The sequence below is a fragment of the Mustelus asterias genome, chromosome 10 (genome assembly GCF_964213995.1).
Source record: "Mustelus asterias chromosome 10, sMusAst1.hap1.1, whole genome shotgun sequence".
In the NCBI taxonomy this organism is placed as follows: Eukaryota; Metazoa; Chordata; class Chondrichthyes; order Carcharhiniformes; family Triakidae; genus Mustelus; species Mustelus asterias.
Window position 1 is genome coordinate 59,490,689 of NC_135810.1, and position 133,413 is coordinate 59,624,101.

The 133,413-nt window shown below is 42.0% G+C and overlaps 1 protein-coding gene across 2 annotated transcripts; it reads left to right on the forward strand.

Annotated features, from left to right (window-relative positions):
* The first annotated feature begins 29,926 nt into the window (after window positions 1–29,926).
* On the forward strand, window positions 29,927–112,659 carry LOC144499621 (sestrin-3-like). 2 transcript variants are annotated; one of them, XM_078221786.1, is made up of 10 exons: window positions 29,927–30,247; window positions 74,322–74,387; window positions 80,722–80,922; window positions 82,656–82,838; window positions 86,633–86,845; window positions 93,409–93,556; window positions 104,271–104,389; window positions 106,447–106,637; window positions 108,807–108,951; window positions 110,554–112,659. In XM_078221786.1, the coding sequence occupies exons 1-10, from the start codon at window positions 30,149–30,151 to the stop codon at window positions 110,638–110,640; spliced, it is 1,452 nt and encodes a 483-aa protein (XP_078077912.1). In that variant the 5' UTR covers window positions 29,927–30,148; the 3' UTR covers window positions 110,641–112,659. The 2 variants fall into 2 exon arrangements, with proteins under 2 accessions (XP_078077912.1, XP_078077913.1); XM_078221787.1 differs by lacking the exon at window positions 86,633–86,845 and having other exon boundaries at window positions 110,554–112,469.
* Window positions 112,660–133,413: the final 20,754 nt, after the last annotated feature.

Consider the following 133,413-nt stretch of genomic DNA (forward strand, 5'->3'; position numbering starts at 1 on the left):
CTACCTGTTACTATAGTCCTTATGGTACACCCCAGTTGGCTCCGCCTCCTGGGAGAGGTATAAAGGTCACTGCTCTGCCTGGTAACCCTTTAGTCTGGGATTGTATACTGTATATAGTAGCTCTGTTATTGTTGGCAATAAAAGCCTTTATTTCCCGAGTACATCCTGCCTCTCGTGTGATATATCGCGCATCAGTTAATAAAGACTCACGGTTAACTCACGGAAAACTATGGAGAATTCTTTAAGACATGTCTTTCTGTAACCAACACCCTCCTAACATGGTGTTAGCAATAGGATGAAAACATAAAAACCCAGGACCTCATTAAAATGCAGAGATAAACCAAAATGCTGTAAGTCAGAGAAAAATTCAACAAAGCATTCTGACCTGAAAGAAAGGCTTTAAAGAAACAAAGGCTCAGAGGGAAAATCACCAGAAAATGCTTCAGAGAAAGGCCTAGAAGCAAAGGACACCATTGAATCTCCTTTGGAAGTCTAGCTTCAAAGTGCAGAATCGACAGAACCTGCAAGCTAAATCTTTTAAAATTCCAGGCTACAGAAAGTCCTGAGAACTCAGGAATGTTGTTTGTAAGAAACCTGTCACAAAAATCTGATCTCTGAGTCAGAGCCTGAACACATGGACTTCAAACTCATCCAAAAGAAGAAAAAATGAATTGATTAAATATTGTTGGAATGTCTCAACCGCACAATTCCAAAAAAAGAAACAAGCTGAAACTCCAATTTGACCAACTTGACAGTTTTCAAACTGAACAACTGAACAAAAGAGGTCAGCAGGCAGTCTACCGAGGTAGCCAAGCGAGGTCGTAAAATCCCAGATATTGTCTTTTTTCAAGATGGGCATCATCATCATTTTGCAGAGGCTGTCAAAACTGGCAAGCTTGGGAAATCCCTTTGTCTCTAAGTGAATGGCAGTGACACCAGCTTGAAATCCAGAAAGCTCTTAAAGCTGCACATACACATCCAAACGTTTTAAACAGACATCACAATTGCAATTCAGATTGATCCAAAGCCCATAAACTTGGGGTCTTTGAAGGAAAAGATTCTTAGGATACAGCATCATTTTGGATATTAATGAAAACTTGGAAGACCTGCAACCAAAGGAAGATCTAACCCTCGAAAAAGCAATTCAGATAGTGAGACAGTCAGGATCTGTGAGCACAATCTTCAGGTGGGAGGGAAATAAAACATGATGCAGTGACCAACCCTCAATCCAGCTAGTTAAGCAACAAAGACCATACCAAATCTGGGTAGACGATACTGGAATAAGCTGGCACAGCGACCTTGTCAGTGCTGTCGAGTGGAGCACCCTTACAGGTGACATCATTGCTCTGCAAATGTAGCCTAATGCTTCCAGTACAACAGGATTGGACACCATGGCAAACTGAGCAAGGCACGAACTCTGAAACGCACAGGCGCAAAGGTGATCCACGAGGTTGAGACTACAAATTCAGAAGAGACACAGCCATGCTTCTTGCTAAGGTCAAAGATCTTGCTTTCTCATTTTGGATTTCTGTCAATGGCCATCTAGCATATTTTAAATTAGTTCCAGGAGCCAGCATGATCGTCCTGTCAGACAAAGTACCATGGCTGGTCACCCAACAGCTAATCCCACTTTTGACACCCCTTTACACAGCAGGAGGATTACAACCTCCAGTGAAATACACTCTCCTGGCGACACTGAGGTATAAGAGCAAAACAACCCTAGAGTCGCTGTTTGTCACCCATGACCAGGACTGCTCACTATTAAGTGCCTGTGTCAAACTGAACCTCCTACAAAAGATTGACAAAGTCAACAAAAAAGGGCTCAGCTCCAAATACAAAAGTTAGTTACCAAAGCTCTTTACAGGACTGGGGAGTCTGATGAACACTTGCAGGATCACACTGAAGGAGGATGCTAAACCTGCGCACCTTTTCACATAACAGAAAGTTGCCCATCCCCTCATGAAGCAGGTACAGCAGTAGCTGGATGAGATGACAAACATCATCTCCCCTGTCACACACCAACCACATAGCATTCCAGGATTATCCCAATCCCAAAAACAAGGGTTGGTTTTCACTACTTGGGTGTGAGCATAACACATTCTCTTACAGCTTTTCACAAAATAGAGTTTACAAACCTGGTACAAACCTGGTCATTGAAATCAAGGAGGATTTACAATGCTGGGATAAGTTGTCTCTTGCCTTAGCTGGCAGGATTCAATCTATAAAAGTGAACATCCTGCTTAGGTTCTTGTTTCTTTTCCAAAGTCTCCCTATCTTTTTACTATAATCATCTTTCGTTACGGTAAATAAGTTGATATCAACATTTTTCTGGTAGGCAGACCTCCTAGGGCCTATAGAATGATACTTCAGAGAATGAAGCGGGATGGTGGGTTAATACTACCTCACCGACTGTGCTATTATAAGGCAGCCAATATTCAAAAGGTTTTAATATGGTGTCACAATCCAAGTATAAACTGGTGTGTTCTGGAAGCACATTCCAGCTGCTCATCCACTCTTTCTGTCTCAGTTTGTGGCCCTCTATCCTTATCTCCTTCTAAATACACGTCAAACCCCATCGTGATTTCTACTTTAAAATTACAGAAACAATTTCATCAACATTTAAAACTTAAATCTCCTTCGTTATGAGGGCCTATTTGTAATAACCACTTAATTTTGTCTTCCAAGCTTGACCCAGTGTTTGCCTTGTGGAGGAAGAGGGGACTTGAACATTTTACTGATTTGATTGTTGATGGGACTTTTGCCAGTTTCAGAGGACTTGCAACCAAATTTAACTTGCCCCAGTCTGCTCTTTGTTATTTTCAAGCCTGGAGTTTTGTTCAGTTTCATTACTCATCCTATCCTCAACTACCTTGAAACACTTTATTGGGAGGGACTCTGTTGCTGCCTCAAACTCGTGGAGATTTTATTTTAAGATTGAATGATATCACGATATCCTCTGGATCCATTCCTCTCCAAAAGGTAAGAAGTAACTGGGAGGCCGAACTTAGATTTGATCTCATGGATGACTGGTGGGAGGAGGCCTTCCTTAGGGTCAACTCCACATCCTCCTGTGCTCAATTAAGCTTAATTCAATTTAAATTCTGCACAGAACTCACTTCACCAAGGCCAGAATTAGCAAGTCTTTTTCCAACACAAACAATAAATGTGACGAGTGTTCACTTGCCCCTGCGGACCATACCCACATGTTCTGGTCATGTTCAAAACTGGCTGGTTTTTGGTCATCCTTCTCTGACACTCCCTCCAAAGTTCTAGACTTAGACTGGCAGCCTTGTCCTTTGATAGTTATATTTGAAATCCCATCTGAACTGGCCTGTCTCACTAAGATTAAGACAGATGTCATTGCATTCACTTCATTAATAGCCTGCAGGCAGATTCTATTAACTGAGAAGTCCCCAAGCCACCACCTGCTTCATCCTGGGTAGAAGACTTAAGGTGGGATTTTCCAGCCACGCTCGCCCCAAAGACTGGAAATTCCCGTCCGAGGTCAATGGACCTTTGCATGATCCTGTCCCGTCTGCTGCAATTCCAGTAGCAGGCGGGACAGAAAAATTCCGCCCTTAATGTCTTTTCTTTATTTGGAAAGGATTAAATATACCATAAGAGGATCCACTGAGAAATGTTATCATAAATAGCAGCCTTTTGTGTCTTTCTTTAAAGAGTTAGTTACTGTCAACTGTTAGTTTAATTGATTGTTTTCTCCTCATTTGCATGGTTTTTGTTTGTTCACTTGTTTTCTAGGGGGAGCTGATCATTGTATTGTATTGTATTGTATTTTGTTGTCCTCTCCTTATCTCTTTTTGAAAACCAATAAAAAGGATTGAAACATATGTTTTACTGAATTTGGAACATGTCACAGAACCCTTGAGGCACTTACTTAAGAAAGACCAAGCATGGTGCTGGGACCCACATCAAGAGCAAGTATTCACTCATACCAAGGCAAAGCTGTTCTGCAATGACAATCTGGCTCACTACACCCCAGCTCTGCCCCTACTATAAGAGCAGATGCTTTGTTCAGATCCCTCAGAGAAGTTCTCTTTCAGAAACAGCTGGATGGAAGTCCAGAGGGCTGTCAGACACTGAGACAAGATACACAGTCATAGAAAAGGAATTCTTCACAGTCACATGGGAAGTTTTCTGACTAGATCATCGACCTCAAAGTCACAATCAAAATGGACTCCAAGCCACTAGTGGACAAGAAGGAGCAACCAAAGATGCCTCCCTGAATCCAGAGGTTTCATCTGCACCTCCTGAGTTTAGCCTACGAGATGGTAAAAATCAGACAACAGCAGAACACACTTTCACAGTCGGCTTACTGACAAAACAAGATGTCAACTTTGTTGAAGGACTGGAAGCCTCCCCCCAATCAACAAGAAGACAACTGCCAGTGACCACAGGGAAACTCCTATAGATCTGCCAGGAGAAAATATGCAATGAGAAGTATGCCCACACTCACAGATACTGCCAACAAGATTAGCCCTGACAGAGACCAAATGGAAGTACCACAAAAACTTGTTTGAGCAACAAAAGCACATTGCAGTTATAGGTGACCTCCTAATCTACAACAGATGGTTGGTCTTCCCAGTCTCCCTGCAGCCAGAGATCCTTCAAAAAATACACTAGAGCCACCTTGGCATCACTAAGTGGAGAGCATAGGCTTCATCTGCACTCTGGTGGCCAGATATCTCCAAGACAATCAAAGAGACCATTGCAATTTGCCAGGTGTGTGCGTTACACAGGCAGGATCAGAGACAACTCTTCATCTCCTCACAATTCCCTAACAGGGGCGTTGACCTGTTTGTCTACAATAGCAAATCATTCCTTATAGGGTGGACTAATTCTCCAGCTGTCTGGAGATGAAGCAACTATATACGATGACCACAGAGGCAGTAATTAAGGCACTCAAAGAGATGTTTGTGAGCCACAGCATCCTGGACGAGGATAACGGCCCAGAACTTTCCAATTAATATTTCACACACTTTGCCACCATATCTGGCTTCCGCCACTGTACCAACTCCCCAAGATATCCCACTGTCAAATAGAGAAGCTGAAAGAGGAGTCTGCACAGGACAAGAATAGAATGAACACTTTCCCACAGCACTACTCACATACAGGTCCTCCTCCTTACAATGCGGCCTATCCCCATCCGAGCTACTGATGAGCAGGAAACTCCGTACACAAGTTCCAATCCTGCGGAAAAATTAATGCCAGTGTTGGTAACCAAGGAGCACTGGACATCCAAACAAAAGAACAGTTATGCAGACAGAAGCAACTTCCACCTACTACAGAAGGTACTGCACCAGACATTTGCCACAACTACAAATAGGTAACAAGCTCTGGAGTAAAGGCCTCAAGAGAGAATTTATTGTCACTATAAAAAAACGAGGACCAACCTTGGTGCTATCAGGCTGGCACTGCGGAGGACATGGTCAGGGAAAACAGGAGCAGTCTCCGCCCTATCCCTAGATCGACTGTTCCCACTGCAGAGTGGAGAACTATTGATGAAGATACCCAGATGTCAACTCAACATCCAGATGAACAGGAAGAACAAAAGCCTGTCACTCCTCTGACAGACTGCAAATGAGAAATGGAAGGGTTATACAGTCTCCAGACCACCTGGCCCTAAATTCAAGGACTTGAAGGGGGGAGATGGGGTAGTGATAATGTAATAATAGTGATAATGTAGTAATAGTGCTAAAGTAGGAATAATGATAACGTAGTAACAGCAATGTATGGGACTGATAACAATACAAGATGTAAGTAAATTAGTATAAATCCAAATACATTGGATAAAGACTTGGGGGAAGTGTAGTATAATGGCCTGACACATATGGAGTTAATGTGGAATTGGATACAGTAAAGGTAAAGGCACCATAGTCCCAGATGACCATAGGCTGCTCTCCCCTTTGTGGAGGAGAGAGTCGACTGGTGGTGATTTAACCTGAGGATCACCATATCTCAGGCAAGGGGTAAGGTTGAGAAGGTGGGGCCTTCATGAATAACCTCAGCTAGTACAGGAATTGAATCTATGCTGTTGGTGTCACTCTGCATCACAAACCAGCTGTCCAGCCAACTGAGCTAACTGACTCCCACTGAGTACAATGCCCCCCTGACAGTGGTGTAAGAAGACATATGACTCAGATCCAGGGTTAGTGTGGTGTTAAGCAGAGCTGTGTATAGACCTAAGCATGGAGTCAGTTCCTACATGGTACATTTTGCCCTACATGTGTAAATAGTTCTAGACATTCATAAAGACTCAGTAAGAAGTCTCACAACACCAGGTTAAAGTCCAACAGGTTTATTTGGTAGCATGAGCTTTCAGAGTGCTGACCCTTCATCAGGTGAGTGGAGAGTTGGGTTCACAAACAGGGCATATACAGACACAGACTCAATAACAAGATAATGGTTGGAATGCGAGTTTTAACAAGTAATCAAGTCTTTATAGGTGCAGACAATGTGAGTGGAGAGACGGTTAAGCACAGGTTAAAGAGGTGTGAATTGTCTCAAGCAAGGACAGTGTGGTAATATAAACAGGGCCTAGTTTTAAGGCTGATAAAATTGGATATCCTAAATTAAAGAATTGGGCGTATTAAAATCAAACACAGTCAAACCTCGGGCAGGCCAATTGTACAAGTACACAAACATGTCTGGGCCTGACCCATCAATCACCCATCAAAGGTCGTTGCACTCTACTGATACTTAGCAGGAGATCATTGCACCCCATTGAAATGCACCGGGCTATTGTTAGAAGCCCAGATAGGGCCAGACTTTCTATCACCGAGAGTTCCTGCAGTTAGCTTATCTGATAACAGGTTACATGTAAGCAACAGCATGGAGATGGACACCTGGGGGGCGGAACCTGGTGTCCTGTCAGGCAGACATCAAGAAAACCACTGGGTATTGGAACCCCCTCCTGGGACCTCATTGGCTGGAAGCCAGAGAAGTTTCTGGGAAGGCAAGCAGGCAGGGGGATAAAGGGACACATTTTCAGACAGACCAGCAGCGAAGACTCGACGAGGGAGGCAGCCTTGACCATCCGGAAGACTGACCAGAGAAAGAAGGAAGGAAGAAGCTGCCATCGAGACTCACCTTCATGACAACGGGACTCAGAGAATCGAGCCTGCAGTTTAACCAAGCCATCTTTGCGGGTAGTATACTTGAATATGGGGTATCCTCTTGTTTTATGTGGGTAATTTAAGGGTTAATAGTGTTATTATTAATAAACTTGTTGAACCTTTACTTGTGTTTGTCCTTTGTCCATCTTGCAAATAAGGGCACCGGGGTAAGCAAACTGGCCAAAAGTATCTGAGAATTAACAGGTACAACATTTGGCACCCCAGACGGTCCTTCGATAAGAAGTGATACGTTGCTCCGAAGTCGAACCTTCAACCCGGTATTCTCCAACACTCCGTCTGAGCCTGAATTAAGAGGGCAGTTGCCCACGTGACGGCCAGTCTTAAGTGAGTGAAGGACTAATACAGATTCGACCAGTAAATTGGGCCATAAACCTGGTGTCTGTAACACGAGGTGGACAAACTGTGTAGTTAGAACTAGAACAATCTAGGGAATTTGGGTAAAATCTACAGGAGGGAATTTAGTGAAAACCGGACCCCTACCCGATCCCTTACCTATACTCAAGTGACAAATCCGAAAAGGAAATAATTATGGCCAGTCATGCCGAATGGGAGGAAGTCCTCCGTTTATATTTGAACCATAAGTGGCCCAAATGGGTGCAGTGGGGTGACGCCCCGAAACTGGATCTGGGATCCGAGGGAGAGAATTGTTGGAGTCGTGCCCATAAGGAAGTGGGTAAAAGGGCTTAGGAAGGCGATTGCAATCGCCAGTTGTCTAGAACAGCTCCTTGGTAGAGAAGCGGAGATTATCCGGGTTAAACGGGACAGAGAGGCCCAGGTAACCCAATTAAAGCAGGACTTAATGAGTGCTACCGCGTGCATACAATAATTGGAAGCGGAGGTAGACGCACGAGAGGAAAGGAACCAGATTAATATGATACACATGAGCCAATTCCAGGCTCAATGTGATAAAACCTACCAAAAGGCACAGCGTGCTGTCCGTGAGAGAGAGGCTGCGCTGCAGCAGGTAGAGGAAGTTAAACGTAAATGCAGCGACCTGCAGGCTGCAGTAAAAGTTTTGCACCAAACAGGAAAAGTAAATACAGCCCGCGCAACAGACTACTCCAAATGCCTGCGTGAGATTGCAGATTTAAAATCACAACTAGCCATAAAAAGGGGTGTAATGTGTGCATACACGACCGAAACAGGGGATAGTGACCCAGGGGTAGAGTGGGGGGATTTAGAAGAGGATGCCTGCTATTATGCAACAGCTAGCGTCACTGCCGACTGGGGACCCCCACCTCCCTTCCCGGTGATGGAACCAACGGCACCACCTAATCCAGCCCCCATCTCGGAAAACTCAGTTTCATCCCCTAGTCCTACTACCATCCCAATAAGCCCAGTCACTAATCCGGTTCCTGTACCGATGAATCCGGTCACCACCCAACGACAGGACGGACAGAACCACAATGTGACTTATGTAATTCCATACACCATGACACAGCTCACTGACGTAGCTAAAGCGATTGGAGTATTTGAACCCTCCAGGGACCCACATGCTCTCTTTGACCAGGTCACCCAATATCGTGTTTTAAACAGCCTAGATGAGGCAGAAGAGGTTAAACTTATTTTGCTATGTTTAAGTCCTGCCATCCGTTCCGCCCTACCCGAACCCCAGAACGTGGCTGGGGGAACCCTACCAGAAATGAAGGCAGCCGTTCTGGCCACCATAGGCTACAATAGGGATGACCCGGTACAAGGCTTAAACAACTGTCAACAAAAGAGAGGGGAACACCCGACAGTCTATGCTGGCCGACTATGGAACCAATTTGTTGTGGTTTTCGGCCAATTAAATCGAGTCCAATTAAATGCACACCACCGGTCCACATGGATCCGGACCCTGATAGCACACGCCACCGAGGGGAGTCGGAAAGCCTGTGAGAATTTTGATCCCGATGATAATACACACACAGAAGCCTGGGCCATCCACAAAATGACTCATGTGTGGGAACGGGAAGTCAGACAAACAGACACTCCCAAGCCCACAAAACACGGAAAGATGAACCCAATCCACACAGACCCAGCCCTGGTTTGGCGTAACGAAGGGGGAGATGGAAACAGGGGACAGGGAAACTCAGGGCAGCCACTCCTATATACCCCTGCCAATCATCGATACAGAAAACCGCAGCCCCGCGCAGAACCCCGATATATTCCCAACCCCAGGTACAGGGAACAAGACAAAGCCACTTCCAGATATCTACCCCCACAAGCGCAGTGTTACAACTGTGGCCAGATCGGCCATTTTGCCAGGGAATGTAGAGCCCTGCCCAACCAGACCCCACGACCGCCCCAACGATTTCACAGAGGAGAACCCCGACCTATGTCATTAGAAGGACCTGCCAGACAATACATCACAACCCCAGTGGATGCCTCCGACACCCCTTTCAGTCTCTACCCCCAATTAGACTCCGGTCTGTCATAGAGTCATAGAGGTTTACAGCATGGAAACAGGCCCTTCGGCCCAACTTGTCCATGCCGCACTTTCTTTTTTAAAACCCCTAAGCTAATACCAATTGCCTGCATTTGGCTCATATCCCTCTATACCCATCTTACCCATGTAACTATCTAAATGCTTTTTAAAAGACAAAATTGTACCCGCCTCTACTACTACCTCTGGCAGCTTGTTCCAGACACTCACCACCCTCTGTGTGAAACAATTGCCCCTCTGGACACTTTTGTATCTCTCCCCTCTCACCTTAAACCTATGCCCTCTAGTTTTAGACTCCCCTACCTTTGGGAAAAGTTATTGACTATCTAGTTGATCTGTGCCCCTCATTATTTTATAGACCTCTATAAGATCACTCCTCAGCTCCTACGCTCCAGAGAAAAAAGTCCCAGTCTATCCAGCCTCTCCTTATAACTCAAACCACCATATCACGAGATAGAATTAACAATGTGATGGGCCAAAAAAAATGTTGGCAGAACCAATTTGGATCTAGAAAAAACCATTGAGATATCTAGAGTTGGAACTGAAACGCTTGAAAAAACTGGGCATAATAAGACCCATACAATTCACAGAATGGGCCGCACCTGTTGTTCTTATCCTTAAGCCAGATAAATTGGTCTGACTTTGTGGAGACTATAAGCTTACTGTCAATAGGGTTTCTAAACTTCACAGATACCCCATGCCCCAGATTGAAGACCTGTATGCCAGGTTAATTGGGGGAGGGGGGGCTAAGCATTTTTGAAGTTGGACATGAGCCACGTATATCTCCAACTTGAATTAGACAAGTCATCCCAAAAGTATGTGACAATTAATACACTCAAGTACACTTGCCTTTGGGGTCTCATTTGCATGTGCCATTTTTCAACGGGTCATGGAAAACATACTCCAAGAGTTACCTCAGGTAGCAGTGTATCTGGACGATGTCTTGGTCACAGGAACTTCCGAATGAGAATGCCTAGCGAACCTGGAAGAGGTCTTCTTACAGCGATTTTTGGAAGTCTGGGTATGCCTGAAAAGGGAAAAATGTGTCTTCCAAGCATGATCCGAGACCCATTTGGGATATCGGGTGGATGGCCAGGACCTTCATCCAGTGGAGAACAAAGTGAGGGCCATTAAGGAGCTGCCACCTCCAAGCAATCCCATGGAATTGAAATCCTTCCTGGGGTTAGTGAACTATTACGGGAAATTTACTCTGAACTTAGCTTCTTACTGGCCTCCTTGCATACCCTACTACAGAAACATCAAAGGTGGTCCTGGGAGGAATCACAGCTGAAAGCTTTCAACACCGTTAAACAGAAATGTTTGATCTCAGTTATTGGTCCATTTTGAACTTATGAACTTGGCTTATGAATATGGCTTATGAATATCTCCATGATGCCTTCCCCTACAGGGTTGGGGTGGGAGTGGTACTGGCACATTGCTGGAGACATGGAACAGAGAAGCCAATTGTGTATGCATCTAGGACCCTCTTGGACACTGAGCGGAGGTACTCCCAGATCGAGAAAGAAGGGTTGGCAGTTGTCTTTGGCGTTAAAATATTCTATCAATATGTCTAAGGGAGACGCTTCATCATAGTAACTGATCATAAGCCATTGCTGGCACTTTTTAAAGAAGCCAACACAATACCTCCCATTGCCTCCACCCAGATACAGCGTGGACCTTGTTAAAGGCAGCTTATGAATATCTCCTTGAGCACTGCCCCGGGACCTGGATAGCTAATACTGATGCACTGAGTCATAGAATCATAGAAACCCTACCACCCCCCCCCCCACCCCCACGCCCCCCCCCCCCACCCCCGCCCCACCCCCCCCCCCACCAGGCTTTCCAATGGAATCAAACACATTAGGACAGCACCTTATCCTGTCATCGAATAAGTTGGCTGAACCGATGGTGCAGAATTTTAAGCTGGGCATGAAGAAGCAACCCACAGCGTCTATAGAGACCAACTGGCACAACTTTTATTCGACTACAGGACTGCCCCTCACACAATGGCAGGAATTGCCCCAGTAGAGTCGTTAATAGAATGAAGGCTTCAGACAGGATTAAGACTACTGTTACCAAACCTGGCAGGGAGAGTGGAGTCTCAAAAAAAAAAACCAGAAGAAGAATTATGATTACGCAAGGAATATTCACAACCGGTAACCAGTCCCTGTGAGGAACTTCAGAGATGGCGCAGTTGGGCCCCTGGGCTCATAACAGAAAAAACAGAGCCTGTGTCTTATAATGGCCAAGTGCAGGGAAAAAGTATCAGGAAGTCTCTGGACCACCTCAGGGGTAAGGATCCTGTGCCAATGCATGCCTCATTACCAACCATGGAGATGACCACTGCCAGCGTTGAGCCATGACTAGAAGTCAATCCTATGCCTGCCCCTTCGGCTGATGAAGATGTGGATTCTGAGCTGGAAGCAGAAGAGACCGGCATCCCAAGTGAACCAAGACCTCAGGAAGAACCAGCATCTGTGGCTCTCTCGTGCTCCTTTTGGAAGCAAAGGTCTGTTTCCATGCTGTAAACCTCTATGACTCTATGACAGACCGGAGTCTAATTGGGGGTAGAGACTGAAAGGGGTGTCGGAGGCATCCACTGGGGTTGTGATGTATTGTCTGGCAGGTCCTTCTAATGACATAGGTCGGGGTTCTCCTCTGTGAAATCGTTGGGGCGGTCGTGGGGTCTGGTTGGGCAGGGCTCTACATTCCCTGGCCAAATGGCCGATCTGGCCACAGTTGTAACACTTTACACCCCCTGATCTGGCCCTGCCTCCAAATCGACCCCAGGCCGATCACTCTCTGATTGCATAGTGATTTTCTAAAAGTCCTGTCATTACCTCTTGATAATAGATTCTAACATTTTTCCAATTACGATAGAAAGGACTGGAAGGATGACTGTGTCAGACCTCCCCAACTTGGGTTTGCAACACCGAATGGGATAGTGTAGGGAGACCCCTTGTAAAAGGCAAAGTAGGAGGCCGCCCCATTGAGTTCCTATGGGACACAGGGCGATCCCGTACCACTCTTAACACATCCCGTGACCTCAGCTGTACTTGGCCTACCAGGAAAACAATAATGTTAAGTGGCTTTACGGGACATTTACAGGAAGGCTTAGAAACAGACCCATTAGAATTTCGACTGGGTGATATAATATGTCATCACCCAGCTATCTTGGTTAAACTCCACCCAGAGGCAGAGCACATTCTAGGGTCCGATCTGATGAGGAAATGCAACCTATCGTTTGACCCTGCTAATTGTTGCATTTGGCCAGTCGAGGTGGCCACCAGCAGATACGTAGACCGAATCTCTACTTTTGGAGAATTGTGGATCAGGCCCACAGGAATGACGGAGGACCCTGAAGCACAGGGTATATTAGCCAAACACACACAGGCATTTGCCAGTCACAAGCATGACTGCGGCCGAATAACAGGGGAGGTAATCATAGAAGGTCCTGACCCTAAACCCCAAAAACAGTACGGCTTCCCTAAGCAAGCCGAAGGGGAAGTGGCCAAGGTGATTAGCAGTTTATTAAAACAAGGAGTCCTGCGCCCTGTTGCTTCCACTAACAACTCCCCCACATGGCCGGGAAGGAAACCGGACGATTCCTGGAGGCTCACAATTGATTATCGAGCCCTAAATCGGACCACCACCATCACAGCTTCCACAGTGGCGACTAGCCCAGAAGCCATGATGAAACAAGCCCCACATACAAAACTTTTCACAGTGTTGGACATCAGTAATGGCTTCAATCCCCTTAGATCATCACTGTCAATACAAATTTGCCTTCACGTTCCAGGGACAACAGTACACCTGGACGTGTTTACCACAAGGTTTTCATAACTCCCCCTCCATATTTCACCAGCGCTTAGCAAAAGGCTTGGAGGGATTCTCCAAACCAGAATGTTTGGTACAATACGTAGATGATCTCCTCTTACAGACTGGAATAGGAGGGGAACATCTAAAGTTATTGGATGAACCTCCTCACTACATTAGGGTTAAAGGTAAATCCCAAGAAAGCCCAGATCATGAGACGACAGGTCTCTTACTTGGGTACAGTAGTGACTGAGGGAAAGCATGAGATAGAAAGGAAGCGAATCGAATCTGTAACACGCCTTCCCTTACCAAAGGACGTGAGCTCCCTGCGCTCCTTTCTGGGCTTAGTGAGGTACTGCCGCAACCACATAGACGGTTTCGCCATTAAAGCCGCTCCCCTGCCCGAACTTTTACGAAAAAACACCTCGTGGGTCTGGACTGCGCGACACGCACAAGCAGTCTCAGACCTCAAACAATCCTTTGCACAAGCCCCTGCCTTACAGGTACCCAACCCTGAACTCCCCTTTGCCCTTGAAGTAGCGGCCACCGACAGCACATTAGCTGCCGTGCTCCTCCAAGAACGACACGGACGATTCGGCCCAATTGTTTACGCTTCCCGCATACTAACTCCGGTTGAACGAAGTTTTTCGGTGTGCGAAACCCACTTACTATCAGTGTTCTGGGCAGTGCACCGCTTTAACTACATAGTCAGCTTAAACCCCCTCACTATACTTACAGAACACACCCCCATACAACTACTGCTGAACGGCCGAATTAAAGATGGGACGGTTAGTCAAAACCGTATTGCACGGTGGACACTCATGTTACAGGGTCGAGACATTGCGGTCAAACACACCTGGGTCCCCACATTCCTGGCAGACAACCTAACCTACGGTGGGGAGCCCCATGAATGCCAGGTTCCGGCAATAAAAGACCCCAAGGGGCCATTTTTGCCAAAACAAAAGGGGGGAGGAGCCTGGGGAATCGGTCAAACCCAGGCTCAGGACAGTTTAAAAATTTTTGTAGCTGGGTCATCCATGGTGGAAGAGGGAAACAGGAGGACAGGATGTGGGATATACGTGGAAGACCAAGAAGGCAAGCCCCTGAGGGAGATAGCCTTAAAACTTCCAGCACACATGAGTGCACAAGCTGCAGAACTGGCAGCGATAGCATACGTAGTCAGCCAAGCTGACCTGTTCCTCACACCCGTAGACATACACTCCGATAGTATGTATGTCTGCAACAGTTTAACAGACTTCATGCCCCTATGGGAAGCAAGGGGATTCATATCAGCAGATGGGAAACCTCTACCATCAGCCACAATGTTAAGATTTATTTTCCAGGCTGCCCAAGACCGGGAGTATGGCATAATTAAAGGCCCACCACCGCACCTCCCCACTTGGGAACATAAAGGCGGATGAATTAGCCAAACAGGGTGCGAGAGAGGGGGAATTTTGGCAACCAATAGTTACAGAGCGAATTGAAGCTGTGACTGTTGCCAGACCAAGGTTGAAGACCTAAAACAAGCCCAGAGCAGTGACCAGGACCTGAAACAAATTCAGGAAGGGGCAAAGCCCGCCTCCTTTGAAAAATGGCGAGACGCAATCTCGGTACAGGATGGGCTTGTCCTTAAGGACGGCCTGTATGTGGTCCCAACCAGGGACCGTAACCAAATCATTTTCCAAAACCACCATGTCCAGGGCCATCAAGGGGCAGGAACTACAAGTGAGCGAATCAAAGGATTGTGTTGGTGGCCAAACCTAGAACAGGATGTGCGGCATTACGTCGATAATTGTATCATCTGTACACAGAACAATCCTGATAAATGTGCCCACAATATGCCCTGCGGAAGGTCCCTGGACAAATCTCCAGATTGACTATATTGGTCCCCTACCGCCCGGAGTGGGAGGTTACAAATACATCCTGGTCATCGTAGACACATTTAGTAAATGGGTGGAAGCTTTTCCAACCCGCACTAACACAGCCAAGGTCACGGCTGACATCCTAGTGCAGCACATATTCACTAGGTGGGGCCTTCCCTGCAGCATCGACTCGGACCAGGGCACCCACTTCACTGCCCAGGTAATGCAACGCGTGATGGAATTGTTTGGGATAAAGCAACAATTCCACATTGCTTACCACCCCCAATCTAGCGGTGTAGTAGAGAGGATGAACCGTACTCTCAAAGATATGATCCGTAAGACCGTTCAGCAGAACAATCACTCCTGGAACAAAGTCCTTCCCTTCATATTAATGATAGTGCGCAATTCCGCATCTAGTTCCACCAGATTCACCCCCCATGTCCTCATGACTGGGTGACCTATGCAAGGAATTGAACCTTTACGCGGCCCTCACCCACGAAAATGCCGTGAGAGCCATCCTAGAAAACATACAGGCCGCACAACAGGCTGCAGCCGTTAAGATAGGCAAACGGAAGCAGCAAAGTAAGGCCTATTTTGATGGTAAGGTAAAATCCATCAAATATGAGGGTGGGCAACAGATAATGCTCAGAGTCTTCCAGCCTGGAACGTTCTTGTCCCCCAAATATGCCGGACCCTATCCAGTGGTAGATAAGGCCAGCTCCTCGGTATACAAGGTCATGGTAGACCACAAGAAAGCTGGGTGGTATCATGTGAACCAAATGAAGGCATTCGGCTCCCAGCAAAATTTTCACCAATACCATGTCACCCTGGAAGGAGTCTTTGAGTCACAAGGAAGCCCCAACCCTCACCCCACAGCACCGGACCTAAACCACGGTCCACAACCTGTACCCCAGGTTATCAACCCCCACCCAGTATCCCCAGGACCAGCACACGCACCCTTGGTTGGTTCCCACCCCAATTTACAGGGCTTCAGGAATAAAACCCCAGCCCAGGGGACCCCGATGAAAAGGATGGGGAACCCACAAACTTTACCCCCTATGGCGCCTCATGTACCGGGACTCCCAGAACCGTTTGACCCAGTGCTCACTACCAGAGGTGGTAATGCAGTAGGTATCTGGCAGCCAAAGCCCACCCGTATAGGTTCCCTCCACTGAGAAAGAATCAGGACATCACAGTCCAGATTGTAAATAGCTTTATCCGTCCACTCCACGCATCACCCAATTGAAAAGGGTTTCTTATCTGCCCACGTTATCCTGCGTCATAATCTTCCGACACACCACAGTTTAGTTGTGGGATGAAGAATCTATTGTTATACTGTGCCATAGTCCTCCAACAACAAGGACGCATGCCACATACCCAACATTTTATTTTCACGCTCTGCAAACTCCTTACCCCACTCAACCCCATTAAACACTGATTGCCGACCAACTCTTCGTATGACTCTATTGGGCCTTTATTATTCATTTACTTATTTCTTTGTATTTTTTTTTAAAAAAGAGGGGAGTCATACGACATTCTTGTAAAGAAAAGGAAAAGAGAATCAGGTATTAATAAGAATTAACAGGTGCTACCTTGATCTTCCCCAGAATGAACTACATACTTCTCTGCTATCTGGGACTCCTCGTCTCAGACCGAACCATAGACACCACATCAACCAAAGACCAGAAGATCAGCCTCCGATACCCCGGATATATGTGGTTCACCCCACCAGATGCAGGCAAATGTGAGGATGGCATCCTATGGGTACACCCCAATAAGAGTATCACCTATGGGTGTCATAACCAAAGAGTGGTGTACAGGAAAGATGATGGGAGCTCTGATTACTGCTCCCTAAGGATGACCCTCACTAGTGATTGGTGGGTGTACACTAACCATGGGTGCATGGAGCTAGCCTGTCTAGCCCATGGTCCAGAAAAAGGGCTGGAATTAGGAAAGAAGTGCCCCGGTAAGGTTATTCAGCGAAAAATTTGATACTGGGATAACACTTCTCCCGGAGAAACTTCAACAAATTCGGACACAATTGATCACAGCACACAAGACCTTTGTCAAAGTGGTGTAACAAACAAGGGAAATAGAAAAGAACATTAGTGAAATTAGAGTCACTACATGGTGGGAGGAACTCTGGGATTGGGGTTCAAATGTCCAAATCCACCCATGGGTCCGCATTCTGTCACATCTGGCCGTAATAGGAATCCTACTTATGGCAGTGTACCTAACCATCCTCACATTTAAATTTGGCCGATGGAAGAAGGAATTTCTGCAAAACGTGGACTCGGCAAGGGCCATCCGACATCGGGAGAGGTTCTACAATCTGGAGCCTTGATACTCTCCCATCTATATTTAATATGTATTGTCACTTGTAATTTTGTACTGTTTATTGCTTTGTTTTGTATATACCCGACTGATGTATCGTTTCTTCAAATTATTTTACTTCATTTAAATTTGTTGGTACTATTGTGGGTTAGGGATGATACTGTCAACCCCAGATTTGGGGTACTTGCTTGTTGAGATGGTTTGGTAAGAATTGTGTGATCCAGTTTCGCTGACGCTCATTGGATCAAGAGGAGGGAATGTGGTAATATAAACAGGGCCTAGTTTTAAGGCTGATAAAATTGGATATCCTAAATTAAAGAATTGGGCATATTAAAATCAAACACAGTCAAACCTCGGGCAGGCCAATTGTACAAGTACACAAACATGTCTGGGCCTGACCCATCAACCACCCATCAAATGTCGTTGCACTCTACTGATACTTAGCAGGAGATCATTGCACCCCATTGAAATGCACCGGGCTATTGTTAGAAGCCCAGATCGGGCCAGACTTTCTATCACCGAGGGTTCCTGCAGTTAGTTTATCTGATAACAGGTTACATGTAAGCAACAGCATGGAGATGGGACACCTGGGGGCGGAACCTGGTGTCCTGTCAGGCAGACATCAAGAAACACACTAGGTATTGGAACCCCCTCCTGGGACCTCATTGGCCAGAAGCCAGAGAAGTTTCTGGAAAGGCAAGCAGGCAGGGGGATAAAGGGACACATTTTCAGACACACCAGCAGTGAAGACTCGGCGAGGGAGGCAGCCTTGACCATTTGGAAGACTGACCAGAGAAGGAAGGAAGGAAGAAGCTGCCATCGAGACTCACCTTCGTGACGACGGACCAGAGGGACTCAGAGAATCGAGCCTGCAGTTTAACCAAGCCATCTTGCGGGTAGTATACTTGAATCTGGGGTATCCTCTTGTTTTATGTGGGTAATTTAAGGGTTAATAGTGTTATTATTAATAAACTTGTTGAACCTTTACTTGTGTTTGTCCTTTGTCCATCTTGCAAATAAGGGCAGCGGGGTAAAACCTTGGAGTAAGCAAACTGGTCGAAAGTATCTGAGAATTAACAGGTACAACAACAGTTAATGAGATTTTGCAAGCCCAGGCAAGTCGTGGGGGTTACAGATAGTGTGACATGAACCCAAGATCCTGGTTGAGGCCGTCCTCATGTGTGCGGAATTTGGCTATCAGCAGTCCAGTTAATCTGTCACCCCTATACTCACTCACTTACATTGGCTGCTGGCCAAGCAACAACTTGATTTTAAGATTCTTATCCTTGTTTCCAAATTACGCCATGCCTCCCCCCTCTCTATCTTTATAATCTCCTCCACTACACAACCGTCTAGGATATCTGTGCTCATCTAATTCTTGCCTTTCAATCATCTCCGATTTTAACCATTCCACCATTGGTGACTAACTGCCTAGGCCCCAAGCTCTGGAATGCTCTCCCCACACTTTACTGCCTCTCTAAATCACTTTCTGCCTTTAAAACACTCTTTTAATAATACTTATATATCAAGCTTTTAGTCATCCGGTCTAATATCTCCTTTTGTGTCTCTTTATTTTATAATGCCCCTGTGCTATAGGTGCTATATAAATATAAGTTGTTGTTTAATATGTACCCCACCCCGATATTGGCAAACTTCAAATTGCAAGCACCCAATCAGAGCATCATTTGGCCATTCTGGAAAACTGGGTGTGAGATACAGCAATTTCATGGTAAGCAGAAATCAGTTTCCCTTCATACATAGCAGGAGCCAGGAAATGATTACCAAAATAGACAAGCTGGGCAACAGGGTTTGGCACAACAACAACCACATCACTGGAATCCCCACAAGCACAGGAATAGACCGGTTTCAAATCTTTATCCAGACGCTGACAAGTCTCAACAACTGTCTTGATGTAACTTCAGACAGACTCCACAAATCATTTATCTATATATCTTCATATCCAAAATGTCTGGAATTTTCCTACTGGATCCACAACGTGTTTCACGGTGGAGGGAGGAAGTGCGCTGCTGGTGGCGGGATCTTATGGTTCTGTTGTTGTCAACAGGGTTCCCTATTGAATGCTCCCCTTGCCACTAAGAAACCTGTGGCGGGGTGCGCCATCAGCGGTACTGAAAGATCCCACCGGAGTAAACAGCAGCAAGATTTCAGCATTTGTTTCTGACACCACAGTGGCAGTCAAACCAGCGATCTATGACTTGGAACACTTATCCTTATAGAAAGATTTGAAGAAGGCACCAAGATTGACTTCACGATTCCAATTGTAACATTATTAGAAAAGATTGACTCAGAACATTACATCCCTTATACCTCAGGCCAACAAACTTAAAAATTTCCACCTGACCTAACAGAGAAGTATTAGTAGAACTACAAGACCAAGAACACAAACCACCAAACACATCACTGGGCAATTACAGATGGGCAATAAATGTCAGTGATGCTCACATTCCAATATGGAATTAAAAAAATACATTCTGTTAGTGTCCCCTGTTCCACCATTTTTGAATAGATAAGCTTGAGGTCAGTAAAGCAATGACAAGCCAAGACCCAAGCTGATACATTCAGTCTATCACTGGCCAGAATCATGTGGTCTAAGCACTTGTAATACACCTGCAGTCAGATTGAACAATATGTGGCTACTGCATAGCGTTTAAGAATTGTTAGGATCACCTTCTAATCCACGTGCATAAGGAGACAGTCCCCCATCATGCACCGTGCAATTAACCAATGAGCACCCCAATCTTGTCCCTGTGATGTCTCAGTACTCATGACCAGGTATATCCCTGGTTTTGCCACTAAACACGCCCTATCCCCAAGACAGAACAGTGTATGAACTGCACTGTTTTATAAAGAGTTTTTTTATTTAATTCATTCCTGGGATGTGGGCATCACTGGCTGAGCCAGCATTTATTGCTCATCCTTAAGTGCCCTTGAACTGAGTGGCTTACTAGACCATTTCAGAGGATATTTAAGAGTCAACCATGTTAGAATCATAGAATCATAGAATCCTACAGTGCAGAAGGAGGCCATTCAGCCCATTGAGTCTGCACTGACCACAATCCCCCCTTGGCCCTATCTCCATAACCCCATGCATTTATCCTAGCTAGTCCCCCTGACACTAAGGGGCAATTTAGCATGGCCAATCCACCTAACCCGCACATCTTTAGACTGTGGGAGGAAACCGGAGCACTCGGAGGAAGCCCAAGCAGACACGGGGAGAATGTGCAAACTCCACACAGTCAGTGACCCACGCCGAGAATCGAACCTGGGTCCCTGGCGCAGTGAGGTAGCAATGCTAACCACTGTGCCACGATGCTGCCAAATTAATACATTATTAATATTACAATTATATCAATACATTAAAATCATCCTTTATATTATTTTAATAATGTTAAGCATTCACATATGAGTAAGCTACCAAATGATCTGGTTAGGAGTAAATGTGTTTTAACTCTTTCCTTCCCATCTATTACTAAACCTAGAAATCTGCCTATGGTTCTGTTAGCTGACACAGAATCCCCCTTCCACAGGGGGATGTTATTATTGGTCACCATGATATGCTGTTATCATAGAAGATCTGCTAAATTGCCAGATCTGGCAGTCCCTCACCATGCTCCAGCAACACCCTGTAAAAAGGAAGAAGGAGGAAGCTAGAAGCTGAACTTTATACCAGGATAGTTCAGGATAACTCCCGATATCTGGAAGACTGGCCAACTGAAGGACTCAGAGCTGTTCTCAACATTATATTGGCTTTTTTGGGTGATGTTGCTGTGGTCTAGAGTCACTTGTAGGCCAGACCAGGTAAAGATGGCAGATTTCCTTCCCTAAAGGGCATTACTGAACCAGATGAGGTAACAAAGCCTGTACTCCATCTGAAACTATATCCTGAGGATGTGCAAAACTCCTTGCATAAAGTTAAATTATTGAATGTATACTTGAGGATTTCCTGCTCATCTTTGGAAACATTGCCACTTCCTGGACTTTACATTTGCCACCAATGTTTCTGATGTGGCATTGCTGAATCAGAGAGCTCTCTCCCTTTGCTGCTGAGGCAATTTCCTGCACTTTAGGAGAGGATCTATTTGAGCCAAAGCTACAATCATTCAGATGAGGTGAGTACACCAAATTTGTGTGCTGTCCCCTGGATCTGAACCCAACTAAAATCTGAGATATCAAATTGTAGCAACTTGTCTCCATGTTAAGAACAAACTATCGACGTTTATTAACGAACAACAATTACTTACAGGGTGATGCAGATTCAGTGCTTCCAGACATGATTCCAAAATCTAACTGATGGGACAAGACCAGACAAGTTGGAATGAAACCCCAACTTGGTTCCCGATTGGTCAGCCGAGGTCACGTAACCCAGTCAGAAGATCACCTTTTAAAGGGGCCAGACAGCACACCAATTTCTAGCCCCTTCAGTTTGAAGTACCTTTTAGGTCACTAGAATGCATACTATTTGCAGTACGTAGGACATACTACATCATGCTACACTGGTAAACATATTAAGCAGCATTTTCTGGCACAAGTGTTTCTCTTAGATATGTTCAGGTGCTGAAAGTTGAAAAACATTTTCATTGTCAAGATGCTAAAGGCCATTTCTAAGTATAATCAAATTTTGCCCAACATGCTTGCAGGAACCCCACTTTTTTGATCTTAGCATTGTTATAATTATTTCTTTGGACTTAGAGCAACAAAAGAATGTTCTCTTGCAATCAATCACTAAAAGTTATCAATGCAGAACATTCACATAGGCTTGACATCCTACACAAAAAAGAGTTTTTAAAAAATTATTTCATGGAATGTGGGCATCACTGAGAAGGCCAGTATTTGTTATCCACCCTAATTATCCTTTAACTGAGTGGGTTGCTCAGCAATTTCAGAGGACAATCACATTCATGTGGACCATGTAGGCCAGTTCAGGTAAGGATCTGATTTTCTTCCCTAATGAACATTAGTGAACCAGATAGGTTTTTACAATAATTGATCGTATTCCAGATTTTATTAATTGAATTTAAATTCCACCAATTGCCATAGTGGATTTCAACGTAAGGCCCCAGAGCACTAGCCTGGGTCTATGGATTATTAGTTCACTGTGTCATCATCTTCCCTAAATAGGCTGCTACAAAATATGTTTCTTGGAATTATCTTCTTCGACCATATATCACATTTTTTCAAATAAAAAATAACAATGTGGGAAATAGGGGCTGGAGTTGAACATTTGGCCCTTTGAGCCCATTCAATAAGATCGTGGCTGATCTTCTCCTCAAACTACTCCTTTCTGTGATATCCCAATTTCCCAGGATATCTTTAGAGCAAAGAACAAAGAAAATTACAGCACAGGAACAGGCTCTTTGACCCTCCAAGCCTGCACCGACCATGCTGCCTGACTGAACTAAAATCCCCTACCCTTCGGGGACCATATCCCTCTATCATCCAGAAATCTATTTATCTCTGTCTTGAATATTCTCACTGACTGAGCATCCATAATTCCATGGGATAGAGAATTTCAAAGATTTACAACCCTTTGAGTGAAGAATATTTTCCTTATTTCAGTAATAAATGGCCAACCAGTTATTTTGAGACAGTGAACCCAAGTTCTAAACTCCAAGGAGGGGAAATATCCTCCCAGCTTCTATCTTGGAATGTCCTTCAACAAAATATGTCAGTGAGATCGCCTCTCATTTTTCCAAACTCCAGGGAATAGCGGCCTGGGCTACATAATCTCTCCTCAAAAACAATCCCATCATTCCAGAAATTAGCCGAGTGAACTTTATTGCACTCTCTTTCTAAAGCAAACATCTCCTTCTTTAGGCAAGGTAACAGCACTCAGTGCCCGGATTTTCACTGAGCCAAAAAGATCAATGGATCCTGAGGCTGTGCACCAATTTCCACCAGATCTCATTTTTGTTGGTAGAGGAAAGTTCTGTCTTAAATGAGTGATCCTGTATTTTTGAACAGTGACTCCTAGTCCTAGATTTTCCCACAAGAAGAAGCATCAGGGGCTACCAGAATTTGACAAAGTGTCGGTTCTGGCAAGAAAAATGGGATGTGTCTCTCTAGAGAAACAGGCCAATTTTCACTCTAGATCTTACAACACTGTCATAAACAAACAGTTGGACATGTTTCATGCTGTCATGTAGTGGGGGTGGGGCCACAACACGCCAGCAAAGTCCAGCTACACTGAGATCAGAGCACCCCCTCCTGCCCCATTCCCCCCTCCCCACCATTAGAGTCGGTATCTGTCTCCCCTTCCTACGATCAGAGTGGGCATTCAAACCCCTCCCTCAATGATCAGAGCAGCATTCACCTCTCGTGATGAGAGCCAGCCCCTCATCCCCCTCACCATCACCCCCCCCCGACCCAAACAGTCAATGCAGCCACCTCCCCTCTCATTCACCTTCCACTCGAACATCAGACTTCTTCTCCTCAACCCCTCACCCAAACAGTCGTCACCGGCATCCCCAGCTCCCATCATCTCAAATAAATGAGTCTGCATCCCCCCTCCATGAGGTTCCCACTGGGAGTCACCCCTGGAAATTGCCCTGACACAGGTTGGCACAGCCAGGTTGGCACCAACATGGTAGTGCCAACCTGTGCCAAGGGGCAGTGTCAGGAGGCATTGCCAGGGCACTGCCTGGCCATGTCCCTCTTCCCCAGGGCCATACTCACTGTTACGTCCCGTGGGATCCCCACGACAGGTTCGTATCTGTGTGAATCTGTTGTAAACCGCATCAAAGTCACGTCACATTGGTGAGATTTGAAAATACGCATCAGGCTCAATATGTGGCAATGGGGGTGATTAATCATATTTTAAATAGTCAAATATATTGAAATCTGGTTCACACCCATTGTGAACTTTGACTAAAATAAAAATCTAGAACTAAAAGTCTAATGATGACCAGGAAACCATTGTCAATTGGCGTAAAAGCCCAGCTGGTTCACTAATGCCCTTTAGGGAAGGAAATCTGTGGTCCTTACCTAGTCTGGTCTCCAGATCTGCTGCAATATGATTGACTCTTAACGGCCCTCAGGGATGAGCAATAAATGTTGGCCCAGCCAGAGATGCCGGCATGCCATGAATGAATATAAATATGTATATATTTGTCAGTAGAACTGCTTTATAAATTCATTTCTTTGTGTTTTTCAAAATGGACATATGCTGAGCTGACAAGATGCCTCCACCTGGTCACAAGCTGGTGTCCAGCAGTTTCAAAGTTAACAAAGGCTAAACTTTAAACATCTAGAATTTAACACTCCTGGTCTAGCATAAACATGATGTGGATCCCATAAACATTCCAACCCAGCCAACATAATGGTCCCTCAAATAATGAGTTTGCTCCAGCCAACTTCAAACAAAGGTAAACCTTTGCAGGTCTTAATCTCCCAAAATGGTGCAAATGGCCCAAGCATTAACTGTTCCGCCAAGGGAGCTTTGTTTAGTCAATCTGAAATCTGTGTCTCCAAGAACAAAAGTAATCCTGACTCCAATTAAATTGCACCTCAGGATTGCAGGCATCCTTTGTCCAACATTGAGGAGGTATGTGACATGATTGCCCCCAAGCTGTGGAACTGAATTCAGACAGTTACTCTTTGACCTCCAGGCAACAGCCTGTGCTGTCTACTATAAAGCTGGTGGCAGCAGAAAGAACTCTGGCCCTCATCAAACCCGTCAACCGCTGGAACATTGGAACTTGTGCCTCCAGACTAACTCACCCTTCACCCATTGTGAAATCTCATTCTGGAAAGACAAATCACCCTACAATCCCCTCGGAAGAAACATTCCATTGACTTTTGATTCTGAACTCTGAACACGTGTAAAACCCCAACTTGTATTTTATTGTGGTTAAGCTCTGAACCCTTTTTCTTTTCCCTTATCTTCCATTTATTGAGTGAGTGCAAAAGGGGTGGACATTGTAAAACCCCTCTCGCATGTGGGTACGTAAAAAAAACCAACCCTTTTTATTTAACCTTATCTTGAGGGTGCTGTGCAAGTTATTAATAGAAGATTGGGACATTCCAAATTTAAGAGTTAGCAAAAATATGCCACCATTTATAATGGGGAAAATCAGAATTTAAAGAAAACATCTTTCTCTTTATGGAAGGGTAAAGAGCAGGGAAATCAGGGCAGTTTAAATTGACCCCACACCCCTCCTGTCTGTGACATAATTTCAACCCAAACCATTTCTACATCTTGCTTTCCTGAATTTTGGTCATCACTCTCTAATGTGCTAATCCCATCATTCATTAACAGAGCCACCCCTTCCCTTCTTCCTAACTTTCTGGCCTTCCTAAATATCACATACCCTTCAATATTCAGGCCCTGCCATCCTGTAGCCATGTCTCTGTAATGGCCATTAGATTGTACTTATTAATTTCCATTTGTGCTATTAGTTCAAGTCTATTGTTTTGAATCTACAAGCAAATAGATACAGTGCCTATAGTTTTGTCATTCTATTAATTTTGTAGCTATTTATATTTACTCTTAGACTTGTATTCTCTGTCCCTTCCTATCACAGTCTGTTTATCATTTCTTATACTAATATCTTTCTCTCTTGCCTTGCCTCTACTCTTTGGTTAAACACATCTTCCCAAATTTGAACCCTTGCCCCCACTACTCAGTTTAAAATCCACTCTACTTCTCTAGTTATGCAACTCGCTGGTACACCGGTTCCAGAATGGCTCAGGTGTAAACTGTCCCATTGGTACAGATCCCACTTTCCCCAATACTGGTGCCAATGCCCCATGAACCAAAACCCACTTTTCCCACACCAGTCTTTGCACCATGCATCTATTTATCTAATTTTATTTTTCCTATGCCAATTTGCATGCATCTCAGATAATAATACAGAAATTAGGTAACATAGAAACTAGAAGTAGGAGTAGACCATTCAGCCCTTCGGGCCTGCTCCACCATTCAAAATGATCATGGCTCATCATCAAATTCAATAGCCGGATCCCCTCTTACCCCATATCCCTTGATCCCTTTAGCCCCAAGAGCTATATCTAATTTCATCTTGAAATTACACAACAGGTAAATATATGAGGGATAAGGGTTACCATGATAGGTTTAGTCGAGGCAAGGTGGAGGTGACTCTAGTAGAACATAAACACTGACATGGACTGGTTGGGCAGAATGATGTGGAGATGCCAGCGTTGGACTGGGGTAAACACGGTAAGAAGTCTCACAGGTTAAAGTCCAACAGGTTTATTTGGTAGCACAAGCCACTAGCTTTCGGAGCGCTGCCCCTTCATCAGGTGAGTAAGATTTCAGTTCACAAACAGGGCATATAAAGACACAAACTCAATTTACAAAATAATGGTTGGAATGCAAGTCTTTACAGGTAATCAAATCTTAAAGGTACAGACAATGTGAGTAGAGAGAGGGTTAAGCACAGGTTAAAGAGATGTGTATTGTCTCCAGCCAGGACAGTTAGTGAGATTTTGCAAGCCCAGGCAAGTCGTGGGAGTTACAGATAGTGTGACATGAACCCAAGATCCCGGTTGAGGCCGTCCTCATGTGTGCGGAACTTGGCTATCAGTCTCTGCTTAGCGACTTTGCATTGTCGTGTGTTGTGAAGGCCGCCTTGGAGAAGGCTTACCCGAAGATCAGAGGCCGAATGCCTGTGACCACTGAAGTGTTCCCCAACAGGAAGAGAACACTCTTGCCTGGTGATTGTCGAGCGGTGTTCATTCATCCGATGTCGTAGCGTCTGCATGGTCTCCCCAATGTACCATGCCTCGGGACATCCTTTCCTGCAGCGTATCAGGTAGACAATGTTGGCCGAGTTGCAAGTGTATGTACCGTGTACCTGGTGGATGGTGTTCTCACGTGAGATGATGGCATCCATGTCAATGATCCGGCACGTCTTGCAGAGGTTGCTTTGGCAGGGTTATGTGTCGTGGTCACTGTTCTCCTGAAGGCTGGGTAGTTTGCTGCGGACAATGGTCTGTTTAAGGTTGTGCGGTTGTTTGAAGACAAGCAGTGGGGGTGTGGGGATGGCCTTGGCGAGATGTTCGTCTTCATCAATGACATGTTGAAGGCTCCGGAGAAGATGTCATAGCTTCTCCGCTCTGGGGAAGTATTGGACGACGAAGTGTACTCTGTCCGCCGTGTCCCGTGTTTGTCTTCTGAGGAAGTTGGTGCGGTTTTTTTGGCGCCTTGGAACTGTCGATCGATGAGTCGAGCACCATATCCTGTTCTTATGAGGGCATCTTTCAGCGTCTGGAGGTGTCTGTTGCGATCCTCATCTGAGCAGATCCTGTGCATACGGAGGGCTTGTCCGTAGGGGATGGCTTCTTTAACGTGTTTAGGGTGGAAGCTGGAGAAGTGGAGCATCGTGAGGTTATCCGTGGGCTTGCGGTCTCTCCACTCTCCCTCCACCCACATTGTCTGTACCTTTAAGACTTGATTACCTGTAAAGACTCGCATTCCAACCATTATTTTGTAAATTGAGTTTGTGTCTTTATATGCCCTGTTTGTGAACTGAAATCCCACTCACCTGATGAAGGGGCAGTGCTCCGAAAGCTAGTAGCTTGTGCTACCAAATAAACCTGTTGGACTTTAACCTGGTATTGTGAGACTTCTTATTGGGCTGAATGGCCTGTTTCTGTGCCATATATCCTGTGTAATTCTAAGAGGTAATATTGCAAGTCGATGACTTTTCATCAGAACTGAAGTTCAGCTTTCCAGCATCGGCAGTATTCTGCTTTTGCTGACTGAAGTTACCTGACCGTAACTGAAACGTGACACTTTGCTTTCACAAACATGTCAACTGGGAGAGTTTGTTCTTTTTATGATCGTTGTGCTTTTTGTGTGATCAAAGTAAAACAAAACACACGTGAAGAGAGACAGCCGTGTTCTAAAACCAATATTCCCTCACCTTTCAAAAAAAATTAGGACAATCATGTGAGGAAAAGCTCAGTTTGAGCTGGCATTTACTGTCTGCGCTGTCTCCATCGATATGGCGGAGCCAGTTAGTCTGGGCTCTCAGCATAGAGGAAATGCTGGGACTGTTCCTTTGACAGCTGATCACACTCAGCTCCAGAGCTCTGATCCCTCTCAAACACAGCCCATTGGATATTCAGACCTTGGTGCTGACATCACTCTGTTGCTGGGTGGAAAATTGCTGGGGCAAAACTTTGTTTGTTTTGCAGGAATTTGTCTAATTGAACTGTTAAGTGAAATTTTGGCATCAAATGTCTGGCGATCGCTGTGCACATATCTCACAACTCGGTTAACTTCATATTCCAGCAAGCACTAAGACGTAACTCTTTGACTTAGTTATTCAATATAAATTGGACGATTGTGGCCTGTTGGTTAACTGTGATAGATAACAAATGATAGCTCAGTGGCTGTTACCGATTTTCACACACACGCCTATGACCTTAGTGCGCTAGCGATATAGTTTGCTAGTTAGAGAGCAGTTAGTTCACAATTAAGGTCGATTACACACGGAAATACGCACAGAATTGTTTAGCTTTATAACAAGGTAAATGTTTTTTTTGCAATGCCAAAACTGTTTTCGGCTGAATTGAAACTGCCAATTTTGCAATGAAACAAGGCGAACGTTTTCTGCATTTAATCAACAGGATCGATTCACACTCAACGTCTCCTCCGGGATAGAGCGAGAGCCAGAAATAATGGAACATTTTAATGTGTCAGAGCGGAATAAAGGGCCAAAGTGGGATATCGGCCGCACCTTCAATGTGATCATTACTTTGGGAACCCTTTGGGAACACTGGTTAATTCAAGACCCACGCAGAACCGTCCTGATCATTGAAAGCTGGTCAGCACGATAGCAGACAAATCAGGCAATCCATGATCAAATAGTTTGATGGAAATAACTTCTCCCCATCCTGGTTTTTCTTTCATTTTTGATTGAGTTTACATGTTGGAATTGCAATACTGACTCCAAAAATGATTCATAAATGCAAGTCTTTCTATTTTTATAATATTTCATTACAGGCTCATATTGATTGGACCAAAACAGCGAATGGAACCCGGTGATTGGCCATTGGAAGCAGCTCAGTGATTGGTTACCTGGCAGGGAGGAGCCAAATCTCCAAAGAGGATTGGTCAGAAAGGGAGCATTGGGTTAATCTCTGAAAGATTATTGGTTAAAAATGGAACCAACTCTGTGACTTTATTGGTTAAGGGTTCCTTCAATTCCTGTACAATGATTGGCCAGTTGGTTGCTGTTCTTGTGCAATGATTGGTCAGGGAGGTGGGCTGTCGATGGCAATCCCGTGCAATGATTGGTCAGGAGGGAAGGCAATTGGTTACAGCTGTGAAATTGTTACATTAAACTCTTGAACAGCTGAGGATGGAGTTGGTGACGGTCTGGTTGGTGCAGTTATTTAGTTGGAGTTGAGGGATTGTCTGGGAGAGGTGTAGAGAAGTTGAGCAATCTTGCTTTTCTGGTCATTGTGCTCCAGAGACTGAATGCTCGCTTTTCTTTACATTGACTCATGCCCACATGTGATGGTTGTTTCAGCGGCTCTGTGAAGAGGGTGAGCCTTAATCCTGAGTAACAATGTTCATATCCACAACTTGCAAAGAGAGCACCATGAATTCAGACAAGCTCCCCACCGACTACATGATCTGCACCAACTGTCAGAAAGTCCTTCGAAAGGTAACCTTTTTTGCGATGCAGGAATAAATAAAGCTGGCGCCTGCTTTGTGTGACCCGGAGAGTCAATAACATGTCCTCAGTGTTAGTTCAACGGGGGCAACTCGAGCACAAGTTACTTTTATTGATCTATTTGCGACACCCCGTTTTAAAAATAAAACACAAATGGGACACTTCTGCCCACTTCTGCTCTGATTTTTTTCAATCTGTATTTTAGTCAGGGTTTTGGATTTGAATGTGTGTGAATAGATTTCAAACAGAGTTTTGATATGTATTTATTGATGGGTGTTAAATTTTTACAAAGAGACTTTGTTCTGCCGATTTGAACCTTTTTTTTGAGTTAAACGCTGAAATCTTTCGCCTCTTGTTAGCGGCTGGTCGAGATGTCAATCAAAGTTGTTTTTCCAAGCTCCGTCCGCTGAACTCGATAAATCCGATAGCTTCCCAGTCTCTCAGCGTTTTCTGATCGATTGTAGGGTTTATTTTTTTTAAGAGGTCAGGAATTTCCCCGATCAGTTAGTAAATGACGAGCCTGACCTCCCTTCCACAAAAACATTGCACTGAAATTGCTGCCGCCTTTTAGTGAAATATTTGTGCATCTTGCACCCCGCCCCCCAACCTTTCCCTCTCCCTCGCACCATCCGTGTTGGTCGGAGACTTCAAATGCTATCGCATTTAGCTCCACTCTTGTGCATAGATTTAAATGGGTTTTGTACCACAGAATGTCCCAGTGTTTCCTTTTCAGTACTGGCTCATCTTATCTCTCTCCTCCTGACTGGAGATCAATGCTCTACATTGAATTGAACGCACCATCCAATTATTCATGAGTAATCTCTCCTCTCGATTACAAAGTGTCTATTTTGGGAGAGATTCCAAGTTTCAGAATAGTTCTAAATTTCAGCGTTCCCATTATTTATTCTCCTAAAATCAGGAACTAGTCAGTGTGTGTCATAAAAGCAGGAGTGTTAGAAAAACTCAGCAAGTCCGGCAGCATCTGTGGCGAGAGAAGATGTTTTGAGTCGGTATTGGACTCAAACCTTTAACTGCTTTTCTCTCCACAGAAGTTGCCAGACCTGCTGAGCTTTTCCAGTACTTTTGTGTTTATTTCAGATCTCTAGGCAGTGTGCACCTCTGGCCTCTCCTGCTGGACTAAGACCAATGGGATTGTCATTTGTCCATCCCTTTATCTTTGGGACAGATAAAACTTTTGAAAGATGGAATTTGGTCTATTTTATTCCAACTATACCTTGGTGAAATGGTCATATTTTGATTGTGATCTTTGCTGATGTGAGCTGTGATGTGCTGTAACTTAGGAGACAGAACGTAACCTAGATTTTGAGCTGAAAGACTGATCTGTTTTCTCTTGATATTCTGAAGAATTTGTCTCTTTTTTTTGTTTGGAACGTTAGTGTATCAGGATAGTCCCGGTGCATTGAAATGGTCTGTAATTTGACATTGATTCAATCTAGGGTCACTGGTGACTGTGGGACTTGTTTTTCCTGATTTCTGTTCATGAGTCGCTATGCATAAGGCACACAATTGTTCTCTAGTAATCCTTGCTTTGGTTCATTGCCACATTTTCAGAAGTGCTTACAGACTTGCTGATTCAGCAGCAAATTGTTAAGAGCGTTTGCAAATACTAGTATGTCAGTATTTTTAACTGTTATCAGCTTAGTCTGATGGTTTGAAATGAAAAGATTGGAGGGTGCTTTTTAATCCCCTCATATTTGTGCATTTGCACTTGTGTCCAAGTTTAAATTCTGTGCAGTTCACTGCTTATTATCTATTATTGCAGTAATTGAGGCCCAAATGTTCTTTATGTAGGCTATGGCTCTTTGGGACTTCTCACTTGATGTGAGAAACGTTATTTATTTTGTACTGAATACACCTATTTCTTTTTATTGCAATTTTTAAATGGTTAGAGAAAAATGGAATTAAGGTTTTAACTGTTGATAAATGGAATATTTCCTGTAAACTGGACCTTGAGCTAATCCATGTGTGTTTTTGGTCTATGTTTCTATACAATCATTACAACCTAATCAACAGATTTTAAAAAAACTTAATGAATAAATATACGAAGGAGGCATTGGGAAAGCTCGTTTTGACATTAGTGTTAGTGACACACTTTTTGCGTCTGATTGCTGTTTGGGTAAAATATACTTTGCAGACATAGGAATTTCCCCCGGAGCAAAAGGCATATCAACATACAACAAAGACCTGATTTGTGCATCAAATTGTATAGGTATCTTTTTTCGGGGAGTTGCAGCAGCTCATAAGATTTCTTTTGCTCTAAGATTTGTACCACAGTCTTGCAGTGGTTAGTGCTCTGCTCTTCCTCCCTTAGCTAATCCAAAGCTCTGCCAGCCGCATCCTAACTTGCACCAACTCCTGTTCACCCCTGTTATTGCTGACCTTCATTTACTCCTGGTCCAACAATGCTTTGACTTTTAGAATTCTGATCCTTTCAAACCCTACCCTCTCCTCACTCACCCCACCCTATCTCTCTAATCTTCACCCCTCTGATATGAGCTCCTCAAACCCAACTCTTGACAAAGCTTTTAGTCATCTGTTCTAATAACTCCTTAACGACTTGGTATCAGATTTTGTTCTTGTGAAGTATTTTGTGATGTTTTTCTTAAAGGTGGCACTTAAATTGGGGAGGAGTCTTATAGAATCATAGAAACCCTACAGTACAAAAAGAGGCCATTCGGCCCATCGAGTCTGCACCGACCACAATCCCACCCTCTAATTAAATTCCATATTTGACTGTTGCTTTACTGCTTTCAAGTGGAAAAAAAACTTTATGATAAATTTAATATTTGTTTCCTGTAAACTGGACTTTGAGCTAATCAATGTGTTTGTTGTGGTGGCTTTGGTCTGTATGCTTCTATACAGTCATTACAACCGAATCAACAGATTTTTAAAAACTTAATGGATAAATATATAAAGAAGGCATTGGCAAAGCTTGTTTTAACATTAGTGTTAGTGACACACTGTGTCTAATGCTGTTTGGGTAAAGTATATAGGTACAATATAATAAAATCGTTTAAGCTTTTTTAGATAATAGTGGCCATCACTGTTGGGTTTTGTATTTAACCTGCTCTGTGCTGTTTGATTTTTGAGTAAAGACCTGTATGGACATTTTTATGTAATTAATTGAGAAACTTGGAAAGTGATTTTTATGCCATTTTTAATATTTTTATATCAATAAAGCGCTGAAGAAAAATGTATTAATTTGTACAGTTTTTTTCTGATGGCTGTTTTTGGTACTTTGACTATTGTATATTGCATGAAGGGTTACATCGACAAGTGATGTTGGCTGAATTTATGACCTTGAGTTAACAAACGCCTTGCAGTATGATGTAATGTATTAGCATGGATAGAGGATTGGTTCACTAACCAAGCAAAGAGTGGGGGTAAATGGGTGTTTTTCTGGTTGGCGATCAGTGATTAGTGGTGTGCCTCGGATCAGTGTTGGGACTGCAATTGTTTACGATTTACATAGATGATTTGGAGTTGGGGACCAAGTGTAGTGTGTCAAAATTCACAGATGATACTAAGATGGGTGGAAGAGCGAAGTGTGCAGAGGATGCTGAAAGTCTGCAAAGGGATAATCTAAGTGAGTGGGCGAGGGTCTGGCAGATGGAATACAATGTTGGTAAATGTGAGGTCATCCATTTTGGTAGGAATAACAGCAAAATGGACTATTATTTAAATAGTAAAAAATTGCAGCACGCTGCTGTGCAGAGGGACCTGGGTGTCCTTGTGCAGGAATCTCTGAATTGGTTTGCAGGTGCAGCAGGTAATTAAGGCGGCAAATTGAATTTTGTCCTTCATTGCTAGAGGGATGGAGTCTAAAAAGATTATGTTGCAGCTGTATAAGGTGCTGGTGAGGCTACACTTGGAGTACTGTGTACAGTTTTGGTCTCACTTGAGAAAGGATATACTGGCAATGGAGGGGATGCAAAAGAGATTCACTAGGATGATTCAGAGTTGAGAGGGTTGGCTTATGAGGAGAGACTGAGTAGACTGGGGCTATACTCATTGGAATTCGGAAGAATGAGGGGAGATCTTATAGAAACATATAAGATTATGAAGGGAATAGATAAGATAGAAGCAGGGAAGTTGTTTCCACTGGCGGGTGAAACTAGAACTAGGGGGCATAGCCTCAAAATAAGGTGAAGCAGATTTAGGACTGAGTTGAGGAGGAACTTCTTCACACAAAGGGTTGTGAATCTGTGGAATTCCCTGCCCAGTGAAGCAGCTGAGTCTACCTCACTGTTTTTAAGGCAAGGATAGATGAATTTTTGAACAGTAAAGGAATTGAGGGTTATGGTGAGCGGGCGGGTAAGTGGAGCTGAGTCCACAAAGATCAGCCATGATCTTATTGGTTGGTGGAGCAGGCTCGAGGGTCTAGATGGCCTACTCCTGCTCCTAGTTCTTATGTTCTTATGATCAGGCTTCAATACTGATACATTTCATGGCTTCTTTAATATTGAACAATTCCAACACACAACTCTGCTTAAGCACTTCAAATAAAATTAGATTTTTCATTTTTCACTACATTAACTTTATTGTAAAACTTATGCCCTGCAAAGATGTATGCATTCAAACTGAGGGTGGATTACAGCACTTGCAAAGTATCTTGGGTGAGTTGAATGCTTTCAGGTGGCATGTCTTAATATATACTTCCTGGCTGCGTCAAAAAATAAACAAGTCTAGAAATAGTACATTATGGAGATCAGCAAACAGCATTTTATTTTCTACGTGAGTGGAGAAATGCAAGTCCTGTTACCTTTTAGGAGATATTCAAGTTTTGATGGCATGGAATGAGTCTTTCTGCCACCTCCCTCCCTCCTTAACTGAATAATTTTTTCTATAAAAGTGATTAATACCTGTTCTGATGCTTGGAATGAAGCATGTAAATGTGTAGAGTGGAGCTCTTTATTTCAATAAAGAAAAAATTGCATTTATATAACTCCTTCCATGAACACTGAACATCTCAAAAGTGTTTAGAACCAATAAAATATGTCTTTGAAGCATAGTCTCTATTGCAAAGTAGAAAACGCTCACCAATTTGGGCAAAGCAATGGTGATGTTTGAGGAATAAATATATTGGCCAGGTCACCAGGAATAACTCCCCTGTTCTCACCTATTGTATTTTGGAATAACTCTTGCCTTCTGCACCAGTTACCACATCAGCTTTTCAAATCGTCTCATTGACAAATTGCATGGTGGTGCGGCTTGTTTTGTTCTGAGGGACTATTCACATCCCCATTAATTGTTCTAATTTTTAAACCTCCCCACCAAAAGATACTTTTCTTTCCCATCACATCTCATTTCATGTGCTCGATTAAAGTCTGATTAACTGGAAGCCATTGTTCTGTGAGCACATGGTGCATGGTACTTAGTGCAATTAAGGACCTGGGCAGCTGAAATTTAGGTAACCTCACATTTGATGAAATAAGATGGAATAATTCCCATGTGTTTGAATGAGTATGGCTTAAACAATACTGGGAGCTTGACATCATCCAAGACTAAGCAGTTGGCTTTATCAGCACCCCATCCATCGCTTTAAATGTTTAGTTTCTCTAGCACCACAGTGGCAGCATTTTGTGCAACAACTCATCAAGCCTCCTTTCACAGCACCTTCCAAATCTGCAATCTCTTGCTACCTGAAAGGGCAAGAGCAACAGACTTGTGGAACACCACCCTGACGTTCTCCCCCAAACTACAATAGAAATCAAATCATAGAAACCCTACAGTACAGAAAGAGGCCATTCAGCCCATCGAGTCTGCACCGACCACAATCCCACCCACGCCCCACCCCCATATCCCTACACATTTTACCCACTAATCCCTCTAATCTACGCATCCCAGGACACTAAGGGGCAATTTTAGCATAGCCAATCAGCCTAACCCACACATCTTTGGACTGTGGGAGGAAACCGGAGCACCCGGAGGAAACCCACGCAGACACGAGGAGAATGTGCAAACTCCACAGACAGTGACCCAAGCCGGGAATCGAACCCAGGTCCCTGGAGCTGTGAAGCAGCAGTGCTAACCACTGTGCTACCGTGCCGCCCCTCCTTCTGCAGCAAAATTGCAGAACACACCATCTTCTATTAAAACTATACTGCCATTCCTTCACTCTCAGTCAAAATCCTGGAATTCCCACCCTAACAATACCGTTGGTGCCCCTACACCAGGTGAACTGCTGTGGTTCACAAAGTTGATTCATTACCTCAATTAGGAATAGGTAACAAATACTGGCCTTGCCAGCGACCCTCATCCCAGATCAAAAGCTTTTTAAAAAACTTGTTAGTGGAAATTGTGCTCATTCGTTACTGGATGCTGGACAAGCAGTCTAATAATTTTGGAACTACTGAGAGTGATGAGTGGTGGTAGAGCTGTTCATCAGTGGAAACTAATGTGATGTTTTCAGATATCGCAGAGGGGCAGCAAGTAGATGAGAAATGGGATGGGGATTCTGAGGGTAATGCTTGGGAGACACCAGAATAACAGTGTGGGAGTAGGAAGAGAAAAATCATTGCTGGCTTTGCTTTAGATAAATAAAAGAACCAATGATTGCAGTCCGAACCAGCTGGATGACAATGGAGAGGCGTTGAAAGACAATTGTACGATTAACTATGTTGAATGATGAAGAGGGATAATAGTTTGTTTTGTCACAGGCAACAATCCCAATTTCTCTTGTTTCACCCTGTAACTAAAGTCTCATTCGTGCTCATCATCCTAATACATCTCCTTTGCATCCTCTCCAAAACAAAAGAAGACCTTTCAATTGTTTTATTTTTGGCCTATGAACATTGATATAAAATTTTTAAAAAGTTTACTGTGATGAACTGGTATAGCATAATTAATTTTGAAATTGCGGGTAATACATGTTTCCACTATACTGCAGCTGCTTTAATCTTTGGTTTGTCCACCTTGCGTTTGATTTAACTGAATTTTAGATCACTAACTGAAAACAGATCTTTCAAATGGATTTATTTTTGTTGATTTATCATAAATTAGGCCATGGTAGACTTGCTGTAATCTTCTTAGTTCAGAGGTGGAATTGTGAATAAAGCCATAAGTTTGTAATGAGTCTCTATTTACAGCTGTATTTGTGAGATTGTCACATCTGTATTTTTGAAAGTTCAGGATTGTCAGTAGTTACCATGATGGTGTTCGTCACAACAGTAATGTTCAGCCCCTTTTTGCTTTGTAGTGCTTTCTAGCATTGCAGTAGAAAATGTAGAAAAATTGCAGAGCAGAGTTTTTTTTACTACAATTGTTCCAAATTCTGGTTGTGTTGCTTACTAAATTGCTGTAGGAAGTGAGGGACGTCTTGTGGCACAGTGGGTAGCATCCCTGCCTCTGAGCCAAAAGCTCTGGGTTTGGATCCAAGACTTGATGGTCATGGAAGGTGCATTCATAACCCGCACATGTTTTGGCCAGATTAAGTTGATTGGCCGTGCTAAATTGTCTCTGTACGTGGGGTTACGGGAATGGAGTCTGTTGGTGCAGACTTGATGGGCCAAATGGTCTCCTTCTGCCCTGTAGGGATTCTATGATTATCAACCTGCAAGAACTTCCAGTGTGCTTGTGACAGGCAATAATAGAGGGAGAGTCTTCTGGTTAGCTATGCTTGATATGGAATGGCATCCTATGGCATAACCTCCGGTGACAGGCTAGCAACCTATTCGAACTAAAACTAGCTATGGAAACAGACATGCTTTGTCTCTGTCTCATGTGCCGCTAGGCGTCAGAAGAGAATTAGAAAGTGAGACAGCTGATTTGAGTAAAGTTGCATTCAACCACAGGAAGATGTTTGCACGGTGGAGACTATAGGAGCAGGTCACTAAAATTTGACCACCTTCCCCACAATTGCCTTCTGTTTTGCTGTTAATTGCACAATGTTGAATAGTTTGTGCTGAAATCAGTATGCAGGTACATGAAGCAGTTATAACAGTTATTGCCTTCTAGTTGATGTCTTAACACAAAAAAGATTAAAGTATTTGCAAATTCCAGCTCTTTAACTGGGCAATTGACTTACAGGTTGAATTAATGTAACTAAAGGCTGGGAATGCATTTCACAGTTGCAACAGCATTAAATGGCTCTGTGCTGCGGAACACGTATGAAGTTGCAATTTGTAGTTAAGCATTCATGATCGGGATCTCTACTGCTTTCTTTGGAAGAGTGTTGGGGATAAATGGAAATCCCAGTTGCCTGAGAAGAGTGAGTGAACTCTGCTCCCTCTCAGCACACTGCCTTCAGATGCAGCAAATGTGGAGCTGCCATACTACATGATGTTTTAACACCAAGTTGACCACCAATGGACAAAGCAACAGGCTAAATATTCTGAGGCATGGCAATCACTGTTGGATTGTCACTCTGCTCCTATTTTGGAGTTTTTCTCGTAGGGACCTCTGAACTGGGTCTCTTCAGAAATATTGACCATACCTGTTCTTGGAATCCTTTCTCACAGGGCAGGATCATCGGGGGCCAAGCCATACCCTCTCTTTATGGCACTACCTATCTAAATTGGTGAGTCTTCATTTACTAACACAATGAAAATCTTTGGGACGTTTAAATAGCTTTTCCGTGTGTGTGCTTGTACGGTAGGTGGATAGGCTGGTGGGGTGGTGAGGTCATGTCAGATAGGATGGGAAGAGGGGTGGGGGGGTGCACATTTGTGTAGTTATCCAGGAATTCCATATGTTACAAGAAAAACATTTCTTGGGTAACTATTCTGGTAAGTGAGTCGGAAGTCTCTCTGACTAACTAGGAGTTGGAGATGTTTTCACAGGATTCTGGATGCAGGGGAGTCAGTCGCTCACTTGAAGCTGAAATTTCTTGGTCAATTTGAATTAAGCAATGTATGAATTTGGTACAATTATATTGAGTTCAGTTAATTAGAATCAAAAGTTGACTTGTACAAAATTCAGGCAGGTTAATTTGTTCTATGAGCCAAATAATTCTGCTCTGCACTATTCCCCCCCCCCCCCCCCCCCCCCCCCCCCACCCACCCACACACACACACCTATTCATGTATCAATGCTACTCAGGTTTGAGAGCTGTGCCAAGCTCACTTTACTAATGTTATGTGGCTATGAAGTGTGCTCATCTTTGTGAAACCCCGCTAATGGGAGTTCAATGTGTTAACCAGAACTGCACACAATACTCCAGTTGTGGCCTCACCAGTGTTTTATTCAACTCCAACATTATATTGTTACTCTATGGGTGGGATTTTACAGCCTTACTCAACCCAAGATTGGAAAATCCTACCTGAGGTCAACAGACATTTCCATTGTCCACTCCTTCCGTTCCAATTCTGTGGCAGGTGGGGTGGTAAAATTCTGGTGTATAACTCTGCCAATGAAGGGGAGCATTCTATATGCTGCCTTTACAGCCTTGTCTGCTTTAACTGCTGCCTTTAGGGATCTGTGTACTTGTAGCCAAGATCTTTCACTTCATCTACCTCTTAGTATATTCCCATTTATTGTGTACTCCCTACAACTGTTTGACCTCCTTAAAGGGATGACCTCACACTTGTGTTAAAATCCATCTGCCACTATTAGGCCAATCTTTGTGTTGTCTGCAAATTTCCCAATTGTGCCTCCACATTTGTGTCCAAATCGTTAACATATAACACAAACAGCAAGGGTCCCAACACCAAGCCCTATGGAACGCCACTTGAAACAACCTTCCATTCGCATTAGGGTAGACCATTATCTTTTGTTTCCTGTTACTAAGCCAACTTTTTATCCAGTTTACCACATTACCCTGTATCCCATGGGCTTTTACTTTTTTGACCAATTTGCTATGTGGGATCTTGTCAAACGCCTTGCTAAAATCCATGTACACAACATCCACTGCACTACCTTCATCAACCCTCTTGTCACTTCCTCAAAGAATTCAATCAAATTTGAGGTTAGACCGTCCTTTAACAAATCTATGCTGACCATCCCTGACTAGTCCATGTGACTGTTAATCCTATCTCTCAGGATTGATTCCACTAATTTGCCCACGACCGATGTAAGACTAATCAGTCTATAACTGTTTGGCATTTCCTTTGATCTTCTTTTAAACAATGGACCCACATTTGCATTTCTCAAGCTTCTGATACCATCACTGTATCTATTGAATATTGGAAAATCGTCCTCGGAGCATCTGCTATCTCCTCTCTGATAAAAAAGAAATCGGGTTGTCTGTAAACAAAGATGTAGAAGGTAATTGTATTGTGTGACATAGCTGTCCATATGTATTTTTGAGATTTAAAGAGAAACTGCAAGCTGACTTTTGGGCAATGGCACATTAAGTAAAACGCAATAGAAATAAAATTATATACCATAAACTCTGGTGTGGCCGCACTTGGAGTATTGCATACAGTTCTGGTCGCTGCATTATAGGAAGGATGTGGAAGCATTGGAAAGGGTGCAGAGGAGATTTACCAGGATGTAGCCTGGCATGGTGGGAAGGTCTTGTGAGGAAAGGCTGAGGGGCTTGAGGTTGTTTTCGTTAGAGAAGAAGGTTAAGAGGTGACTTAATAGAGGCATATAAGATGATCAGAGGATTAGATAGGGTGGACAGTGAGAGCCTTTTTCCTCTGATGGTGATGGCTAGCACGAGGGGACATGGCTTTAAACTGAGGGGTGATAGATATAGGACCGATGTCAGAGGTAGGTTCTTTACTCAGAGTAGTATGGGTGTGGAATGCCCTACCTGCAACAGTAGTGGACTCACCAACATTAAGGGCATTTAAATGGTCATTGGATAAACATATAGATGATAATGGAATAGTGTAGGTTAGATGGGCTTTAGACTGGTTTCACAGGTCGGCGCAACATCGAGGGCCGAAGGGCCTGTACTGCGCTGTAATGTTCTATGACTCTCCTGCCCTTCTTTGAAATCGTGCCATGGGATCTTTATACCCACCTGAGGGTAGGCAGGGCCTTGGTTTAATGCCTTGCTGAAAGATGGTACCTCTGACAGTGCTGCACTGGAATGTCGGCCTTGATTTTCATGTACAACCCTGGAGTGGGATTTGAACATAAACTTTCTGAGACAGATGAGAATGCTACCAACCGAACCATGGCTGGCGCAAGATAAAAATGGATAGAGCAATAGAAATTGGAACCGGATCTCTGTACTACTGCAATACTATTTTATAAGGAGCTAAAACAAGGATGATTGTGTTCCACAAAACTGATTTTTTTTTTTATTCCACCCAGAATGCTAGGCTACTGTTGCTATAAATTACTGCTGACCATCTAATTAGTGAAATTAATGAAGAGCTCTTAAACATTGAGAATTTTGAAGTGTCTCTGTTTAAAGAGGAAATGGGGTTCAAACATAACTTTAAAGGTTCATTTTTACTTCCTGCTCCTAAAGGGGTAATGGGGAATATTTTCACCATTTTATTTCAAAATGCAGCACCTTGTTATAGACCAATGTATTTACACAGCCTTGCTCTTGGAACTGTAAGTACAGATAATGTAGAAGAATTGGACTTAAAAACACAGAAAATGAGGTGTGATGGTATTACTGGGTTTGATTTTAACATTTTCATTCTTCAGCTGTTAGAAATTTGGGAAGTTAACAGGATTAAAGGTGAAAACAAAATAACAGAACAGTAATAAGATTAGTGGGTGTTTAGAATAATGAGATGTGATTGCCCCATAACAAGATTAGCAGGTATCTAGAGAGATTGAGGTGTGAATTGCCACATCGGAGCAACTGTTCACCAGAGATCAATGGGGCAAGGAATTTGAAAGATGTACACAGCTGAATCCACAGAGTCTAATATCAGAGAGACTGAACAGCATAATTGCTAGCACCCTCAATGGGGAAGGAGGCTAGTTTTCCATTGAACAGTCAGATGGGTCATCATCTAATCTTGAGGCCAGTTCCATGTATGATGAGAGCCATGGAAAGTTGTAGATTTTCTCCTCTAAAAGACGTAGTTTTGTGCCTTTGCTGAACCAGGAAAATGCATTTTCCAAGACTTGGCCATCCAAGCTGTATTCTGTGGTAACTATTAGCTGGATTGTAGAGTTACTAAATTGGATGTTTAGGATAAGGAGTCCAGGGATCGTGGGTATATTTTGGGACGAGGTAATTTCATACTAAATGGTGTGTTTAGTTAATATACTTTCTTGTCATGTTTTTTCTTTCACTTTAAGTATTCTTTATTTATTGTTTACACAACAACTGGACTGGTTCCTCATTGGGTTGTACATGGTTACTCACAACCAGTGTTTTAAGATATCCTTCAAGATTTTGAGGCACTTTTGCAGGTAACAGCGGGGTTCTTAAACTGTCTAGAAAGTTCTGGCATTCTCTCCCTAAGCCATTCTGCTTCACCATCTTTCAGCCTTCCTTCCAATCTCTTTGTCTACCTATTATCTCCTTGTAAGATTGTCAATTTTTTATCATAAATTTTCCAAATAAATGCAAGTTGTTCCTGCTGCTGCTTCATATTGTTTAATCAGAATCTCGCTGTACTTTTGCCTTAAATTTGGAAGTCACAGAAATTAAGTGAATTTTTCCTAACCTTTCGCATGTTTCACAATCCATTCTCTCGGTTGCTACTTTTCACAGATGTGATTGCCTCACATCCTTTAAAAAGTACCTGGACGAGCACTTGGCCCATAACCCTGAATGTTATGTGCCAAGTGCTGGCAGATGGGATTGGATGGGAGTTGATTTAATATGATTTATTATTGTCACATGTATTAATATACAATGAAAAGTATGGTTTCTTGCGTGCTATACAGACAAAAGCATACTGTACGCAGAGAAGGAAAGGAGAGAGTGCAGAATGTAGTGTTACAGTAATAGCTAGCGTGTAGAGAAAGATCAACCAAGTGTGAGATAGGTCCATTCAAAAGCAAGGAAGAAGCTGTTCTTGAGTTGGTTGGTACGTGATCTCAGACTTTTGTATTGTTTTCCTGATGGAAGAAGGTGGAAGAGAGAATGTCCGGGGTGTGTGGGGTCCTTGATTATGCTGGCTGATTTTCCGAGGCAGCAGGAAGTGTAGACAGGGTCAGTAGATGGGAGGCTGGTTTCCGTGATGGACTGGGCTTCATTTGGTATAGTTTCTTGCGGTCTTGGGCAGAGCTGGAGCCATGCCGAGCTGTGGTACAACCAGAAAGAATGCTTTCTATGGTGCATCTGTAAAAGTTGGTGAGTTGTAGCTGACATGCAAAATCTCCTTTTTAGTCTTTAGAGAATTGAGTTCAGGTCTTTCTAATGTCGGTGCAGACTTGATGGGCCAAAGGGCCTCTTATGCATTGTATGATTCTATGATCTCCATCCATGCCCCATGCATGCAATTGCCTGCAGTGTGAAATTGTTCCCGAGAGAGTCACTTTCTTGTAGCATTGGTATGGACGAGCAAGTTAACATAGAGCTGCATCACAAGATACTTTACAAAGCCATATTCCGAAAAAGAAATTAATGGAGTGAGTGCCTGGGTCTTGGAGCAGATGGAAATTGTGGAGGATGGCAAGCTGACAAGAATTTTGAAGGAACTGGTGTTAAAATCACTAGTTGTTTTGATTTAGTGTTGGAAGTAGGCTTACATTAACACTGCAATGAAGTTGCTGTGAAAACTCTCTGGTCTCCACACTCCAGTGTCTGTTCAGGTACACTGAGGGAGAATTTAGCATGGCCAATGTACCTAACCAGCACGTCTTTTGCACTGTGGGAGGAAACCGGAGCACCCGGAGGAAACCCATACAAACACTGGGAGAACGCACAGACAGTGACCCAAGCCGGGAATCAAACCTGGATCTCTTATGCTGTGAGGCAGCAGTGCTAACCACTGTGCCGCCTAGTAAAAGACTTGAGTTTAGTGTTGCAGTGATAGAATTAAGAGTTCAGTAGTTGATGGAATTTAGGATTTAAATTTCAGTGATGGATCAAGGGGGATGGCCACTTGAGTGAGTGGCTGGGAGAGGGGATGGAATTTCTGGAAACCATTGAGAAATTTTGGCTTTGGTCCAGTGATGGGCAACCTTGGCTAGTGAGTGGGCAGCACGAGTGGCTCTCCATTTCAGTTGGCCGCAAGATTGAAGTCGGTCTTTTTCACTGGGCATGACCTCATGAATAATAAATTTAATATACACTGAATATTTCATAATGAGTTATAGAAAATGTTTAATTTATTAATAGAATTATCAACTTCAAGTGGTAAAAACGAAAGAAATATTTGCACCCTAGATGCAGTGGGAGTGCATGGCGCTCTGTCAGTATGCACTTCACTTGCCTTTGTTTTAGGTGCGTATCACTTCGGTCAAACTGCTAGGAAAAACACTACGCAGACAGAAATCAGCAGAATGTGGCAATCCTCTGCATGGGCAACTGTCAACAGTGTCTCATGAACTCTCTCACTCACAACCCAGATGGGCCACATGGGTCCCCCTGGCTGCAGCTTGTTCATCACTGCCTTAGTCTTGTCTAATCTTCAGTTGAAGAATATTTTTAACTGACCGCCACCCCCTGCCCATCTTGATTACATAACATGGGCAGAGACCATGTTAAAATTGTTTGAAACTTGAATCCTTTACACAACTATGGGAAGTTGTGCACTTTATTTCAAATTAGTTGTTTTATTCAAGTATTTCCTGTCTTCTGCCATTAATGTAGAGACTGGTCACTGGAATGAATTTGGAGTAATATAATCTGGTTTTGAAGGGTTGTTATTATTGTGACTGGATATGTTCGGTTATTCAATGCTGAATCCTAATTTTGTTTCTTTATTCTAACTATTATCCCTGCCTGCGTCAAACAATAGGGAAGAAATCTAATCTGTGACCTCCAAGATGCATACTATGGTGGGTTGCACCATGTCAAGATTGCTCTGTGTTTGAATAATTGAATTGAATCTGCTGCCAGAATCAGTCCTTTCACAATTAAATGTGTGCCATATATTGTGTAACTATCTGTGTACGTGCTGTAGTTAATGACAATTTCCTTAGAGAACTAAACAAACTTCTCTAGCATTTTTATACATGCAATAGAAAATATTATCTCAATCTCTTCCTTGTCCATTAGCCCCATTTTTCTCCCCTTCTCTCCCCCCCCCCCCCCCCAAAAAAAATAAAACTGTACCATACAGGTAACCTGGTGCCAATGATCAATCAACATGGTTCTGCAGCTAGTAACTACGTGAAAGTTTTGCACCTATGAGACAATTAGCAAATTTTATTTTAAGAAAAACATTGGGAGGATCCTTAAGAACGTGAAGCTGGGCTCATCCAGCTTGCTTCTCCCACAGGAGGCTATGGAGGCCAAGTCACTGAATATATTTAAAAAGGAAATGGGTAGATTTCTGGACACCAAAGGCGTGAAGAAGAGGTATGGGGAGAACATGGGAATATGGTATTGAGATAGAGGATCAGCCATGATATTGAATGGCGGAAGAGACACTAAGGGCCGAATGGCCTCCTCCCATTTTCAATGTTTATAAATCTATGTTCTCTTTTGAAATCTACCCTTGAGGGAAATGTGATCAAACCATTATTTCCTCTCTTGGGCCTGGTAAAAGGAACTTAGTTAAGATGTTATTTAAAAACCAGAAATGCTGGAAATGCTCAGGTCTGGTAGCATCAATGGAGAGAGAAAGAGTTAAAGGTGGAGATTTATGTTTGCAAATTGGGACTGCTGCTATCCCCCATGTGGGTAAAATCCAGCGAGATGATGTTGGGTTGTGGACTAATGTCAATATGGTAGGTGGGTAAGTGCTGAAATTAGCAACCCACACCTCCACACCCATTTTAAAAGAAAACCAAATACAGGCCAAATGAGCTTGTAAACCTGAATATTACACTGCCCATACCATAATGCATTTGGCAGGGAAGAGTGAGGGCAGCATGGTGGCAGAGTGGTTAGCACTGCTGCCTCAGGGCCAAGGATTCAATTTCAGCCTTGGGTGACTGTCTGTGTGGAGTTTGCACGTTCTCCTCGTGTCTGCATGGGATTCCCCCGGATGCTCCAGTATCCTCCCACAGTCCAAAAATGTGCAGGTTAAGGGGATTCGTTGGGTTACAGGGATGGGACCCTGGTGGGATGCTCTATTGAAGAGTCAATGCAGACTCAATTGATCGAAGGCCTTCCTTCTGCACTGTAGGGATTCTATTCTGCGAGTCAGTTTTCTTTGTCATTTGGGTGGAAAGGGAGAGGTTCATTCTTTGGAGGGTGCCTGTGTGCATCAGGGACAAACTCTTTTACCTGCCTGCTCTCAAACCCACCCCTCATCTTCTCCTTGCCCCAAAATTCCAGAATTACATGAACCTTGACCCACCATGGGACTGCTTGCAGTTCCAGCAGTGTCCACTACTGGAGCTGGCCAATCAGACTGGCCAGCAACACTTGGACAGGACTTGCTCCCATGAGGGGCAGAAGTCCCATTCTCTGCTTGTTTAGGTCACCAGCAATGTGGGACAACCTTTTTTAAAAAAAGTTGGTTATTTTGCAACTACTGTAAGGGAGCAGAACGTGAGCAACACTCCCCCAACCCCCCACCACCTGTATAATCCAGCAATGCTTCAGTCAATAATCTTCCATGAGAGCTGAGGAAAAAGTTAAAGATCTAATGATTTTAAACAAGGACAGAGGCACGAACAGGAAAGTTTATAAAAGGATGAAAGATATGAGAGGTAATGGGACAAGAAACAAAGATTGAGTCGAGAGGAGGTCTAACTGGAATAGTAGAATTATTGCCACAATGGTAGGTAGACATTATGAAATTGTTAAACTCCAAATCCAGAAGGCTGTAATGAGTCTAATTAAAAACTGATACTATTTCTTGTGCTTGCATTGATGAGATTGAAAATTAAAACATGGAACAACTGAAAGCTTGGGTTCATGTTTGTGGACTGAACGGAGATGTTTCGCAAAGTGATCATCCAGTCTCTGTTCGGCTTTCCCAATGTGGAGCAAACATCATTGTGATTAATGAATGCAGTCCATGTTGAAAGAATGCAGTGATATTTTGGTGGAGATGTAGATTGTATTGCATGAGATAGAGGATTGTAGCCGGTACGAGACCTCGATGACTTTTTGGCTTTTTGTTAAAAGTGCAAGAAAACCATTTCCATGAGCTGAATATTTTGGGCCTTTAATCATGAGTAATTGACAGCCCTGCCTTCAAAAGGATTAAAGTGTTCAAAACTAGGACTTTTCCAGTGTCCCATTCATCTTCAGTGAACATGTCTTGTATCTTCAACCTGAAAGACCATATCAACTGTTTTATCCAAATGAATAAACCTTCTGAGGAGGTTTGTCACATCTTGGAGGCCAATTCCGTTTCACATGAACATTGTTTCCTATGAACATTTGCATTGTTGTACTTGTAAATGTGAACAACAGTTTTGTTTGGTGGCACATGGTGTCTGGGATGACACCATGTGCTGAGTATCTTGTAAATTCTGCAGTGGATGATTTATTTATTAGGCTGGCTACACTAACCTAAATTCAACACAGGATAAAAGGTGTGGATTTCACCAGAGAATTGGTCTGCTTATGAAAACGGTCACTGAGCTAATAGCATAAGGAAAACCTTGGGATGAAGCACAAACCATAACCACAAAGTATTTTCTTCTTTTTTTTTTGCTATTGAACAAAATCTCAAATTTATCCATTGTTGCATTTCTTTAAGCATTGCTTGTATTTTAACTTGTACAACTCTATCCAGGACCAAGCGAAGTCCTTGGTGATCTGGCACTGTATATCTGGTTTGGTTTGAGTGGAACTAAGTTATCCTAATTAGTATATCATTTAGCTTACTGGGATTTAAATAACATTTCCTTGTATTGCAGATTGACAGGAGACAATGCCTCAAACTGCCGATCAATTTAACACAGGATGCATTTCAGGAGAGAAATGAGACAAATAATCAGTACAACAATTAAAACCTAGGAGCTATCAGTAAAAACATATCCATATGTGCATTTGTCAACATTTTGTGTGTCAAATATCTCAAAGATGATGGAGTAATTCTCCAGTCCTGCCCACTCCTCCACGGATGGTATTGGGGCCACGCGGGGCTGGAGAATAGCAGGGAGGGGTCGAGCGCATTTAGCGCCGGGGAGAACCCCGCCTTTGGGATTTTCTCCACCCCCGCGCCCCTCAAAGGGTCTGAACCAGATTAGTATATTAAATTCCTCATTTTAAATATGCTCTTGCGGGTTTTAAACCGGATTCTCCTTGCTCCTGGGATTCTCTGAGCCTCGGCAGTAGGAACTTGGTGGGAATCACTGCTGGGGGCTCAGAGACCATTTAAACTCCCGGGTGTTGGGGAATTGGCTGTGCGGTGTCAACCTGGTGTTGCTGGATTTGCACTGCTAAAGGAGAGGGAGCCTGATGCCAGTGAGTGGAGGGGGGGGGGGGTATATGGTTGTCTGGAGGAGCCAGTCTTGCTGGTGTCTTTAGGTTCCCACTCCAAAATAAAAGTGAACAAACTCAGTGAGAATCTCCCCAGGCTCCGAAAACATTTCTAAGTGTAGGTGAATTTCAAAGTGAATCATACTGACCCTCCCAGCGGGAATCTCACTGTTTTCCCCACTGGGGATAACATCCTGGGAGAATTCTGCCTACTTGCTTTGCTCCATTAGATTTCGGAGCGCTGCTCCTTCGTCAGATGGAGTGGAAATGCTTTGAGGAGAGCAGATCTCCACTCCATCTGATGAAGGAGCAGCGCTCCGAAAGCTAATGGCATTTGCTACCAAATAAACCTGTTGGACTTTAACCTGGTGTTGTTATAAACTCTTGCTGTGTTTACCCCAGTCCAACACTGGCATCGCCACACCATTAGATTTGAGCAGGCTCTCCTATTCTTTGTGACATCACTCTGAATTTGAAAGTATGTGGCTGACAATGTCACATCAGATAATGAAAGGGACAGAAGGAGAGATTGGATTGAAGGAAGGGAGAAAAAGACTTTTAAAAAAATAAATTGTGACTTGTCTAAATCTCCAACAATTAAAACTTAAACAAGACTTATCGTTTTGAAACTAAATTTCACAACTGGCAGCAATTAACACTTTGCATCATTGAAATAGTATTTGGGACTGAAATGGCACAACTTGCAAACTAATAATGAAAAAGTATCTGCAGTACAAATAGAAAAACTTAACCTTTCTATGGTGCAGAAGATGACAGCGGGGTCAGTGGTTAGCACTGCTGCCTCAGTGCCAGAGATCCTCAGGTCACTGTCTGTGTGGAGTTTGCACATACTCCGTGTCTGTGGGTTTCCTCCGGATGCTCTGGTTTCCTCCTACACTCCAAAAATGTGTGGGTTAGGTGGATTGGCCACGCTAAATTGTCCCTAAGTGTCAGGGGGATTAGCAGGGTAAATATGTGGAGGTTATGGGGGTAGGGCCTGGGCGGGATTGTGGTTGGTGCAGACTTGATGGGCCGAATGGTGGCCTCCTGCACTGTAGGGATTTTATGGACAAGAGTGGCACATCATGGGCAACAACTTTGAGGTTGCTGTGTTTAACCACACTCTGTCCTCACTTGAAGTTGCAGTAACATCTGCACAGTAATAATGGTGAGTGTTTTTCTTTAAACTTTGATTATTTTGGTGAATGGTCACAGATTTGACACATTAATTCTGTTTTTCTCTCTGCAGATGCTGCCAGTATTTTCAGCAGTTTGTTTTCATTAAACTGTGGAACACTTGATTATTTCTGGCAATGTAGTTTATTCCCCAGTTAGCCACAGTGGTATTTGGGCAGGACTAGGATTCTCCAACCCCTAAACTTTTGTGCTTAAAAGTTGAACAAATTGTGGCTGATCAAGAATAAATGTCATTAACTGATGCAATCCATCTAAATTAATGGAAATATTGAGCTTGATCACCAGAACTATATTTCCTTTACTAATAATGTCCAAAATAGGGTTTGTAGAGAGTGTGTGTGCATAGCTGGCTGAAACTCTGAAGGTTGCTTATTTAATTGAAATCCCTTGTGTAATGAACAAGCTGGCTCATTTATTGCATTTAAAAAGTACCCTTATTGCAGATGTATACTCAGCTAAAATACTAGGGAGAGAAGGAATTACATGATGGTCAAAAACAAATGTGCAACAGATGTGTTAAACATTTAAGAGTTTGAGAAACTTGTGTGTCAATTGCTGTGTATTTGGTTTTTAATGTGTACATTGATTAATGGATAGATGATTGGTAGCTGGATGCAAGATGATCTAATTCGGGCAAGCACCTCTGATGCTACGAACTGCACAAGAGCAGTGCCACTAGTTTATGAATGTTTGATTTTTAAATTCATTGTTAAATTAACTTAGAATGATGTTTCATTTTTTAAAGACCCACCTCAGAATGGCTACTTTAATATCTTTGAGGACATGCAAATGCTGGAGGAAGTGATCGTGTGGAGTAATTGTGAAACAATGATGAGCATTAGCTGCGAGAAAGGTTTTTAATCATAGTAAAACATCCCAAGGCAATTCACAGGAATGTGCACTCTTCATTTTAAATGGACCATGATGCCTTGACTTGGAACAGCATAGAATAATCTTTCAAAATGTTGACAATTTGCTGGACTTTCTTAAGGTAGCTATTAAAAATAAAGAGCCTTGTTTTATTTGGCTGTCAAAAGGTACATCGGGGTGGTTCTGTATTTCCCAGTAATCCTAACAGATTCTATTGGCTTTCTCTGCCTGGTTAGTGAAATCTGAACTGCCAGAATATCAACGTCTTGGTTTTTAAAAAAATCTAAAATATCCTCTATACTGTTATCCTTTGCTTTGTCCTAGTTGTACAGTTGATCTTTTTGAATTATTGAGAACTTATTCTGTATTTGTGTTACATTGACCCACATTTTCCCAGTATTTATTCAAATTAAAACTTGGCAATTTTAAATCTATAACCTATTGCTTAAATTCACCATGGCCTGTCAAATGCTGTGTTGAGTACCCCCCTCCATTGCCTTTCTATAATGCTCCATTCTGTTTGACAATTTTTCTGACCGATTCTTTGTCGGAGACTAAAATACAACCAGCAATGTCCACTTCATGATGTGTCGTATTAATCTTGCATTTCATACTGGTCATTCTATTGAAGTTCTGTATTAATGATCGCTCATCCAGTGCTTCCCAGACTTTTTCCCCATTGTACCCCACCCCACCAATTCCGAGGCTCTAAAGCTCCATGACAACCATTGCTGCTGCAGAGTTTGTGACTCCACCACCTCCAGATTGGGAAGCTATGAAGTAGACAGTATATCCTGAGATCTGCCTTACCTGCTTGATATCTAGGTTGACATTATGTCTTGAGGTGGGAACAAAGAAAACCCCTCTGTTGTATGTCGGCTTGTATCACCTGCCACCATGTGATTCTTCATTCCAGCAGGCTAGTTAAATGTGAATTCTTGTATCATGATTTCGGCTGTAAAGTAAGATAGAAAAATAAATGTTTTTTGATGTGGTGTAAATGCAGTTCTCAAACAGCCAGTCTCTGTAAGCTATTGTTCCTTTTCTTATGCAATCCTGACCTGCACACCTAATGTTGGAGAGCAGACAGATGCATGCACTTTCTAATAAGACTCTGACTTAAGTTTATGAAGCTCTTGGATGACTTAAGCACTTTTATAAACTGGACTTAAGACTGCAACAGATCTGTGTGCTATTTGATGCCAATTTCAAGTACCATGCGTTGACCGCCTGGAGGGTCTTAACCAACTGGAATGGGATTGCAAATCAGAGTTGTTGAGCTTTTTATCTTTGAAATGCACTCTAAATTGCTTCATGCAAAAGCAGCATTATATATACAGCTTTCACCACTGCTGGATGAATATACACTAAAGCAATTGATGTTTTCTGAATGGTGGTAAAGCTAACAAGTACAAATTTATAATTTTATTACTTCTATGAACATGAAGCTGCATTTTGAAACATGTAAATACTTTAAAAAAACATTTTATTGACTATCAAAAATCTTTTCTCCTGCACCATGTTTAAAATACAATGACTACAGGTATGCAGTCACCATTTGATAAGATGTGTGGATGGGACTGGTATTGTAGTTATATTTCTTCTTCAAATCGATTACACTCCATCCCAAATTCATTTTCAAGCATTGATACAAGTTTTTGAAATTAAGTAAAATGGAATTTTGCTACCCAGTCTTTACTGTTAGCTGGAAGGAAAGAAGCATTGTTCCTGGCTGCTTAGTTACTGAGCTCAAACAATGTATATCTGAATTAATATTGCAGAGGGCAACTACTGTTGTCAAAACAATGTAATCTTAATCCTGACACAACCTTGAAGTGGTTCTAATCAACCAATAGTAAGTACCAAGCTGCTGTCTCTTACCATTTCTCTTGTCCCTCACCATCTCTCCCATTTAGAGTATCAATATTTGAAATGTATTCTCCAAGAGAACAATGAACCACCCAATTTCAGTTCAATGATGGCTAATGTACACCAACCTGCGGTAAAGAAATCCCTTGTCACAGGAACACTGTCAAACCAGCCGTATAAGGAGATTAGCTTTTATTAACAGGGGGTTGGAGTTTAAGAGCCGTGGGGTTATGCTGCAACTATACAGGACCTTGGTGAGACCACATTTGGAATATTGTGTGCAGTTCTGGTCACCTCACTATAAGAAGGATGTGGAAGCGCTGGAAAGAGTGCAGAGGAGATTTACCAGGATGCTGCCTGGTTTGGAGGGTAGGTCTTCTGAGGAAAGGTTGAGGGAGCTAGGGCTGTTCTCTCTGGAGCGGAGGAGGCTGAGGGGAGACTTAATAGAGGTTTATAAAATGATGAAGGGGATAGATAGTGAATGTTCAAAGACTATTTCCTCGGGTGGATGGAGCAATTACAAGGGGGCATAACTATAGGGTTCGTGGTGGGAGATATAGGAAGGATATCAGAGGTAGGATCTTTACGCAGAGAGTGGTTGGGGTGTGGAATGGACTTCCTGCAGTGATAGTGGAGTCAGACACTTTTTAGGAACATTTAAGCGGTTATTGGATAGGCACATGGAGCACACCAGGATGATAGGGAGTGGGATAGCTTGATCTTGGTTTCAGATAAAGCTTGGCACAACATCATGGGCCGAAGGGCCTGTTCTGTGCTGTACTGTTCTATGTTCTATGTTGGGGTAAATGACTGAAAGCCTGGTCAAAGAGAGGTCTTGAAGATGGAAAAAGGAATTCTAGAACTTAAGACTTGGCAGCTGAAGGTGCAGCCACCAATGGTGGAATGGGGAAAGCTCAAGAGATTAGAATTGGAACGCAGGGAACTCTGAGGGTTGGAAGAAGTGAGGCCAATTTAATAGCACTCCTGTCTGGCCATTTATATATGTATGTATATATACCAAACCAGATTAAACCATTTTCCAATTGGGTACAGAACTCTATGCTGTACAGTGTTTTTGACCTACAAAGATATCATAGTCGAGAGATGAAGCTGGATTATTTTGTGGATTCGCATTGGTGAATATGTCGAGTGGTTAGAGATGGTTTCTCTGTTGCTAATAGTACCCTTGAAGATCCTGATAATCCAGCCATTAATCAGGCAGTGAGGAAAGGAAAAGGGTGATACTTTTGTTGAATGAAGGCTCAGATGTGTGTGTAACACAAGAATTTGCTCACCCAATAGAGCCAAAAGTCATGCCGTTGTCAGATATTTTGTTTAAGCTTGAAGAGTGCTGCAACCCCAAGCTGTTGGAGGATACAGTAAACTATTGATTTAGAAGAAGAAATGAGTTGCCCAGTGAGGACATTGAAGAAACTATCATCACCTTGAAAAAATTGCACATCCAATGTAACTGGAGAATTTCAAGGGAAGGTTGCAGGAAAGATTTGTGTACAATTTTAAGTGAATGCATTCATAGTAAGTTGACAACATTGCCAAAGTTAGCTTTTGACATGGCTTGTCAAACAGTATTGTCCATGGACAGGGCAGAATGTGACTAGAAGAGTTCACAATCACCAGTCATCTGCTGAATAACTGCAGCTGAGTAAGCAGAAGATCCTAACAATAGCAGTAGCAGAGGTACTTGAAAAGCCTTGTTACTGGTGCTTGTACCAACATTGGGTACAAGAATTGTCTATTTGTGAATTCGGCATGCTACAGCTGCGAGGTGAAGGGTTATCTTGCTAAGGCACATCAAATAAATATAAATGGAGAGGGCTCGCTGGCGGAAGCAGCATTTATTGCTCGTAGTTGTTGAATAGCATAGCAATGTGGTGTTGGTTGAAATCCATACAATCCAAAAATGTCTAGTGGAAATTCGCAGGGTATTGTGGCCTAAACAGCACTGAATGGAATTCTGGTTAACATGGAGGTGATCACAGGGCTGTGCATCAGTTAGCATGATTCTAGAATCCCTGTATCCTGAACAGTTGCATCATCGTCAGTTTGAGAAATCGCAAATAGAATTGCACCTGAGAAAATTCCCATAATTGGATGTATTGGTTCCAGTCACATGATGAGCAATATGCAAAATCGCCATTCATTGTAGTGAAGGGTGACACCAGCCTTGTTGGGAAGAAGCAATGAAGGGATTGACTTTTTTCACAATCAAATTAAGATTCATGTCATAAAATATGATCATGAAGTACCCTCAGATGTTCAGTGAACCAAACCAATACAAGACTAACATACGGGTTCAGAGGAACATAGTTTATTGCAGGCTTTGCCCAGTATTCTATGCTCTGAGAAATTGGAGCAATCAAAACATTTGAAGTCAGAACATAATTACTCTGCTCTATCTTAGAGATTGGGGTACTCCCATTGTGGTAGTACCAAAGTCGGGTGAATAAGGTTAATGAAGTATTGGAATGCAAACCCCCCCCCCCCCCCCCCAGCCTGGATATTTTATCAAATGTGGAGAATCTGTTCAGTGTCAGGAGGCCAGACTTTTTTCAAAGTTAGATCTAACAAATGCCTAAGTCATATTTGACTATCAATACATATCTATTTCAGTTCCATAGGCTACCACTGCTGCTGCTTCAGCCCCTAGAATTTTCTGAGGGGTGACTAAGTAAATTTAGTAGGGAATTGAGGGAGCACTGTACTATGTGGATTACAAACTTATTTCTGCCCCAAACAAGCAAACCCATGATGGTATGCTGTAGAGGTGTTCCAACATTTGGAAAAGCATGGACTTTGGGGAAAGGCAAACAAATGTGCAATGTTTCAAAACGTACTTGGGTCACAGGGTAGATGAAGATGGGTTACATCTTGCCAAGAGTCCAGTTCAAGCAATAAGCAATGCACCATGCCCTCCAGTTTTTTTGAGCCTAGTGAATTACAACGATAAGTCCATACCAACATTGGCAACCTTCATGCATCCATTGAATGAACTCTTGAGGAAAAGTGTTCTGTGGAATTGGATAAAGATATAGTTATGTGAAACTGGTAGATGGCGCAATACTTGTGTATTACGATGTGTCCAAAAAAATTGTTGGCCTGTGGTGTGTCTCTATGGATTACCTGCTGTGATTTCATGTATTGGACAATTCTGAGGAAAGATCAATTATGGTTGCTTCATGCACCTTCCGTGCCAGTGAATGAAATTGTGAAACATTGTCCTTGATTTCTGGAGTAAGAAAATTTTGTCAATACTTGGATGGTCGTTGTTTCCTGATCAAAACAACTGATCATAATCCACAAGGGAGGATATTTAAAGGATGAGAATTTTAAAATCAAGGTGTTATGTAACAAGAGATGATCAGGTCCATGTTCAAGGATGATGGGGTGTGAATGGCATTCGGTGTGAGTTAGGACAGGACATTAGGATGACCAAATTTATGCAGAGTAGAAAATAGACTAGTTGGGCATATGCTGAAGTAGTCACATTGAGAGGTAACAAAAGGGGTGGATGAGGGTTTCTGCAGCAGATGAGCTGGAGTGGAGTCAGGGAAGTAGGTGATCTTAGTAATTAATGGTGCATGTATATGTTTGCAAGCTCATCTTGGGATAAAATATGACACTATGGTTGCAAACAGTCTGGTTCAACCTCTCGGTTGCCAAGAAGAGGGATAGATTTTGTGGTTGGGGAACAGTGTTTACGTGAAAGACCAAAGTTAATGGCTTTGGTCTTATCAGTTTTGGAAGAAATATCTGCTGCTCCAATACTGAATGTTGGACAGACAGCCTAACAGTTTAGAGACACGGGAGGGGTAGAGAGAGGTGGGTGAAGTAAAGCTGGATGTCATCAGTGTACATGTGAAAACTGGCACCATGTTTTCTGATGTCATAAATGGATATAGTGGATGAATATAACTGGAGATGTCCAAGAGTAGATACTTTAGGGATGTGATGTAATAGGGCAGGCACGAGATGGGAATCTATTCCAAGTTATTATCTGGCTATGATTGGATGGATAAGAAGGGAATTTAGTGAGTGCTGTTGTACGTATCTAGTTGGATGAGGATGCTGCACACAACTTGAAGTTCAAAGGGGGATAAGTTACCATTGTCACCATTATATAGGATATAATTTGTTTGAGTGCCATTTTGGCACTGAAGGTGTGGAAACCTGATTTGAGCGAGTTCTAAGAATGATTCACAAGAATTTGTGAGGTAACAGCATATTTGCGAACTTTGGAGCAGAAAGACAGGTTGGAGGTGAGGAAATAGTTTGCAGCAACTGAGGGTGAACAGTTGGTTTATTGAGGTGAGGAGTGATGACAGTAGATTTAAAGGAGAATGGTTCAGTACTTGAGACAAAATCATTAACCAATGTCAACTAATATAGGAACTAGGTGACTGTACAGGCAATTTACAATTTCAACAAATTGAAACACTATCCTTAACTGTTCACAGAACACACAGTACAAAATAAGCAACAATTTATTATTTCATATCAAGAATGTGTGACAGCTGTAAGATACTTTTAACTTCATCCCAAAGGACTTAATAAATGGAATATTTAAGGTTTAGGACATGGTGAAAAAAATTGTACAATATTTGATCTGGAAGTATATCAGATATCATGAGTGGGAAGTTTTAAAAAAAATCATCAAATAAAATAACCACACTGCATCTCTCACTTTGTCATGCTTTTATATATATTTTTTTAATGGGCTGTGAGCTTTGCCATCATTTGTTACCCATCCCCAAGTGCCTGAGTGAAGGTGGTGGTGAGCGGCTGCCTTGGATTGCTGCAGTCAACTCTGGTAGGTACACTCTGTGCTATTAGGAAGGGTGATCCAGGTTTTTGACCTCTGACCATAACGCTATCCCTTTATTGTTGCTAAGTCAGGATGGTGTGTAGCTTGAAGGGGAACTAGCAAGTGGTGGTGTTCCCATGCATATTCTTTGGTGATAGGTTGTGGGTTTGGAAGGAGGATTGGTGGGTTACTGCATTACATCTTGTGAAATAGTACATGTTGCTGCCACTGTGCCTAGGAGGTGAGGAAATGAATAATTAGGTGGTAGATGGGGTGCTGATCAAGTGGTCTGCTTTGTCCAGGATGGTATTGAGCCTTTTGTGTCGGATCCATACTCATTTGGGAAAGTGGAGAGTGTTCCAGGACACTCCTGATTTATGCCTCATAGATGGTGGACAGGGTTTGGGAAGTCAGGAGGTTAGGTGCTTGCCACAGAATTTGCAGCTCTGTTCTGCTCTTGTAGCCACAGTATTTATGTGGGTCCTATTCAGTTTCTGATCTATGGTAACCCCCAGGATGATGGTAGGAGATTCAGCAATGGTAATGCTATTGAATATCATGGGGTGATGGTTAGATTCTGTCTTGTTGGAGATGGCCATGTTGTACTTGTGTGGCACAAATATTAAATGTCACTTCATCCAAGTCTCATTGTTGTCTAAATCTTGCTGCATGTGGACACTGCTTCATTCAGTATGAGGAATTGCAGATGGTACTGAACATTGCAGCAAACATTCCCACTTCTGACCTTGTGATAGAGGGAAGGTCATCGATAATGCAGCTGGGCCTAGGGTACTTCTTTGAGGAACTCCTGCAGCAAATTTCTGGCACTGAGCTATTTGCCCACCAGAACTATCTTCATTCCTGTTAAGTATGCCTCTAACAAGTGGAGAGTTTCTCCCTTTAATTTTGGTTGACTCCAATTTTGCTAGCGCTCCCTGATGTCACACTTGGTCAAATGCAGCCTTGATGTCGAGTGCAGTCACTCTCTCTCCTCGCACCTTGAATTTAGTTCTCTTATCCATGTTTGGCCCAAGGGTGAAATGAGGGTTTGTACCGAGTGGCCTTGATAGAACCCAAACTGAACCAGTGAGCAGGTTATTGCCAACTCATGGCACTCTCGATGACTCCTTCCCTTCTATCACTTTGCTGGTGATCAAGAGAAGAGTGTTTGCCAGTGGTAATTTTGGCTGGATCATTTGTGCTGCATTTTGTGGATAAGGCATACCTGGGTAATCTTCCACATTGTGAGGTAGATGCCAGTGTTATATCTCTACTGGAACAGCTTGACTAAGGGTATGACTAACTCTGGAGCACAAATCTTCAGTACTACTGGCAGGATGTTGTCAGACCCCATAGCCTTTTCTGTATCCAGTGCCTTCAACCATTTCTTGATTTGAGATGGAGTGATTTGAATTCTCTGGCATCTGTGATGCACCGGACCTCGAAGAAATCAAAATGGATCGTTTACAATGTGTAGTTATCAATATTTCTAGGTCTCCAATCTTGTTTTGAATTATTTGTGTATTTGCATACATCAGTTAATTCTGATTCTAGTTTTGGGCATTATAACATCTTTTGTCCCTTCTTTCTGTAACAGTTTTATCTCTTTGGCCTGGTCAGTTTTTTTTCTCACCCTTTACTCCCTGCTCTCTGTTTCCAGCATCTTCTATCAATCCTGCTTTCTTGCTCTCGAGTTTAAAACTAAACTTCCCCAAACTCTTATTCGTTTAAATCCTTCCCCACTCTGTTTTCGGCTCTCTCCACAAGGAAATAGGTGAAGGCCCCCTCTTCAGCAGTATCTTCCCTTGTTCCACAAAATGCTCCATTGCCCCTAGAGTGTGAACCTCTTTCTCCTGCAGCCAGGATTGTTTCTATAATAAAGACATTGCCGTTACCTTTCAATCTGTCTGGTAAACAGCCAAGGACAATCCGGAGATTACCACTTTTAGAATCTCCAGTTAGTATGTAACTAAAACTCCAAGATCTCGTGTACACTTCTCTCTCTATGCCACTGATTCCAGTGTGGACCATGAATATTGGCTGCTTTCTCCTCTTCTAGAAATTTCTCCTCCCTGTTCCATTGATTTTCACCCCACTACCATGAAGGTAGGGAACTATTTGGGACTCCTAGTCATCACTGTAAAAAGAGAGCTTGCTATAATCCTAATAGTTGAATCCCTCACTAATAGTGCTTTTCTTTCTGTGGTCTCCCTTTTTTTTTCTCTCGCCCACCAGCTGGATACCGATGTACGTGAAAGTGTATCTATCTCGAGTATTCCATTTCCATGAGCGCAATTTCAACTTTTTGAGTGTTCTTGCTGCACCCAGGTCATGGCTCTGAAACACCCAACCTATTTCATTCCAATAATGTCAACATACAGCTAATTACTACAATCATATGAATATTCACAGATCTATAATTGTTGCACTAGACTTTGTTGCTTCTTCATACATCAACATTTAATCTCAAGATTAATTTAATCTCACTGTGGAAGTTAACAGGTGGGAAGTCTTTTTTTAAAAATTATGTAAGTGCAACATTAAAAACACTAATTCAATTGAGTCACATTAGCATTGATATTTTTATAAAGATCTGGCCTTTAGCCAATGTAGCCTTTTTTAAAAAAAAAGTCAATACATGGATTCACAATCGTTTTCGTGCATTGTAGATGCTATTTCTTATCCAATCCACTGATTCTAGTTCTAAAATCCTCCAATTTTTGTATGTTGGCTAACATCCATTCTATGTCCTTAAATCAAATCATACTCGTGTGTGGAGTCTGCAATTTGATTTTTTTTTGACACTTTGATGGAGGTCTTGTACACAAGATGGTAATACTTAGTGTTATAGTGCCAAAGGATGGTTGTAGATTCAAAGAGTAGTTATAACAGAAGGTCATTGAGTCCATGCTGGCTCTCTAAGAGCAATCTAGCTCATCTACTCCCCTACCGTTACCATGTAGTCCTTCAATTGTTTTTCTTTCAGGTGCTGGCCCAATTTTCTTTTGAAAGCAACTATTAAATCTGCCTCCTTTACACCCCATAACCATTCTGTATTGTACATAAGATTTTCTTTGGCAAAACAGTCAAGAGCGACCATCACTTTAAATAGGTGTCCTCTGACCCTTCCATCTAAGAACATTTATACAGATCTCCTTACTACCTTACCCCGGCTTCTCCTCCTCCAATTCTCTATGTAACTGAAGCTCCTCATCCCTGGAAGCATTCTTGTAAATATTTTCTGTAACCACTCTAGAAGCGTCACACCCTCCTGACCACAATCTTACAAATGAGGCAGAATCAATGTTTTGTAAAGATCATTATAACTTATTTTTGTACTCATTTGTATTTATAACTCTTGAAGATCCAATATGCTGCCCTGCCACCTTCAACAATTCATGCACAAATAACCCTGCATCTTTTTGTTCCTGCAATGCTTTTCAAATTGTACCTCTTGTTTTAAATGACCTCTCCTGGTCCTCTGACCAATATGAATCACTTCACACATATATGCTTTAAATTTCATTTCTCTTGTGTTTGTCTGGTTCATGAGCTTATCTACATCCGACTTGATATCATTGTCCTCCTCAAGAGTTCACTAAACTTTGTGTTAATGTCCCTTTCCTTCCATGAGCTGCGAGTTTGATATGTGGCACGTTATCAAATGCCTTGTGGAATTCCATGCACAGCGCACCACCTGCAATACCTTTTATTAACCCTTTGTTACCTCATCAAAAAAACTCAATTAATTTGGCTAAACATTTGCTGTGTACCAATTCATGCTGACATTTCCTAATAATCTACAATTATTCAAGTGACAATTTTGTTCTCTATTATCATTTCTAAAAACTTTCTCATCATTCTGCTTAAACTGACTGGCCTGTAGGTACTGTGTTTATCCTTTACCCTCTTTCTGAACAAGGGTGTAACATTCTCAATTCTCCAGTCCCCTGGTCTATTACCCCTGCATCCTACGAGGATTGGAAGATTATGGCCAGTGCTTCTGCAGTTTCCACCCTGCCCTCTGATTTGGACCTGGTGACTTGTGAGCTTTAAGTACGGCCAACCTGTTCAATACTTCCTTCTCTTCAATTTTTAGCCTATCCAATATGAACAACTTCCTGTTGTTTCACTTGGCAGCATTTACTTTCTTGGTAAAGACAAAGTACTTCAACCATGCCTTCTGTATCTTGTTTTTTTGGTTCCACCCACATCTTTAACTATTTATGTGCCAATAGAAGACTTTGTGATTCCTTTTAATGTTGGCTATCAGTCTCATCTCTTACGCTCTCTGTTTGCTCCTCTTATTTTTTCCACTTTCCTACTGAACTTTCTCTTTACAGTCTGGCACTTGTTTGTCATTCAGCCCCTTTTTTCCTGTGTTCATAGTCTCTATCTTCCTGGGAGCTTTGGCTTTGGTTGCCCTACCTTTTCCCTTAGCGAGAATGTTCGAATACAATCTTCTCTTTAAAGGCAGCCTATTAATTTGAGTTTTTCCTGTCAATCGTTCTTTCCAGTTCACCTGGGACAGATCAATTCTCAATCTACAGAAATTGGCTCTCCTCCAATAAAGTATTGTTACTCGAGATTGCCCCTTTTGTCCTTTTTCATAGCTAATTTAAACCTTATAATTACTCTAACACTTGATCCAATTGACCTTTAATTCCCCTAAACCAGATCTAACAATACATCCTTCCTCATGGACCCCATAGTGGTCAAGAAAATTCTCCTGTACACTTCAGAAATGTTCTCTTCCTGCTATACTCCTTTTTTCCATTATTACTATTTTAGTCTGCATTTTGATAATTGAAGTCCGCTATTGTTACTACTCAATTGTTTTTGTATCTCCGTAATTTCCTTGCAAATTTGTACCTCTGTTTACCACTAGTTGATGGCCTATAGAATCCAAACAATGGTGTAATGGTACCTTTTTAAGTCTAACTAATGAGATTCTGTCCTTTCGAACTCTCCAATACATTTTTCTCTCTCTTCCTCCAACACTATATAATCTCCTTCCTTTCTTTCCTGGAATATTTATTACCCAGTCCTGCTTTTTTTGAGCATGTGACTTTGTGCCTGTAACTCTCCAATCTGATTTACCCGGCGATGTGTATTTACATGCATGCATTGGAAGTTTAATTTGGATCTTGTTCTCTCTGTCCAATTTCACCTAATGACTTGCTGTTCTTACACCAGGGCTATCTTCTCCTCCCCACCCCTCAATCCTTTGTGCTGCACCTTGTTTCTTCTCTCTAATGCTACATCTGGTTGGCCGTTCCCCTGTCAAGTTAGTTTGGGACTGCTTGTGACCAAGGAGTTTAAAGACCCAGAAATCAAAACCCATCTTCTGCACCATCTCTCCAGCTCCAGGCATGCATTCATTGGCTTCAGCCTCCTATTTCTATACAGTGCATTGGCACCAGGAACAAGCTGGAGACTGTCTCTTCCCACCCCCTCTTGCAGTCACACTGGTATCCATGATCCTGGGACCAAGAAGACAATGTACTATCCTTCAACCTTATGTGCAGAAGCAATAATCCAAACCCGAATTTCATGGTAGTAATGATGGTGAAACTGGGCTGTGTTTTCTGTCATTACTACTTAGAAATTAACTAACTTGAGTCTTTTTTTAAAAAAACTCTTAAAAATGTTTGTATCACGTTGAGACATGACTCAGTACACCATTAAAAACTCAGTTAATAATTACCACTGGAAATCTAATTTAATATTCGCAGGATGTCTAATTTCTCCATTTATACATTGCACATCTTTTAAACTTTTAACACTACTGGTAATTCCATGTATGTCACAATATTTTCTTTAAAATTATCCTTCAGTTTTCATGGGTGCATTTCACTGCTTGGCTGTCTTGAGAATATTTCCGAGAGAGGCTGCTTAATTTGCTTGAGGATAGCACTATTAGTGGATGGCTGGTAATCCTCTTGACTTGGCATTGGATTCAAGCGAACATCAGGAGAGGAGAAATGCACTCCATGGGATCACTAGCTTCTTTTGACATTCGTGGCGAGCCGCATCAATTTGCTGCTGATTGTGAAATCCTGGCCAATGTTCCTCCTCGCTAACAGAAATGGTTTTGGAGTAGGAACAATGTAAACTAATACCTATTTATCCTTTGCCAATCAACTTCCTTATTCTAATGCACACTGCTGAAATCAATTTTTTTTGTTTCCCCTTGACTGTTAATGATTGTTTAATTCTAATCTTTTTAATCTGAAGAATTTTAGTGTGGAAAATTCCACAGGCGAAGAGTAAGAAGGCCTAGTTTGAATTTTGCCATTAGAGGGAGCTCTATTCCAGTAATGCGGTCAGAACCAATGGTAGCACGATGAGCTTTCATTTCAAATGTATGAGATACCTGGAGGAAGTTCTGTTTTGCAGCATGTGCTTTGAGCTGAGCATAGGCAGAGTTCATCTTGTCATCTTAGTGCCATTCTTGTCATGTTAGCGCTTATTGTACATTCCTAGTTGCCCTCGAGACGGTGAAAGTTTTTGAACAACTGAAATGAGTGAAGGTGGTTCCATACCGCTTTTAGATAGGATTCCAGGATATTGAATGAATGGTCACAATTTGGCGATTGCGAGGATGGATGTTTATATAAATGTAAGTAAATTCAGTGCTAGACTGGATTGAGCTGCCAACTGAGTTTAGTCTGAGATGCTGTCAAGCTTTTGAACATTGTTGAAGATGAGGCTTCAAATGATTTTTTTATATAAAGCTTTTGAGTATTCATAAATTTGATTTCTCAAATTTAAAATATGTTGGGTTTTATGGTAGCTCATTATAAGAAGAGTTAGGCTAAGGAATCAGGTTGAAAAGTTGGATGAGGCTGGGAAGTGCAGAATCGGAGGTATACAGCACAGAAAAAGGCTCTTCAGCCCATCACATTAATGCCAAAGGGCACGGGGTCAATGGTGAGTCCAAGATTGAGCATTTGGTGCAAGTGGGAATTCTGTGCTGGGGAAGGAAGCATCAATATTTTTATTCCTATTGTAGTGAAAACTTAAGGCATTGAGTATTTGAGATTTTTACCTACTTTGTAAATTGGTGTTTAGAAAGAGAAAGGTAAACTTGCAAACTAAAAATAGTCAAAATTAATTTCTTTATATTATGACATCAGGCTGTGTCTTGACTACAGGATCTGGGTGTTCGTGTACAGAGCTCTCCAGCTTGGAGTCATTGAGTTGAAGTGCAAGTTGGAGACACTCTGATACGTAATGGAGAGGAGGCAGTACATAATGTGGTAAAATGAGAGGTTGTCCATTATGGGAGGAGGAAGGCAAAAGCATATTATTATGGAGAGATTCTACATGAAGGCTGCTGTTCAAGGGGATCTGGGCATCTTTAAATCACACAGTTAGCATGCAGGTACAGCAAATAATTAGGAAGGTCATTAGAATGTTGGCCTTTGGGGATGGAGTATAAAATTAGGGAAGTATTCCCACAACTGTACAGGGTATTGGTGAGGTCACATTTGGGATACTTGGTGGAATTTTCCACGCTGCCCGCAACATGCTTCATGGCGGCAGAGGTGGGCTGTCATTGGCTGGCAGGGGGACCTTGTCCCACCGCTTACAATGTAATTTCCCATTTGTGTTCCTCGCTGCCAGGGATCTCCCTTGTGCTGGGTGAGTGCTTGCTTCCCTATAGTCTGTTTCCTTGGACTGCCCATGTGGAATAATAAGATATGTGGCAATGGTATCCATGTATTCCATTGTCCACACAAATGATTGTGTCGTAAGCCACTGTCACAATGGGAATGTGGTCATTCACACTCCACTTTGTCAGATTGCATATTTGCAGATACTGAGACTTGGACGGTCATTATATTTAGGTTCCTGTAAATATCTTGACAATAGTATCTGTAAATTCCACAAGTGATCTTGTTGCATCTTGATTCCCTTCAATGGAAGGTTGTCCAAAAGGACATTTACATTTTAATGACTTTACAGAGGCATGTTCAGACACAAGTTCATCTGTATAGAAACCACAAAAGAAGTTACAGGACTCCTCCAGAGTCCACTTTGTAAGATAAATTGTCGATTTCATGCTTTTTTTTTTAAAGTAAAAAAAATACTATGGGCACAGGACGAGAACGTGACAGGTAGGAAAGAATGGGCAAAGTGATAATGCACGGGTGGGTACTCTTGCTGTCAGGATGCTGCCGCTAGGATCACTGGGCCTCAGCCATTCACCGTATTTAAAGACTTCGAAGCCATACAGAAAAGCAGATGGTATCGTTGGTAATTGGATGAAAGCACAACAGTAATGGGGGGAGTTTAATGTCCTCTCTTGTGGTGTGTTTGGAGACGGGGCATTTAATCAGGCAGGAGGCTACCTCTGCAAAAATTTAAATCCAGGGTTGGCAGGCCTGTAGTCCAGCTTCCTGCCCTGCTGCCAATTGTGGCTCTTGGTTGGACAATTAATGTGGAGGGACCTGGCATTGGGGAGGGGTAATGCTAAACCATCCCTCTGCCTCTGTTGTCAACCCTGGCCCCCACCAGCCTTGTCTTACTGTTTCTCCCACTGTGCTCTCTGACTGCTCTTGTTGATTGGTAGATCTTTCCACCATTTGTAATGGTGAATTATCATTTGGGCATTTGTTTCCCATGTGTTGATTCCAGTAGAGCAGACCACCACGGAGACTTTTGAGATTGTCTTTGAAACATTTCCTTTATAGCCCCTGTATGAATGGGCTGCCTGGCATTGCTCTTGAGTAGAACACCTGTTTGTGCTATCTTGAGTCAGGAGTTCCAGCTCTGGGGTATCTTGGTCAATGTCAACTTTTGTGACATAGTTTGAAAGTGAGGGATGTTTTCCAACACTTCATCATGAATCTTAATGGAAGACATTGGATTTGACACACTTGCTGTGGGTTGGTAGAGAACGTTGGTCTTCCTAATGTTCAGGTCCTGTGCTCTTGCTGGCATTGGTGGATACATCAACAAACTGTTGTGACTGCTGTTCAGGGTGAGCACTATTTTGTGCATTGTCAGCACTCCAGTTCTATTACAGAAGTGGTAGTAGCCTTGGTTATTGGAGCTTGCTGCTGCCAACCAGGTTGGCAGGTGATGGATAGCTGTAAAATAAGCAGACATGTCCTGATAAATGAGCAGCTGCAAACTGCGGTGGCAGGGATGAAGTGGATGGTGGTGCCTCTACATCATTCAATCCCCCCCCCTTCCCACACCCCATTTTATAGTCCCCTGTGGTATTGTGAACAAGGATCACCATTCAGTAAATTCTACCACAAATAATATCCTTCAATGGTGGATCAGCTAATGGCTGCAAAGGCAGACAAAGGTTTGCAGGAAGGCTTTGTCTTTCATTTTTCAATACTCCACCAAAATAGTATGGCACCCGATGTGCAACTGGCCTTCCACTCTTTTTGTTAAAAAGAGTGGCAAATTTTCTTAAGCACTTGTGCGATCAGCTGGTGGTAATGGGATGCAGAATCGTAATATGTGGGAGCTTCTAGTCACAAGCTGATCATATTTATTGAACATTGATATGCCAATGCTGAAGATGGGAACTGTGTGACAACATTGAGGTAAAAATGCGGTATTCCAGCAGCTTCTGCGATAATGTTCAGCTACGACAAGAAATGTGTTAATGTGTACTTTCTGAATAACAAAGGTAATTGTAATAAACAGTTGGAGGAGATGGCAAGAATTTGTAAGTCTATTAAACAAATACTTGTTTATTTATATAGTGCCTTTCACATATTCAGAACATCCCAAAGCATTTCTGATCCAATGAAATTAATTTTGAAATGTGATCGCTACTGGTGAGCAGGAAAATATAGGACGCAATTCTCCCAAAAACTTTCTAAGTGTTGTCTCCAGCAGGAAAACTGGTGAAGTTCTTAGTGGGTGGCGGCTGGTGCAATCCAGATTGCACTTCACTTAGTCATTCTTTTAGAGCTTGTGGAGATTCCTGCTGGCACAGATGTGCGGAACCTAAAGATGCTGGCAAGGCCACTGGGTGCCCCAATCTCCAGTCAGCCCTACAGGATCGCCCCTCAACTAGCTGGCAATGACACCCCCCTCCCCCAAGTGTGTGAAGCCCTGCTATGGGCTCACCAAAGACTATGCCCCTTGGCAGTGCCATGTCCCTTACCAGCCAGGGGCTTCAAATGGCCTCCAAGCCCCTGGCCTGGCCATCACGCTTGGTCTCTGATTCCTGCCAGCTTCCCATTGTGCTGGTGGGTCAGTGAATACCGGGAGCCAGGTGAATCTAGCTAAAACCTGGAAATACATTCATGGCCTCCTTGCCAAATTTCCCGGCCATGACAGTTTGTGTCTGTGTGAGAGAGAGACTGGAGAATCACCCCCATAGTAGCTAATTTGTACTCAAGGTCACAGATAATAAATTAATGACGTTTAATCTGTTTAGTAGGGTTTGAGGATAAATATCGTACAGCAATATAGCCATGCCTATCTTTTAAAATAGTTTCATGGCCCCTTATGACCAGGCAAAACTGCCACAGGTTTAATATCTCAACTAGAAATCTGATCATTGACGAAGCACTGCTGGCTAAAGTGGTATTTGTACCACCACCACCAACAGCATTTTTTTTTGGGCAGTACGTTTAATGCAATTAGGTGCTTCACAAAGTGTGATATCAAGCCAAATAAGGGGATATTAGCTCAGAGGACAAAAACTTTGTTCAAAGAGGTAAGTTTTAGAAAGTGTCTTTAAAGAGGGATAAAGTGAGCTAAAGAGTGGTTAAGATTTAGGAAAGATATTCCAGAGCTTGGTGCCAAGGAAACTGAAGACCAATGGGTGGAACAGTTTTTTAAAAAAAATGGGGATGCTAAATAGACTTGAATAGATGAGCACCGACATCTTGGAGGGTTGCGAGGCTTGAGGAATTAGAGATGAGATGGGGTGCAGCCACAGGGAAATTGAAAACCAGGATGAGAATTTTAAAATCAAGGTATTGCTTCAAGCAATGTAGGTCAGTAAGCAGAGCAGTAATAGATGTATAGTGATTGGTGCAAGTTAAGATAGAATTTGGGATGATCTCAAGTTTGTTTATCATACAGTATGGGAGACCAAGCCAAGAGTGCGTTAGAATAGTCAAATCTACTGGTAACAAAGGCATGGATGAATGTCCTGCAGTGGAACCTGATCTTGCAGCCTGAGACACTATTAAATTGTCAGATCTGGATTATATTCATCATGTTAAAAATTCTGAAAACCTTCTGATATTTTCCAAAGCTGAAGTTCTACAATTTGTAATGTTAAATTGAGCCTGGATAAACTACATTGTGAAACAAGAAAACATCTTTCCTGGATAAAGAGCTTCCTAATTCTTTAAGGAAAGTTTTTTGTTTTGTCACTAGCCATGTGTAATTAATGGAGAATCCTGATGTAGCTAATGTGTTTTGTCATTCGCCAGAAAACTCAGTATGCCTATTTGTGTGGCAAAATGCCAATCTAGCATACTGTCCTGACCTGAAAGGTGTCAAGCTCTTAACTGGGTATGGCTGCAGCTATGTTCAGGCTGATGGTTAATATTTCATCACCATGACTTCAATCTCACACTGAAAGGAACCTAGACATGATCCATTTGTCCAGAATATACAACTGATCCCAAGCATTAACACATCCACAATATGGCTGATCCAGTTAAGCTTCAGACCAATGATGCCCCCCCATCTACCCTGGATGCTGATGGGGGTTTTGGTGTTGAAGGTTGGGCAAGTGTGGAGTTGGTCACTTCCTGGCACTTGTCAGCCCAAGCCTAAAGGTTTGTCAAATCTAGCTGCAGATTGCATGATTTGTTATTAGAGTTGTGGATGGAGCAAAACACAAGAATATTTGGCAAACAGTCCCACTGCCAATCAGTCCAAAGATGTGCGGGTTAGGTTGATTGGCCATGCTAAAAATTGCCCCTTAGAGTACTGAGCTGCGTAGGTTAGAGGGATTAGCGGGTAAATATGTAGGGATATGGGGGTAGGGACTGGGTGGGATTGTGGTCAGTGTAGACTCGATGGGCCGAATGGCCTCCTTCTGCACTGTAGGGTTTCTATGATTTCTATGATATGAAACAAGGATTCCATAAATAGCTGAAGATGGTTATGTTAGGTTGAAACACTTCCCTGGCAAACTCCCACATGATATCTGTACATTTTTAATAGTATATAATTAACGCCTGTCTCTTTTGACTTAATTGGTTACGTTTTGTTCTCTGGTTTTAGGTTGTGCTTTCTATGGTAATTTGGGCATGACTCTAGATTGATCTCGTTCTGTGCATTTAAGAATGTCTGAAATGCTAACTTTTCAAATTAATAAACTAAGATCTAGGGGAGTCAAAACTGGAAGGATAAGATGAAATGGACTAAAATGACATTTGTCAAATAAATTTACCTTGTGACGATCTAATGCAGTTTCTTTTCTGTTTATATATTATAGCTTAATTTTGTAAAGATGCTGTAAAGAATGCACTACATACTCCCTTGTGAAAAAGTATTTTTATAAATTCCATAGGTTTTGTTGGTTCTCCTTTGACAACCCAGTTAACACTTGGAAACAGAACAATGTGTTATGCCGCAATAAATATTAATTCCCGGGGGATTCTCTGGATCCGCTGTCTCCCAGTGAGTATCGCAATGGTCTGGAGAATCGGGCATCGGCTGAAAAACGGGTTCCACGCCAGTCGTCAAACCTGTTCCGAACCTCCTAGGCCATTCCCTAGGCTGCTGGCCCCGATCAGGTTCCCAGCCAGAGCAGGTGGGAGCCCAGTAAATACTTAAATTGCCTCCTTAGCATCTCATTAGCAGCCTAGGATGCCGATTCAACAGCCTTCCCAAATTCTCCTGCCCCTCCAGCCAGAAGTCATGTGGTTGGGAAATGGTGCAGGGACCTGCTAGACCTGAGCACCGAGGGGCAGCAAGGAGGTAAGTCACCTCTTGAAAGTTATACGAGGGTGTGGGTAGGAGTATTCATGTCCTGTCCCCCACCTCATCTCCCAGGACATGGGATTGACATGGCTGAATATGCTGTAGGGTGGCTTGGCTGGACATCCTCGAGCTGTGCGGGAAGAGTTCAGAGCAATCACTGAGATGCCACTCTCCAGTACCTGACCTGTCGTTATGTAGCCTGATGTTGTTGGCTGCATATCTCACCTATGATGTCTCCTTCCCCAATGGTAATCACGTGCACCCTGCCCATCTGCAAGTCTACAATATTCTCTAAGGAATCCACAGGTACACTGGGTTTGCCCATAGTTCAGTTAATGACCCTGACCCGTTGGCACACCTCTATGAACTGCTCCTACTCAGTCGGGTCGTCAGGCGCACTTGGGACTTTGCCTTTTCAAGACCAAGTGTGGTTCATGCACAAACCCTCTTTTTTTCTTTTTATTTAAGCAATTCATCCAAATACATAATCAAAATACATCAAATTACAATCCAAATGCATTATAATTTCACAATGACATCGTGAGGAAAGCTGTGCTGCTTCTCAACATCTGAAGTCTGACTTCAGCCTTTCTGATGAGGCCACCTCCCTCCTGGTGGTTCATTGTTGGAGCAATTTCACATAACAGTAAGTGGTCACGGGTGGGGAGGCTCAAGAACGATGATATCAGGGTCATGGACTAGTGGTGCTGTCAAAGGTAGATGTGTAACACTGTTGCTCTCAAAGACCACCAATAATGAGTATGGAGACCTGTAGGAGATCAGTGGTCCAAGCAGTCGATATAATTCCCCTCCCCTTGAGGGACGTAACACTGATAGGCCAATCGGTATGGAGGTGACAGTACACTTGGCATCTCCTTCCCCAACCACAGATGTGAAACTTCACCCATGCCTATTTAGTAGTCCTCTATCTTTCTCTTCTTTCGTTCCCTCCCATTCCTTCTACATGTGTCCCCAGATTGCACATCAGGTGGAGGTACTATCCTGACTTGGAAATATATTGCCGTTCATTCACTGTCACTGGATCAAAACAGCACTTATAGGTACCCCTACACCACGTGGTCTGCAGCGGTTGAAATAGGTGACTTAGCACCACCGCCTCAATACAATTAGGAATGGATAACAAATAGTGGCCTAGCCAATGATCCCCGCATTCCATATGAAGCACTTGTAGAAATTCTGTTGTTTTTGGCCCTATGCTCTTAATGTCCTTCGCTGTTCTGCTTGGGTCTATTGATTTTTTTTTTTCAGTAAAGCATTGTCGTCTCTAAAATCTGCAAAATATTTCCTCCAATTACTTGTTTTATCTTCAACTTTAACTGTAATTTCATAGAATCCCAACAATGCAGGAGGAGGCCATTTGGCCCATCAAGTTTGCACTGACTCTGACAGAGCATCCCATCCAGGCCCAATTCTCATAACCCCTCATATTTACCCTGCTAATCCCCCTAACCCTACACACCTTGGGACACTAAAGGGCAATTTAGCATGACCAATCCACCTAATCTGCACATCTTTGGACTGTGGGAGGAAACTGGAGCGCTTGGAGACACTGGGAGAGTGTGCAAACTCTACGCAGTCACTCTAGGCTGGAATTGAACCCGGGTCCCTGGCTCTGAGACGGGAGTGCTAACCGTTATGCCACCATGTCGTCCTGTTTACTTTTCAATATGAAGTAAGCATAATTTATTCTTGGCTTGTTCCAGAGAAATTGGGAAAGTTTTAGTGAAATGAAAAACAAGATTGCACAATAGTACAAATTTGAACAAGCAATGCTGCTTCAGTCTTGGAGGGATTCCCAATGTATAAACCTTCCACACAGCAGTTACAAGCAAAAGAAAAACCCCTCCCCCTCATCAGGAGATATGTTCCAAAGGAAATATATGCAAGGAAAATGGACCAATGAAACAGTGCAACCTTTCCCTTCCATACTTGTCACAGGAGAATCAAGGCCTTCTAATCAGGGCCTTTTTGGTTTTATAAAGATCAATTGAATTGAAGTCTCTGCTCTTCATGACACTATAAGCAAGCCAGATTTTCTGATCGGCATTGCTTTAGTGTAATGTGATTAAATTTTGTAGTTATGACAGCAAACTACGGTAAAGTCTTAATTTTTTTTTCAACCACCCACAGTGAGTAGATACTGAGTCCTGCATTGCTACTGATCCAAGTTGTCATGTGCTCCTTTGTTTTTCTTCAATATGCGATAATACCAAATATACAGTGTAGTGACTTTTGAGTTTTGGCTAAGACGATGTGACAGAACGGTTCAGTTTCATATTCACTGAAGCAATAATGTCCACACAGTAGAAAATGCACTGCAACTTTAACAAAGTATTAACTCTGATTTCACCAGTAACTGAGATTTGTGCCCTTGTAGCTTTGACTGTAAGATTACTTCTTGTTTATACTAACTCTCGAGGGTCAGAACTTTCTAGATCATATAAGTTTTATTCATACTGTCCCTAATACGTTGGCTCCTCATTTTCTCCTCTTTGAATTAGGTAACCACTACCTATTTATTTGTTTGCTAATTGTGATTAAATGATAGAATTTGTGGACTAACCGTTCCTGTGTGGTTTATGATCTTTTGTCCTTTGTTTAAGTATTTGTATCAGGATGATGTCATGATATGAACTTTAGACAGTAATGAGTTCAAAGTGATGTTGCTTATCTGTAATTCCTAGTAACTCAGATTTAAATAAATGAGGAGTACTTGTTTTTCATGAGGAGCTGTGTTGAAACACCGCTTATTCAGAACAATACTTCTCTAAGATTTAGGTGTAAAATAAAATGGCAGACTGATCAAAACTTGAGTGTGAATAAGGATTTTAATGTGTAGGAGATCGAATAGGGAAATCTATTAGAGTAGGATGATTTTTAATCACAGTAAAAATGCCGAGGCAGGATGACTTTAGAGCAACAGTTGACAGCAACAACGGGTTGTAATAAATAATAGGTTAATTTATTTATGAATCCCAGTGAATGTGATAATTTGGTGGACAAACAGAAGTTCATGCACACTCTGCAATAAAATTCCTTTCAGCTGATGGTGCTGCAATAAAGGTAATTTTTAAATAAGAAAAAAAGAATAAAAGTTTAATTCTTCAGGACATGTTAGAAATGAAAGAAAAAATCAACCAATTGGAGGCACTTTGAGTACTGAAGAAAATTTAGAAGTTAATGCAAGGTCAGAAGTAGATGAGACCAAAAATTTGTGTTTTAAGATGAAAGCTTAAGGGATGAGCCATTGAAGGTACAGATTGTAGCTGTTGGTTAGATTCTCAAGGCATTGAAGAAATTGTTGAAAAACATCTCTGCTTGCACATGCTGAGAGTATGCGGTCTGGAGTCAGTGAATAATGGGCTATACAATTCATTATTTAATCTACAAAATTATTACATGATGTTTTGTAAAGCAATAGCAAGAAACAGAAGGGAGGAATTGGGAGAGGAAACCTGTACTATGGTTTATGGCATTTTGAAGGTTTGGTAGATGCACCAAAGTGAATTTAAAAAGGAGTTCGAGTCCAGAAACGTGATGGTTGATCATTTTGGTGCAGCAGAATGTATGGAAGAGGCTCGTAGTATGCTGAAGTTAGATGAGATGGTATAAGCTGAGATGTAGGTCCAGAACTGGTTCTATAGTGGAAGGATATATGGGCATAGAAGAGAATTTGGAAATCCATACGTTAGTTTGTGAGTACTGAGCAATGCCTGATGTGAACAAGGTGATGAATCAATGAGGTTTATTAAAGGATAAGATGTGAATCATAGTCTTTGTAGCAAAAATTCCTGCAAATAAACCTTTGGGAGAAGAACAGAGGCACTACATTCTGGAACTTGGAAACCTGTTTTAATAATTAAAAATTTAAATGTTTGCATCAGAGTTCAAAACAATTGTAACCACTACCCACTATTAGAGCTTTCAAAATATTTCTGCAATGCATCTAATAAATGGTGAACTCCTTCTTTCATCAGGATAAAGATGAGAGGGTCCCTCCACCTACAACAACTGGACCAACTGCCTTTATACCAGAGAAAGAGGTAATCTTTTTACATGTCCAGTAATATTGAAAGTAATCAACATTAAGTGAGTTGATATTTTTATGAATAACGAGCAAGACTTGAAGTAAGTGTGATACAAATTTTACATGAGAGAGTATGTGATAGATTTGAGAGTTGCCAGGTTTTAATTGCATGATCAATAAATATAACTCTGCAAAAAATGTCCAAACAGAATAGAGCTTGTTGCAGGGTGGGCTGGGACAATGCTTTACTGCTGATGTTTTGACTTGCAGCAAGCCCAGTTTCCCCAGCACCCTTTGCTCATTGAACTACATTGGTTCCCCTTCAAGCCACATATTGATAAAGTTTTCAAACCCTTCCATGGCCATGCCTCTCCCTAATCTCTTTAATCAACTCCAATTCCACAGCCCTCAAAGATACCTTATTTCTCATTCTTGCCACTTGTGCGTTCCCGATTTATAATTGCTCCACCATTGCAAGCTCTAGAATTCCCTTCCTATACCACATTTTCCTTCTCCTTTAGACCCTTCTTAAAGCCTACCTCTTCTGACCAAATGTTTGGTTATCACATGTAATATCTCATGTGGCTGTGTCATACTTTGTGGAATAATGCTCCTGTGAAGCATTCTGGGAAGTTTCATTACATTAAGTTGCTATGTAAGTAGCTGTCACACCACAGAAACAGCCAAGACATAAGTGAGAAACTATTTTAATTACCATTAAGTTGCACCCATTAGATATTGTATACTTTAAAGATTCATTTTTAGTGGAATAATAGCTCTAAACACATTTTTAATGAAAAATACTTATCACTGTCTCCGTCCCATTTTGCATCTCAACATTCAATTAACTTATGATTCTGCTGCATTATAATGTTTTGTTTGAACCAATTATGAGTTCAGGTACCGTTACTAATTTTTAACTAGGATGTTAGAATTTTCAATTTTTAGAAGTAAATTGTTAAAGCAGAAAGAGACCTGAATTTTCATGCAGTTAGATGCTCCATCTTTGCAGGGGGAAAAATGGTGCCAGAGGCGTGAATCCAGAAGCCAGGTGCCCATCATTTCTGCTGGGAGCGGGGGAAGAAAATGGGGCCGGGTCAAACTTTGGACATCTGATATGATTTTTGCTCGAGGGGAGTGGGCAATATGAATTGTAGACTTTAGACCTGCTAGGGGAAGTTCTAAACTTACTGGCATCCTTTATAGAAGTTGGACACCCAATTCTGGGGAGGTAGGGTTTTGGATATAGTCTCGAATACCTTCTGGAACAGTCAGGTGTCCTTCGGGATTGTTTAAAGTAGACCTGAATGTGAGCAACAAGTGGATAAACTCATTGGAATTGTCAAAGGGAGCTGTCTAGGCATTTGAATCTCTTGCCCTTAAAATATTTGAAAAAAACTGTTTGCAATGTTGGAGGAAAAAAAATCAGTGCATGCTATTTCACTTTGTTTGTTGACATAAGCCTGAGGACTACCATTACAGGATTAGTCCTGCATAACTGATTTCACTTATCAGTTCACCGTTTGCCTGACAGCTCCAAGTGCTTATTGCTTGTTCTTACAAAGGATTAAAGGAAGTTTAAATGTAGTGATTTTTTTCAGTGAGTTTTTTTATAAATAGTAAATTCATCAATGGATGCTTAGGACTCCTGCTAAGAATAAATAAGTTTTGAGATCCATCCATTGTGGGTACAGGGTGAGTTGGCATGGAAGATGTAAGGACAGAAGTAGAATGGGGCTATAAAAGGGTGTGGAACATTGAGGGTATGAAGGGCCATGGGGGTGGTCAAAAGGGCATAGCTGGAATGGAGTTATGAAGGGACATGGGGTTGGGTGGCGGGGCATAAATTGGTAAGGATAGGAGGGGCCATGGAAGGAGGACAGAAGCGTATGAGATGGCATGTGGTGATATGGAGGGGGTGTGAAGGGCAATTTGCTGGGGCGGTTTTTTCTTTTTTTTTTCACAGTTGGACAGTGTGTCAGATCACTGAAGCCAGCCTTTCACTCAACCCAACTCTGCACCTGGCAAGCCCTGTGGCTGCGAATGAACTCTTCTGGGGCAGTGGGCATGACTCCCATTTTTTAAAAGAAACTTTTCTCCCCCACCCACCCCGGAACATTTTTTTCAAGTTGTTGGGTTCCCAGAGCGAGGAATTCTAACTCTGCACTCCCAATGCAAGAGCAAAAATCCAGGCCTCAAAGCTTTAGCTGTCACATAGCTGAAAAGTAATGATTATGAAAAACAATTGGGGAGAATTTTGTAGGGTTCAATAGAAAATTTTCTCTGGCGAATCTTAGTGAAGCTGGGTGAGAAAATGTGGACAAACTGCTATTTGATCTTACTGGAAAGATAAATTTGATGGACCGTTTCAGTTTGTCGTTGATACAGCATGCTCTCAAATAGGTTTGGTAGGATGAGGAATATTTTGTTACTAAAGTCTTATTTCAGTAATGATTTGGTATAATTATTAAATAGAACAGAATTTTGTTCTCCGTCAACTTTGTAAATGCTTCGTCCTAAATGTCATCTCGATCTTTGACTTTGCATCACCTCTCCTGCAAAGCAGATGCTGTTTTTCAATCAAACACTTTAATCTATTTTTGGTGAACGTGTAATGCATGTAATTTCCATGACCAGTGATGTTAAAGTACAACATTTTCATTTTGTCATTCATTTATCAAAGCATAAATTCATTTTCTTACAATTCCAGGTGCCTTCTTGGTGCCAGGGCTTAGGATTACACTGAGCAGCTGAAGAAATATAAATGTCGCCCTAGTCCCAGAGGCTGCTCTCCCATTTGAGAGTTGACTGGTGGTGACTTAACCTAAGGGTCACCGCTCATTGGGCGAGGGGCAAGGTTGAGAAGGTGGGCCTTCATGAATAACCTCAATCAGTATGGGGATTGAACCCATGGTTTTGATGTCGCTCTGCATCACAAACTAGCTTTCCAGCCAACTGAGCTGCAGAACGTTGAGGGCAAACAGCCATCGATATCAGTGCCAACAGTGTAGGTAGAAAGAGGAACGTGTTCCTACAGGCAAATTTTCAACTATTAGAGACACAAAAAAGGACTGCCTGGGTAGCTGTTTCTAGATTACTTTGTCATGTACTAGAGACTCCAGAAATAGGAGGATTGTGCTGCTAAATATGTTCCTGGGGCATTGGTCAGATTCTGGGGGAAGTGGGGCCTATATAGAACAAACAGGTTAGACCTCAATAGCGTTGGGGATTATGTTCCTCCATTTGCTGCTGCTTTAGGAGATGATTTAAAATAATTTGGCAGGTAGATTAGAAAAGAGAAACCAGGTGCGCAAAGGACTGGGAGAGACCGGCAGCACTGGTGTGAGATGTAAGGTATTGGGTGAGTTGAGACGAAGAAGGAATGCAGTAATTCAGGTTAACTGTTTATGTATCTAAATGCACAAAGCATGGTAAATGTTGGTGATCTGCAGGTGCCATTAGGCAGATGAGAATGAGATCTACCTCAAATAAAGGTAGGACTGGGTTGTAAATATTCTTGGACACAAAGCGTCAGGCAAGTCATCAAAAGGAAGGAAGGCAAGTGGCAATATTATTAAAGAGAATATCGCAGTGCTGGGAAGAAATGAGACACGGGTTAGAGTAAAGAAACAATAGAGATGCCATTGCGCTACTAGGTTGTTCAAAAGGCCACCAAATATTGGGAAAGATATATTCTTGATATGTTCCCACTCCATCTAGTTCTCTCAAATAGATGAAGTGTAGTAGGGGAATATTGGGGCAGCCGTCATTGGCTGTGATTCTCTGGAAAATAAAACTAAGTGGTACCTCCAGCAGGAAAATCGGAGTGTTTCCCACTGCCTGTGCCTTCCAGGTGGTATTTACCCTTGGCATAAAAAGATGCATATCGGAAGGCATGCCGGCCAGCCCACCTTTGCATTCATGGAGAGGTCCCTTTCCCCACCCATCATGGAAATGGTGACATCCTGCTGACAAGGGGAGTACCTTCAATCCCTCAGGAAAGAGGGCCATCCTCCCTCCTGCCCCCCCCCCCCCCCCCCCCACTAAAATAATGATTCTCCAAGGGTCTTGGGATTTGGGTGGGCTCAGGTTGGGGGCAAGGATTTAAGAGCCTTTGAAAAAGGTTTGTGATCACAAGCAGCTGCAGCTAAGTGCTTTTCCATTTCTCTTTTACATTGTTAGGAAGATTGGGCGGTGATGGGTTCTTGAACTGCATTCAATCATAAAGGGGAAGATCAGCAAACAAAGCTGACTGCATGCTTTTGAAAAACCATTGTGCTGCCAATCAAAGGAGTATTACAAAGACTGGACTGAAATTGAACGGGAATTAGGTTTTTCAAAGAATTTGAAGAGATTCCTATGAAGGCTCAGACTAGAAATAAATGCTGTGTTAAAAGAATGGGGCTAAGTGAGCAGCTATGGAGAAGGAAAGGTGTTTGAATGGTGGGAGGGATTTGAGGCCTCTAATTACATTTAAACAGGTCTTTTGAGTAATAGAGCAGGTGGGGACAAAATTGGGGCTGATGTGGTGGGCCAGCTGCATCACAGTGGGTTTGGTGTCTGGTGCAAAACCCGTCTTTCTGCCCATGTCTGATTCTCTGAGTCAACACGATTCCCACCAGGGGCCTGTGGGCCCAGAGACGACCCCCCCCCCCCCCCCCCCCCCAACCTCCCCCATAATATCATCGGGTTTAGATTAGTTATGGAAAAGAGCAAGGAGCAATCTAGAGTAAAATGCTTAATTTGAGGAGAGCCAATTTCAGTGGGTTGAGAATGGACCTGTCCCAAGTGAATTGGAATAAAAGATTATCAGGCAAAACTGAAATTGAACAATGGTCTACATTTAAAGAGGATATGGTTCAGATAGGATCATGGTACATTCTACAAGAGGGGGGGGGGGGAGGAGAAAGGTAGGACAAGCAAAGCCAGAGTTCCCAGAGTGACAAAACACAGTATGATAAAGCAGGAAAAAATGTTTTTGATATTGGGTGGATTACACAAGTGAGAACCAGGCTGAATATAAGAAGTTTAGAGAGAAGTGAAAAAGAAAATGGTGGGCAAAGGGAGTATGAGAAAGGCAGACAAATGAGGAAATACAAAAGTCTTTTATAGGTGTAGAAAAAGGTAGTAAGAGGATGGGTGGGTTGATTAGGAACAGAAAAGGAGATCTACAATTTGAGGTAGAGAGCATGGCTGAGGTGATAAATGAGTACTTTGTGCTTGTCTTCACCAAGGATGATATGCTGCTGGGATCATAGTAAAAGAGGACATCGATGGGCTGAGGAGATATCAGAGGCTGGTTGCAATTAAAGTTGTCACCAGGGCCTAATGGAATACACCCAAGGATGCTGAGGCAATAGCCACTTAGATAAGTGACATGGACTTTCAGAAGAATATGTGCTTCCGTGAGGCTTTTTGACAAGGTGCCACGTAATAGATTTGCCAATAAAGTTAAATCCATTGAATAAAAGGAGACTAGTAATGAACGGCTTTGTGGACTGACGCAAGTATACAATGAGGTTTCCAGGAGTGGGTATTAGGTCCATTGCATATTTTGATGTATCTTTTAATGACTTGGGTGTACAGGGCACCATTTGAGAATTTTCAGATGACACGAAGCTTGCAAGTATTGTGAACTTGTGGAAGTAGTGATAGAATTCAAAAGGATGTAGGCTGGTGAATTGGGTGGACATGGAAACACATATATTTGTAAAACAAGGAGAGGCAATATAAACTAAAGGGTGTAATTCTAAGTGTTGCCGGTATAGAAAGATCATGGGGTATATGTGCATAAATCATTGAAGATTGAAGGGCAGGTTGAGAAATTGGAAGATGGAATTCTGGTCTTAACAAATAGAGGCATAAAGTGCAAAAGCACTGGTTTAGTCTCGGGTGGAGTATTGTCTAATTCTAGCACTGCTTCAGGGGGGATATGATTTTGAGTGCTAAAAACTTAATTATAGAATGGAGAAGCTGATTTCTTGGGAGAAGAGCAGGTAGAGGAGATTTAGTGGAGGTATTCAAAATCATAAGGGGTCTACACAGGGTAGACAGACAAATTGTTCTCACTGGTGGAAAATTGAACCAGAATTAGCAGCAACATGAGGAAAAACTTCACTCCGAGTGATGAAGATTTGGAATGCAGTGCCGTAGAGGTTTATGGCAGCAGATTCAATAGTGTCTTTCAAAACTAAATTAGTTAAGCACCCGGAGAGAGGATTTGCAGGGGTTGGGGGTGGGGGAAAGAGTGAGACTAGCAAAACTGCTCTTGCAAAGAGCTGGCCCGGACCTAGTGAGTCAAATGTGCTGTAATCATTCTATGATTTTGCTATTGTTGCCTTCCTTTATAGATTGCCCAGGATAACCCTGTAGATGGCCATACCAACTTGCTATTTCTGGAAGAATACTCCACCACAGGATGCCTTGACAACGCCACGCGAATCATGGGTTTACACCCTCAATATTTAGAATCATTTCTCCGGACCCAGTACTACATACTGCGCATGGACGGGCCACTCCCCTTTGAATACAGGCATTACTTGGCAATAATGGTAAAGCAAACGAGTGCAAATGCTAAGAATTTAATCATCAAAGTTATTACAGGGGTATGGTCAAATAATTACACCAGACAAATTGTAAAATTGAATTGCTTTAATGACAGTTTTACCCATCCATTAATTTCCTCTTTGTGCACCATCTAACTCCCAGTCAACCATTTTGAGATTTTTAACATGTTTGTAAAATGTTCCCAGGTATCGACATTAGTTCGGTGGTTCATCCAAATCAGAAGGTTGTGAATTTGCATCCCATTCCATCAATTTGTGTGTAAAATCTGGCTGATAGTCTAGTGCTGAGTATCTGTTGACGTCTTTTGAATGGTATGTCCAACCATGGCACTATCTATCCCCTCAGGTGTGGGTGTTTATGTAAAAGATCCCATTACAGTATTTAACAATATGTTCTCCCCAGTGTTATGACCAACACTGGTCCCTCAATCACCATCACTAAAACAGATTATCTAGTCATATGTTTGTGGGACCTGGCTGTATGCAGATGTGTTTTCACTATACTACACCAGAGGCTACACTTCAAAAGTATCCAATTGGCTGTAAAGCACTTTGGGATGTCATGAGGTAGTAACAGAAGCTGCCTAAATTCTTTTACATCAGAGTTTTAAAACTAGATTTATTTTATTTGCAACCCACTTCTGAAAGAGGCCATTACACTTCACAGTAGCCACTAAAAGGAAACATGAGCTTCCAAAGACTCTACCCACTAAAAAATAGAAAAACGTGTTAATGTCTGGACTGCTTAGTGATATTCGTACATGGGGATGAATATATTGTGTCCATGTTTTCTACTGGTGCTTGGTCTATTACTGAATAAGTAATCACTAATAATTGCATATTCATTACATTTTATTTACCATCATTTATTTCACTGAGGTAGGGATTAATAGGGAAAAGGTCCACTAATTCAGATTTTGCCAACTATTGCTCTGAAATCCACTGGCTAAGCAATTGCTGTGTTCAGAGTTGCTCAGTAATGCTTTTTGTATGTAACACTTTAAAAGGGATAGCATAACGGTGCAGGATTGATTTAACAGCTGAGAATAAAGAAGGGTTTTGATAGTCATTCACTTACAAAATCCTAGATGACAATATACTTCTATTTAGTTTAAATCCAAATAGCAGCTGTAAAATTTGAATGAATGTTTGCAGCCTTTCTCTATGCAAAGAATTCCCTTGATCCTTGTCAGCAAAAAATGCATTATTATTTTTATTTGAGACATGAAGACTTTGCTATTTTAGGTCTGCTTTCCTTTTAAAATGTGTGTTGTCACAGTGTCTTTATGGAGTCAAGCTGCTGTAATGTTGTTGTGCCATTTGAAATGAATGAAGCTGATTTTAAATCCAAACAACTCCTTTTTGTAACATTGAACTAAAGATCCCTAAGACTTTTGGTATTAACATCTCTCCCTCCTTGGACAAGGTACATGATAGTATATTGGATTCATTTGATTGGTTCATTTGATCTCAAAGACCTGTCACTTTTCTGTATAAATTGGTGTCATTGGTGGAAATCTCAAAACGCGTTAGAAATTAAGACTTTCTACTGGCAATGGTGACCCAAGGTTTGCAATTGTAGATTGTTGCACACTGCTTTTTTTAAAAAAAACACTTCATAGCATGTTCAAAATCTATAATAATATCTTTCTCATTTTCAGAATGAAAGTTTTGCTGACTCTCTAACGTTTATGCTTTTTGTGACCTTTCCTAATCAGGCTGCTGCCAGGCACCAGTGCTCCCATCTGGTAAACACTCATGTAAATGAGTTCTTACAGGTGGGTGGAGATGGGGAGTGGCTAAATGGTTTGGAGTATGTCCCACAGAAACTGAAAAACATCAGTGAAGTCAACAAAATCCTTGCACACAGACCCTGGCTGATCACAAAGGAACACATCAAGGTGAACCTTAAACAAATGTTGTGCTTTTGAATGATTGATTGTAGTCTCTTAAGGGACTTGACATTGTTTGCCTTCTAACTATGTCTGTACTGAAAAAGTTGATTTGAGTTTTTGGAAAATAAATACAGAAAATGTTGGCTAAGCAAGATGAACAGTCTCTTAACAGCTAACTTTTTATAATATTGATCTATTTTTATATGCATGTTGCCAGATGGGAATATAATGTAGGAAAATGTGAAGCTCTGCACTTTAGTAGGAAGAGTAAAGGAGGTGAATATTATTTAACTGGAGAAAGACTACGGAAAGCTGCAGCTCACAGGGATTTGGGGGGTCCTCAAACATAAATCACAAAAAGCTAGCATGCAAGTTCAGCAGGTATTAGAGAAGGCAAATGGAATGTTGACGTTTCATTTCAAAAGGAATGGCACATAAAAATGAGGTTATGTTAAAATTATACAAGGCACTAGTTAGACCGCACCTGGAATACTGTGAACCGCTTTGGTTCCCTTATCTAAGGATGGATACACTGGCATTAGAGGCAGTCCAGAGAAGGTTCACTAGGTTGACCCTGGGTATGGAGGGATTTTCTTATGAGGCGAGGTTTAGTAGATTATGTCTGTACTCATTGGAGTTTAGAAGAATGAGACACAACCTATTGAGACATATAGGATTCTCAGGGGGTTTGATAGGCTAGAGGTGGTTTCCCCTTATAGGAGAGTCTAGGACCAGAGGGCATAATCTCAGAGTAAGGGGTTGCCCATTTAAGACAGAAGAAAGTCCTCTTTTCTCATCTGAGTAGTGAATCTGTGGAATTTACCGCAGAGAGCTGTGGAGGTTGGGTCGTTGAGTATGCTCAAGGCTGAGATGGACAGATTTTTAATCAGTAAGGGAATCGAGGGTTATGGGGATAAGAGAAAGTGAAGTTTAGGATTATCACATCAGATTAGTCATGATCTCATTGAGTGGCAGAGCCCAGACTCGATGGGTAGAATGGCCTACTTCTGTTCCTATTCTATGGTGTTTCCCTATAGTGCATTTGCTATATTTTTCATGGGTTTTTTTTTTCACTTGACGTATATGTTGAGTGAGATTTCAACTTTTTTTGCTACATGTTGCAACCTTCCCTTCCCCTTTTTTAAAAATAACTATCATGAGCAAGTCATTTGTAGTTAGCTGAAGATAAAGAAATTACTGGTCTGAACATGAGGTTCCACAACAAAGAATGTCCTTTTCACTCCTGTTAGACAGAATTCTTCAATCACTATTTGAAATGTAATATGACAAATTTCACTAACACACCTTTTAAATTCCAATTTAAAGTGAAACGTTCCTTTGCTTTCCAAAATACATCATTTTTGTTCTGAAGATGGGATCAATTTTGCATTCTTTCCCATCCAGTGTCAACGTACCAAATATTGCACTAAGCCATAGCTTCCTTAGCAACACTGAAAACAATATAAAGGTTTCTGCTCTGCCCATCAGAGACCCTTGCAACCAGATTGAATTACAAATATGTAATTAGATTAAGATTGACTAAATACAAATTCATTTTGGATCCTTGCACAAAGTGGATATCCAGTAACATGAGCAATAGGAGCAGGAGTATACCAGTTGGCCCATGGCTGATCTTCTATCTCAACACATTCCTGCATTCTCCCCATTTCCCTTAACTCTCTTAATACCTGAAAGTCTATCGTTGCCTTGGATAAACTCGCTGAGCATCCACAGCTATTTGGGGTAGTGAATTCCAAAGATTCACAACCTTTTGAACTGCTTAAAAATAAGAGGCCATCCATTTAAGTTGATGAGAAGAATTTTTTTTTCTCGAGGGTTGTGATTCTGTGGAACAATCATAATTTTATTGAATGGAAGAGTAGACTCAAGGGGCCTGCTCCTGCTCCTAGTTCATATGTTCATATGCATGTTAAGTTTGGCTTGTGTACAAGGTCGCCAGCTTCTTCAGTTGTCAACTTTTAAAGATATTCTGCTTTTCTATTTATCCTACCAAACTGGCTAACTTCACATTTGTCAATGCAATATTCCATGTTGCATATCTACCATTATATCTTTTAACCTAGTTTTCCAACATTTGTTTTAGCCAACTTGCCCTTCATGCCAATGTATTCAAAGTATAATTCAAAACTGGTCAAATAACAAAATTCATTGTTCTCTAACCCAGTGTCACATTTTTCAGTCTATAAAGGATATTTAGGAAGGTCAATTACTTTTGTATAAAGTGTTTAAGCAGGCTGTTTCTGTTTGGATGCAGAATTTAATGGCAGGCTGTATAGAAATGTTTGCAGACTGGTTAGTTATGGTGTATAGTAATAAAATTTGGCATGTTCCTACAGATCATCTTTGTGTTTCCTTCTCTAAGTATATTTATCAAGTGCAGTAATACCTGTTAAAAGTGCTGCGTAGATTCCATTTTGTTTAAAATTGGATTCATAACTTGTATGGATCCTATTCCAATGCGCTTTCTGTTATGGTTAGTTATTGCACAGTATTGGGGTAGAACATCTACCAATTGAGTTGATTCAACATGCAGACTCTGCCGAGGAAGCTGCAAGCTAGCTTTCAGTTTTATTTCATGGTGTTGTCACCACCTCCTTTTTCCACCTCGGTTCAGCCAGTAATCCCAGAATTTATCCTCCAGCTGCTGCATGCACCAGCATGCTCGCTAGTGTCCCTGCTTGGAATTTCTTTGGATACTCAGCCACCAATTCTACCCCTCTTCCTTTTCATTTGCATCCCTTCAACTAAACAGCTTCTGCACAATGTAATAAATAAACTTTTGCAATAGTACCCCACCCACAACATTTTGCCTACACTTCCCCTGCCCGCACCCCTTCCCTGTAGGAACATAGGAATCAGCAGCAGAAGTAGGCAAATTCAGCCCTTTGAGCCTGCTCTGACATTCAATCAGATCATGGTTGATCTCTCCCTGATCTCAAATCCACTATCATCACTCATTGGCATTTAGGCTTTTGCTATTCCTACCAAACATTACTTTTATCCATGCAGCCGGTGACCACCCACCACCCCACAAAGCAGTGAATTCCATCTGATTTCCTGGCTTCCTGATCATTGTATAAGATTGAGGGGCATAGGTAGGGTGGATAGGAAGGCACTTTTCCTGTTATTAGAGGGGTCAAAAAACAAGGGGCAGAGATTTAAGCTAAGAGGTAGAAGGCTAAGAGGAGAGTTGAAGAGAAACTTTTGGGAGTCTGGAACTCTCCGACTGAAAGGGTAGTTGAGTCAGAAACACTCATAATATTTCAGTAGAATTTAGATATTCACTTGTGCTGCCGTAACCTCCAGGGCTATGGGCCAAGCATTGGAAAATGGGATTAGTGTAGTCAGATCTTTGACCAGTGTGAATATGATGGGGCTGAATGGCCTCCTGTGCTGTAAACATCTATGAAATGTAGATTTGCCCACTGTATTCTGATGTTGTGGCCTAACCAAGATTTGATACATGCTTAGCATAATTTCCTTTTTTCAATTCTGCTCTAAGATTTTTTTGTCGGAAACAATTGTGTATTTTGAATTGGATGTACTTTCTGTATGTTGTCTGATTTAAGAATGTGTGGATAAAAATACTTTTTCAATTAATTTAAGTATTTCATCTTGATAAAATAATCGCTTTACCAAAAAATAGTGGCCATCTTTAGCATTGAGGCCCATGTTTGTTGTGAAAGAAAGTAGATGCATTGCAGTAATAGTTCAATTACATAGTTTGAGTAACCAAAGCAAAGTTGTGCTCATGTTACTATCTTGTGTTTTCATTTCAGAATTTGCTTAAAACTGGGGAGAACAGCTGGTCTCTTGCTGAGTTGGTACATGCCATGGTCCTGTTGGCACATTATCATGCATTGGCAAGCTTTGTCTTCGGAAGTGGCATTAATCCAGAGATAGACCAAGATAGAACACCAGCCATCAGCAATTTCTGTCTTTGCAATGAGAGCAATGTGGAAAATGTCATATTTATGTGCAGCAGTCCTGGGGTTAGTATAGGCAAACAAGGATTCCAATTCATTTTTATTCACCAGTATAATGTTTTAATAGACAATTGAAGTTGTTACTTTAATTGTTTCATTCAAGGAGTATTAAAGATCCATTTTTAAAAGAATTTATTGTACTGAATGGTGAAATGGTAAATTGACCTTTTATTTAAAACAGCTGTTTTTGGTGTTTCCTGGAGTTGGATACAGTTTTTAATTTTTTCCCTGGGGAAATGCAATTTTCAAAACCAGCTACACAGTAAATTTGAGTGTTCAGTTCCTTGGCCCAAGGGATTTTCTCAGTTTCATTCCTGCCTCTGTCTCTGTTCTTCTAACCATCCACATTTCATTATCACTTAGGATGTTGGGCTGGATTTCCTGCGTGCCCCCGTGGCATGTTTTGAGGCGGCGGAGGCAAACTACCATATGCTGGTGGCAGGATCTTCTGGTTCCACTGCTATCGATGGATTTAGCTGTTCGCCAGAAGATCCTGCCTGCGGGAACGACCAGAAAATTTCAGTCATTGTCACAGATTAGTATCTATCTGTTTTATTACTGATTTGAGTCTCTGCATATCTCTTCAGTTAGAGTAAATGCAAAATGATGTAAATGGGATGAAAAATTAACATTCTGGATAAGAAGACTGGAAATAGAATGAGGTTAGCAGCCCTTTTAAAAATGGCAGGTCCTGATTCTTGACCCCATTCCAGGGGTTTGAGTTTTTTTACAATACTGTTTCAGGGTGAGGACTAGTTAAGGTCCATACCCTCCACTCCAGACCTGGCCAGCTCCATTGCATGAATAAGCATGTTCTAATCCTCCATTGATTTCATGGGGTCTGGCCAGCTTTTCCAAAATTGTGGCTCACAGCACTTCCAAGGCATTGTGAACCATATCCTGCATGAGGGAACCTTTTTGAAAGTCAAGTTCAAAAGATCTGTCTTGTGGCCCCACCCCATGGCAAATTGTGTCCCACAAACAACCCCTATGGCCCCTCATGCCAAGCTATGGCACTTTAATGTCCATCCCCTGCAGTGCCCCCAAAGTGACAGGAGAATGTGTTTAAAAAGAGCTTTTAAAAAAGTAACTTCCCTGTTTTAATACAGTTAAAGGTGCCATTTATCCAGACCTTTAAAGTATCAACAGCTAGAACTTTAAGCACTTGAAATCTTATAACCACATGCAAATAAACATTGTGAAATTGACAGCCTAGATCATGGAGCAATGATTGTCAATCAAGCAATGTTTCCCTGTGGCTTGGGTATTTTAATACTCTACTGGATTTCTGGACACTCAGCTAAGCATTCTCAGTACAAAGTTGCTGACTGATCAGGATTTTATTTTCCTTACTGTAAAAATTGGGTTCTGAATTATTTTAATTTGCAGGGAGTATCTTCCAATGAAAAGGAATCCTCTGCAAAGTGCTAATCAAATCTGTTTTGTTTTAGGAGGGGCAACTTTAAAAAGCCAGTGATGCATTGAAAAATTTAGTTCTTCAGATGACACATCAAGAGTTCATTTTAATTTTGACGTTTAACATATTAGACTAAATTGAAAAGAGCCAGGACTCCTTTACATGATCTCCAACAAAAAAAAACTGGTTAGATCCAAGTGATTTTTTTAAAAAGTTCAACCTTTTAATATAATGCATCTAGAAAATCTTTTATAAATAGCGGGCTGTCCATAGGGATAAAATTTCTGTCCACTATATATTTTTTAATGAAATATTTAGAACTAGATTTTCATCAAAGGAGGTAATGGGAGTTTTTCATCCTCAAGGCAGGTAGTGGGAGTAGGAATAATCTGCCCGCCTTGGGAGAAGCAGCCACAGGGACTGCTGGGTATGGGGGTGGGCTGTTATAAAGGTGCACCTTGCTGCTGTGGAACTTGTTCTTAGTTAAAGTAAAAACAGGTCATCGGGGTTGTTTGGAGGGCACGTATTGGCACAGGGGGGAGGTGGGGGGGTGCATGAAGAGGATCTCTGAATTTAGCATTCAAAAGGTTCCCTCCTGCAGACTGTAATTCATGACACTTCTGAAATGCCATAAACCACTAGTCTTTGAAAAGTTGGCCTGACTCCATGAAAGTTGCAGAGGATTAGGACGTGCCCATCTCGGCAATGAAGCCAGCCAATCAGAAGTCCAAGGTCATAACCCAAATCAACCCACACCCTTAAAAGGCACTCCCAGAAATCGGAAACCTGGGGGGTGGGGTCAGGAATCCTAGAATCAGCACCTGCCCACCATTTTTATAGGGCTCTCAAGTCATCCCAATGTCTCATATATATTCAACCCATAATTACCAAAGGAAAGGTCAGCTTTTGCGGATGTAACTAGCAGCTCGTGATAATGAAGTGATGGACTCTTGCTTCATGAAAAAGTGAAGAAAATCTTTAAGCAGGGAAGTGAGGCAAGTATATATTGACCGTGTATATCAGTGAGGGGGCCAAGGGTTATTGTCTCGATATTTCCTGACCACCAAACTTGCATGAAAGTGAAATAACATCTTTTTCTGGAATTAGAGACAAATTTTAAACAGAGAATTTCTTCCAATTAGCGTGTATAATGTATACAACATTTGGGCCTGAATTTTTAGGATGGAGAAGAGTCGACAGGGAACACATCCCCACCAATTCCAACTGGGGGGAGGGAAGGGGGGGGTAGAGGAGAGGGGGAGGACAGGCAATCAGGATTCTCTGAGGGGGTGGGGGAGAAAGAATCATTCCATCCTAGAGGTCACTGGTACTTGAGGGGAGAGCATCCCCAGTCAGAAGGTGCTTCTGATAGAGATGCCCCTTCCTGCCCAAGATCAAACTCTCTATTTCCAGGTTTTCCCCACAGAGCTTCAATCCACACCCGCCAGCCTTAAAATTGAGGCTGGGCAGAAACAGCCCTTAAGTGGCCAATTAATGGCCTCAAGTGGGGCAAAAGCACGCTTCTCAGTTCTTGAACTCAAGAATCACTTCTTGAGGTGTTTGACGTAGAGTCTGTCTCATCATCTCAATCTTAGTCATGCTCAAATTATTCTTTTCTTGTAGCCTCCGACAATATCAGAGCCTTTCTGCTTCTCCAGAGAGCTCCATGGGGTATCTGAACGAGATAATCTGAAAGAGTTTGGTCTAGGACTGTACCTACAGCCTGGCAGTCTTCTATCAATACCTTTTTGTCTGGTACTAATGTGGATAATGTTTTCACTCTGCCTGTGATTATCTGGACTGGTATCCTTCTCGTGCCTTACACTCGTGATCTTCGAAGATGGTGTTGTGTCTGAGCTTGTGTTGTAATGAAGGAAGTGGAGTCTTTCGCTTTCTTCCCATTGGTAGTTCTGCTGGTGAAAGTCCATTCTTAATGTTGTCAAATTAAGGAAGGTCAAATCTAGATCGTTCTTTTTCATAAGCATCTTGATAGTCTTTATGCCTCCACTTTTCTGTTAGCTTGCAGATGGTGTGGCGAATTTCTCACATGGTTAAATCCGTATTCTTCAGTGAATTGTCTCCAGTGTTTATTTACAAACTGGATAGTTAAATGTCAGGAATACCATGTTTGGGATAAATACAGTTTAAGGCTTTTACCATTGTGCCTGTGGTCGCGGTAGGAGTCCAATTTTCTCTCTGAAATTAAACAGACCCATTCCTAGCATTTGCCAAGGTCTAGATGGGAATGTTGAGCGTAGTAATAGTGCTTTAGGTTCTTGATTGGCACAAGTATGGCTCTTTGGCTTTGGAAATTCGAGGCTGTTATACTGACTATTTTGCCTGTGCGCTGTATTTTGTCATCTCGAACGACTGCTTGGAGTTTATGGAGAATGTCTTCTCGCATCACTCTCCGATTGGCCAGTCTGCCATTGAAGACTAGAAGGTCATGAATGATTGTCAGATGCTTCGGTTAATGTTGTTTCCTTAATATCTGAATGCTTGGGGCGTATTCAGGTCAGCCATCTGGACAATGTGCTGTGACCAGAATGCATTCTGCGTCTTAAACTGGACCCCTCTTATCTCTGCGCTTGTTTCTGAGACGAGCAGGGTAATTGTTATTGTGGAAGAATATACTTCCGCATTAGAGATGAGCACTAAGTGTTACCTTGTAGCCCGGTCAGCTGTAGCTCTCGGAGTGTCTGTAGTTGTTTGACTTCTAGCAGGTTGTAGAGTCGTAGCACATGACCCAAAATGTTGCCCCTCTGATCTTCCATTACTTTGTTGATTTTCTGTAGCAGACCAAGTTTTGAATATGCTTTCCTACTTGAGCAGGTAAATTTGCTGATTTTTGCAAGGTTTGTGTCTGAGGGTTATGCTGACCTGACCCTTTTTTTTATCCTTGTAGTTTTATTTTGGATGGCTGAATTTCAGCTTGTTTCAGACACTGCAGGATAAGATTGACTCCAGACCCTATGTATCGCGATGGCACGTGGTTAGCACTGCAGCCTCACGGCACCAGGGAACCGGTTCGATTCCCAGTTGGGTCACTGTCTGTGTGGAGTTTGCACATTCTCCTCGTGTCTGCGTGGGTTTCCTCCGGGTGCACCGGTTTCCTCCCACAGTCCAAAGATGCGCAGGTTAGGTGGATTGGCCATGCTAAATTGACCCTTAGTGTCAGGGGGACTAGCTCGGGTAAATGCATGGGGTTATGGGGATAGGGTCTGGGTGGGATTGTGTGCAGACACGATGGGCTGAATGGTCTCTTTCTGCACTGTAGGTTCTACAGATCAGAACTAACCAGGATTGTTTAGTTCCCCTCAGAAATCTTCAGCTTCAATTGTTTCATTCCCTATTTTGTGACTTGGCAAACCAGAAGAAGTTTCCAACAGTTTTGTTCTTTAAATGGACGTTTGGACCTGCAGAACTGTTTTTTAAAAAATGTTGTCTTACCACGGAAAGCACTCAGCTCCCCCTGTTGGACATTTTTCTCAGTGATGCAGTTTTATGGAACCACGCTGGAAGCAATTTGAAATGGAAGAATTGTTCTTTCTGCTCCCTTAATGGTTTTGGCATTTTTGCGGACTCCTGACTTTGGGTCTACGTAATGAATCAACCTCTCCAGAGCCTTGGTCTCTGTGAAGCATGCCTGATTCTGCTTCTGCCAGTTCCATCTGCCTTGCTTATTGCACAGCCTTTTCTAAAATTAAATCATCTTTAGTTAATAAGATGTCTGACAGCGCTTCGTCGAGCACACTGACTACGGGCGCAGAATAACTGGTTTTAAACCTGTAGCCGCAGTTACTGGTTAGTCTAAATAGGTCATGGATAAATGAATTAATAGGTTCACATAACCTCTGGTTTTATGGTGAATTATCTGCTCAGTTATCAGATTTTTGTTGAAGCTGAAAGATATCAAATGCACTCAATGTCCTCGTAGGAGGCTGAAGTCTCTTTGATTCCTTGCCTTGCCAGGACATCATCTGCTATGGGCCTGATGGCATGTAGAAGGTTACCGATCTGGTGCTTTGCCCATTTTCCTATAAGCCCAAAGCTGTTCAGTATCTTTCATTCTGGTGTCTCCAAAGGCCCTGTCCTTTGTCCTTGCTTCAGACCCTCAGTTTTTCTGAAGGGCTGTGGGAGGGGTAGCGACAACTACGATGCAAACAACTTCACTGGTTCACTGCCTACTCTTTTCTTTCTTTGCTTGGAAAGTAGAACTTCTTTCAAATCAGTGTTTCGAGGCTTTTTTCCCCTGTGATTTCTGAATTCATGGCATCAGTTATTTTAAACTGTTGCCACCATGGTTTGAATTGTTGCCCTGAACTCTGTGCTGGCTTCAGAGTGAATGTGATTCCTCTTGCACGGTGAGTGACTTAGACGTAACCTGTGTGAGAGGGGGAAAGTTTAAGGGAAATGCGCGGGGAAGGTTTTTCATGCAGAGTAGTGGGGGCCTGGAACGTGCTTCGCCAGTGGAGGTGGTGGAAGCAGGAACATTAGCACCACTTAAGAGGCATCTGGGTGGGTACATGAATAGAGGGATATGGACCGAGTAAGGGCAGAAGGTTTTTTTTTAGTTTAGTTGGGGCATCATGATCAACACAGACTTGGAGGGCTGAAGAGCCTGTTCCTGTGCTGTACTTTATTCTTTGTGTTAGATTTTTCTTCAAACTATTAATTTATGTTTATAACCAAGACCCCATGGAATGAAACATTACTGTGACCTCCAGAATCCCGTGGTCAGCTAATCTGATGTCATGCTTATACCATCATTCACTTCATTGTCTAATTAGCATAAACAACCCTTTATTCTACAGAAATTAACACTTTTCCTGGACAGAGATTCTACACTAATCCTCTGCTAATCTCTGCAAGATCTCTTCGTCATGGGTTTGTTTTTCCTTTCAGTATAAGCCAATACTTTCCATGAACTTGTTTCAAGATGATATTTCTGAAGATTATTCCCTCTTGTGCATTTTTCATTTTTAGAATGTTGCATACATTCCATACAGTAGATACCATGTGAATGTAATTCTGCAGCTTTTAATTGAGCAAAAACTTAGTGAAGTAATTTAAGCAATTGATTTCTTAATCTTGTGTTGCTATTGTCCTGTAATCCAAAATAGTTCTAAAATATGTATTTATTGCTTGATAGACTTCAGATTCGGTCAGTGAGTTGGAGGCTCTTATGGAGAGAATGAAGAGACTTCAGGAGGAGAATGAAGAGGAAGAAGCGTCACAAGAAGAGATGGCAACACGTTTTGAAAAAGAGAAAAAAGAGAGTCTTTTGGTAGCCACTGGAGGTAATCTAACTGTTATTTGTAATCTTATGTTCATTGAATTTTAGAAAAGTTGGCAATTCTGTGTCTCAATCATCTTACCATATTGATCAAGCTTGTGTTCTCCGAGTAAGAGAAACATAGAACCTCCATGTTTGTATGTTGCAACTCAAGTCAATCTGACTTTGATCCCTTAATAAAAGAGTTTGCATCCAGTGACTGGTCAACTGCTGTCATTAGGAGACAGGAATGTATTGATTAAATAATGGCCTTTTTTGGGGTGTTCAAATGTTACACGTATTTCTGTAAGGACTATAATTGTGTAGATTGTGTTAATTGCCAATAGTATGCCCAGCTTTGGGCAGTGAAACATTGGCCTGAACATCGTAATATCATCATGACAAGTTTGAGAAAACATGCATCTTATTTTTTGCACTTTTTTTGAAATTTTACAGGTATCTCCATGAATGCAAATTGTACATTTTTTTTCTCCATGTTATTTTGAGTATTCAAAGGAGCAGCTCTATCTTGCAATTGTTTAATTAAAGATTTATATTACATGAGGGAAGCCATCCAGCCCATTGTGCCTGTGCCAGCTATTTGAAAGCTTATCAACTTTGCCCCACTCTCTTGTTTTGTCCCCACAGCCCTGCAAATGTTTCTTTTTAAGGATTTCTCTAATTCTCTTAATAGTCATGATTGAACATGCTTCAAATGCTTTTTCAGGCAATACATTCCAGATCACATCAAACTGCAAAAATAATTATTCTCCTTCCCTGACTTTAAATTTGTGTCCTCAGGTTGGTTTCTACTGGCAGGAAGATCAGTAACCAATCAAAATTGCACAGAGATAAAACACTAGCGGAGGTAGTGTGGTTGGAATCATTTAACAATGAAAACAAAATGTGTCTCAAGCCATGACACTAGGTCAGCTGCAGTCAGTGGTGAAGTAATCCTTTACTTGAAGTTGTATAAATCTTGTTTGGAATCAGCAAATTATAAATTAATACTTTTTAACACTGTTTGGTTGCAGCAATTTTCAATCCTTATTTCAGATTGCTTTGTGGATGTGGTGTTCTCCATGTTGACTCTCATAGGATCAGTTTAATCATTCTAATTAAAACAACTGCACATTGTACGCTGAGGTTGACTCTTGTTTAAAACCAAACCATCTAGTATATTAATGGCTAACTTGAGATGAATACAAAACTATAGTCTTCTGTGACCCGAGTTTGTTCAATGAACCAAATTGATCTCCCAATTTATCTCTCGGCTAATCTCCAGGGACCACATTTTTGTTTCGGTTCCTAGGGTTAAGGGGAAGAAATATCGGGCGACTGCTGGAATTGCATGTGTCTGGATATCTGCTGGTAACAGGATGGGGATTGGGGGGGTCAATTGTATCATCTTTAATATCAAATATCATTCAGACACTAGCTGTTTAGGCTAATAGCGAATATTCAGAGTCGCAGACAATGACTTGTAGAATTAAAGCCTGGATAATTGTTGGTACCTTCAGGAGAGATGGGATGGAAATATATTTTGTGCTCTTACCTTAAAACCAGGGTTGTTTTTCTATTTGTGTCTCGCATCTTTGCATCATTCTGCTAACTGGCAAATCAAAGCTAGTCGTGTGTTTTTCACAATGTTTCTAAAAAACAGTCTTTTGCTTGAAACCTCTAAAGCTGACCCAATCTTAAAAAAATAATTGTTTTCACCGAGAGTTTTCTGGGTTTTATTTTGTAATAGTGTGCTTAACTAAGAACAATAGGAGAATAAAGAACAATAGGAGAATAAAGAACAATAGGAGAATAAAGAACAATAGGAGAATAAAGAACAATAGGAGAATAAAGAACACATTGAGGCGTGTTTCATTCATACAATTTCAGCCTTGCGTTAAAGGTTTGCTTTACACTGCTGACTAAAGCCTTAGTTGCAATAGGGATTTTAAATTTATAACAAAGGGCCTATATTGAGGAGAAAAGATGCACAGTGTCTTGAAGCTTAGCAACCTCTTTGCGTTTTATCCATTGGTATAAGTATTGGGGAAGTTATATGCAAGTATCTCTGAGGCATAGGTCTGTTTTGAACGAGGGCCAGTAGAGTGGAACTCTCAATGAAAACAAAATGTTTTAGATAGGGTCAGCTTTAAAGAGGCTTCAAACAAAAGATGGATGATACAATTTAGAAACAGGCAGAATCTAGAAGGTTCAGAGGGGAATTGAAAAAGCAAATAAGAGAAGCAAAGCGAGTGTATAAGAAGAGACTGGCAGCTAGCATGAAAGGAAATCTAAAAATCTTCCAAAGACATGTAAATAGTAAAAGGAGGACTGGGGCTGATCATGGACCAACAAGAGGATTTGCATATGGAGGCAGGGGGCTTGGCTTCGTACTAAATGAATACTTTGCATCTTTCGCCTTTAACAAAGATGCTGCTGCTCTGGTCATATTGAAAGGGAATCTAGTTCAGACACTTGAATGGTTTAAAATTGATAAGGTGGAGGTAAGGGATATGCTATATGTACTTGAAAGTTGATGATGCACCCAATATTACAGCAAGAACTAAGTGTGGAAGTCACAGACTCACTGACCATAGTTTTCAAATTCCCTGAGATAAGGGGTAGTACCAGAGGACAGGAGAATTGTTTGTTCAAAAAAGGTTGTAAAAGTAAGCCTAGCAAGCTAGTAAATTTAACCTGTGTTGGGGAAATTTGGGACAAAATTAATAGTCACTTGGGCAAATGTGGGTTAATTAACGAAAGCCAGCAAAGATTTGTTATGGGTAAATCGTGTTTAACTTTGGGTTTTTGATGAGGTAACGAGGTTGATCAGAGCAATGCTGTTGATGTGGTGTATGTGTATTTCTAAAAGGCATTTGGCACCATGCCATGCAACAGACTTGTGAGCAAATTGGAGCTCATGGAATAAAAAAGACAGTAGCAACATTGATACAAAATAGTCCGGGTGACAGGAAACTGGTGAATTTGGTTTTTTTTTCAGGTTGGAGGCAGGAGGTGGATTTCCCCAAAGATTGCTGTTAGGACCCCTACTCTTCCTTGTATACATTACTGACTGACACTTTGTATAGGGCGCAATTTCAGAATTTGTAGATGATACAAAACTTGGAAGCATTGTGAACAGTGAGGAGGATAGTGCAGAATGTCAAAAGAACATAGGTTGGTGGAATGGGCAGACAAGTGGCAGATATAGTTTAATGCAGAGTAGCATGAAGTGGTTCATTTTGGTCAGAAGAACGTAAGGAGACAATACAGTTGTATCCTTTATTTTGTATAGGAGAATGCAGGAGCAGAGGGACTGGATTGTGTATGTGCATAAATCCATTGAAGTTGACAGGACACGTTTAGAGAGCAGTTAATAAAGCAGACAACATCCTGGGCTCTATCAATAGGGACATTGGGATTTTAAAAAAAGGAGTTGGTTAAACCTGTATATAACACCACACTTTTTAGGCAGGATGTGAAGATATTAGAGGATTCAGTAAAAAATATCATGAGAATGGTTCCAAGGATATGAGAGCTCAGTTACATGGACAGATTGGAAGTTGGGACTGTTTCTCTTTTGAGAAGAGGACGTTGAGAGGAGATTCGATACAGGTATTCAAAATCCAGCGTCTGAGCAGAGTAAATAAGGAAAACTGTCCCCATTGGTGGAAAGCTGGAGAACAAGATTTGGGTTAATAAAGAAGCAATGGCGATATGATTAGATACAATCCTACAGTGCAGAAGGAGGCCATTTGACCATTGAGTCTGCACTGACCACAATCCCTAACCCCATGCATTTACCCCAGCTAGTGCCCGACAAGGAGCAATTTAGCATGGCCAATCCACCTAACCTGCACATCTTTGGACTGTGGGAGGAAACAGGAGCACTGGAGGAAACCCACGCAGACATGGGGAGAATGTGCAAATTGCACACAGTGACCCAAGCCAGGAATCGAACCTGGGTCTCCGGCGCTGTAAGGCAGCAGTGCTAACCACACACCAAGCCGCCCCTAGAATGAAGAAAACATTTTCACACAGCAATTGGTTAGAATCTGGAACATTCTACCCAAGAGTATGATGATGATAAGCTCAGTTGAAGTTTTCAGAAGGGAATTGGATCATTATTTGAAAAGGAAATAATTGCAGGACTATGGGATCAAGTCAGGGAAGTGCCAATAGGTGAATTCTCCTTCAGAAGGCTAGCATAGGCATGATAGGCTGAATGGCCTCTTTCTGTGCTGCAATCATTCCATGATTCTGAGACATTCTGGCCACAATTTTGTAAGGGATCTTAATTTCCTAGGTACCAGTGGTCTAATAATGATCAACCAGGTTTTGTGAGAGTTAAGGTTGAAATGTTTGTAGATGTAATAAATGTTTCCTTGTAGCATGTTACAGAAAATACTGGAGGAGATTACTGAGGATGTGGTCCAGTGTGTGACCCTGAGATTCTATTGGGCCTTCATGTGGTTAGTCGGCACTGACCATAACATCCTAGTTAATACTGCTGAAAATACAAGGCTAGAGAATATTACTAAAAAGAGACATGTTGAAACTTGTCTTGCACTCTTTAGGACAAATGCAAGAATGCCAAATTTTAAACTGTCATAATTTATACTGCAGGAGAAGGGTGCTGATTACTTGGCAAGTGTGTATAATTAGCATCATTAAATGTACAATCTTGGCTTTGGTTCGGGCACTTCTACAAATCGATGCTCAGTTTTGGTCCATCACAAGGTGCAAGATAGCAAGTACCTGGATGGGACAGTGATTGGTGCTAGTTAGTGTCTTTAGTTAGAAGGATAAGCTCGGGGACTAAGGCTCTTTACTAGAGGAAAGTGTAAGCCTATAACTAAGAAAGGAGTAGATTCGTAAATGGGTAGGTTATTAGTGCTGGATAGCTACAGGAGAGAACTAGAAGATATCAGTACAAATTATAAAACAGAATTAGTTTAAATGTGATGCTTAAATGACCTAATTGAGCATTTATCCATTTGAAAGGAAGAACATTTAAATAGAAATTCTCTTCCCTCAGGCATGAGCTGATGCAGATCCTGCAGCAATTAAATAATTTATCAACTTGTGCTGTGAATAAAACCTAAACAGTAATATTTCTGCTTTTTCTTTGGACTAACTGATGCCCTTTTATGTTTGGTAAACCACATTATAAAGCCATATCACTTGTGTCATGCAGGTTGTCCAAGGTTTATGTAACGTCAAGTTACTCTGTCTCAAAAACAGCAAATGCTGGAAAATCTCAGCAGGTCTGACAGCATCAGTGGGGAGAGAATAAAGCCAACATTTTGAGTCTGGACGACCCTCTGTCAGAGCTTTTATTTAAGTACTCTGTCCATTCAGTTTATTTTCAATTTACAAAAAGTTCACGAAGCATTGACAATTGAAAAATTCCATATCACTTTGACATTATAACTGATTGCTTGCATTCTGTCTGGAAAGGATTTTCTCTGCAGGTTTCTGAACTCTTCCTATCAGGCTCTAATGAGGTTAGGAGCCCAGGCTGTGGGGAAACATCACTTGCTGTGATTTGTCCAATTAGTAGCCGTAGGGTGAGCTCACTGTTCAGTTAAGGATTTCGGGCACTTTGGTCCCAGCTGGAAAGCAGCAATGAGATGCAATTCAAGGAAAGTTGGCTGGGAAAGGGGTTACTGCAGCATCCTGACAAGCGGAGGGGACCTCGTGAGCCTGCCTGAAGTGTTGGTCAGCCTGGTCTCCCCCCACCACCTGCAGGGACCTGGAAGCAGTGGACTTGAAAATCTCAGTTGGCCTATGTTAACAGGCCTTAGTAGGCTTTAATTGGCTTAATAGTCCACCCACTTTCTCCCCATACTGTTTCCAGGAAAATGATTCGTGCTCTGGCTAGAGCCAGACACAGGGCTGCAGCATGAAATTTCATACTTGCTCCCAATAGGGGCTAAAATTCAGCCCTGTGAGCATATTTTTGACAGTTTAGCCAAATGTTTGTTTGGAGCCACAATCTGTAACATAAGGAGTAAATAGTCAAGGTCGTTCAGTTAAGACTTGACGGTGATTTCTGTCCATTCCCTGTTTCTTCCCTTTCTCTCCATTCCCTTCCTATTAGAATTGGAAGGACTTCTGAAAAAGCTAATGTACTGACACACTATATAAAGGCTAATGCTGCAGTGTCTGCTAAAGCCTGTGGTCTTGATGCCAAAAAATAGATCTTGTCTCAAACTTGATCATTTGTGACATATTCCAGGCCTGACCAAATAAACATCTGTGTAGCCAGAGAAGGTCTGTATTACATGTACATCTGTTCCGGTGATTTTCTGTAATTGGACTTTTGATAAACAAGTTGTTAGCTCAGTTCCGTGGTAACACTGACCATTTGGAGTCAGTCAGGAGTGGCTACTACTTCACTGCAGTACTGAGGCTGTGCTCCATTGTCAGAGGTGTCAATTCTTTTGGATGCAATTAAGACCTAAAGTCTTAAATTAAGTTTATTTATTTGTTACAAGTAGGCTTACATTCACATTGCAATAAGTTACTGTGAAAATCCCCGAGGATAAACTAGTGTCTGCCAGAAATGTTCCAAGGTATATTTTGAAAAGGGGCCTCTCCTGGTGTCCTGACATAGGTTCATCCTTTAGCAACAAAACCACTGGATTAACTTTAATCATCTTGAGACCTCGCTGTTTGCCTAAAAAAAACAAATACTACACTTCAAAAATAGCTAAATTTCTATGCAGCTGTTTGGGGCATCTCAAGGATGTAAAAGACGCCATACACCTACACGTTTGTCTGCCTTCTTCAAAAGGAAACAATTGGAAGTACCTGGACAGCAGCACTAGGATATCTGGTTCACTCATTTTAACTATTTATGTTTCACATATGACAGTGAGCAGCAGGTCTATGGAGATAGGATGTGCATTTTTAAAAAATTGTACACTCTCCCTTTACAATCCTGTTTCCTATGGATGGTTTTGACCCAAATTGCACAGGGGTGTCAAAAACTTGGAAGGGGTCATCAACAGCAGTACCAACCAGCAATACTCAGCAATGACCTGCTCACTGACACTTGGTTTGGTTTCTGCCAAGGCCACTCAGCTCCTGATCTCATCTGCAGCCTTAGTCCAAACATGGACAGAGCTGAACTCCAGAGGTGAAGTGAGAGTGACTGCCCTTGACATCAAGGCAGCATTTGACCGAATATGGCTACTTGCCTCAAGTGCTGGGCAATGGCCATCTCCAGCAAGAGGGAATCTAGCTATCTCCCAATTACTGAATCTCCCACCAGCCATATTAGGGTATAAAATTGGACTTCTGAATCAGCTGCCTGTCATTTAATTTGCATCTGTATTGAAATCACTAGAAAATGTTCTAGGCTGGTCTCTGAAGGGTGGGTGATCACCATTCCAGTGATGAGATGGAAATCTATCTGTTTTAGCACCTGTTGTTTATTATCCTGTGAACGTCTGTTTCTGATCAGTCCTGCTACCATTAACATCTGTGTGGAGAGAGTCTTGCCATGTACAAGTTACCACCGAGAAACCGTTCCAACACTCCCACTTGCATCCCTGTTCAATATGTATGTTTGGAAAATACAATTGGATACTACATATTAAACTGATCATGCTAAAATGGCTGGAGACTCTGCATATAGTCAGAGGTTTACAGTATGGAAACAGGCCCTTCGGCCCAACTTGTCCATGCCGCCCTTTTTTTTTTAAAACCCCTAAGCTAATCCCAATTGCCCACATTTGGCTCATATCCCTCTATACCCATCTTGCCCATGTAACTGTCTAAATGCTTTTTAAAAGACAAAATTATACCTGCCTCTACTACCTCTGGCAGCTTGTTCCAGACACACTCCACACTCTGTGGAAAAAAGTGCCCCTCTAGACACTTTTTGGTATCTCTCCCCTCCTTAAACCTATCCACTCTAGTTTTAGACTCTCCTACCTTTGGGAAAAGATATTGACTATCTAACTGATCTGTGCTCCTCATTATTTTATAGACCTCTATAAGATCACGCCTCAGCCTCCTACACTGTAGAGAAAAAAGTCCCAGTCATCCAGCCTCTCCTTATAACTCAAACCTTCAAGTCCCAGTAGCATCCTAGTAAATCTTTTCTGCACTCTTTCTAGTTTAATAATATCCTTTCTATAATAGGATGACCAGAACTGTACACACTCTTCCAAGTGTGGCCTTACAAATGTCTTGTACAACTTCAACAAGACGTCCCAACTCCTGTATTCAATGTTCTGACCGATGAAACCAAGCATGCCGAATGCCACCTTCATCACTGTCCACCTGTGACTCCCCTTTCAAGGAGCTATGAACATGTACCCCTAGATCTCTTTGTTCTGTAACTCTCCCCAACGCCCTACCATTAACTGAGTAAGTCCTGCCCTGGTTCAATCTACCAAAATGCATCACCTCTCATTTATCTAAATTAAACTCCATCTGCCATTTGTCAGCCCACTGGCCCAATTGATCAAGATCCCGTTGTAATTGGAGATAACCTTCCTCACTGTCCACTATGCCACCAATCTTGGTGTCCTCTGTAAACTTACTAACCATGCCTCCTATATTCTCATCCAAATCATTAATATAAATGACAAATAACAGTGGACCCAGCACCGATCCCTGGGTCACAGGCCTCCAGTTTGAAAAGCAACCCTCTTTTACCACCCTCTGGCTTCTGATGAAGGAGCAGCGCTCCGAAAGCTAATGGCATTTGCTACCAAATAAACCTGTTGGACTTTAACCTGGCGTTGTTAAAACTCTTATTCTGTCAAGAAGCCAATTTTGTATCCATTTGGATACCTCACCCTGGATCCCGTGAGATTTAACCTTGTGCAACAACCTACCATGTGGTACCTTGTCAAAGGCCTTGCTAAAGTCCATGTAGACAACATCAACTGCATTGCCCTCATCTACCTTCTTGGTTACTCCTTCAAAAAACTCAATCAAATTTGAGACATGATTTTCCACTCACAAAGCCATGCTGACTGTCCCTAATCAGTCCTTGCATCTCTAAATGCCTGTAGATCCTGTCTCTCAAAATACCTTCCAACAACTTACCCACCACAGATGTGAGGCTCACTGGCCTATAGTTCCCAGGCTTTTCCCTGCAGCCCTTTTTAGACAAAGGCACAACATTTGCCACTCCAATCTTCAGGCACCTCATCTGTGACTATCGATTGATTCAAATATCTTGGCTAGGGGACCCGCAATTTCCTCCCTAGCCTCCCACAATGTCCTGGGATACACTTCATCAGGTCCCAGGGATTTATCTACCTTGATGCGCTTTAAAACTTCCAGCACCTCTTTCTCTAATATGTACACTCCTCAAGACATCAATATTTATCTCCCCAAGTTCTCTAACATCCATGCTTTCCTCAACAGTAAATGCTGATGAGAAATATTAATTTAGGATCTCACCCATTCCTTGTGGATCCGCACATAGATGACCTTGTTGATCCTTAAGAGGCCTTACTCTCTCCCTTGTTACTCTTTTGCCCTTTTATGTATTTGTAGAAGCTCTTTGGATTCTCCTTTGCCTTATCTGCCAAAACAATCTCGTGTCCCCTTTTTGCCCTCCTGATTTCTCTCCACTCTACTCCTACACCCCCTGTATGTTGTGTGTATCACTTGTATGTAGCATATATGGAGATTTTTTGTTTTCCTGTCACATAAATGTGGTCAGTTATCCAAGCACTGATGTTTCTTATCAAATGACAGCATTTCTCACCAATGTGGAAAGGTGGCATTGCACATACAAAATGTACAACAGTGGGAGAAATAAATCCGCTTTTCTGCATTGTATTTTTGATGTGTTATAATTTTAGTAAATTTTGAAAAGGTTATTTGCAAGTCCTTTGGGCTTAAAATGGTGCCTGGTTTAAATATGACTTAGAAAATTCAACCAGATTAAGTGAGGTGTTTGTTACCACTATCAAAAATATTATGAGATGGCAAAGTGAATAGGATGCTGGCTAATATTGCTAAATCAGTTGTGTTCACACCTGTAGAAATTATGTTTGTGTGCGGTGTGTTAGTCAGGGTTCAATTGCTGTACCTGTATACAGTTGTCATCATGTCATAAGAACCTTTTAAAACTAGAAGGTATTGCAGATGCAGGTCAATCTATGGTATCAGGTGGGAAAAAAGCTACATTAGTTCTCTTCAACCTCAAAAATACTTAACCAAATTAATTATTCATGTACCATAACATAAAATACAGATTTAGGGTGGCCCAGGACAAATTTCGGTCTGGTATCAGGAAGTATTTCTTTAGGGAACAAAACCTTTTTCCAGAAAAGGTAGCTGAGGCTTGAGCACAGAGCTAATCTTCGAAACTGCTCTAATTGGAAGAGTTTACAACGTGGGTATTGTGAAATGAGCATATGGAACTCGGAGAAAGAAATCTTTTGTGATGACAATTCTGTATCTACAACATTACCACTAAAATTGGTTGACTTTTTAAAAAGATTACTTCTGATCTGAAATTTGTAAATTGGTGCCAGTGTTGCTTAGATGTACCTTGGCACATGAATTATTAATGACTGCATGGTGGTAAATTGACATCCGATTACTAAAGGTCAGGAAGTCTGCCTTTATTTTGCCCTTCCAGCCTAAATTTTCAACAAACCTTCCTGTTCTGCTATTTTGTTTTGTTTTTACCATAGGAAGAGGCTGAATTTGTCCTTCATGCTTACATTACTTATGCATTGAACTTAATGACCCAACAGCTTATGAAGATGAGTTGATTCCAACCTCTTACACGTCACGATATGTAGACGACCCAAGCTTTGGGTATAAAGATTTTGCCAGACGAGGAGACGATCACCTTCCTACATTCAGAGCACAGGTACTTTTTCTCTGATTTGAGAACAATAAAAATTGAGTTCTTGCTTTGATTTCACCGTTTGAATCAAAAGGTGCAGTTTTGATCATTTATATAGGAATGGAGTTGCCAGGGTCATTATTAGTTAACCGGTGAATAGATGTTCCACATTCAGATCAGGTTTCCTTTTATAGTCCTTGTCCTCTTGAAAAATATGCTTTTTAAAACACATTTTAATGTTTTCAAATGTGCAAGAACAATCCTTTTGGAAACCTGACCGATTATAATGTTAAACGCTTATACACCATCCTGGAAGCCTTAATTCTTAGTTGTTCAAGAATGAATCCGAAATAAAAGGAATTTTTCAGGCACGGTAAATACGCCTCTTTATCAAAAGTCAAGAATAGAATAGGACCAGTCGGGACTCGAGTGAAAGCACTTGTAAATGCATTTGAGCTACTAATGGCAGAATTATTCCAAATGTAACTACAGACATTTGGTCATGGCCTACATTTAGCACAGTTCAAGAATGGTAACTATTTGTGCAATGAACAGTGAGTCATTGCAAAATCAAAAAAAGAGACAACCATTTGCTTGGTGCTGATCCAAGGGTTTTGCACCATGTGGTGAGTGAGAGTGACACCAGGATAGTTGCTCTTGCAGAGAGCTAGCATGGGTATGACTGGTCAAATGGCTGCTTCCATGTTATAGCACTCTAATTCTGTATACAAGAACTATATTGTTGTAGATATTCTGTTGTCTACCACCAATCACATTGCCATTGGCACTGTGAGTTCAATGTCAATACTCATAGAATCATAGATACCATTTGGTCCATCGAGTCTGCACCAACTCTCTGACAGAGCATCTTACCCAGAATCATGCCTGTCCTATTCCTGTAGCTCCATATTTCCCCCACTAATCCACGTAAGGGGCAATTCAGCATGGCGAATTCAACTAATATGCACATCTTTGGACTGTGGGAGGAAACCAGAGAACCCGAAGGAAACTCAGCAGAGACTGGGAGAATGTGCAAACTCCACACTTACCCAAGGCTGAAATTGAATCTGGTTCCTAGCATTGAGGCAGCAGTGCTAGCCATCATGCTGCCCTCCCCACTCAGTGAAGGGAAATCTGGTCAACTTGCCACCAACAGTACAGGAGTGAAATCAGTGGTTTTCCTACTACAATAAGTGAGTGAACATAAGTTTTTAACTTCTGCCACAACTTTTGTATCAAGTCAGAATATGATAATTCCATCGTCTACCACATTATTTGTGTCAACCACAGCTCTGTTGATAACATGCTTGCCTCGGAATCACAAGGTTCTACACACAGTCCCACTCCCAGTGCTTGAACACAACAATCAAAGCTGGCATCCTTTCTGCCTGCTTGAATTGGTGTAAAATGGCTTTATTTATCCCTGGTGTCCTGGCCAACATTTACCCTCAATCAACATCAATGAGCAGATAAACTAGTTATTAACAAATTGCTGTTTGTGGGATTTTGCTGAGTGAATATTGGTTGCCAAATCTCTTGCATTACAACAGTGATTAGATTTCACCAAGTACTTCATTGACTGAAAGTGTTGTGAATGGTGCAATTTTCCCCCTTGGTTTATTTCTTGTTTTTATTGGAGTATAATGCATAGATTATTTAGTCTGTTAAATAATAGACTAATATTCTTGCCCAATATATATTCTGATTCACTCCATTAAGAATTCATCAGTAGACAGGGCAGATTGTATCTCGATCAATTACCTTGGGTAAGACTGAAGTTGGGAGTACTCTGAGCCACTACACTATGTTTAGAGAAATCACAATTTTAAACCTGCTCTAAACTATGGCAAATTTCTTTTTTAGAAATCATGATATTAAAAAAAGTGTAGAAATTTCCAGTGCCAGGAAATGGGAACAAAACTAATATTCGAAGTATTAATTATTGAGCCCCTGTCTAACCATACCCTGCTTGATTTATTTTCAACCCTGTTACCTTGACTAAAGGAAATGGTCAATATTGCTACCCATCTTTTCTTCCCCATATGGACCTTTTGGGATATCAATCTCTCTCTTTACTGCAGGATTACTCCTGGGAGGACCATGGTTTCTCTCTCGTTAACCGACTTTATTCTGATATTGGTCAACTACTGGATGAAAAGTTTCGTATGGTCCGCAACCTAACGTACAACACAATGGCTATACATGAAGATGTGGATACGACCATGTTAAGAAGAGCTATATGGAACTATGTTCATTGCATGTTTGGCATAAGGTAGAGCTTTGCATCTGAAAGTGAAATGCAGCATCTTCAAAGAAATTGCACTTGATGTTTAAATAACCATTTTGCAGGAATTACAAAAGTTGGGGTGAACTGTGAATAGTACAAAACAAGTGAGACAAACGCTTAACTGAACATTTTAAAATAAGTTGCAGTTTGAAACTGACAAGTAAATGTTTTAGTCATACACCTATCATGTGAGCGAATAGTCCTGATCCAATTTATATTCCGTTCCCATATCCCTTCACATTTCTTACAGCCATCATCTAGCCTAATCTTGAATGTTGCCATACCTCCTCCTTCAGCCTTTAGTCCTGGAAGTGAACACAAAGTTGCAACTCTACTTGTGCCTTCTGTTCAAAATGTCTTGTATCTTGTCCCCAAAGTCTGCTATCTACCATGCCATTCTTTCAAGATTGTCCATGTTACGTATTTTATAATGATAAAAGCTCCAATATTTCAAATCTGACTTCATACCAGGCAATATCCCAGTGAATCTGATTATAGTTATGAAATGCCTCCATATTCTCCTATGATATGGAGCCCAAAAGTACATACGATGTTCTAAGATCTTAAGATTTTATATAGGCTCATCATTATCTCTTGGCTTTCATGTTCTATATCAGATTAAAATCCAGAGTTTCGTTAGCTTTTTTTAAAATGGCTTTAGCAACTCGAGTTGTAACCTTTAATGTCCTTTTGATGTACAATTAATGCTTTTTGTTTAACAAAATTCTTCATCACAAATGTGGAATTCCATCAGTTACTTTTGGCCCAGTTTCCTATTTTATCAAATATATCTAGCTTCCTTTGGCCTTATGAAATAATACCTCCTCCAATACCACCTCCATGTTTTGCTATCATCTACAGTTTTCCCTTTAGGCCAATATCCAAATCATTACTGTATACAGGGAACAGAAGTAGCCCAGACTGAATTCATCATCATGGACTAAAAGGTGCCCTGGACTTCTGTTTACTTATAAATTTTAATTGTTTACTATCCTTCCCTTCTGTAGTATTTTTCCCTATCGTATATTGTTTAAAAGTTTTCCTAAATTCCTTGCAAAATATATCCATTGCATTTATTATTTACCACATCAGTTATCTCAAAGAATTGCATAAATAAGACTTGTCAAGCACGAGTATTCCTTGTAAAAAAAAAATACATTTGTGCTGGCTACTTCTAAGTATTTCCTCTTTACCTAAATAGGTGATGAGCTAACTTAATGCTTTCTAAAATAGACTAGTGCAGATTCATTTGTCTTAGCTGAGAACAGTGATGTTGTCAAAAGATGACATTTCAGGGAGGTGGTGGTATCATGGTAATGTCCCTGGACTAGTTATCTGTGGGCCCAAGCTAGGTTCAAATCCTACAACAGCTAGTGGAATTTAAGTTCAGTTAATAAATATGGAATATAAAGTTTTCATCAGTAGTGACCATGAAACCATTACTGACTGTTGTAAAAAGCCATATAATGTGGGGAAGGAATCTACCATCTTTACTGGGTCTGGCCTACATGCGACTGCAGATCCACAGGAATGTGGTTGCCTCCTAATTGCCGTCTGAAGCAGTCCAACAAGTCACTTAGTTCAAGGGCAATTAGGGATGGGCAAATCAAACGCTGGTGATGTCCTCATCCCATTTAAAGAATAAAGCAAACAATATATAACCTTCACGATTAAAATTAACCACATTCTTCAGATGCAAAAACTTGGACTAATTTGTCTCCAGTCATAGAATGCCTCTAGTGCAGAAGAAGGCCACTCAGCCCATTGAGGCTGCACCTCCTAGCCCCTTAACCCATTGTTTTTACCCTGCTAGCCCCCCTGATGCTAAGAGGCAATGTAGCATGGCCAAGCCACCTAACCCGCAAGTCTTTGGACTGTGGGAGGAAACCAGAGCACCCGGAGGAAACCCACACAGACGGGGGAGAATGTAAAAACTCCACACAGTGACCCAAGGCCGGAATTGAACCTGGCTTTGTGAGGCAGCAGTGCTAACCACCGTGCCGCCCTGAATTATTTGAGTTGTGTTAATAAGATGGCAACTGCAGCCCTTGAGTTTTGAAACTGAAATCTCTCAAAGTGAAATAAACATGATATTTTTGTAATTGCTGCTTAAAAAGATTTTACATTGGAATCGATTACTTTTTTTTGTTAAAGGTACGATGATTATGATTATGGTGAAGTCAATCAGTTACTAGAACGAAGCCTGAAGGTTTATATCAAGACAGTGACCTGCTATCCTGAAAGAACCACAAAACGCATGTATGATAGCTATTGGCGACAATTCAAGCACTCTGAAAAGGTGAGTGCATCCAAGTTGAGAAATATTTCCTGCTGAGCCCAACTAGTATGTTGGAAATCCAATCCTCTTTAATATTAACAAAAATGTAAAAACAGATTGCGCATTCCTATTATTTAAAAATAAATAAATCTGACTGATTCTGTTCTAAGGCATTAATTCATCATTGGATAACTGTTCTACAGCACCCAAGTGTCCTATATTCACCATTATTTGTATTTAAGTCTTGACCAAAACCAGTGTCCATTGCTTACAGCAGACGTATTGGTGTTGACGCAGGTTTCCTGGTACAGTGCAGCCCTGTTATAACGCAATGGTTGGAGTCCATAAAATGTTATTGCGAAAAAAGCGGGGTCGTGCTAAATTTGCCAATCGTGAGCAGAAAAAAAGGGTCCAATGCTTCATCACGTTATATCCGAATTCGCGTAAAATCGAGGCACGTTAAATCGGGGTTCCACTGTATAAGGGATGAATTGTTAAACCATTTATACTGTACACCAGTCCCCAGCATCATATTTGTCATTGTGGTTCAACAACAAATGGATTTGTCAAAGCATTGGATAGTGTGTTATGATCCCAGCTGATCTTGTTGGACAAGTCAGATCCTAGAGTGGAACCTGGCTTGATCGATCCAAACTTCTATTTTTTGTATAGAAACATGGAATGCAGCAACTGAACAAAGTCAGCTGATGAACCTTTAACAAGAGTAAACATTTATTAAACGAGATGAACTATATTACACTACTCCCTCACCCAACGATATCTTCACAGATATATACAGATTTATAAGGATAACATGAGTTACAAAATCTATCTTGTACCGTAACATGTCAACTAGTAGGTGACCTGTGATTGGACACGCCAAGCTCTGAAACCAAGTGACAGGTGCCACCCAAAACAACTTACTGTAGTGTGCAGTGGTTGTGCAGTGTGTATACAGAGTGAATTGACATGGATAGTATGGAAGGCCATGATGGGAGTGGGGTTGGGAATAGGGTGGCATGGAGAGCATGAGTGAATATGGAGGTAGGTGGAGGGACATAGCTGGAAAATTAGGGATTCTAAGAAGGGTTTGTGGGCATTGGAGATTGATGAAGGGGTATGAGCCATATGGGATGGCTGGAGGGGCATAGCTTGGTATCTTGGGTATGAGGGGCCATGGGACTGGGTGAAGGACTTGCCTTGGTAAGGGGGCATGGGTAAGACCTTTTGAACTTGCACTTCAAAAGGCTTCCCTCACCTAGGTCACGACGCCTCTGAGGGGCTGTGAATAACAATCCAGGCTGACCTAACTTAACGAATATTCTGGAGGCTAGGAGATGCCTATCCCCACAATGGAGTCAGCCAGTTCGGGAGTGCAGGGATAGGGCTTGTGAGCTGTATCAACCCTCACCCTTGTCTCTTACTAATGAAAATTGGGGATACCAAGAATCATTTTTTTAAATAAAAAGGTCTGCAGAGTTTAATGTTCACAAGATTGTGTGAGCTAGTTTGCAACCGTGTGAGCTAGTTTGCAACCAAGTGAGCACCACAAACGAGACGTTTTTAAGTTTACTATTGCACTGAGAGAAACCAATTATAAAAGTCTATTGTCCTTTCTTTCAGATCCATGTTAATTTGCTGTTGATGGAAGCACGTATGCAAGCAGAACTCCTGTATGCTCTGCGTGCTATAACTCAGTACATGACTTGAAATCAAGAGAAGATATTTTCCTCAAGAACTTTGCTTGCTTATAATGGAAGGTGAACGAGTGCTGAATCTGAATGATCAGGATTGTGACAATGAGCATATTCTAGAGGATTGTCCTAAACTTTAGCTATTATGTGCAATTTATACTGTAGAATAATGGAAATGTTCCTAAGTTTAACACTGAAAAGTGTACTCACATAACTAATCACTCACCAAATTCACAGATCATTGTTAATGTTTTTGCCTGTGCTATTGTTCTGTTAGTCAGTTGTAATGTGAAGTAGTTTGAGAGAGATGGGGGGGGTGGGGGGTGAAAGAGGACCTTGGTAATTTTCAAAATGTGAATTGAATCATAGCAGAAACATTTCAAAAGGTATTGTTTGCTTGAAATCTGGCATGGATGGTTTTTTCCCCTTCCATGTGAGTTGTTTTCTGATTTGCATTACAGTTGAATTCTATCTGCACATCTGCCTTTATAAGCTAAACTAGAGGATTTCAGTGTGATGTAAGAACTGGACCCACTAAAGATAGATAAAATAAATGTATTGTGTGTGAGAGATCTAAAACCTGATTTGAACTTGTGTTTTACTTGTTGATCATCCTTGATGTATTGTAGTTATTACAATCATCTCTCTTATACATGCCTCTTCTTGCTCTACATAATCCAGAAATGTAATCAACAGAATAAAATGTTTAATGAAACTATCCACTGGAATGGAAAAGGCAGGGCTGTCTCGATCAAATCAAATACATACGGGATTTGGTGAGATTACTAAACAATTCAATTGGGAATGGATGATGGGTGGTTACTATTTATTGTTGGATGTAGTAACATCAGATCTTTATCTGTAAGTGTCATGCACTATTCAGAGGAATTTGCTGTAAACTATTTGCTAAATTTCACCTGTGCTAGAATTGTTACTGTTGGAAACCATAAACAGAATGTAACCCGAAGGAGAATTACTCCATGAATTTGTATTGGCTTGACCCATTATACTTGAGGAAATTAGTGCTCATGTTATTAAGTTTTACTTTAAAGAGAGTTTGAGCTTTTAGGTGTTGAGTGTTTAAGGCTTTGGGGTGAAGAATTACTTCAGGGTTAAATTTTACGGAGGGTGTTGGGAAAGTGTGATGCTCCCATCCACACTGCCGTTATCCCCACCCCCCTCCCAGAAGGAAAGCCAGTGCCACACTGGTTGATGCCTAAGAAGCCCATCCTGCTGGTGACTTTAAGCAGGTGAGGATTGGACTTCTGCCCCTCAGTGGGACAAGTCCCACTCTCAAGCTGTTGGCCAAACAGTTCAAGCAACGTCAGAACTTCCAGCGGGCCCTGCTGGAAGAGCAATGGGTTCTGGAATGTGGCAAATCTTGGGCTTTTTGGGTAAGAAAAGTTTAGGAAAACTATGGAGTGAGGCAAGGGAGGTGGAGCAGGTTTTTGAAGGCCAGACAGGATGGAACAAAGGAAGGGTATCATGTGGGGGAGGAGGTGCCCTTTAGAACAGTCCCCCAAAGGATGTATCTACCCCCATCCTTCCTGTCTTTCAACCAGTTGGGTGAAAAAAGTGACTTGAAAAAAGGGAAGACAGGCCAATCATATTATGGCATGGTCAGCATAATATACTGGTCAGTTGACTTGTTAACAAGTTCAATTGCCTGTAAATCTTTTTTGGGCTGCCTATTTTGGAGCCTGTACACCCATCATTTATAGCTTGGGGGTTGATAGGAAGGTGCTCATATTTTACATGTCCCATCGTTGGTGTGCTGCAAAATCCAGCAACATTTAGCACTTGGCAAGCAAGAATAATATTCCAACTCTTAAAATACCTTTTTACAAAAAATTAGTTGAGTATAATTGAGAAAATTTACTTCCAGTTTGAAGTGTGAATGAGGCTTTAAATGCTTTCTGCTACAAAATGGGGAGCAATAAATATGTTCGAGAGATTTGATTGTTTTGGAAAATTAGTCCAATGATGGATAATCATTTTATTTGTCAATCAATTAATAAAATCTAATTTCAGAAACTAGGTGATGTGCTGCTGAGAGAAGTTGGGTTCCACTGTGTTTATTCGAGAGACAATGATGTCTGTCTCACCAGCGTATGATTTCTATTTGGCTCGATAGACAAGCTTGGATATCAAAATTAACCTTTTATTCTGCTGTTTGTCACCAAACACTGTTTAGGAAATTTTTTTCAAGTATTGTATTGCATTCTTTGTGAAATTTAAATTTCTGCTCAACCATTTTATCGTACACACATTTAAGACTAGCAAGAGGGATTGGCTATTGAGGTAGAGTGTTAGAAAGTCTCAAAGGAAAGTTAGCATGCTTCAGAAGTTTTATTTCCTCATTCTGCAAGACTTTTAAAACTGGCATTCACCATATGATTTTGTGCCTGACATATTTTGGAGCTTCACTAACCACCGTGTCTCCAGAAACTGAATGCATTTTGGTTATTGCGTTAGTAAAGCTTGCATTGACTTTTTGGACTAATGATCAAATCGGGTTTTCAATGTAATGGGAGGATACCGACGTCTAATTATTTGTTTCCCTATTTTGGGTGGTGTTTGATTCAGAGCATGAAGGAGTTCCATTGCTAGGTGTCAAATATTGTTGGATGGTTACAATTTAAATTCAGTATTTTCCAGAATCATGGAGTACCTTTTTTTCCCAATTTATCCTTGCCCTTGCCTCCACCCCCTCCAATATCTGACCATATTATCTCTGATTCCAGGATTACTTTAAAATCTGGAAAACACAATTCCCCACACGGTATGTAATTTAAAAAATGGCATTGACATTTGCTTTTGTACAAGTTGATCCTGTTTACTAAATTGGGAGGAGAATCCCTTCATGTTCCCTGGACTGAGAGTCTTTCATGTGTGACTGGCACATTTTTGCACAAATATTATGTGAAATGTGCCTTGATGGGCAAAGATAGAATCTGAATGGTTGTCCAATGCATTGCAGTTAATTCCTCTAATGTATTAACCATACATTCATTTGAATTATCAAAGTCAGAGCAAATGTTTTTGTGCTCACTGCTCATAATTAAGATTACTCAAAACATGAGTTCCTTGTGCTAAAATCGTGTGGAAATTACATAAGCCTGCTGCATGCAGTTTACTTGCTAAGAGCAACACAATGCAAACCAATATTTACAGTTTTACCACCACCACCCAAGAAATAGGAGTTGTCACCTGTATTCTCATTTTCAGTGATGTACAATTTTTGCCTGAAAATAGATTTATCCTAATTTTAAAATGGAAATTCATGGCTTAAGTATTGCAATCAACTGCCTTTGACATAATCCCAACTATTTTACAGGCATCAGGTGAGGGCCAAGTGCTTTTAAAGAATAAATAAATGTAAAAGAGAATCTAGTTTGCTTGCATTGAGTGGCTTTTCATGGTTTCTGCTGTTCAAATGGACTTCCTGGCCAAATCAACACCACTCATCATTTGGGATTTGCCGTTACTTAACTATGTACAATTGATTTTAAGACTCTCTCTACAATCATAAATGTAGCACTAAATTTGCAGTGCAACTCTTGAGGGGTTTAGCAGAGTACTGTATTTGCAATTCTAACACCTCGATCGGGGACACTGGCCCATAATTAATTGGGCACCATGTAAGGCTGCAAGTTCCCAATGTAGATGGAGTGTCTGTGAATTGCTACTATAATCTGACTGGCAAATTGAAGATGTAGTTCATGTTGTAAAATGGCCCAGAACAGTGGGATACCAGTGCTGTACTACTATGAATACACTAAGTATTTCATTGTTTATAAGACGCTTTGGGGCGGGGGGGGGGTGCATCCTGAGGTGATGAAAGGATCTTTCATAAAGGCAAGTCTGTCTGTCTTTTCCACTTCAGCCATGCAGGATGGAACACAAGAGTATGATTTAATTTAAAATTCTTGTCCAAAAACAATAAAGCCCTCCTTGAGATGACACATTTTAAACATCACCTATGATGAGATTTTAAATCCATTAGATGAGCCAGTTTTTGATGTCTGGCAAAAGAATTGGATGTCAATTAAGTACTAGGTTTAAAACTTAATCTTCTCCCATGCTTTTATTTTTCTGGATGACTAAATATAATTAATGTATATTCCAATTTTTCAGAAACTAAGCCTTTAGTCATGTGTTTCAAGAATTCAAGTAAAAATAGTTTGCAGAATTTTTAAAAAATATTATGTATTGTGTACTGAAATCATCTTGTGATTCCCTGTTTAGTGATCCAACAGTATTACAAGTAATCTCGGATGCTTGATAATATGTTAATTTCAATGTTTATAATCAAAAGCTGTGACATAATGCCTCGCTTTGTTCCTGTATGATTAAATGTGTATGCAAAAAATGTTGTATTGCATGAAGTCAGTATCAATAGTTTCAATCTGCCTGACTTGTTTTGTGATGTATTTGAAGAAAGCTATATTGGAATAAGTAATTCAATAATGCTAAAGGACAGCTCCTGCCATATTTGACACAAACTGCTTCATACGTGAAAGTTAAGTAACATTTTTCCCTTTGCATCTGTTTCACTAATTTGCACATTTGGTGAAAGTGATCCTTTACAGCCACTGATTTTTAAAAATGGTGAATCTGTGCTCACCGGCAGTCAGAGGGGACGGTTTGGATTTTACTCATTGATTAATTCTGGCGGTTTTTATTTAACAGCTTTTTTCTGAATTTTTTTCTCTAATTTTCTACTGAAAATGTGATTATTGTTGTGACATATTTCAGTTTTTTTTCCTCCATTACATCTCTTTTGTATCTAACTTGGACAAAAAATATAAAAGGCATTTAAGTATGGAGATTGATACAGGTGGCGTGTTGCATTGCGTTTTGGTGAGCGATGCTGCTAGACCATGTGCCAGCATGACCATGATATGAACGCATTCTTAACCACGTACTCTCCACTTGGAGGTTAATCTGTACTTATTCCCGAGATTTAAAATGTTCAATTAATAGGTACGAAACAATGGAGTTAGTTTGTAAAAAAACATTTCCTTTCACTTGGGGGTGATGGTGGAGAGAACCCCTTCGTTTCAATAAAATTGAAAAAGAAAACTTATTCTCATTGTTCTTTCTACAACTGCTTGTGCTAATAAACAATTTTTAACCCATGAGGGGAAAAGTGCCAAAAGAGGAGATTTGAAGATGGATAATAAAAGCTTTGTCAGAAGTGGATTTTAAGGTGAGCAAAAAGACAGAGGGATTTTGAGAATGGAGTATAGGCAGCTGAAGGCATGAACCTCCATACTGAAATTAACAGAGGATGGAAGTCTTGCCATGAGCACTGGATCAGTTAGAGTCCGGACATGACCATGGCATAAATATGGGTTTCGATAACAGCTGATTTAGGGCAAAAGTGAACAATGCGAATAGAGTGGAGTGTTTTTTTTGCCTGAGTGGATATTGAGTTAGAAGTTTGGCTGGTAGTCAAACAGGGCTCTGAGATTACAAACAACAATAGAATCTTCAATAGTACCTGCAGAAGATCTTGCATTTCTGGTGGAAATCAAAAACCTTGGCCGCAATATTACCACTGGTGGGATTTTCCAATCCCACTGCAGTGAAGGGAGATTTGGTTGGGCGTCAAATTCTCTGACCTCGTTGCAGCGGGAGCATGGTGTGAAAGGCTAGTAAGATTATGCCCTTTGTCTCTCGTCTCCCCGATGTTTAGTTAGAGGTAATTGTAGCTCCTCCAAACTGGATGTAAGAATGAACAGCAAGGGGAGACATTGAGTGATGTACGAGTAGAGCTAGATGTCAAGTGTACATGTGATAGCTGGCTCCATAACTGTGGCTGATATTACCAATGGATGATTTTCAAAGACTATTTCCTCGGGTGGATGGAGCTATTACAAGGGGGCATAACTATAGGGTTCGTGGTGGGAGATACAGGACGGATATCAGAGGTAGGTTCTTTACGCAGAGAGTGGTTGGGGTGTGGAATGGACTGCCTGCAGTGATAGTGGAGTCAGACACTTTAGAAACATTTAAGCGGTTATTGGACAGGCACATGGAGCACACCAGGATGATAGGGAGTGGGATAGCTTGATCTTGGTTTCAGATAAAGCTCGGCACAACATCGTGGGCCGAAGGGCCTGTTCTGTGCTGTACTGTTCTATGTTCTATGATACATAGGCAAGGAAGTTGAATGAGCAAATCAGATCACTGGGTGTGAGTGATGTAGTTGGCTATAATGTAAAATTTTATAGGTATAGAATCAAGTTTATATTTCCAACGATGAACATTTCAAATTTTTAAACATCTTTTAATGGTATGTGAGTGTTAACGGCAAGACCAACAGCATTCCTAATTGCGCCTGAGAAGCTGCTGGAGTCACCAGCGTTAGGGAGTTCCAAAGATATTGACCCAGTGCAAGTGAGTAGTCGTATATGACCCAAGTCATAGCCAAAATTTTTCAGCTGTTCCTGCCGGTGGGATCTTCTGGTTCCACCAATGGCGACCTCTACCATAGGTTCCCTGGTAACGGAGGGTGCAATCAACAGGAAAATCTGACAGCAGCAGGACCAGAAGATCCCGCCCACAGTTCCAAGCTTCCAAGTGTGTGGCTTGGAGGGGAACTTGCAAGTAGTGGTGTATTTGCTAACATTCTTCTAAGTGGGTAGAAATCACCATTTTGGAAGGGGTTGAAGGAGCCTTGGTGAGTTGCTGTCATGCAACTTCTGTGCCATTTTGTATTCTACTGAGACGATTCACTGTAAAATGGACCCTGATTTTATTTATAATTCATCTGTTGATAGCTTCCCCAAAACTTTTATGGGGTTTTTGTCAGGCGACTTGTTCTAGTCCAAAGATGTGCAGGTTAAGTTGATTGGCCAAGCTAAACTGCCCCTTAGTGTCAGGGTAAATTAGCAAGGTAAATACGTGGAGTTAAAGGGATGGGATTATTGTTGGTGCAGGCTCAATGGGCCAAATGGCCTCCTATGATTCTATAATAGAATCAGTGTCTCATTCAGTGCTGCACCCTCTACGAGACATTTGAGGCATCTGAGCAGGACAAGAAATGATCTTGAACCAATCGGATTGAAGATTTCTTACTCCGTATAACCCAGAGAGCAAGAAATAGATTAGATTTAAATTGGGTACAGACATTGGGGAAACTGGATGGGGTTGAGCAATAGATGGACAGGGAAGAAAGCTTTTAAGTCTCCAATAAGAATTAATTTGGGAATGAGTCTCCATGGGCAGGATTCTCCGGTCTTGCATACCCTGCTAATGCTGCTAGCGAGAACGGAGAAATTGTCGCTCAGCCAAATCTCTTCACACCAGTGGGGCTGGAGAATCCCAGCCGCGAGTGAGGTCAGAGAAGCCTGGCCCACAAATCTCCAGAATTGTAGCATTAAATTCTCTCGGGTTGTTTGGTAGTAATTATCATTTGCCACTCTGTTAAAATTCACTTGCTCCTGAATGATCTAGCCTAACAGTGGGAAACCGATTGGGAAAATACCCCAACTTCATGTTATCGCATTGATTCCAGTGCCAATCCTATTCCCAAGGCCTACTGAAGCACATCTAGGGAGGTGAGGAATTATTTTGGACAGCAAATTCTGATTTTCTTGCGTTTAACTTTGCCTGGGTGGACACTGGAGCTTTCTGGCTGATTTACTCAGTTGTAATGGTAAATTTTGAAAGTCTCACTTTTTTATTCATGTCACAATCCATTGAGTTAAACATTTGGAGAGAAAGTCAGTTGAAATAGCTCATGATAAAAGCATAATACTGCACATGCTAGAAATGCACAGCAGGCAGATCCAGCAGCAGATGTTGGAGAGTAGTGAACTCTGTTTTGATGTTAAACTTCAGGTCAGCTTGATCTAGGTGAATCTAAATCCATGTTTCAATCTTACAATCTAGTTCAAACTCTTCTTCAAATCAGAAGTTGATTATCAATAACTTCAATGCTTCTGCCTATAATTAGATGCAACATATTCATAAAGTCAGTCATTTAGGGCAGAGAAGAAGGCATTCAGCCCATCGAGTCAATGCTAGCTCTCTGAGGAGCAATCGGTTCAGTTCCAGTCTCCTGTTTTGCTCCTGTGAGCCTGCAAGTTTGTTTTCTTCCTGTGCCTATCACATTTCTGTTTGACAGCCTTGATAATCTTCACTTTCACCACCCTCGTGGGCAGTGTGTTCCAGGAGTTCCACCACTAATTAGTGATGTCTGCAAAAGTGACAACTAGGAACTCGCATAATACTGTGCTACCATTTAAGAGATTTTTTTAAAAAGAAAAATAAGAATAAAAGATCCATTTAATTTTGAGTAGTTTTATATAGGGTTCAAACATTTTTAAAAGTGGCAGGTTTTCATTGATACCATAAACACTAGCAATCTTGCAGCATAAATTGGTTCTGTTTTCACCCTGACATGTAAATGATGGAGATCTGAAATGCAAACAGTTGCTGGAACTGCATAGCATATTAGTTAGCAGCAGAAGGAGAAAACTAGGTTGTCATCATTATAACCCCCATCCTTCAATTAATTTGCTGTTTGATATTCCCTGGATGTCTTTTTTGCTTGATAATTAGATAAAGCAGCATAATAACCACTCCTTATGCTAAGATTCATACAAATAGATGTTGAGACTTTGCATGTAATTGGTTCAGCAAACTTATGGGACATTTGAATTAAGTTCTTCAACCTATTGAATTTGAGCTTATTTTAATTTAAATGGCAATGCTTTGAAGAATTAAAGTGAAACTATGACCAGCAAATAAACTGGTCCTTGATTCAGCCCAATTATTAATTCTACAATCTGGATGAATGGGAGAAGGGAAAAGGCAAACGAAGGATGGAATTTGTGTAATGAAAATTTCCAAAGTGATCATTCGAGTTGGGGAAATGGCTGGGTAGAGAAAAGCCATGCTGGTTAGGTACAGTGGCCATGCTAAATTCTCCCTCCGTGTACCCGAGCAGGTGTCGGAGCATGGTTACTAGGGGATTTTTCACACTAACTTCATTGCATTATTAATGTAAGCCTACTTGTGACTTTTTTTGTTTATATATCCAGTTCAGAGTCTCAGCAAGTGAGACATTCCCGATCCAAGCTGACAAGACAGGCCTCTCACTTCCTGTCTTAGCTTGGATCATGTAGACCAAGCCCGAGTGGAGTAGGCATTGCACCTTCTCCAAGGCTTGATCTCATTTGTATCTTAGCCAAAAGGCTGAGATGCCACTTTTTTTTTAAAAAACTACTTCAAATGAAGCCTTGGTGTAACCTCATGACTTCAACCAAGTGCAGCACATCGATACTACACTTGATCTTAGCCAAAAGGCTGAGCCTACTTGTGATGAATAAATTAAACTAAACTAAAACCCAATTACTCAAATACTGCATGATTAATCAAGGTTGAGGTTTAAAAATGTTCTTCACGCGCACCACCTTTTAAACAAATATAAACCCGGGAATGACAGGATTCTCAAAGTTGCTGACTTTTTATCTTGAAGGAGCTGAGTATCTTGGCTTGCAAATTCATTACAAGTATGAATCCACCACAGGCTGGCATAATGCGCGACACAGCCTCTGCATCTCAATCCACCACTGGGAAATTGAAATTTTGCATTCTGCCTACTCCAGTCACTGCACAAGAAAATTGCTCCCTTTGGACTTGCATAAACTAGGAAGGCTCTGACTGGGGCTATAGGTGAAAATTCAATATACTTTCACCTTGCTACTTGTAGAAACCAAATTGAAGAGAGACCTCTCAATTTAGTAGGAATTTGTTACCATGTGGTATATTCCATTTACTCAAATCTATAAATTTGAAATGATTACTGGTTAACAAAATATAGAAACAGCTGCTCAGACTAGTTGACCTTTTTACTTGTGTCTAATTAAATTTTGTTTTGTAACTGTACTTTTGAAAATGGTCCTGAAGGGATTTAATGTCTCTTGTAACATCATTAATCTTGTTTCAACAACAGATACATAGCAGATTTAGTAGATTTACAACTATCCAAATTGTGGCAACAATTGTAGCTGCATTAAATTATGATCCCAGGATGTAGCCAGAGCCAACTGGTGTAGTCTGGAATTTTCTTTACAATGTGGCTTATACTTAACCTGGTTTAGTTGTGAAAATGTTATCAACACAATAAACTTTCTTTGGAAGATGGCTGTTAGTGATAATAGCAAATGAATGTCTAACTCATTCAAATAACTCTCCTGGCCACTATTTTGGTCAAAGGCACAGACCTGTAGATTAACTCCTGTCGGCTATTTTAAGAGGAATGATTGGAGGAGTATGTGAAATATTCATCTGCTCTGCTAACAAATTTCTAGTCTCCGCTGGAGTGAAGTGGAAGCAATCCAGGCCCCCCAGAGGATCGGGTGCTGGGGATGCCCCGGGCATTGCCACCTTGGCAGTGCCCACTGGACATGGGACAGTGCCATGGGGGTGGGACTCTGCTGCCACTCTGCATTTGGGCTGAGTGACAGAGGGGAGGAGGCCAGCGATCGGGGCTGGCCTTTGGGGGTGCTTGGGACTGCCAGTGGGTGGTGGGGGTTCAAGGCAGCAATCAGGCCACGGGGGGGGTTGGCGGTAGGTCGCACGGCCAGTGATAGGGAGGCCAGCAGACAGGAGCCACTGCACATGTGCCGATCTCCGCACTGACAGATTGGCACGTGTGGTGGTCCACTCAGTGCTATGCTGCCGGCCTCTCCTGCGGGTTTCTGGAGTGAGTCACGCTAGTGCACTCAGCAGTGCAGAGTGTGGGAGATTCAATTTGAAACTCCTACTGAAAACACCAACATGATTTACTCCAGTTTTTATGTGAATTTCGACACTTAGAATTTTTTGGGGAGAATCGCCCCTTTTATGTTTTAATGATTTCAATCAGATGGAGAATATCATGCAACCAGTCAATGGAGAGTGGTGAAAATACTGGCTGAGTGTCTCAATTATCTGACTAGTTTCCTAGAACCACCTCAGCCTCATGCTGACAGGAAGGTGTGTTGGGAGAAGGGGATGGAAGCATTAAATATCGGTAAAAGTTGTAAGTAACTTCATTCATGTTCTAAGGTACATATCAGCCTCAATCTAATTGAATGAAACAGGCTCAAGTCTGAATGAAGTATTCCTGTTCTTATGTACTTATGGAGTACTAAAGTTAGTGATTGAAACAGAAACATTGCCAACTTATTATCAAGTTAGATGGGCAGTTGAAGTTATCCTGTGTATCTAGTAAAGACAGCAATCTCCATTTTGATACCCAGCTAACTAAATATATCTGGAATACTCTGGGAACAAAATTAACATGAAGTACCTTGGCACAAGTGCCAGTGTGACCACCCAGAACCTTGTACTGATCCCACCCAAGGTTGGCTGATCAAAGGGAGGTCCCTTTATTTTCAGGCAGAAGTGCGATGCTGGTGCCATGAAAGGGAGACTTTGGCCTATGGTCTATGTGACAAGCTCTAGGATGTGTTAACTTTTATAGTGGGAGAAACTTCAAAATGCATTTCTCATGAAAGAGACCATTGTGTCTATTTACATTCATTGATGCTGTGTAAGTCTTTGGCCATGTCACCACCTCCTTGGAAAACATAGCTGCTATCTTGAGCAGTGAGTGCAACTGACTGAAAAGGGAATATTGGCCGACACTGTGACACACAAGTTGAATAAATAGTGCCATTGAATTAACGAAGGAGACCTTCCATTCTCATTCATTTTTTAAGTGAAGGAATGGCATCTGCAACAAGGGCACATTGGGTGTAATTTTAACTCATTCAAAACCCTTTGCGCAGAGTTAAAATAAGGCAATATTGCACTGGTGCATCAGTTTATATTGTGAGCTCAAGCCAGGATTTGGAACTTGATCCAACAACCTGACAAAATCAGAGGAACAAGAACATACAACCTAGAAATAAAGTAGTGAAATAAAGGTAAGAGGAATCTGAGAAAGAATATTCTAACAATGTCATAATTATTCTGAATCAGCCATCCAATGAGGTAGTGGGCAAACATTTTTAAATTTAGATTCAATGTTTTGTATGGAATCAGCAGAATTTTCCTCCGATCCTGCTGATGCAAATGGAGATTTCGAAGGCTCGTTGGTCCCGGCATAGATGGAGGTCCTGGTAAATTCCAGCCCAGGAGTCCATATATTGTTTGTGGTTTGACAACTCTTTCAGATCTTGTTATGGTGTAACCTTCTGGAGATGTGGGTTTCACCCTTGGCTACTCTTGATTCACAGAAATGTTGGGGGCGATCCTCCCCCATCCCCTGCCTTTCAATGTGAATCTCTGAGGCACTCTGCAGTGCTCAGTGTGGTAGATTCATTTTGAAAATCCTGCTGAAAATGCCAGCAGAAGTTATTCATGTTTTTACGCAAATTTGGCACTTAGAATTTTTTGGGAGAATCGTCCCCATTGTTGATGTGTTGGTTGTTGTACTGATGTTCCACTCCATTGTTGTTATCCAGGTGTGTTCTTTTGCATTGGCTATGCCAACTGGCATGTTGTGCATTTTTCTTAGCTGGTTTCTTTTGTTCCTCCTCAATATTGCTCCGTTGGATGCTATGAATTCTTAAGACCTGGGTTCACTGTATAGGAATTTGGAGCAAGAGTAGGCCGTTCAGCCTGTCACACTTCTCTGCCATTCATTGTGATCATGGTTGATCATGCACTTCAGTGCCTTTTTTCTCACTCTATCCCATATCCCTTTGGTATTTAGAAATCTGTCAATCTCCGCTTTTAAACTTATTCAATAACTGAGCTGCCACAGCCCTCTGGGATAGTGAATTCCAAAGATCCATAACTTTCTGAGTAAAACAAATTCTCCTCATCTCAGTCCAAAGTGGCTTCCCCCTTATTTTGATATTGCACCCTTGGTTCTAGAATCCCTAACTAGGAGAAACATCTTACTTGCATCTACCCTGTCTATCCCTTTATGTATTTTGTAGGTTTCGATGAGATCACCTCTCATTCTTCAAAACTCTAGAGAATACTGGCCCAATTTGCCAATTTCTCTTTGTAACACAGTCCCACCATCCCCAGAACAAGTCTGGTGAAAATTTGTTGCGCTTCCTCTATGGCAAAGATATCCTTCCTAAGGTAAGGAGTCCAAAACTGCAGATAATATTCCAGATGCAGTCTAACCAAGGTTTTATACAATTGAAGCAAAACTTCATTACTCCTGTACTCAAATCCTTTTGCAATAAAGTAGTAGTATTGTAGGGTGCAAGTATCTGCTAACAGTTGTTTGAGATGTCGGAACATATGTTGGTGATCCTCCTGCCACACACTCATTGAGAGAGTTACTGAAGAAAGATATACAATGACGATACTTTGTTGGAAAAGATTGGAATATATGGTGCCAAGAAGTTGAAAAATCCAAGGCATTTCTGTAGGTTTTCTTTGACCTGTGGGGTAGGCATGTGTCTGCCATCTTTGACTTTGCCTGGATCAAGACGGATTCCACAAGCTTTAAAATTGATCTGGCTCGCGTTCACCTGGCATGTCCTGTTGTTGAAGGCAAGTCCCTCATGGCAAGCTACTGCCATCAGTGAATGAAGATTTTGATCATGTTCATGGGCCTCGGGGAAGACACATGGGTCACAGTTAGGAGGAGTAAAGGTCATAAGGGTAACGTACCAGATAGTATTCCAGTGGCTGTCTCTCTTAATAGGAAGGGCTCAGCGACAGGTGTGAGAGGGGAGGGGAGGGGAGTGAGCAATTAGTGGTGGGGTCACCTGTAGTTGTCCCCCTCCAAAACAGGTATGTTGTTTTGGATAGTGTGGAGGAGGATGACTCTCCAGGGGTAAGCCACAGTGACCAGATCACTGGCATACAGTCAGGCTCTGTGGCCCGGAAAGGAAAGAGAGGGATTAGGAGAGCAATAGTGGTGGGGGACGCGTTGGTTGGAGGCACGGACAGGCGATTCTGTGGGTGCGAACAGGACTCCAGGATGGTAGTCTGCCTACCTGGTGCTGGGGTACTGGATGTCTCCGAACGGATAGGAGGCATATTAAAAGGGGAGGATAAAGAAACGGATGTCATTGTACACATTGGTGCAAATGACGTAGATAGGAAGAGCAGGGGGATCCTACGAGAGCAATTCAGGGAGTTGGGAAATAGGCTAAAAAGTAGGGCCTCCAGGGTGGCAATCTCTGGGCTGCTCCCAATGCCTAGGGCCAGTGAGGCTAGGAATAGGGAGATAGTATAATTGAATGCTTGGCTAAAGGACTGGTCCAGGAGGGAGGGCTTCATATTCCTGGATCACTGGGAAGTTTTCAAGAGAGGAGGGCACCTGTACAAGAAGGATGTGTCACAACTAAATTGGAAGGGCACGAATATCCTGGCTGGGAGTTTTGCTAGTGCAGTTTGGGTGGGTTTAAACTAATATGGCAGGGGGGTGGGGCTCAAAATATTATGTCTACAAGTGTAGAGGCTGGAGACGAGCTTGGGGCCAGGACAAGGCTGGCAAAGAAGAAGAGCATTCTGGGGGAGGATGACCTCACTGGGCCTGGAGGTCTGGAGTGCATCTACTTCAATGCAAGGAGCGTAGCAGGTAAGACGGACGAACTTAGGGCCTTAATGCTTACAAGGGATTTGGATGTGGTTGCGGTGACAGAGACTTGTTTGAAAGAGGGACAGGACTGGCAACTGAATATTCCGGGGTACAAGTGTTTTAGGCAAGACAGAGGAGGGGCCAAAAGAGGTGGGGGAGTAGCAGTATTAGTTAGCATATTACAGCGATGCAGAGGGAGGACAATTCAGAGGGGTCGTGTAACGAGTCACTGTGGGTGGAGCTCAAACACGAAGGGCGCAGTCACTATGTTGGGGGTATACTACAGACCCCCCAACAGCCCAAGGGAAGTGGAAGAATGGATATGTCAGCAGATAATGGATAGGTGCAGGAAAAATAGGGTTGTTGTAGTGGGAGACTTCAATTTCCCTGGTATAGACTGGAAATCGCGTAGGGCTGGGAGTCTGAATGGGGAGGCATTTGTAAAATGCGTACAGGAAGGTTCTTTGGAACAATATGTAGATAGCTCGACTAGAGAGGGGGCTATACTGGACCTCGTACTGGGGAATGAGCCCGGTCAGGTCTTCAAAGTTTCGGTAGGGGAACATGTGGCAAATAGTGACCACAATTCTGTTAGCTTTTGGATAGCGATGGAAAAGGATGAGTGGTGTCCCAAGGGTAAGATGTTGGATTGAGGGAAGGCTAACTTTAGTGGGATTAGGCAGAAATTGGCAGCTGTTGATTGGGAGAGGCTGTTTGAGAGTAAATCCACATCTGGCATGTGGGAGTCTTTTAAGGAACAGTTGTTAGGGCTGCAGGATAGGCATGTGCCTGTAAAAAAGGATAGGAAGGGTAGGATTCAAGAACCGTGGATAACCAGGGAAATTGAGGGATTGGTCAAAAAGAAAAGAGTGGCGTACGTTAGGTCCAGGCAGCTAAAAACGGAGGGAGCTCTGGAGGAATACAAAGAAAGTAGGAAAGAACTCAAACGAGGAATTAGAAGGGCAAAAAGGGGTCACGAAATGTCCTTGGCAGACAGGATTAAGGAGAATCCCAAGGCATTTTATTCATACATTAGGAACAAAAGGGTTGTCATGGAAAAAATCGGACCTCTCGGGGACAAAAGTGGGGAATTATGCTAAGAGCCCAAAGAAGTAGGGGAGATCCTAAATGAATACTTTGCGTCGGTATTCACAAAGGAGAGGGATGTGTTGACTGGGAGTGTCTCGGAGGGGAGTGTTGACCCGTTGGAGAAAATCTCCATTACAAGGGAGGAAGTATTAGGTTTTTTAGGGAATATAAAGACTGACAAATCCCCAGGGCCTGATGGAATCTATCCAAGGCTGCTCAGGGAGACGAGAGATGAAATTGCTGGGCCTCTGACGCAAATATTTGTCTCGTCACTGGACACAGGTGAGGTCCCATAGGATTGGAGGATAGCTAATGTGGTCCCGTTATTTAAGAAGGGTAGGAAGGATAACCTGGGAAATTATAGGCCGGTGAGCTTGACGTCCGTGGTAGGGAAGTTGTTGGAGAGGATTCTTAGAGGTAGGATGTATGCGCATTTAGAAAGGAATAAACTTATTAACGATAGTCAGCATGGTTTTGTAAGAGGGAGGTCATGCCTCACTAACCTGGTGGAGTTTTTTGAAGAAGTGACTAGAATGGTTGACGAGGGAAGGACCGTGGATGTCGTCTATATGGACTTTAGTAAAGTGTTTTACAAAGTCCCTCATGGTAGGTTGGTGCAAAAGGTTGGATCTCATGGGATAAAGGGGGAGGTGGCTAGATGGGTGGAGAACTGGCTTGGTCACAGAAGACAGAGGGTGGTAGTGGAAGGGTCTTTTTCCGGCTGGATGCCTGTGACTAGTGGTGTTCCGCAGGACTCTGTATTGGGACCTCTGCTGTTTGTGATTTATATAAACGATCTGGAAGAAGGTGTAACTGGGGTGATCAGTAAGTTTGCGGACGACACGAAAATGGCTGGACTTGCAGATAGTGAGGAACATTGTCAGAGGCTACAGAAGGATATAGATAGGCTGGAAATTTGGGCAAAGAAATGGCAGATGGAGTTCAATCCAGATAAATGCGAAGTGATGCATTTTGGTAGAACTAACGTAGGGGGGAGCTATACGATGAATGGCAGAACCATAAAGGGTGTAGATACGCAGAGGGACCTGGGTGTGCAAGTCCACAGATCCTTGAAGGTGACGTTACAGGTGGAGAAGGTAGTGAATAAGGCATATGGCATGCTTGACTTTATAGGACAGGGCATAGAGTATAAAAGTTGGGGTCTGATGTTGCAGTTGTATAGACCGTTGGTTCGGCCGCATTTGGAATACTGCGCCCAGTTCTGGTCGCCACACTACCAGAAGGACGTGGAGGCTTTAGAGAGTACAGAGGAGATTTACCAGGATGTTGCCTGGTATGGAAGGGCTTGGTTATGAGGAGAGATTGGGTAAACTGGGGTTGTTCTCACTGGAAAGACAGAGGATGAGGGGTGACCTAATAGAGGTGTATAAAATTATGAAAGGCAGAGATAGGGTGAACGGTGGGAAGCTTTTTCCCAGATCGATGGTGACGTTCACGAGGGGTCATAGGTTCAAGGTGAGGGGGGGGGGGGAGGTTTAACACAGATATCAGAAGGATGTATTTTACACAGAGGGTGGTGGGGGCCTGGAATGCGCTGCCGGGCAAGGTGGTGGAGGCAGACACACTGGGAACGTTTAAGACTTAGCCACACGAACGGAGTGGGAATGGAGGGATACAAAAGAATGGGCTAGTTTGGACCAGGGAGCGGCGCGGGCTTGGAGGGCCGAAGGGCCTGTTCCTGTGCTGTATTGTTCTTTGTTTGGTTTTGCCATCGCTGAGATATCATCAGCAATGTATATACATCCAGCACACTGTCTATGATTCTCTCCATATGCTGCTAGAACAGATCTTGACTGACAGATAAGATGAAAGGAAGTCTCTGGAAGCAATGTTTTCCAAATGGTGTTCTGAAGATGATGACCTCCTGAGATTCCTTAGCTAAGTGGACCAACCAATACTCATGTTTGGCAAGCAGCTTGGAGGAGAATTTAGCTCCTGTGAACTTGGGATTCAGTTTTCAGATGTCTTGGGTCTAGATATACCCTGACTATGCTGTCCTTCAGAACACATTTACCTGAACTAAGTCTGGGTGGCGTTGTACATGGCAGATGATGCCATTGCATTCCATGTAATCTGGCTCGCACTTGAGCTTTTCTTGTATGTGAACGCTACACTTTCTGGGAGGGTTGATTGATAGAATTGCATCTTCTTTGAGGTGCAGTACAACATCACCTTTGAAAACGCCTATGGTGTTGAACATATCTGGGTATAATTATTAAGGCTTCTGGACACATTCAGTGTGAATGTTCCTGGTCTTTTCTGTAGCCATTGGTACCTTGTGATCTTGGGGAAGGTCACAAATGGTGGCACAATGGTTAGCACTGCTACCTCACATCACTAGGGAATGGGTTCGGTTCTAGCCTTGGGTGAGGTTCTCCTAGTGTCTCTGTGGATTTCCTCCCACAGTCCAAAGATGTGCATTGGCCATGTTGAATTGCCCCTCAGTGTCCCAGGCTGTGTAGAGTGGGAGATTAGCAGGGTAAATATGTGGGGTTACAGGGATAGGGCCTTGGTAAGATGTCAGGGAGTTGATGCAGACTCAGTGGGCTGAATGGCCTCCTTCTGCATGCAGAGAAGCAATGTTTAGATCTGTACATGCTGTTGGTCCTTCCACTAGTCTGCTCGTGTCTACCAAGTAAAATAGTTGTGGTTTTCATGCATTTGGTGAACCAATGGCACAGAATTGGTGATCCATTGCACACCGGCTCTGCCAGTCAGCACTTTTCAACATTAACAAAAATATCAAGGGCTAGATTTCACGAATGGTGCTCACACTGCGCACCACCTCTCCCCCACTCCACTATTTCACAAATCGTCAGCTAGCTGACACCCCTTTTTTTAAAAATAAAAGCCTGCTGGTCTGCAGCATAACACACAAAGGACAGAGTTGGACTTCTGCCTCTTAGGTGGAGGAAGTCCTACCTTGAGAGCTGCCGGCTAGTCTGATTCTAGCAGTCTCAATATTGCCAGAACTCTGTCATAGGCCTGTTTACATAAGAACATAAGAACTAGGAGCAGGAGGCGGTCATCTGGCTCTCGAGCCTGCTCCGCCATTCAATAAAATCATAGCTGATCTTTTTATGGACTCAGCTCCACTTACCGGCCCGCTCACCATAACCCTTAATTTCTTTACTGTTCAAAAATTTATCTATCCTTGCCTTAAAAACATTCAGTGAGGTAGCCTCAACTGCTTCATTGGGCAGAGAATTCCACAGATTCACAACCCTTTGTGTGAAGAACTTCCTCCTCAAGTCGGTCCAAAATCTGCTTCACCTTATTTTGAGGCTTATTTTGAGGTGAAACTAGTTCTAGTTTCACCCGCCAGTGGAAACAACTTTCCTGCTTCTATCTTATCTATTTCCTTCATAATCTTGTATGTTTCTATAAGATCTCCCCTCATTCTTCTGAATTCCAATGAGTATAGCCCCAGTCTACTCAGTCTCTCCTCATAAGCCAACCCTCTCAATTCTGGAATCAACCTAGTGAATCTCCTCTGCACCCCCTCCAGTGCCAGTATATCCATTCTCAAGTAAGGAGACCAAAACTGTACACAGTACTCCAGGTGTGGCCTCACCAGCATCTTGTACAGCTGCAACATAAATTCGCTGTTTTTAAACTCCATCCCTCTAGCAATGAAGGACAAAATTCAATTTGCCTTCTTAATTACCTGCTGCACCTGCAAACCAACTCCCTTGAGATTCCTGCACAAGGACACCCAGGTCCCTCTGCACAGCAGCATGCTGCAATTTTTAACCATTTAAATAATAGTCCATTTTGCTGTTATTCCTACCAAAATGGATGACCTCATATTTATCAACATTGTACTCCATCTGCCAGACCCTCACCCACTCACTTAGATTATCTATATCCCTTTGCAGACTTTCAGCGTCCTCTGCACACTTTGCTCTGCCACCCATCTTAGTGTCATCTGCAAATTTTGACACACTACACTTGGTCCCCAACTCCAAATCATCTATGTAAATCGTAAATAATTGTGGTCCCAACACTGATCCCTGAGGCACACCACTTAGTCACTGATCGCCAACCAGAAAAACATCCATTTACCCCCACTCTTTGCTTTCTGTTAGTTAACCAATCCTCTATCCATGCTAATACATTACCTGTAACACTGTGCACCTTTATCTTATGTAGCAGTCTTTGGTGCGGCACCTTGTCAAATGCCTTCTGGAAATCCAGATACACCACATCCACAGGTTCCCCATTGTCCACTGCACATGTAATGCTCTCAAAGAATTCCACCAAATTCGTCAAACATGACCTGCCCTTCATGAACCCATGCTGCGTCTTACCAATGGGACAATTTATATCCAGAAGTCTCGCTTTTTCTTCCTTGATGATAGATTCAAGCATTTTCCCTACTACAGAAGTTAAGCTAACCGGCCTATAGTTACCCACCTTTTGTCTTCCTTTTTTAAACCGTGGCATCATATTACACCCAGCACCAGCTACAAAAGGCTGTCTGAAGTGTGATGTGCCCTGGGCTTTCAGGGTAGGAAGGGATTTTGGGGGGGGGTCATTACATTTTGGAGGCCAGTCGGGAAAGAATAGATGAGGGATAACATATTAGTGGTGTGTCCTGATGTACAATGTTGTTATGTGCCTGCATTGTAATGTAAATGTGTTCAGCAGAACAAAGGTTAATGTGCGACTGGAGAATCGCACTGCCCATGGCATGATGTATAGAGTCACAGGCCCGAGAGAATTCTATAAGCAGCATGCATGAACATAGCTTGGATCTGTGCACAGATCAATAAAGAAGACGACCAATAAATGGCTCATATTTACTTATACAAGTCTCAGGATCTCATCATTGAGACATCACCACACACCATATAAGACCACACAGGCCCCCGGCCAAAGTTCATCCCCACCTTCTTTCCAGCCTTGTGTTTCAAAAATGCCTGCCTACCTGCTCATGACAGTCTGATTAAGCCACGGCAGCTTAATGTACAGGTCAATTAGCATAGCAACAAGCACACTTGACTGGTAATTTTGATGAGCTGCCAATTTTGGCTCCCACCCATCTATTATGTTGGGGTGGGCTGAAAAGTGTTGGGTTTGTCACCCTATGTATTTACTGTGCCCTTACCCACCCTGCAGGGGCCATAAAATCCAACCCCAAGAATTAATGGTGAAGGGATTAAACCTGACACAAAATCTGGAGCAGAATCCCATTTGGTAATTGGTGATTCCCTCAAGTTGAGGGCTTCCGGCAGCTCCTGCAGCTGACTAGGCTGTATACGTAAAGGCTTTTGTCCTCTTTATAGATATCAGCTTATGAAGCCGAGGGGTGGGTACAGATGCAAGGCAAGTCTGCACCTCTTAAAACCGTGTCAAGGTTACACAGCAGAGTAACTTTTGGTTTGGAAACTGGAATGTCAGGACAGCGTGCCCTGACGGTGAACGTAATCCACGTTCCAAAAGAAGTATATGCAAGATGACCCTGATTGACTACGAGCTGCCAAGACTGACATCGACTTTGTCGCTCTACCGAAGCCAGATTAGCTGACACAGGCTTTACTCATGAGACTAATTATAAATTCTACTGGCATAGAAATAGCGCTGAAGACGGTAGCACAGTGGTTAGCACTGCTGCTTCACAGCTCCAGGGTCCTGGGTTCGATTCCCGGCTCAGGTCACTGTCTGTGTGGAGTTTGCACATTCTGTGTGGAGTTTGCACATTCTCCTCGTGTCTGCGTGGGTTTCCTCCGGGTGCTCCGGTTTCCTCCCACAGTCCAAAGATGTGCAGGTTAGGTTGATTGGCCAGGTTAAAAATTGCCCCTGAGATTCGTAGGTTAGCGGGATTAGCGGGTAAATATGTGGGGGTAGGGCCTGGGTGGGATTGTGGTCAGTGCAGACTCGATGGGCCGAATGGCCGCCTCCTGCACTGTAGGGTTTCTATGTTTCTATGTTTCTAAGACCATGGTGTGGACTTTGTGGTGAGCAACTAGCTGACATTGTCAATTGAGTAATGAGTAGCCAGCTCAGTGTGTCTCATCTTCCCTGAGGCTGTCATCTGATGGAGGTACAGTTAATATCATAAGTAACAATGCACCAACTCTGTATTGCCAGCAGCTCAGACAAAAAAACATTTCTATAATTCCCTAGGTGACATTGAGGAATGTTCAAAATGACAAGGGGCTATTCATCCTTGACTTCAGTGAACGTGTTGGGGAAGACTGATTCCTGGCCAACATCCCTTGGTCTTTATGGGATGAGCAACATCACTGGAGGGGTGTTACCAAGTTTCTGACAGGCAGTCTCAACAGGAATTCTGATTGGAGGAATAATAAGTGGGGGAGGATTGAATGCTGCAATTGGAAAGTTGTGATGGGCCCAAGGAGTAGCCTCTGCATGTGTAAAACTTAATCATCCAGGTTGATATGCTCCTCCTCCAATCTGCGGCTGAACAGCCTGAGAATTATTTGATAATTACTTGCAGGTCATACCATGGACAATTATTTTTAGCAGAGCTTCTAACCTCCAGCAGCGAGCCTTCTGACGCCTTTGCAAATTAAAAACAAGATAGTAAGCCTGTTTGTACTTTGGTACATTGATATAACAGTGAAGGTTATTATCCTGCTGTGCTGTTTTATTCTGACGCTTTGATATATGAATGAACATTATTTCCTACCGTTTCATTTTGACACGGTGGTAAGGTAGTGAAAGTTATCCTGCTGCTTTGTTTTATTTTAGCACTGTAACTCCCACCCCACTAAAAAAAATAAAGAAGGGCCAACTCCCTGCTCAACAACTCTGGGATCACATCCGATGTAAAAGGTTCGGGAATCACTGCTATAGACCAAGATTTTGGTAATTCTTCTGATAACTTCTTCTTTGAACAAAAGTTGACACTGAACCAATTATGATCATGCAAAGCACCATGAGCTATTTTAGTATGCTAAATGCGTTGCAAAAATGAGAGGTGTTTGACTGCAAAAATATAATTAAATTAATCATGGCAATCAGCCAATCAAAGCAGATCCAAATGCATTTTTAAACTATGCTGCCACCTGGTGGACAATGTCATAAGCTTTGTATTGCTTTTATCATAATAGTATTAGTTGTATTTATAGCACGATATTTTATTGTAAACCGGCT

Bases quoted from the DNA above. Each gene is read 5' to 3' on its own strand.
- LOC144499621 (XM_078221786.1), top strand. From the start codon at position 30,149: ATGTTCATATCCACAACTTGCAAAGAGAGCACCATGAATTCAGACAAG. The intron at 30,248-74,321 runs GTAACCTTTTTT...TTCTTTCATCAG, and splicing joins GTCAGAAAGTCCTTCGAAAG to GATAAAGATGAGAGGGTCCC. The intron at 108,952-110,553 runs GTGAGTGCATCC...CCTTTCTTTCAG, and splicing joins AATTCAAGCACTCTGAAAAG to ATCCATGTTAATTTGCTGTT.